At 34.2% G+C, this 129,099-nt stretch overlaps 3 protein-coding genes, 1 non-coding gene and 1 pseudogene across 8 annotated transcripts; 4 read left to right on the top strand and 1 right to left on the bottom strand.

Annotated features, from left to right (window-relative positions):
• The first annotated feature begins 6,094 nt into the window (after positions 1 to 6,094).
• On the top strand, positions 6,095 to 6,213 carry LOC120622535 (5S ribosomal RNA). Its single transcript, XR_005658491.1, has one exon. It is a non-coding gene; the product is annotated as a 5S ribosomal RNA (ribosomal RNA).
• An 11,171-nt stretch (positions 6,214 to 17,384) lies between these two features.
• On the bottom strand, positions 17,385 to 102,801 carry ASB3 (ankyrin repeat and SOCS box containing 3). 3 transcript variants are annotated; one of them, XM_039887167.1, is made up of 10 exons: positions 102,661 to 102,801; positions 83,915 to 84,123; positions 74,914 to 75,072; positions 56,207 to 56,319; positions 55,480 to 55,615; positions 53,159 to 53,336; positions 50,955 to 51,152; positions 40,711 to 40,968; positions 35,958 to 36,091; positions 17,385 to 21,508 (listed from the first exon to the last, which is right to left on the bottom strand). In XM_039887167.1, the coding sequence occupies exons 2-10, from the start codon at positions 84,108 to 84,110 to the stop codon at positions 21,303 to 21,305; spliced, it is 1,578 nt and encodes a 525-aa protein (XP_039743101.1). In that variant the 5' UTR covers positions 84,111 to 84,123; positions 102,661 to 102,801; the 3' UTR covers positions 17,385 to 21,302. The 3 variants fall into 3 exon arrangements, with proteins under 3 accessions (XP_039743101.1, XP_039743099.1, XP_039743100.1); XM_039887165.1 differs by lacking the exon at positions 102,661 to 102,801 and adding an exon at positions 102,562 to 102,582; XM_039887166.1 differs by lacking the exon at positions 102,661 to 102,801 and adding an exon at positions 87,399 to 87,449.
• On the top strand, positions 61,167 to 64,085 carry LOC120622089 (40S ribosomal protein S27-like; annotated as a pseudogene).
• On the top strand, positions 87,597 to 96,941 carry CHAC2 (ChaC glutathione specific gamma-glutamylcyclotransferase 2). 2 transcript variants are annotated; one of them, XM_039887174.1, is made up of 3 exons: positions 87,614 to 87,977; positions 92,244 to 92,279; positions 93,850 to 96,941. In XM_039887174.1, exons 1-3 carry the CDS (start codon positions 87,843 to 87,845, stop codon positions 94,231 to 94,233), a joined length of 555 nt encoding a protein of 184 aa, XP_039743108.1. In that variant the 5' UTR covers positions 87,614 to 87,842; the 3' UTR covers positions 94,234 to 96,941. The 2 variants fall into 2 exon arrangements, with proteins under 2 accessions (XP_039743109.1, XP_039743108.1); XM_039887175.1 differs by lacking the exon at positions 92,244 to 92,279 and having other exon boundaries at positions 87,597 to 87,977.
• ERLEC1 (endoplasmic reticulum lectin 1) lies at positions 102,802 to 127,160 on the top strand. Of its 2 annotated transcripts, XM_039887172.1 has the most exons (14): positions 102,802 to 103,213; positions 108,227 to 108,331; positions 109,470 to 109,550; positions 110,130 to 110,207; positions 110,343 to 110,406; positions 111,004 to 111,038; positions 113,057 to 113,280; positions 113,371 to 113,500; positions 117,568 to 117,729; positions 118,339 to 118,398; positions 121,697 to 121,821; positions 123,240 to 123,317; positions 123,723 to 123,798; positions 126,247 to 127,160. In XM_039887172.1, the coding sequence occupies exons 1-14, from the start codon at positions 103,052 to 103,054 to the stop codon at positions 126,316 to 126,318; spliced, it is 1,452 nt and encodes a 483-aa protein (XP_039743106.1). In that variant the 5' UTR covers positions 102,802 to 103,051; the 3' UTR covers positions 126,319 to 127,160. The 2 variants fall into 2 exon arrangements, with proteins under 2 accessions (XP_039743106.1, XP_039743107.1); XM_039887173.1 differs by lacking the exon at positions 109,470 to 109,550 and having other exon boundaries at positions 102,905 to 103,213.
• The last annotated feature ends 1,939 nt before the right edge of the window (positions 127,161 to 129,099 follow it).

Below are 129,099 nucleotides of genomic sequence, written 5' to 3'. Positions count from 1 at the left end.
GTCAATAATATTATAATAACTATGCATAGTGACAAATGGTTACTAGACTTATTGTGGTGATCACTGCGTAAGGTTTATAAATGTCTAATCTCTATGTTGTATAGCTGAAACTAATATAATATTGCATGTATAACTGCATAATGTATAATTGTATATATAATTAAAAAATAAATTCTAAAAATAAAGGGTGAGGAGTTCCAGTCAAGATGGAGGAGTAGATAAACGCTGTGCTTTTTCTCCTCTTACAACCACATCAAAATTACAGCTAAACTACAGAATAGCCATTAGTAAGACTCACCTGAATTCTAGTTGAACAGAAGTCCTACAACCGGGGACACACAGAAGAGGCCACTTCAAGACTCGTAAGAGGGGCAGAGACACAAAATGGACTTGTCCCACACCTGCATGTTGCGGTTAAGAATCGGGAGAAATATCTCAACTGTGGCAGTCTTCCCTCCTGCACCTCAATGAGTGAGATGTCACGGGCCCACACTGGGTGCTTCAGCCCAGGGCTCCAGTGCTGGGAATAGAAGTCCCCACAACTTCTGGCTGTGAAAACCAGCAGAGACTATGGCTGAGTAAGACGGAGGGCAGAGGCAATGGTGGACATTCCTTAAGGGGCCCGCACAGACTTGGTGACCGTCTCACTGGCTCTGAGCTCCAGCTCTGGGGTAGCAGCTCGAAAGACCCCAGGGACATACAGAGAGGAACTGAGTTGTCCGGCTTCAGGGCGAGCGCTGGAGGAACAGCTTTCTCTCAGACAGAAGTGCTGGCAGAGGGTATTGTTCTTTTGTTGAGAACTTCCCTGTCCAGCAGAGGCAGGCAGGTGCCATATCTGAGTCTACAATACTAGTCGCTCCACCCTGGTGATTCCCTGAGACCCCGCCCCTCCCAACATGGGGGCCCACCCAAGCTGCTTCCAATGAATTTTCCATATAAACAGCCTGTCTTAGCTCATGCTGCAGACTTTCCTAAAATCTCTTAAAGAAACACAAAACATAAACAAGCAGCATCTGGCCTCAGCATACGCGTACCTCTTGCTGAGCAGCCCCAAGCCCAGCAGTAGTGGCAGCCAGCCTCAGTTTGAAGCTTGGCCTCTCAAGGCACTTCCAAGCCCAGCATGGGTGGTGTCTATCTGAAGATTGTTTGGTGGCTCATACCAAGTAACTCTGGCAAAGGCACAGGCTGCAACTGAACTTGGCCTGCAGCAGGACCCTTCCCAGAAGGTCCCAGCTTGCACGCCTGGTAGCTGGCTTCTGTCTGAGCTAGAGCACCACCCAGGTTGTCCTCACATCTGAGGACAACACACCCAAAGGGCAGATTGGGCAGTCACCAGAGCCCTGCTAAAGCAAATCCTGCTCTGTAGGGTCAGCCCCTGCCCAACAGCTCCTCCACTGGTCACAGCCAGTCCTCACAATTAATCAGCCCAAGGGTCAATCTCTCTCATTGACATGCAAACAGCAACCAAGGCTCAGCTACAACAGAAGGGCACACACAACCCATACAAGGGACATACTGGAGCACCTGGCCCAGGTGACCAGGGAAGACTGTGCCACTGGGACCCAAAGCACACCTACCATACAAGGCCACTCTACTAAGACTGATAGACATAGCAGTCCTACTTAATACATAAAAACAAACACAAGTAGGCAGCCAAAATGAGAAGATGAAAGAACATGTCCCAAATGAAATAGAACGAAGCTCCAGAAAAAGAACTAAATAAAAAAGAGACAAGCAGTCTACCAGATGCAGAGTTCAAAGCACTGGTTATAAAGATGTTCAGTGAACTTAGGGGAAGAGCAGATGAGCTCAGTGAGAACTTTAACAAAGAGATAGAAAACATAAGAGTAGAGAGAGAAAACATAAAAAAGAACCAGTCAGAAATGAATACAATAAGTGAAATGAAGAATATCTTAGGAGGAATCAACAGATTAGATGAAGTAGAAGACTGGATCAGCGATTTAGAAGATAAAGTAGCAGAAAACACCCAATCAGGACAGCAACGAGAAAAAAAGAATTCAAAAATTGAGGATAATTTAAGGAGCCTTTGGGACAACACTAAGCATACCAACATTTGCATCATAGGGATACCAGAAGGAGAAGAGAGATAGCAAAGAATTCAAAACCTACATCAAGAAATAATGACTGAAAGTTTCCCTAACCTGGCAAAGGAAATAGACATACAAGCCCAGGAAATGCAGAGTCTCAAACAAGATGAATCCAAAGAGGCCCACTCCAAGATACATCATAATTAAAATACCAAAGGTTAAAGACACAGAGAGAATCTTAAAAGCAGCAAGAGAAAAGCAGTTACCTACTAGGGTGCTGCCATAAGACTGTCAGCAGATTCTCAACAGCAACTTTGCAGGCCAGAAGGGATTGGCAGGAAATATTCAAAGTAGTGAAAAGGACCTACAACCAAGATTACTTTACCTAGCAAATCTATCATTTAGAATCAAAGGACAGATAAAGAGCTTCCCAGACAAAAAAACTAAAGGAGTTCATCACCACCAAGCCAGTATTATAGGAAATGTGAGAGACTTCTTTAAAAAGAAAAGAAAAAAAGATTAAAAAGATGAATAATAAATGGCAATAGCTACATATTTAGCAACAATACTTTAATGTAAATGGATTAAATGCTCCAATCAAAAGATAGGGTATCTGAATGAATAAGAAAACAAGATCCTTACATATGCTGACTACGAGAGTCTCACTTCAGATCAAAAGACACATAGACTGAAAGGAAAGGGATAAAAAAGATGTTTCATGAAAATGGAAACAAAAACAAAAAGGTGGGGTAGCAATACTTATACCAGATAAATCGACTTTAAAAAAAGTCCATAACAAGAGAAAAAGAAGGACCCAGTTATTCCACTTCTGGGTATTTAACTGAAGAAACCCAAAACATTACTTTGAAGGGATATGTAAATCCCTATGTTCATTGCTGCATTATTTACAGTAGCCAAGATATGGAGGCATCTTGGGTGTCCAACAATGGATGAATGGATAAAGAAGAGGCGATACATTTAAAAAAATAATACTTGGCCATAAAAAAAAGAATGAAATCTTGCTACCTGCAACAACATGATGTATCTAGACAGCATTATTCTAAGTGAAGTCTGACAGAGAAGGACAAATGTCATATGTGGAATCTAGAGAACAGGATAAACAACAGAAACAAGCTCATAGATATGAAAGCGTTTTGATGACTGTCAGATTGGGGGTGGGTATGGGTGAAGAGGGAAAGGGATTAAGAGGTACAAATTGGTAGTTACAAAATAGTCATAGGGATGCAGAGTATAGCATGGGGAATATAGTCAGTAGTATTGTAGTAACAATGTATAATGTCAGATGAGTACTGAATTTATGATCACTTCATAAATTATATAAATATCTAATAACTGTCATACACCTAAAATATAATATTATATGTCACTATAATTGAAAAAAATAAAAATATTTTTAAAAGGAGGGGGGCAAAAGCTAAGATTCATTTTTTGCTTTTATATATTTAGTGACAAAGAATGATGAATGAATCATGCTTTTGCATAGTTTGGTTGGCAAAAATAATAAATACAATCATAGTTTCTTTGCCAAGTTTTCCTGAACAAAGGGATAAGAGGAATCAGACACTGTTCACATATAAGCCTCTTGATGGACATCCTGGGTAGACTCCAGTGTGAGAAAATGATGCAAAGTGATATGGCTCTTTGAGCAATTCCTTTTTAAGAAATGTCCTCTGCCTGGTAGGAAGGGAAGACAGGGACCAGGAATGCTGTATGAGCTGTTTAAATTGGGGCCTTCTAATAAGGACATTCAGGTTTATGAGCTTAGCATGGTACTTTAGATGCCAAGGAGGGCAATTGGACATCTCGTATACTAAGCTGCACTGACACCTTCAACAAAGCCCATAGCCACTTCATATACAACAGCAGAGATTCAGGATTCCCAGCACTTCTAATAGCCACATTATTCTCCCTAATAAACTTATGCAGTTCTTCAGCTTCCAAATCATTTCCTCTAAGCCAGAGGGAGAAAAGTTATTGAGAAGAAAGATGTTCCTGCCATTTCTTTTGTATAATGTGTAGTAATTTTGGTATATTGCTTAAGTCATTAATTCCCCATCATTTTCCAATGAGACTTACTTTTCATTAAAAGTAATAATAGTTGACAATCTCTTATGCCCTGAATTATTATTGCTATATTTTGCCATGGAGTATAATAAATACTCCATGGCAAAATATACACACTCCCATACATCATCAACTCAAAGCAACCTGCTCAGGAATTTTATTATCCAATGGAATATTCTGTAGGAAGCTGTATTTCCCTTCTTGGGCATTCTAATATGCTCCGAGTGTCCAGAAGAGGAGACTCAATATGTTTTTCCAAAGTTCATCTACTATTTGAAATAAACAGAGTGCTGGTGCAATTGGCACTCTAAAACTCCTCCAAGTCAGAGAGGAGAAACCATCTTTTCTCTGAGACCATGCTGGACTCTGTTAGGTAGAACCATCATCTGAGGACCTCACACTAGCAAAAATAAATTAATATTTTAGGGTACTGAGGCCAGGAGGGGGAGAAACTGCTTACTACTTGATCTTGAGCAAGCTAGTTAACATTCTCTAAATCTATTTTCCCATTTTTAAAATAGAAAGAATAATACCTACCTCAAAGCACTTACCCCAATAGTTGGTACACAGTTTAAGGCTTAATAAACACTCTTGCTATTATTGTTTTGTTATTATTTCCTATGAAAAAGCAGCATTATATGAGATTTAAAAAGATAAGCTAAGGATAAATCTTATTGAATCTTGAATATCATGCTAAGGAATCTCATTTCAGATCACAAGAAATGAATCAGAAAAGATTTTAATAATAGGAGTGACGTGATCATATCAGAGTTTCATAAGAAAACAGAATCGAACTCTGTTAGAGATAGATGAATATGGATACAAATATAGATAGATATAGGTTAAAATTGTTTAATTTCCATTTTGTCCATTTCTCCAAATAACCCAAAATGACTAGTATATTCCCTGCTTGGGTATAATCAACTCTTTACCTTAAATACTACAAAATGTCTATATTGTCAACTTATTTTTTCTGGTGATATAATGTCAATGGTTCAAATAGGCAGAGGCTTTACCAGTCAGTCTTCTAATCAATAACCTCCTGTAAAGACACTAATAGTCAAGTGGCTTTCAGCCTCAATATATTTGCATGTCATTTCAGCTAGGCAAGTTATTGTAGGACATTTAGACCTACAGTTAGAAAGAAAGAAAACACGGATTTGAAATGTTTTTAAAATGTTAATTTAAAATGTAATATAAACTGTATTTGAAAAGGAAAACCTTTAACATTTGTCAACCGGTCAAATCAGCAAAGATTTCTGAAAAGATAATATCCAGTGTAGAAGAGAACACAAAAAAATAAGCACACCCATATACTTTGGTAGGAGTATAAACCTGACACCACCTTTGTAGAGGATAATTTACCAAAAAGTATAAAGTTTTAAATGTATAGCCTTTGATACAATAATCCTACTTTTAAGAATTTATCTTCAGTAAGTAATCATAAATAGACACATAGATGTAGTTACCAAGATGTTAATCTTAGCATTATACTAAAAATATGGAACTTATTTGAATATCCTTCTAGAAATAATAGGATAAACCAAACCACAATGCACAAACCAAATTCAACCCACCATTTTTCATCTAGCTTGTGAGCTAAAAATAGTTTTGATATTTTTAAATGATTGAAATATATCAAAAGAATACTTCATGACACACAATCATACGAAATTCAAGTTTCGGAGCCCATAAATAAAGTTTTACTGGAACGTGACCACACCCACACTCATTAACATTTTATCTATGGCTGCTTTTGCACTATAAATGCAGAGATGGATAGTTGCAATAGAATGTATGGCAACCCCACCCCCATCCCAAGCCTAAAATATTTACTATCTTCTTCCTATAAATAGTCTTTGCATAAAGACTTTGTATAAAAAGTGTCAACCTGTACTTAAAAAAAAACCATGGTATTAATCATAGAATACATTTATGCAGCCATTTAAAGTAGTATAGAAGTCTACAGCCATGCCACCCTGAACAAGCCCTATCCCGTCTGATCTTGGAAGCTAAGCAGGGTAGGGCCTGGTTAGTACCTGGATGGGAGACCACCTAGGAAGACTAGGTGCTGTAGGCATAAAAAATAAAGGATTGTAAACTGACAAGGTCCTTGCAATCTGTGAGGACAATCAAGGGTTGCCTCACCTAAAAATAAATAAACAAATGAACAAATAAATAAAAATAAAGTGGTATATATTATTTACTAGCTTCTAAGAATGCCTAAGGAATGAAATGAGATAAATTATATAAAAGTATATCAATTTATGACCACATCTTTGTTAATTTTAGTAACATATAAAGTACAAAAAAGGACTGGAAGAATATATTCTGAATTATTAATGGTTTTTATCTGTGTGTAGTAAGATTGCAGAAATTTAAAAACTTACCCATACCTCTTACATTTTCTAAAATAACATATCTCTTAATAAAATAATATGTGGCAGATAGACTCTAAAATAGCCCCCAGTTGTCCTTGCCTCCTGATAGTCTCACCTTTAATTCCCTTCCATTTAATGTGAACATGACCTGTGACATACTTCTAAACAACAGAAGTTAGCAAAGGTGGTCACTCTCATGATTAAGTTACATAATAGTTACTTTTGTGTGGCTAGTAGACTCTACCGCTCTTTTGTCTTGCACACTCTGATGAAGGAAGCAGCTATGTTAGGGACACCCACGGAGCTGAGTGTGGCCTCTGGCCAATAGCTAACTAAAATTTAAAATGGCCTCTGGCCAACAGCCAGGAAGAAACTGAGGCCCTCAATTCAACAGGCTGCAAGGAACTAAATCCTGCCTATAAACACATGAGCTTGGAAGCGGATCTATCTCCAGTCCTGCTATCAATTAAGACCCTAGCCCCTTGGTGACATCTTGATTGCAAATTCATGAGACGCTGAAGCAAAGAACCCAGCTAATCCATGCCCAGATTCCAGATCCACAGAAATTGTGAGATAATAAATGTGTAGTTTTAATGCACTAAATTTATAGTAATTTGTTCACACAGTACTAGATAAACAAATATCTAAGTCATTTATATTGAATAACATATGAAGAATAGCAACTTTTGGGTAGCTAAGCAATTTCAAATTTTTGGATGGTAGATATGACATTAGAAAAATGAACAGAACAAATTAATGGGTCAGCCAAACTCTGCCCTGTGGATAAAATTAAAGTGAAGCGCCAGCCAGCAAGTGTGTGGCTGCCCCAGATCCTGGGAAGAAGTTCTGACTATTCAAATTACTCCCTGGATATGCTATTACCTAGGCTTGACAAAAAATGGTCATTTGATTCACAGTGCTCTCTGGAGTTCTGCACCTACCTCCTCCCCTCCAAATCCACCCCATGTGAATAATATGCAAAGAAAAGCTATCACCATAAATAACTACTCTAAAATTGTAGCCATCACCAATATCTAAATCTCAAGGCTCATAAAATATAAAAAGAATAATGTAAGCATGCCCTTACATGTTTTTTTTACTAAAAGCAAGTTATTCATTTTTACCTTGATCAACAGGATAATAATTACATGTGTAAATCTCCCATCCTGACTCCCAAAATTGTCTTTAAATAAATTTCATGTTTTTATGTCTAACAAGCCATTACATTTTTATTACCAAAGAAGTAATAGCAGTTTATTAGATTTTTTTAATGCCCTATTGATCACTGAAGGCCTTTCTTCTTCCTCAAGTAGCTCTTAAATGACAAAAGTCATTGTCCATCATGATTACTAGGTATTAGTCACAGGTCATAAATATACCCTATTTCTTGCAGTAGGTCTTTAGGGGATTAAAATAGAACAAAATGACTAAACTGTTCTCTGAACCACTTAAAAGCATCTCATTAAGATTTATAAATATTCTGGAGAAATAGTCAAAGGATTGCCGAGACAAGTATTATGTGCTTTTTTTTTTTTTTTTTTTGCAAACAGGAACAATAAAGTTTAATTTTGATCTTGTATTGCCTAATAAATTGCACCACTAATATTGAGTAGACAAAAATTCCTTCTGCTGAGGTTTCCCCCTCTGTCTGAATCACACTTAAAATACTTATACTCTTGTTATGGTAAAACACTCTCACCTCCATTTTCCCCAGAATAAAACCTGTTTTAAAGGGCTACTCAGTAATTTTGTGAGTTTGTGATGCAAATTATCTAAGGAGCTTTTGCAAATGAAGAACTAAAGACTGTAAGAATGAAAGTTCAAACTGGCTGCAAGGATCAATAATAATCTCAAGTGGAGTTGTTCTAAGGGAAATCATGAAAAACCATATATTTTATTCCTTTGGCTCACTTGTCTTGACATCTGTGAAGTCTTTTGGAACGTAATGAAAATTTTCATTCTTTATTTTTGCCTGCTTTTTGCCCTGCATGGCCTCTCTGAATTCCAGTCATGACCTGAAGATGATAAAAGTATTCTATTTCTTTTCTCAAATCTCTCAACAATTTATTCATCCAACTCCTTTCACATTATACTTCGTTCCATAGTCTTCCTGTATGCATATCTCTTTCCTACTGATTTAAGAGTATCGATCTTCCTTTACAAACTTCATAGCCCTTGTACAAAATAGGCCCTTTAAAATGTTGGGAAGACCTATAAATTTTTAAAAAAGAGATTAAAAGACTGATTGCAATATATGGAATTTAAAAGGATCCTGAGTCAATAAATAAAGTGTTTGAAAAAATGAGAAAATGAAATGATTGGATATTTAACAATACTAAGAAATTGTTAGATGAGATAAAGATATTGTGTTTGTGTACATATGTATACAAGAAGAAAAGAAATGGTATAAAGTCTGGAATCTGCTTCAAACTAGTTGGGGAAATGGGTGGGTGTATAAATGAAACAATGCTGCATGGGTTGAATTGAATGATGGGTACTTGATGCTTGGTGTTGTTACTTTAAAAATAACCCCTATTTAATGAATTAAAAAAATGACAGCATTTTGCTCACAAATCTGCAATTTAGGAAGGGATCGATGGGGATAGTTCACATCTTGGTGTCTACTGTCCATCAGAGGTTGAAGGTTGGGATCATCTGAAGACTTAACTCATATGTTTAGTGGTTCATATTGGCTGCTGGCTGGAAACTTTGCTGGGACTGTTGGCCAAAACACCTACATGTGATCCTCTACAGGTGGCTTGGGCTTCCTCACAATATGGCAGCTAAGTTCTAAGGGTGAGAGAACTGAGCGTGCACGAGAGCAAGTGAGAGTGCCAGAGCACGAGAGTGAGAGCGCACAGGGCAGAAGCTATATTATCTTATGACCTAGTCTCTTCTTATCACTTCTAACACATTCTACTGGTTAGAAGCAAGTCAGTAAGGTCAATCCATATTCAAGATTTTTGTCTCTGATGGGAGGAATAAAGAATTTAGAGTTCACCCTGTGGTGAAAAATTATTTATATTCCTCCCATATGTAAATTACACTCTTCCCCTTCCAGGCCCCCCAGAGACTTGTCTATTATGACAACAGGCTCATGCTTAAGGGCAAGTATTTTTTCATATAAATCAGGCCCAGTTTCAGATACAGTTTCTCAGATTCAGTTCCTCAAGTTCAACTCCTTAAGTTCAGTTCCTCTTGGTCTGAAGTCTTGTGAAATAAAGAGACAAGTTATCTGATCCCCATAAATCCAACATACAATGGTTAGAAAGGGATAAGATAATCGCTGTTTAAAATAGTCCATAACTATTATAAAATTAGTCACATTTTGCTAGTTTTTAAATTAGAAATTGGCTGTATTCCTGGGAGTATAGATTCTCTCCTCCATAAAAGCAAGGAGAAAACTGATAAAGTCAGAACCAACTTTTACAAAACTGTAGAGATTAACCAAATGCTTATAGGAATGTGGGTTGCATTTATTAAAGAAAAAAGGCTGAATTTCAGTAAGAACGGTGAGCTTTGTGGCATTTTGACTTGCCCGAATCCCATCCTACATTCTCTAGCTCTGCCATAGCCCTGAGAAATAGTAGCCCACATTCCTGGTAAAAGTCCAACAGCCTGGAAACGAGAAGGAGCAGATCAGGACTAAAGCTCTTTCAAACCCTTCTCCCCAAATTGTTATTGACGAATTATCTCATGGTTCCCTGAAAGCCCTCACTTGTAAGGGTGTCTGTCTGTATTTGACCTGACTCAGAGCTCCTTTTTGTGAAAAGTTTTTTCACCACAGGGTGCTTTTCAAAAAAAAAAAAAAATTACAGGCAAGTATTTAACCTTAAAACTGCCTCAGATAGTGGATGAAAGTTGGACAAACAATAAAGTAACCAAAAGCTTAAAAGAAAATTCTGGAAAATAACATATCCAGAGACTTTAAAAAGCTCTGACATATACCTGGAAATCTAGAAAGTCACATATATGCATAAGGTTGTGCACATGCCCAGAGCTGTGTGCATGCTCAGGAAAGACCTGAAAAGCTCTAGTTTCTCATCTCCAACTTATATTACGTGCAACAGGAAGTGAAAACTAATGCAGAGTTGTCACTGGATGGACGAATGTTGAATGCACGCCCCAACTTCTCCTAAAGCCCATCAGAAAAGACAAGGAGGCATAATATTGGTTCCTTTGCTTAAAAATTTGTTTGATAATTAGCTGACCATTAAGCTAACCTAGTAGACTTCAGTATTTACACACAACAAAGAATACAGACTTTACAAAATTAGTTCCAAAAAGTCACTAAATAAACAATTACAAAAGCAGCAACAAACCCTGGGGAGAGAATAGAATTTGTAGAGCAACATTATATTATTGAAATGTCTAGTTTAAAAAAAAATGAGATCTGCAAAGAAACAAAAAGTAAGGCCTAACACAGACAAAATAAAAAGCAATCAATAGAAACAAGAATGAAGACAAAACAGTCTCAGACATGTGGGACAACATTGAGTATACCAACATATATTTGAATTAGTGGCTTAGACAATAGAAATTTATTGTCTCACAGCTCTAGAGGTTAAGTCTGGGATCGAGGTGTCATTAGGATTTGTTCTGAGGGCAGTGAGGAAAGTTTCTGTTTGAGGCCTCTTTCCTTGGCTTGTAGATGGCTGTGTTCTCTTAATGTCTCCTCACATTGTCTTCCTTAAATGCACGTCTGCCTCTATGTCCTAATTTTCCCTTTTGATAAGAACTCGGGTCATATTAAATTAGCCCTACCCTAGTGACCTCACCTTAATTTATATCTGCAACAACCCTATTTCCAAATAAGGTCACATTCTGAGATACTGGAAGTTAGGACTTCAAAGTATCAATTTGGGGGGTGGGGCACAATTTAACCCATATCATGCATAATGAGAAAGCCAGGAAAGAAAAAAGGAGCAGAAACATTTGAAGAAATAAGGGCCAAAACTTTCCCAATTTAATTAAAAACACTAATCTATACATTCAGGAAGCCCAACAAACTTAATATAAGATAAACTCAAAGAAAAATACACCTGGACACATCATAATCAAACCGTTGAAAGATGAAGATAAAGAATCTTAGAAACAGCAAGAGAAGGGGCTCATATTTCTCATACAAAGAAACCTCAATAATATTAACACCTGATTTCTCATCAGAAACCGTGAAGCCAATTCAAATTGCTGAAGAAAAAATTATAAATCAAGAATTTTATATCTGGCAAAATTATCCTTCAAAAATGATGGAGAGACTCTGTGACTGACAGCCACTGAGCAGATCGAATTCACTCCTCGCTGCCTCGCTCTGCTTCCTCTGCAACCATGTCTGAAAAACCTGATATGGCTGAGACTGAGAAATTCAGTAAGTTGAAACTGAAGAAGACAGAAACATAAGAGAAAAACCCACTGCCATCAAAAGAAACGATTGAACAGGAGAAGCAAGCAGGCAAATTGTAATGAGGCACGCACCACCAATATGCACTTGTACATTCCATAAGCATTGCCTTATTTTACTTTTAACTATTTAACTTTATAAGATGTAAAGAGGTTGGATCAAGTTTAAATGATTATGATGCCCCTTTTTCACATCCAAGAACTACTGACAATGAAGGCTGCACCTGCCTCTCCCACCTGTCTGTCTGGCTCACAGGGAAGGAAAAGAGCTTGCGTGTTGGTGAAGGCAGAAGCTGGGTGAGACGACAGTGAACTCTGAGTGAAACCAAGATGGTCCAAGGTGTTCTGCAGGCTGTAAAATGCAGTTGAAGCAGAGTGCCATTTTTTGTTCAAATGATTTTAATTATTGGAATGCACAATTTTTTTAATAAGCAAATAAAGTTTTAAAACCTGAAAAAAGTGGAGAAATTAAGTCATTCCCAGATAAACAAATACTGAGAGAAATCATTGCTAGATTTGCCCTACAAGAAATAGTAAAGGGAATCCTTCAAGCTGAAATGAATCCACACAAAGAAATAAAGAGCACTGGTAAAGATAATTACACAGGTAAATATAAAAGACAGCATAAATGTATTTTTTATGTAATTCTGTTTTATGTCTGCTTAAAAACGTAATTGTTTTATGTCTGCTTAAAAAATGACTAAATAAAACATTAATTATATATCTGCACTGATGAGCACACAATGTATAAAGATTTAATTTGTATAATACAAAGAAAGGGGTGGAGCTATACAGGAGCAAAGTTTTTATATAATATTAAAATTAAGATGGTATTAATTTGAGCTAGATTGTCATATTTATGTTAATTATAATCACCAGGGCAACCACTAAGAAAATAATTTAAAAACATATAGTAAAAGGAATGACAAAGGAAAATAGTACACTGGAAAATATCTATTTTACACAAAAAGCAACAGAAACAGTGAAATCAAATAAAAAGTATAAGAATAAAAGACAATAAGAATAGATCCCCACAGACAATAAGAGCATGCTAGAGAGAGATGACCACAAACAGATAACTATCACCTTATATTTCAAAATGAGCTCAAAGAAATTAAGATGAAGGGCTGGGGGGAAAAAAGCAGCATTAGAAAAAGTTTATAATTTTAAAGAAAAATATAATTTCAAAAATAAAGACTAAACCAGAAGAAATACAACAACAAAAACACACAATCAATAATACTTTGAGAAATAAAATATAAAAAGAAAAATCTTAATTCAAAAGGAAAAAAATATAATAATTTGAGAGAAAATGATGGATGTGGAAGGCTAAAAAAAGTAGATACAAAATACATACAATGAGGGTAACTGAAGAAAGGAACCAAAGAAATGGAATAGAGACTAAAAAATTACAAAAAAAAGAAACAAAAACCTTTAGTCTGTATATTGAAATGACACATCACACACCTGGGAAAATTAATCCAGAACAGCCAACACCAATAGAAAAAAAAATTTTTTTTCCTTCTACTCTACTTATTTAAACATTGTTTTTTCTTCTCACTACTCTCAATATTTCACTTCTGACACCAAATGTGTGAAGTTTTTTTCCCCCACACCACCAACCAATTCTCTGACACCAGCGGGGTGTTCTACAACTAAGTTCATTTCTGACACTGTTTATCTGGAGTATATGTCAAATCCCACAAGTTAAGGGCTCAGTCCCACAAGAATGTCCCCACTTAAGACTCAATCAAGGCCTATCATAAATTATAATCCCACAACCCTCACCTTGGGTTCAATAATTTGCTAGAATGGCTCACAGGACTAAGGAGAGCACTTTACTTTTCTATTACTCCTTTATTATAATGGATATAACTCAGAAACAGCCAAATGGAAGAGGTGCATAGGGCAAGGTATATGGGAAGGGATACAGAACTTTCATACCTTCTCCAAGTACGCCACTCTCCCAGCACCTTGAGGTGTTCACCAATCCGGAAGCTCTTCAAAGGTTGGAAGTAATTAACAAATACAATTAGGAGAAATTATTGAGGTTTAAGAACTGAAAAAACGATGGAAACATCTCTATTTGTAGATGGCATGATTAAATATTTGAAAAAATGATAGAAAACCAATGGAAATTGATGGGAAAAAAATACTAAAAGCAGAAAAACAGTAAAGTGGTAAGTTATAAAATTAATACAAAATCAACAGTTCTCATATCTACAAACAAAAAACAATGAGAAATAAATAAAAACCAAAAAATATTCCTGAAATACACAAAAGTAGATTTGGACAGCAGGGAAGACAAACCATGTTCTTGCATAGGGAAGACACATTATACAGATGGATGCTCTCTCTAAATTAATTAGTTAATTTAGCAAAATCCCTATAAGAATACTGTAAGGTATGTCACTGGAGCAAAAATCATTATTAAAAGTTTAACTGGAAGAACAAATAAGGAGAAATAAATGCAATAAAATGTCAAAGAAAAGAGCAACAAGGAGGAGTTAGTCAATTATGTCTATAATTAAGTTTGGTACAGGTACGTAAGCAGAGGACAGGCCAATGGAAAAGATGAAATGTAGTGTCAATTAATGGTAGTATCTCAATCAGTAGAGAAAAGATAGATTTTCTAACAAATGTTAGGACAACTTGATAGTCACAAAGAAATCATTAAAATTGGATCCACTCCTCCCACCAATATTAAAAGATGTCTCATCTTGCTCATTAGAGAAATGCAAACCGAAAACTATACTGACACATATTTCCCATCTATTAAACTGGCAAATAGCCAAATGTCTGACAACTTTCTCTACTGGCATTCACAGACATTACTGATATAGACTATTTGCTTGTGGAGGGGAAACTGTCAATTTCTAGCAAATTCGTATATGCCTTTTGACTCAGCAATCCCACTTCAAAGAATCCTCCAATTCTATACTGGTAAACATACAAACAGCACAGTTATTCACTGCAGTACCATTCATAAGAGCACAAAACTAGAAATAACCTAAATGTCTATCAATAGGGAAAGGTTAAATAAACTTTAGTATATCTGCACAGTTGCTGTAAAAAGAAACAAGGACAATATATAATATTACGGAACTATTTATTAAGTGAAAAAAGCAAAGATGGTTAAAACTGTGTGCATTACTCTTCTGTTTATCAAAGGAAGGGCTTTGAGAATATAGGCATATGGTTAAAATAAACAAACAAAAAAATCCTATAGACAATAAAAAGACTTCCTATAGGAGCAGAAGGAAATAGGATGAATAGGGGATAGAAGTCAGATTTCTTTGAATATACTTTTTTTCTGTACATTTAACTTGGAACCATGTAAATATTTTTCATAGTTATAAGGCAAAATTAAAATTTAAAAATCCCTAAAAGGTAAAATGAAAATGAAACACATAATCCTGTGCACTCAAGTGATTTTAAAACAGAAATTTGACTACACTCCTCCTGAGATATAACTAAATAGCAAAAAGAATTGGAGAGGGGGAGATAAACTGTTTTCACTAGTAGTATTGATGGTAGGATAGAAATTGTTATTGAGACTAGTGTGTGAGAATCTTGTATAAAACAAACAGGTAATTATTAGTGTCATTAAGAAGTGGAAGTTTCAACATATACAAAAGGAAATACACAGATGTAAGATCACTGAAGTTGAATTTTAAAAGTGTAGTCTTGAATTTGAAGTATCAAATACAAATAGACTATATATTTCTTAGTTCTGTTAACTGAACAATGGTCCAACCAGTAGAGATGAAAACCCCCTAATGTCAAGATTACTCTGTGTGTGTGTGTGTGTGAGAGAGAGAGAGAGAGAGAGTAGAGAGAGAGAGAGAGAGACAGACAGAGAGAGAGAGAGAGAGAGAGAGAGAGAGAGAGAGAGAGACATAATATAGTCTAATACCCTTTCTGAAAAAGTTATCAAAGATTTTAGAAAAATGGCTGATTCCAGGTCTGAGGAAGAAAATATACAAGATAAATGTGGAATATCTTATTACCAGAAAACAAAAAAGTTACCAAAGACTACTTAAATCCTAGTTAAAGATGGGACAATTTGAGTATCAATAAGGGTAATAACTAAAATGTGTTAGAACACATTTAAAAACCTGTTATTAATACTAAATTCAGTACTGATCTTCAAAGGACATTAGAGAATCAACTCATTATCCAAAAGAATCAAGCATTTTACTATTTTTCCTATATGTACTAGACCCCAAGGTAACCACATAGTTAATTGAGGGAAGTTCTCTTTTTGAAAGTATTACAATAATAAATAAAATTATAACGGATAGACCTAGCTAATGATCACCAATGGCTAATATCATTAGAAGAGTATCCAACATCTATGAAGCACTATGTAAAATTTGATTATCAAATCTGAACCTGAGCAAGCCTCTTTATCTAGGGCTGGTTTCATGGGTATCATCTGCACAATCACACAGACTCTGTGTTCAAAAGGGCCCCATGTTTGGTTGAACGCTCTGCTTTCCCCATCTTGAAATCTGAACAGGGATCCCACGTTTTTATTTTGCATGGGGTCCTGTAAACTATGTAGCCAGTCCTTCTCTACATATGACTACCGTTTTATAAGTAATAAAAATGTGATGGTTTAAAAGATGTTTCCAAATTCTTTGATACTCCTCTTTTTAAAAGGTGGAGACTAGTTTCTCTTTCCTTGAATATAATAACCTGTACTTTGGGATTCGTTTCTAATAGAACATGTTGGAAATAATGGTGACTCCCAAGAATACATCACAGAAGGCACTGTAGCATTCACCTTGCTCCATCTCTTAAGACCACTTGCTTGGGGGTAAGCCAGCTGACATGTGAAGAGACTCAAGCAGCTAGCTGTATGGAGAGGTTCATGTGGTGAGGAATCAAGGCCTCCAGGAAACAGCCATGCGAGTGAGCCATCTTAGTGTGGATCAACACACATATATATCACACTATGACATTTAAGAGTGGGCTTAATAAAACCAAATAATTACAAGCAAGATAAAGACCATAAGAATTGAATGTTTTGTTCTTTAAAATAAACATTTTTTGAGTGTCAAAACCAAAATCCAGACTATAACGTTACTAATACGTCTATTTATGGAACTACTCTGGCTTGCAACTGATATCTTTGACACATTATGTGATCCATAATAACCTCACAAATATTAGACTTTTTAAAATTGTTTGATTCAAATCATAGTTGTATCTAGTCGCCAGATGGACTTTTCTTCTTCACCTATTCCATCGTTAGAAAAAGTGTAAATTAGCACCTTATAATAACTCATGATAGATTTTTATCATACACATAGGAAAGCAGTGAAAAGGTTTTGCTAACCACTGGATGGTAAAAGAGACATAAACAGCTGCTATTCACAAGTCTCAGTGCGCCAATGGCAATGACCACCTGTTCTGTGTCAACTATTAGTGCTATGCATGAAAAAGAAGCCAAGAGACAGAAAAATCATGCAGATACTAATCTTTACTGCAACAATGGTATGAAAAACATTTTTTAAAGATTTTTATTAGCATCGGGCAGGTTAATAAATGTCCTTTATTTAAAATGTAAATGTTTTATTCACTAAAGTAAATGAAGATATGTACTTAAAATCTGTGCCCAAAGTATGTTTCAAAGTACAAGTTTTCCTAAAAAGTATAATTCATACTGGCCTCCTCTCAGTATAAATTACTGACATGTTGTTGCAAATAAGGCTATATATTTTTCTAACGATATGTGACAAAAATACTAAGCATAATCAGTTCCCTGTCTCATTAAAACCACAGATTTTCATTGACTCCAACAAAAACGCAGTTTATTTACTGCAAGGTATTATGCTTTAATAACCACTTATCATTTAATAACAATAACAATAATAATAAATGTAGAGGAGGATAAACAGACAAATTTATCTCAAAGAGAAAAATGAAAGAAAGTAAAACAAGAAATCTCAACAGTCGCACAAAGGAATATTAAATTTTCCTTAAATGTTTTGATAAAAAATGAAAAAAGGACAGAGAAAAAAAAACAATCAAGTTGCCATTGATAGTCTCTAAGCCCTCAAACATGGGACATATTTACCTGAAGTCATAAACACTGCTTTTTTACACAGATAATGTGCAGGTGTAAACTCAGCCAACATTAGCTCTAAATAGAATATAGCACTCCTTTCCTAATGCAGGTACACTCACTCTCAGTTATCATTCAGGTAACTACTCCAAGTCATATGGAGCCATGAGTAATGGAATCTCTTGGTTTGGGCTCTCATCTACATATTAGTCTTAATAGCTCAGTTATGTGTGACTGGCTGCTTCAGATAAGAGAGGGGAGGAAGCAAAAGCTCCGGTATAGGAAATTCAAGAGCATTAATAGTACCCAGGTGCTATTATGTTCCCAGCTCACAGGAAAAGCTTCAGAGATCTCTTTGGCTTAGAGATTCTCTTTAAATTGAGTATTTGGATGAAGCCAGTGGGCGGAGTGGCCATTTGCTTTACAAAGAGAATGAATTCATGAAATGAGAAAAAGGCAGAGCGTAGTTTTACTGGTTATTTCCCCAAACTGTTAGATCTAAAACACATGATCATAAAACTGAAAAAGGCCACATTACTAGCAACTTCACTAGCCCTTCAATCATTTTCACCATTTAAAATCTTTCCAAAATAGACTAAGCACCTGCTGACAATAATTATACCAAGAGTTAGTTCCTCCTCAAACAAATATTTCTATAACTAAGAAATACAATTAGGGGAATATACCTCTGAAACTACAGAAGAGTATAAAAGTGAAAGGTGAACTTTTAGATGAAATTTCTCAATTTCTTTCTATATCCCATGCTGATAGAACCACCAAGTCCACTGTTCCAGAGAAGATATGTAGTTATTTATATTCTTATTAGTTACTACTTATAACTTTTTGAGGACCAACAAAGTTAGAGAACTTTAGGGAGTAATCAATCAAAAAATATTCATATGTCTTCAACTATACCTGACATAATACTAAAACATCACAATTTTTAGGTTTACAAATGGACTTAGGTAGGAAGAACAGTTTTAAAGTTAGAGATTAAAAAATAATACTAAAAATAAAATAAAGTTAGAGATATCGACTGGTCATGTGACATATAACACTTAAGCTGCCTATCAAGGATTATCATTGTCATAGGTGATCATGAGACCAGAAGGAGTGTAAATGATCTCTAGGAAGTATGGCCACCGGGAAGCTGTACATCAAGCAAGACACTTGCTACTTTGGCAAAAGAGAGACAGAAATTTAAAGAAACAGTGTTCAGGTTACTGCCTTTACATTGAATCACCACAGAAAAAAAATCCTGTAACAGGAAAAATCAGTGGGAAATATACTTAAAGAATACACTGAGCCAAAGAAGAGTGAACTCTTGGCAATTGTTATTATAGCTGATTTGTGTCCTGCTCTGGTAATATGTACCACCATTAGAGAACTATTATATGGGGTTCTTCATTAGGCCCACTGCGACTTTAAACAGAGTGTTAAAGCACCTGTAGTGCAGGGCTTAAGGTCCACACTAACTAGAATTATCATTTTGATCAGAAGCTGTTAACTATAACTCAACTACTTTTAGGTACTTTTAGATTTCTCACTTAGTCCTTGCAATAGGTCCTAAAATTCCTAAATATTTTATTATAAAATAGTCTAAAAGAAAGATACATTATACAGAGTAAGTGATCATCTGTTTAAATACCAAAGACTTTTAAATGTCTCTGAAATATTAATTTTTAGATTTTTTAAACAAGAGCTCAATAAGTTATAGATACTTGAATTACATATTTGAACATGAAAAAAAGCATATGAAAATATTCACCCTCAAATGTAAACATTCTATGTATATTTGGCCCTAATGAAAAACTGGTTATGTTAAAAATTAAAGACTTAAGATTTGGAAAAATAAAATTAGGACATTTAAAAAATACTACATAATACATATTATTGAAATTTTTTATTACATTGAGTATCAGCATTTCCATCTGACTTCCCTATCTACCCTTCTGCCTGTATACCTACGTTCAAACATTATCTCCACCCGACAGGCAGCAATTATAGCTCTATTCTGTCTGAGTTCAGTCTGGACCTTAATAATGTCTCCATCATTTGGTCTGCCTTCATCACTGCTTTTATCAAACAGCAAAAGCCTATCAGAGATGGAGCCAGCTGACCCGCCCCCATCTATTTTAAGCCACAGGACCCCAACCGGACACAAGACCTGCCCTCCTTTGGACTCCATCACTAGTTGTCTATTATGTTGGTAATGCTTTCATAACCTTTCTGTCAAGGTTGGTCCCCACAGCCTCTTATCACAGCTCACTTGATCCAGTATTTAGTCCTCTGTGACTCTAGATTCATACTGAGCAATTATAAAATCAATGAGGCAGTGTCTCATTAACCTAGGACTCTGAGGTCTACATTTCATGGACCATTTGATAACCTATCTAGATAATAAAAAGGAAAAACACTACAATATTAATAGAACTGGCAATCATTGTTTCATAGGATCAAAGCTGCCCTGGTTTGGAGGCTGAATGAAGCCTGAATGTTTTTATTTGATACTGAGTGACTCAGGAATACATACCTTTCTTTCTTTAAAGATGGTACCACAGAAATGTCCCTCCCAGTCTCCTGATTAGTATTCTAAATGTGGCAAAATGTTCATTTATCTCAATATCAACCTAATTTTTTTCTCAACTAAGCATATCTTTGAAGTGAAGTCTGTTCTTGCCTTTGCAGAAAAGGAGTCTTTTTTAGCCAGAGATTATCAAGGAACTGGAAAGAAAAAAGAAAACAGCAAAATGATGCATTTTCTATATTCTTCTTTTTTTAATTCTCCCCTGAGTTTACCTGTGAAAAAAACAATAAATAACAATTCTTCATAAAAGTGACTGAATTAAGAGATGAGAATGAACTATAATTCTTTTATAAATATGAGATATTCAATCTCAAATAAAATAACAGATTCAAACCCATTGTGTGCACTTCCAGCGAAGTTTTACACATTCCATTCTAAGCGTCTGGTCCTATGTAAATACAGAATCACAAGTGGAAATATGCCACATTTAGCCTTACAAACAGCATCACAGTTCATTAACAGAATAAAGCAGAAAATGGTTAGGTAAGTAAATATTACAACATAAAATGTACTGGTGATGAAATTGCAATAGAGTAATGTAAGTGAGGTTTACAATATTTTTTTACCAGGAAGCCCAGTTGTAAACATTTGCATTAAACTACTGCTCCCACCTCCAAATCTAACCAACCATTCAAACAAAAATCATCTGTTGTGACCATAAAATCATGAAGACTTTGTATTCCATGGCTCTTTGTCTTGGTGGTTTTCAGAGTAAGACATGAGCTCAGTTAAGTAGCTTCGCTGATTTCTCCATCTTGAATAACTGCCAGTTCTGGAACTTCATTCATCCTCAGAACCTCTGCATAGAGCAAGTAATTATGTAGGCTTCGGGGAAGTGGCAACTGACAGATAAAACTGTCAGATCGTAGGTGTTGTGGTTTTAGACTGGACCGAATTTCCAAACGACAAAGGTGAGCCAGGCACGGAACAGCGGCTGGAGAAACAAACCATAAAAATGAGATGAAAATATTTTAAACATTAAGGTAAATGTCTTTTTTCTCCATCTCTGTGTAGTAAAAGAGAAGTGGTACGTTACTTGGACTTACTTTTGAAAGATTACTTGGGCCAAAATGATCACAATAACTTTATTCTTTTTATAGCCTTCACCTGGTTCCTTCCTCTCCCTCCCACTGCTGACGACACATTCAAAGTCAGTACCAAGGCCACATAAAATTAAATGTTCACATTCTAGAAATCTGACAATACCAGCCGGTACTTAAGAAATGGATGAACTTTAGAAACGACAGAAGCTCACAGCAGCAAATGGTATCTCCCTCTTACTCTGTTTCTTTGCAAATGGTCTCCAGACCTACCACATTAAGTGAATTACTGCATAACTTACAAAAGTTTTCCTCCTTTTATCTGTGATACAGAATGAAATTTAAAAATTGACACAGCTAGAAATGGAACATTTACTGAGTGTCTACTTGCCATATGCCCATAAACTTCACACACATCCTCTTTTTATCTTCATTAACCCTTTAAGTATATATTATCATGCTCTTACAGAAATAAGAAAATGGAGGTTTAAAAAGAGGTTTAAAGTAAGTTTCCAAAGGTCGTATATCTAGTATGTGGTAGAGCCAGTGCATCTGAATCCAAAGTATGTGTATATGTATATACAACACTAAAACCACTGCTGCCAAAAGTTAATTACCAATTAAAAAATAATCCATATGCACTTAATTAAGAATCATAAGTAATTTCATTTTCCAAGATGAAAAGTGTTAACTAAAAAAGTTAATATCCATAGAAACTGAGAAAACTAAAAACAGCTAGTGGTTTTATGTGAATCAAATGTACATCTTTTATTAGTCCAAGAACTCTTTTATAAAATCCCCATGAAATGTAACAATGATTAACAGACTAGGATCAGAGCAGCAAAGACAAGTAATCTGACTCCAAGTCTAGGGTTCTTCAATTTTTTTATTTAAGTTATTAAGGTGACATTGATTAATAAAATCAAATAAGTAGCATTATTCATGGTGGCCAGGACATGAAAGCAACTGAAGTGTCCTATGACAGATGATTGGATAAAGAAGATGTAGTACATATATATAATGCAATATTACTCAACCATAAGAAAACAAGAAAGTCTAGGGTTCTTTAAACTGTAATACCCCATAAGGCCTGAGACATACTAATTCTCTAACATCCTCAACATCTTCCAAACCACTAAAGTTAATCCACCATCTTACATTTTACTTTAAGCTTATTGGTTTATGTTTACGTTAGTTTAGTTTATCCTGAGTTGGGAAGCTCCTCAAACCATAGTGTTTCAAAATGCCAAATAAGAAAAGCAAAAGGATTATCTGATTTTGCACCTAAAACTTGAGTCTAAGAAGAGTATTTTCTTAAACTATGAGTCATAGACTCCCCATTATAATTAGACTACAGCATTTATAATATATAGCACATTTATTCCCAGTGTTTTCATATCCATATCTTGTTTAAATTTTTACCCTCTTCTGTGAACTTAAAGGAAGAATCATCATTCTCACTTCTAAGATAGGATAACCTAGGTAGAAGAAGCACTGCAGGGATTAGCAGGAATTCATATGGAGAGCATGCTCAACTGCAACCCTCGCCTCCCCCAACCCCCCCAGTTCTCTAAACGAGTAAGCAGATTAAATTTCAACAAGTAAGATTGACTATGTTCAACTATTACATATAAGGAAGCCTTCTCAAGGATATCAGGAACAATAAGTGGTATTAAGGTCATGGAGTAGGCACAAATGTAATAAAAATTTTGGAAATAAGCATAACTGATTCCTGGTAAGCACACAGCTCTACTGGTAGGGACAAAAGTATGCTGGCACACTAGAGAGTAGCCTCTCAGCTGCAAACATGCCATGAGCATGCCATGGGCATAGTCGGATGGGACTGACAGAGGAACTGACGAGTGCATGGGGTAAAGTAAGGTTGGTTAAGAGAATTTTTACTTATATTCAGTTGGAGTTTAACATGCCATCTTGTTAAACTGACATCTCTTCATTTTGCACATTCCTGTTAATGTAGATATTACACACCCAGAAGGAAGAGAAAGGATGGCTGTGCAACCCAGAGGACAGCTGCTGACTCAGGGCTAACAGGCCCTTAATGCTTCTCCAGCTTCTCCAATTCGACAGACTACAGTGCCATACAAACTCCTCAGGCTGAGTGAGCAGAGTTCCTCTAGCGACCCCACAGCCTCCGGCAGCACTGACAGAGTTTCCCAGTCACCTAACTACACCACTGTAGCCCTATATTTAAAGTTAAATAAACCATCTGTTTATTTACGCTAATATATACCTGGAAGCTTAATCATCTGTGATCAAGCCAAACTGCACAGGTACACACATTTGTTATGGGACGCCAAGGGACTTGCCCACGTGGACACTGTACATCAACACATCTGATACTAGAGCCAAGTGACTTGACTCCAAGTCCAGGGTTCTTTGAACTATAATAAGCCCAAAATAATTCTCTAACATCTTCTAAACCACTGAAACTTTCAGAATACCTTTCCATTTAATAATTAAAAAAGGAAAAAGTAGTTACTTCAGATATTGGTTCCAACTTTAATTGCACCATTTTGGTTTTCCTCCCATGAGTACAATAGATCACTGGCCTGCTGAACGATTAAAGGTAAGAACTGTACTCATCTGAACTCAGGGAGTCTTTCATCTGTAGATTATTAACACAGACAATAATATACCCATCAGTGTCATCTTAGTTTAATATGCCAAGGAATACTAGGGGGATTTTATAATCATATATGCAATATTTCAAAGCATGCAAAATTCCTATGCAAGTTTTAATGATGCATAATACCTCCAGATGTGCTGCCACTAGGCTAAGAGAAGATCAAGCCATGCCCAGAATTTATAATACAAAAAAAGCTCAGAAGCTGTAGGTAAAAGATACTTTCATGAAAACCTATTAAAACTAGATTTTAACTCGTTAAATAAATCTCTCTCTTCCTGGATTATGGCACTGATCACAGCTTAAAAAATAATGTCTAAAACCATGCTATACTTTTGAGTTACTTTTATAACCCAATCATTTTCAATTTGGTATAAACATAAGTTTATCTATCTATCTATCTATCTATCTATATATTTTCCCCCCCTCTTTAATTCCCGCCCTGCTTCAACCCCTGACCTATGGATGTTGCTGTTTCCCCTTAAGAACTGGATCTCTGAAGGCGGGCATCTCTTCCCACAAGCTTGCGGCGTGCACCTGGGGCCTGGCGCACCCAAGGCCTGGAGCAACTGGGGCCTGGCGCAACTGGGGCCTGGCGCAACTGGGGTTATGGTCCACGGCTCCACATGGGGCGTGAACCCAAGACCTTCCGCGTGTAAAGCAGACATGCTAACCACTACACTATGGAGTCACCCCATGCAATTTATATTTTCATCATTAATATATTATCTTTCTGATTGGCTTTCATCTTTCTTAATTACCTGCAGTCTTTCTTCCACTGATTACTACTAAAAACGCTAAACAAAATACAAAAAGCAACTACCCAAGGACTCTGAAAAATAAATAATAAACAGATTAAGGCAGGAAATCAAAACCTGAAGAATGACCAGTACATTATGAATGTAATAAACAGAAAGAGTATCATTCAATAATAAGACCTATGCTGGAATTGAGAAGCCCCTATTAACTAGTTGTGTGATACTGGGCAAGACATTTAAATATGCTGGCCTTCAGTTCCTCCTCTATAAAATGGGCATAATGACACCTCTCTGCATCAAAGGTTGTTGATGAGGTTCAAGTTAGAACATTTTAGCAAAAGTATTTTATAAAGTGTAAAATATCATACAAATCCTAGACACCATCTAATCTAGTGATCCCCAAATGACTGCATACCCAATTAGTCTTTGAGTAAATAACCCCAATGTGTGGATATTTACTTACATACAAATTATATGTGTATACTATCAAATTAACATTGTTTGCACTACAAAACAGACACAAAACCAAAAAAATAAGCTAATGAAATAAGATCTATATTTTAAATAACTTTATTTATTAAAAGTATAAAATCTTTTTTGCTTTTACTAAAAATATTAACAATATCTTAATAAGAGCAAGGTGATTTAATAAACTTAATTAATTTAAATCTTAGTGACTCAGCAATTCCAAGTTTGGTTCTAGGTCCAGTTTATTTTGATACCTGGTGATAAGGGCTGATGAAGCTGAAAACAATATCTTACAAAAGCATGTAGAATCAAATGGAAGAAGTATATCATGGCTTAGCTGAACTAATTAGGATATTATCCTATCCCATCTACCAATTATGCAAAAGTTTATCAAAATTCACATGGTAAATTTGTTTTTCCTGATATCAATCAACTTATAAGCTATTTAGACAGTTTACTTTTTTATATTTTTATTAAAAGTATTCAAAACCCATGGATACTGTTTCCATGTATTTTAAATGTGTCAATATGAAGTTTTTCTAGGTGACACACATTGTTTCTGGCAAGGAAATAACATAATACAAATATTTCCTAGCATCTGTTTTCTTCCCTTTCTTTCCTTTACTATTTATTTATTTATTTATTTATTCATTCATTCATTCATTTAGAGGTGGAGGTAAGGGGATATGGATGGAGCCATTAGCTGTGTCTGCCACACATTCATATTCCAGATCTGCATATGATTTGTACCTTGTAGAGACATACACTGACTGTGCAGACACAGCTTTAGCCAAACCACAATGACTAGCAAAGAGTTAGTTCCCTGGGAATGCACAAACCCCAGGGAATGACATCTGCAATGCTCATGAGTGGGGTGGATTGGGTAGAACCACCATCAAAGAGAATTCAGGAAGATTCCAGTGCTTCTGAGCAATGTGAGGAACTTCCATGACAGAGAATTTGCTTCAAGTCAGATACTAATAACTGTCCCTAAAAATAATAAGTCTTTAATAACTGAAAATCCCTGCCAGTAATGAAGAAAAAAGACAGATAAATTTCTAGTTCCTTTCATCTGTTTTTCGGCTTGAGAGTCTGCCATCCTCCAGTGTTGGGAACACAGCAGTGAACAAAACTGATAAAATCCTTCCCTCATGGAGCTCCTACTTTGGCAAGAAGAGAAAGATGATAAACAAACAAACAAACAATGACTAAATAAACAGTGTCAGGAATAAGAAATGTTAGGAAGAGAAATGAGGCAGAGTGCGTAGATGGAGAGTGGAGAGGTTTAGGAGAGAAGGGTTTTTATTTAGATGGTAGCCATTAGATAAAATGCCACTGAGACTAGATCGAGTGGGACAGAAGAAAGGGCAGTAGAGAGCCATGCAGACAGCTGGCAACAGAGGGGCTCACTCAGAGGGACACAGAAAAATCAGAGAACCTGAGGCCAGGCTAAGAAACAGGGGTGGGGCTGACCCAGCATCTGTTTTCAAAAGCATCTCCCCATAGCAAAGTTTCAGAAATCAGGTTCTTTCTCATTCAGTTAAAATGTCATCTTTATCTTAAATCAACAAATTTTTTAGAAAATATGTACTAGGTTTTATACTACCGATAGCTATTTATCACTAAGAAAGATGGTTAAGAAAATTGGAACACAGTTGTAGCTTCACAAAAGTACATAATTCATTTTTAAGTTCAAGGACTCTCATATATTGTGTCACAGATAATAAGCAAACCTCTGTATATATAAACAATAATCATGGTCATTCCTATCTCATTATTAAGTACTACAAATACTCTAATATATTTTAAAGGTCATGTTTTTATAAAATTATCCACAACAGTATTATTTCACGTACTTCTGGTTTTAACTCCTCTGGTTTTCTGTATTATTCTGACTATTAATGAGGTAATAAACTCATTTCATGTATGATGTTATCTCTATTTCCTTACATTGACAGAAAAGTAAGCCACTCCATGAGTAGTCATTCTTACATAGCTTTGCCAAAAAAACCATTTTTCAATTGTCTTCACTGTTGCAAATATATCCTTTCTGGTACAAATTTCCTTCAGTGGCTCTCAGAAAAGTAACTATTTTCTTACTGAAACAGAATCTTAAATACCTTAAGCTGAGATGTTATAAATATTACATATCTTCTTCCAACTTAGTATATCATACTTCTTACCTGCAGGGTTATTTCATTTTACTCTTTTCTTTAACTCTTTAGCAATGTTTTCTATGGTTCTTTCAATAATATTTGCTAATAAGAAACATATTTTACTGCATCTCCATATTATTTCAGCCAGTTTTCCTATGGCAGCAAGAAAGTGTGTTTCCCAAATGGTGTGTGACTTTTTGTCTTTTCACTACTGAATAAGAAAACTTAAAAAGAGCTCTAAGCATTTATTACTATGCTTAGTAAATTTTGTAAAAATAATGAATTGAGCATCATTATGATTTAAATATTGATGAAAAGAGTCACAGAGTTTGTCTTCATGTTTTGGATGCTTAGAGTGTTTTACTATTTTTTTCATTACCTAGTATCTCAAGGCATACTATATCCTAAGGTTAAGGCTCACTGTTAATATTAGTAAAGGTGAATCATATTTTAAATACTTTTCTTGATACTTCTGAACTTCTTGTTAGCTCAGATTAGGTAGTTGCCATTTTTACCACAAAACGTGACTGATAAAAAAACAGGAGTGCAGTTCTACAATTATTTTGTTGGTTCACTAATACTCGTATCTTTAGTATTATCCACACAAAACACTGTTTCTTTTCTTTGCAGAAATCTTCTTAAGCTTCTTAACCAATTTTTGAGAATTGCTTAAAATAAGTGATGTAATCATAGGTCACTGAATAATCACACATGAACTACAATTCACCAAAGCATACCACAAGTGTGACTACATGACCAATCCCATGCACCCCACTTTGAGAAGCACTGACCTAACCCATATGGATACATATAAGTACAAGGCATTGGACCACACATGCTAATTGGAGTGGGAGGGGGCGGAGATGAAAGCTCGATTCTTACAACTATAACCTTACTATTAGAGAAAAGATCAAATGAAAGGGAACTTAATCATTGATAAGCAATTTCACCTTCCTCTCTCCCACCTTTAGAATGCCTCTCTGGAGTTTGGAATATTTGAAAATTAAGTAAAATCGTTTAGCCAAAGCATTTTCTTGTGATTATCAAATGAAAGAATGAATCATGATCTCAGAATCTCTCAGAAAATAAAAATCCATTTTTCATTTCCCTAACTGCAGTCTGACAGGAAAAAATTAACCTCAACATTATAAAGCAAAATCTAACTCCCGCCAAAATCTTTTCATAAAGTTCTCAGGAACTCCCACTTTACCATAAACAAATTTTCCTACATCTAGAACACTGTGCAGAACACTCTACCTCTTGTCCTCACAAAAGCCTGATTCCCAAAGAAATTATTTCTTTAATCAATTATTAAATAGATTTTTCTCATTCTTTCACACTTTGTCATACCTATCACAGGTCTAGGAGGCAAGTTTAGCATTCTCATAGTTCTGCACCGTTTTCAGACCCATGTTTTTCTGTCTTTAAATTTCAACATACACTACTTCCTTTCCTTCCAGAGTTTGCTCTCCCTTACTGCCACTACACCCAATCTTTAATATCACTGAGATCTCAGGTCCCCTGACTCCTCCTGCTGTCTAGTCAATCAGAGGTCCCTCCTTCCTTTATCATTTCCTTTCCTATGTAAACTCTATTCCATAGGCCCATAACTTATATTATTTTATTTTACCATCTCAATTCTCTGTATCTGCTCTGAAAATCCCCAGGATCAATCTTAACCATTTTCCTTCTGCATCCCAATACAGAGAAAGCAAAGCAACGTCGGGGGGAAAAGAATGATCATATAACCACGTGAAGAAGTACCACTTCCAACTTCGACCAGGCCCACAGGGTTGCTCAGCAAATCTTTCACTGGTTCCCAATTCTTTCCCAAAACAACCATTCTAAATCATCACGTCCCCTACCCAACTCTCACTTCAACCTCTTTCTTAATTAGCAAGACTTCACTTCCTACTTCAAAGTAAAAACAAAAGGTACTCTAGTCTCTTCCTCTGAGCATCTAATCCTCAAACTATAAACTTATCTATATTCACCCCATCCTCATATCTCTTCTTCTAAAAAAAAAAAAATGGACCTATTTGAGGCTAATCTCATCTCTGACTTATCTGAAATCTTATTATATATATTATTGCTTTTATCTCCAAATCTTTAATGTTTGTTTGTGTGATTTTTTTTTTTCACAGAGGCACCTTGATCTATAAAACATGTTCAGCCTCTCTTATCTTAAAAAGAAAAAGAAAATTCTGGCATGACCTCATATCATTCCCTTTTAGCCAGTGCACTAAAGAATTATGTTCACTTTATTTTTCATTCATAGATTCTAAATCAGTGTCTGATACATAGTTGACATGTAATTAAAGAATCCCTTCATTAAGAAATTGATGAATAAAAACATCTAGATTTATAAATGCCTACCTACAGAAAAACTTACAGGATAGTTTCTCTTCACTGAAATTTCTGCCTGTGGTCACATTTGGAACTAATAAAAATTATAGATTGAGTGTTTAAAAGTTCTGAAATTAACAAGTTATCAGAAGCTAAAGCTCTGTCCTTACTGCCTCTCTACCTTAAAATAGATATTTGGGATGTGGAAAATAATTTTCTTTTCTTCCAAGTGGGATATAGCTGTCTAGGGGTCTGCCGACACACATATGCAATGCAGTCCATATCTGGAAAGTCACATGGGCTTTCTAATACTATTTGGTGGGCTGGTACTTAATACACTTTTAAAAATTTCTGTTTTAATTGTTCCAGGGTAACATTTTCTCTCTTAGCTTACCAACAGACTGCTGACAACATAAAAACAGTTGTAACAGCACAAAATGTCTCAGCAAATGTGCATACAACTCATCACTACCTAGTTTGGTAAGGATTTCCTCACCACAAAAATTAATTACTTAATTAATTAATTAATTAAACCATTTGGATTACTAAGAGGTTCTGTGGGGCCAAAATTATAAGAGAGCAGATGGAACTTTTTTAAAATTTTAAGTTAATTACAAAATTTTCATGAAAAAGTAAAACTAAGTCAGGCTCTTAAATCTAATAATAAGGGCAGTCTGCAGGACAATGTTAATCAAAGCAGGCTTCTGCTGAAGTTGTCAAGACCCCACAACACAACAGGTATCAAGTCAAAAGTTTTCTACTCTACAAAGAGAAGATAACAAGTTTAATTTCTGAAGATGAAAGGCAATTACCGATGGGGTTCTTAGTGATACTATCTCACCTAGATTAATAATAATCTAGAGAAAATACTTTAGAATTAAAAAAAAATCATTGTGAATAGTAGGCTCTGAGTCTCACGAAATACTCAGCTTTATTAATTCTATGGGCATAGCCCTTGTGACTAGAGACAATGAATTTATTCTATAGTTGCAAAAAGGCAACTCTTTACTCCCCATATTTCCTCAGTCCCGCCAAACTTTTCAGTTTATTGCACATTTTATCTAAAAACTCCAAGTTGGGGTTTTGCAAATCAATGTTTAAATAAGGAGCTACTAGGCTTTCGTTGAGTTATTCCACCACAAAGCATTTATATAAATACTCACTACCAAGTATACTACACTACATTATTTATAGCTTTTATTAACCTTTCCTTGGTCATTGCCTCTGCAACAGGATTTGGTTATGGGTTAGCTTGGTTACAGGCTAACATGTAAATCCTTAAAACCAGTGTCTTAACAAACAAAGGTTTAATTCTTGCTCATGCAAAATCTTCTTCAGGTCAGGTGATTCTCCAGGGCAGGTATCCTGAAGTGACAGTGAAGTGGTTCCAGGTTACTTCTATCTTATGTCACTGCCATCTCAAATATGACTTTCAGATTTCCTTAGCAAGGAAAGTGACAGCATATCAAACTCATACCCAAATGTCTACTGCTTTCTTTTACCACTTATGCCAATCACATGACAGTCAAGGCTGTGTTCCAAGGAAGAGGAAAATGAAACGGAACTCAGTTAATTGAGGTCTGTCTCTTCCACAACGATAAAATCCATTGTGTAAATGATGTGAGGGAGGTACTATTATTATTCCTTCCTATAATTGAGGAAACCAAGGTTCAGAGATATAAGTAAACTCTCTATAACTAGAAAGTAGTAGAAGTGTGTGATTTTATTCCAGAGCTCCATCCAACCTTTAACCATTTTACTCTGCCTGATGTCCATGCAGAACCTACACCATGTTAATACCATGAGAATCAAAGTAGCAGAGGAGTTAAAATTTTCCATAAGTCTGAAATAAGATTGTGCCCCACCTGGCATCTTTTTAATAAGATACATGCTCTTGATATAGAAAACAGAAAAAAAGAGTATTCTTTTAAAAATGGATATGTTTCACTGCCTTAAACTAGAAATGGCTTGAGGAGACAACTGGAATGCTAGTTAATTATTACCAGAAAGGTACAGTCAAAACTTACACAATGTTATATGTCAATTATATCTCAATAAATCTAGAAAAAAATTATTACCAGAAAGGATTATAGATCAACTATGAACCTTCTCAAACTTAAATTTTGTTTCTGGTAGTTATTCGCCAATCTTTAACTGTAAATATAACAATCACATAAGTTGCCACATGTAGTTAGCTTACTGTGCTTAATTACCACAAATGGTTTATCTTGAAGAGTACATAAGGAAGGAGCATTGCTCAAAACTAGGAGCACTACTCAAAGTTTCAATCGTGGATACTTGTTCAGCCCACATTCTGGAAGGAGTCCTCATAATGTTCCTTGGGTTTTGCAACAGAATTCTTAGCCTATCACAGATCAATCTTTACTTTTCATTTTCCTTTTGCTTCTACTTTTAAGATCAACTATCTCTTAAAAATATGTTCTCAACTCAATCTGCAACACAAAATAGCTGTACTCTGATACTTCTTAGGTAGTATAATCTTTAACTCATTACTACTACTGTTAAAAATTGAAATGAGAGACAGAATATTTAGACAGAACTGCTCAAAGTGCACAGAAGTCATCCATTCCTCCAGATGTTATAAATCTAACCCTGGTTAATTTAGAGCAGCAGAGACCTGAGTACCTGGACTACACTGTACTGACAACTTAAGAATTGCTTTTGCTGATTTATACTTTGATACAATAGCAACAGTTCACATTGAAGATAGGTAAAATAAAGTCCCAAGAAACCATGATTACCAAGACATTGTCCAGGAAACTTTCTTTACTTCTGAGCAATGAGTTTGTTTTATCTTATGAATTCTGTTACCCAATATCAATGACTACAGAGCTCAGTCAGAGCCAAGTTTACGGCCTAGCAAGTTTCAGATTACCATGCTATGCTTTCCCTGGCCCCACTTTATATCCATCACCGCCTTTTTCATTTTTCTCTTGCTTCCACTTTTAAGTTCTGTTTTACTGTTTTTTGTTATAATCTACATTACAAACTGTTTTAAATCCTTTTTAGAACAAAGCAGAGGAATTCTGAAATGAACAGATCAAGAAAGTTTCCTGGAGCCCTTTTAGGATCCTTTTTAGGATCCAGATCTATAAAATACTCTTGAAAGAATTATACATATTTGATCATTAAAAGTTTAGGATGAACTAAAGCCAAGTGCTTTTATCCATAATTTAATTACTTAGACTTGATCTTGGACAGTTCAGAGGTTGGTGAATTTTTTGACTAAGATGTTAAGTGCTACATGGTAGTTAAATGGATGTGTTTCTAAGAGGCACATATAAGGCACATGATCAAAAACGGTTATTAAAGCTACAACCAGTCAGTAAATTTCACCTGGTATACATTTATTTTCTGATGCAAGAAAACTTTTGAAGACAAATCTGATTTGATAATTCAAGAATGAGCAGCAAAGGAACTTTTTTTATATTTACAAACTACCAGGGCAAGTTGCTATTTCCTTAGAGAGAAAAAGGTGAAAAAAGGAGAATTTTGGCCATGTATGCGGCATCTCCAGGACTTGAAAAGGGCTTAGGAAAAAAATGGAGAAAGTCTTTCCCTTGGGATAGAGACTGGTATACCTGAAGGAGCTAGGGAGCTGGAATTATCTAGGAGCTTACTAACAGTGGTAGAGCTGCAAGAAGCATCTTTAGCAAAAAATTTAAAGGAATATATTGACAAGGTAGTTTTTAATGCCACGATAAGTTACTGAAGAAAGTGAGGTGAAAGTAAGACTATCATACAAATAAAGGAGAGAAGAGTACAGATGACTAATATGCAGACATGAGTGTCCTGAAAATCGAAGGAGAAAAGGGAGCTGGGTGCATCGAGAGAGCTCTGAATTACAAAAAGGAAAAGAATCATAATCCCATCTGAAACTCCAGCAGCTGAGTAGATGGGCATATCTTTTCCTCCCAGCCTTACTAAAATCTAACATAGTAATGGCTCCCATTATCTGCAAAGAGGACCAGCTGAAGAATACCCGAGAAGGCCAATACAACTAGGAGGAAAACATACACTTTTTCTAAGTAGTCTGCAATAAGAACAGGGTTAAAAAGTCTTTCTAGGATAGGAATAAAAGACCTTAAGACCGGACAACACAAGAGTCATTGTGGATCAGGATTTCTCAACCTCAGCACTACTGACTTTTGGGGCCAGATAATTCTTTGTTGGGGGGTTGTCCCATGTAGCTTATTTAGCAGCACGCCTGGCCTCTACTCCCTAGATGGCAAAAGCACCCTTACCAGTTGTGACAACCAAAAAATGTTTGCAGACATTGCCAAATATCCCTTGTGGGGCAAAACCATCCCTGCTGAACACCGTTGATATGGATGAAAAAAAAATACAAACAGCTGCCAGGGATAACTCACTTTCTTAGTAAATAGCACTCTCAAATCATCTCACCTCCTAAACCAGAAAACAGACAGTAGGAACAACAGGAGTCATAGGAAAAATGACAAGTTCAAATTTTGGATATGTGAAAATGTGGGATACCAAGTGGAGATATCCAAAAGGCAGTTGGATATGTGGGACTGGAACCAAGAAAAGCAGTCTGGCTACAGAAATAGACCAGCATTAGGTACATTAATACTTCTGAGAAAGGCTTTGCAAGTCTTCAGCAAAATAAAATCCTCTTAAGAGATGATGATTATTACCCTATACAAGCTCTACCTAGTGCCTAATTAAACAAAAAGTTCTTGATGAATTCAAACTACGGCAGGGTAATGCACTCGTGCTCAATTTTTACCTTCATATGGACAAACTTACCATATGTTAAATTCTTAAGAGTAAACTCTCAAGTATCTTTCTAATTAATACACTGCAATGATTCTCCCATTTGGTATATGCTCCCTCTTTTGATTTTCTGTTCCCAAGTCCGCTGTCCCACATTTTACCTGTTCTGAATTGATAGTTGTTCTCTACTGCTGCAGATACATAATAGTAAAAGCAGGTTCAATTCTCAACATTAAGAATTACATGCAAGTGAGTTTTTCAACATTATCATTAAAAAAAATTCTGGCTTAGATTACGTTTTTCTTCAACAGAAACCCTTTAACAGTTTAAATATACCTCAGTTCAAGAGTATATTTTCCTGAATGTCTGTTTTTGAGAAAATGTACTTAAACATAATTTCCCAAGAAATTAGAAGACATTTCTACATATACATAAGTTCACTTGTTAAAAGCCTATTCAACATGTTTTATAAAGAGTTATATTTAACATAAAAATATCAGTGAAGAAATAATTTTCCTAACTTAAGACATACAATCTGGTTAACAATATAAAGTAAAATAAATCTGAATAACTATTAAATAGGAATACTTTGCACATATTACGTTTAAACTGGTTTCCTTGTGTAAAATCTACAGTGCACTTTTTAATTTTTTAAACTAGCTTAAAAACATTTTAATAAATGAGAGTAAGTTGAGAATTTGTTTTAAAACAGTCATATCAAATATCAATCAACTCACAGAATTTTCACTCGGCTCACCTCCACAGTTATATATACAAAATGGCAGCATACATTCAATAAGGACAGGTATAAATAAAGGATGGTTAATATTTCCCTTTTAGAAGTGATAAATATTAAAGAGAGAACACAAATACAGACTTGCTCCAAAAAGGAAAATTAAGTTTAGCTTTTTTCTAACCACAAACTAAATATTCACTAATAAGATTCTTAGGACTCACCTTTGTTTATATAACCTTTACTAAAAATAAAAGGATATAATTAAATAAAAATATCAGTAAATGTGATTTTTGTTAAAGTAAATTACTATGACCTCCTCGCAACCTCCCCATCCCATCCTTTCCCCACATCAAGAAAATGCAAATGATGCCCAATTTCAATGTGTTTTCCAAAAACTCTTATCACTTAAAATTACAACACAGCCAGACAAAGAAGAGAAGAAAAAGTAGTGAAGTGTGTTTTAAAATGGTACTTTCTTACCAATATGTTGCTGTAGAGCCCAAGAGGAGTTTGAGGCACGAGCAGACAGCATCTTTTCAACAGCTGGAGGAAGTCTCCTCCAATTAGTAAACTCCAAAGTGAAGATAAGGGTATCATCGTTGACTGAGTCAATCCTATATTAGTAAGATGTTAACACACCATTAAACAAAAAATACACCAAGGATTCATCCTGAAAACAAACATCACATACCTATTCTTACAACATCTTAATATGGAAGGCAGCCAAAAAATATTCATGTAACTGGAGGCAAGTTCAGTGGATATAAATAATCATCTACAGGTTCCTACAGGAAACTAAACTGACTCTGTGTGTGTTTGTCCAATAGATGACAAAAGGAACCCCCAATCTTGTATAGGGTGGGAATTTGCCATTCCATTTCCCAACAGTAGTTGTAAGAAAAGACAGCGACAACACCAGTGTCATCAGTGGATTTGCAGTTATCTACTCCCAAATGGACCATCTTACCACATCTAGACTGGTCAACCTTACAGACAAATAATTCAACAGTCCTGAAAGGATAAAGTCCAAACACCCAAAGTTATCCCTAAACTGAGTGTATGAGAAAGATGGCTTATTTCTACCCAGCTCCCAGGCATGTACAACCTCCTCTAATAACCTTCACCATTATATATTTAGCTCAAAAGGAATTACCAGGATAAGTTTTGTCTCTAAGAACTGAAAGAAGGTATTCAAGGCAAACAGTTCAGATTTCCTACCAACCTACTCAAAAGAAACGATCCTAAATTTTATAAGCACTTGAATCCTAATGGAAAGAGCACTGGTCTAAGAAAAGTTCTGATTTCTAATAGCACCTCTACTACTTACAATAATGTTGGTGAAACTCTTTAAGCCCTACATACTGGTCTCTAAAATTAGAATAATACTTAACGTGTCTATTTCAGGGGACTATTTGTGAAAATAATATGAAAAAATATAGTAAACATACATTTAAAACTATAAAATGTTATACAACTAGAACTGAATTGAAATTTTCAGTATTACATTTTCAGTAGCCCTTATAACATGAACTGTAGTCCAAGCTTAAAGAGAACTATAAATTCAAACATGATTACTCATCACATAGATGCTCCCCTATTACCACACTGTTTGAAGAAAAAGAAAATAATTAGGGCCTCTAGCAATTACTTCAAAAACAGAAATTCTTTACAAAGTCATTTTTTGGAGATAGTACCAAGCAAGGACTAAAGAAAGAGGAAAAAAACAGAAGTAAAGAAAAGAAACTGAATAATACCCTAAACTTGTCATCTCAAAGACAACTTATTTCTTGTAATTCAGGGTCAAAGTATCCTTGAAATGACTGATTTAGAGTATGAAAATTATTTCCCAAATTCTTAATTCTCTAATATGCAAACTTATGTAATGAAGAACTCAGTGTTGCACAAAGGCCTTGGGAAAACATCTTCTTCTCACAATTTATCCAGAAATACTGAGAATAAATGAAATGATAAAGTATATTCGAAGGTAAAAAAATCTCCTTGCCTTTCTAGAAACCCCACACTAAAGATTACTTAGTTCTGGTTCCTTACTTCTTTTTTAATGGTTCCATTTTTCTATGTTAATGTGCTTTAAGTCTCACTGGGACCAAATACAAAGTCATTTTTATGCAGTTAGCTAAACACACTAGAAATAAATCTGTTTACATAGCTTTAGTTAATGTAACGGTGAATTTATTTTACCAATGCTGATAATGCCACTGAAGTGTTGTTATTATACTATACTGACCATTACGTTGTAGAAGGCAGCTGTACAATCATAAATGAGTGACAGTTAATCAACTAAAGGCACGGATGACATTTACTTTCTATTACTTATTACATTCGGCAGGGGGTGGGGGGGCACTTAGTCTTGCATTTAAAATTGAAAAAATATTTCAACTTGGTAGATTATATTGTGACAGGCAATTATTCAGCCAGATACATTTTTTTAAAACTGTTTAAGACAAGTACTATCTAGGAAAGACATTTATAATTTACATGACAAAGATTAAGCAACAGACTAACGTGTATAAATAAGATATAACTAAAATCCACTTTAACAGCATATTGGAATTTTTATGGGAGACTTTTTCTTATAACAGTCTAAGAATGTAAATTTGATCAAAGAAAGCAAAACATTTATCATATTCAGTGTAAACAGTGCCTTTATCCATTCAATAAAAGATCAGTAAACAAAAATTTGACCATGTTAAACATTTTTATTGCTAAAGTGAAATTTTCACCGTATTTTTTCTAATGAATATAAAGTGACTAAAGTTACTCCTTCTGAGTAAACTATATACAATTGGCATTCTCAATTCAGATAGCTGCAAGTTTTACAATTTACTTCAAAATAATCTTACTGGTTCTTAACTCTTGTCTATCCTAACCTATCCAATAAATATAGCTCATACCCAGTGGATTAATTCTCAGATGGGCTATTCACACTGGGGGATGGGGACCTGTATCAGAACTGGGATGGAAGAGTATATTTTACAAAGCCTTCTAGGAGAATAAAGCTAAATAATTCCCTCTTCTTCCAGCAGTCTATGTAGATGACTGAGGAGGAAAAGGAAAAAAACAATGTTTAATTTTTTTCCCTTCATAGGTTCTTCATAATTTAGTAAAAAGGAGCAAGAAAAGTTGGCATAGATCCCCCCAGGTTAGGCAAGGGCTTAAGGTACCTGAAAGTAAGTAATATAACTACTATATCCCTGTGGATACACAGGGCTAAGGTGGCATAGCACAGTGGTTAGAAAGACAGACTTGAGCCACACTACAGGACAGCCTGGGTTCAAATCTAAGCTCTAGCATTAATAAGCTGTGTGAGTATGTTAATCACTCTGTGCATCAATTTTCTCCTCAGTGAAATAAAAATAATAGTATCTAGTGTATTTTATATTACATGTGTTAATACGGTAAAGAACTTAAACTAGTGCCTACTACGTGTTAGGCAGTATTCTAAGTTTTGATTAAAGAAATAAATAAACTAGAAACCAGACTGGAGTGTGAAAGGTGAAAGTAATGGACAAGCAATATGGAATCCAGTTAGTAGCTTCAATAGAGGAAAACAAAGAATGTGGCTGAGAAGAAAGTGGGTGCCTTGGGGACTAGGACCAAGTGGGGTAAGAGAGGAAAGGGAACACACTATCAGGGCTGTCCGCAGCTACCCATGTGTCGGGTGGAATTTCAAGCACAGTCAGGGAGTGAATCCTAGAATGGTGAGGGCCAACTGCTGCTAGTTGTCACAAGCCAGGACACAACAATAAAAGTTAAAGGTTAAGGGTACTTAAATAGCTTTGTTAATAGCTAAATAGAGCATTCATTAGCAAATGTTTATATTTCACTATTTGTTAAGACAAATACACATATACAAATAACTTTTAAAAATCAGAATTTCTTAATAATCTTTATATTTCATTTAATTATCTTAAAATCAATATTTTTATGAAAATTTATTGGAAAAGTATAGAGAAAACTGCAACAATGAGTACTTGACAGGTAACATTGTATTATTCAGCTGCTGTGGAAATAAATACAATCGGGGACTAAACCTGTTGTAAACTATAAACAAAAAGTAAAGTGGAGATCAGAAGGTATATCTAAACTTTGCTTTTATTTCTATATTCCCCAAAGCACCTACCACATAGCAGTTTTTCTTTACAAACCACATATCTGAAACACTTAGTATCAGAAAGGGATGATAATCTTAAGCATTAAACCTCTGCTTAGTAAAAATTCCTGAATTCTATATAATGGTAGACAGAATTTAAAAAGTGAGATACTGGGATATTTCCAAATAAAGACCTGTTCTTCACACACAACGGGAGAAGTCACCAGGTGGAAGATGGAGTCCCCAGAAATGCAAATTAAATTTACAAGACCACTAGTGTTGCCTGCATAAATCCCAAAGAGGATCTCTTTTTAAAAGATAAACTCAAATAACAAGATATCAAAGCATCTTTCTGCTGAAACACAAAATCTCGGTATTTGTCAAAACATTATTTTAGTAAATGGTAGTTTCTGAAGCACAAAAATTAAGCCTTCTAGATGTTTTACTGGAATTTTATTAAATACCCATGTTCTCTATTTTCCTGGAGATTTTTATTCTGTTTTCTCACTTAATTTGAATTATCAAGCCAAAAGAGTTCTCTCTGCTGTAATTACCTTCTCAGTCTCAAATAGACACTAACAACTTTTGCAAAGACTGGAGGCTAATAGAAACAGTTTTCCTCTTCTTGTCTAAGAAAAATCCAGACCAATTTTCATATAATCACTTGTAAGAGCTGTCCTTCTGAGAAACTACCTAAAGTAAACAAGTTATGTCCTCAGCTACTTCGGAAATTAGTATTATTGTAGAACAGGAATATTCCATCTAGTTGACTAAAGGAAAGCAGAAACCTCCAAAGCAGCTACAACCAACCTGTCACAGGCATTTTAAGGAAAACATGAGGAAAGGCCTAAGTGGTAGAAATATCACTCTCAGAAGAGTTCACTGGCATCTATCCCTTTCTCTTCCCTTCCTGTTCCTACTTACCTTTCTCCAGGAATCTATCCTCACATTCAATCTCTATATTAGAAGCCTCCCAACTCCCTTATCCCAACTTAGCCATCGCAGTCACACACACACAAACACATACACCCTCCTCCCAACATGGGATCTCAAGAAAGTGGGGAAATTAAAGGTATTATATTCACTCAAAAAGATAAGGTCTACTACAGTAGACTTTCTCACCAAGAACTGCATAGTAGATTCAGTGGATCAAATCCAGCAAGCAGAAGAGATGGCAACCATTCCTTATATTTTGTCTGTGCTTTAATTGCATGATTTATAAATTCGGATATATGTGTCCACGGTGTCAACGGACAATCTTTCTTCAAAAAGTAGCGAAATACTGAAAATTTTTCATACTTCAGGCAGTATGCCAAATGAAGTTCATTTAACTGGGCTCCATATTTCAAAAGAATATTCACAATTCCTAAGAATTCACAGCTCCACCACAAAAGAAAAAAAAAGGAAGAAGTTAGACTTTTACATTAAAAAAAACAATTGTTACAAATAATAGTAGTTACAGCTGGAAAATAAGAACAGCAGATGAGATAGTGGATGGTTTTTACATGTCTACTGGATTTAAGACTAGGGGTTTAGGGAAAAGTGACAGTTTTACTTTTTAATATATACCTGCCTGCATGGTTTTTCATTTTCAACTATGAACAGATAGCTCTTAGAATTCTAAACTTTCACCTTAAATAATTTTTTAAATTATCAATGACAAACAGAAAATTCTTCTCAGATTGATATCTTTATACAATTAAGTACCTCTACTACAAAATACTTGCTAAACAAAGTTATTAAACAATGTGCTTTGTCCCTAAAGACAAAAGACTCATTCGAGGAATCACTAAAATGCCATTTTGTTTAGCAATAACCTTAGTCAATTTCCCCTTTACTTTCAAATTTCTAATGGTTAAAAAATATATATATATAGAAAAGCCTTTTTTAATGAACAAAAATTTAACTTATAGCTTTATATTTCTAAGTTAATCTTCTTTATCTAGCACTTTTACAGAACAAAAGTATATCATTTTGTATCTATTACACTGGTTACTTTTTTTAAAAAAGAAATTATCCAATACTCATAAATTGTGGTTAATTGATTGAAAATAAATGTAACCCTTTTTTGGGAGAGCTAACTGGCAAGATGTATCGAAAGAAGTATCACAGCAAAGCTATAATAGCACAAATTCTGGACCCAGCCTGCTCAGCCACCTACTAGCTATGTGACTCAGAACAAGTTACTTAACCTTTCCTAATCTTATATAGAACCAGCACTATATAAATATTTGTAAAATAAATGTTATGTAAAATAAAATACCATATAAATTAAAATAAAATATAATGAACATAAATCTTGGGACTTTATCCAGAAGATATACTGTTTTTTAAATTATATCCTATTTGCACAAATACATTAAGCACAGTATTATCTATAACAGCTTTAAAAAGAAATTACCTAAATGTTCTACAATAGAGGAGCAAATTTAGTACAAAATATGATACGGTCATCAAAAACTGCAATTATAATGGTTATGTGACCACATTTTAAAAACTTTATAATTTTAACTATAACAAAGCTCAGTAAACATAATGTTCACTATGTAGACAACTATGAAAGGCATATGAAAGAATAAAATTATTCTCCCTTTGAAATTGGCATTAATGCTATTTTAAACAACTACAAATAAAAAAGAAATATTTCATTAATCATAGTACTATAGAATCTAAATAAGTAAGAGGCATTATAGATAAAATGTTTAAACCATTGTCATGTGAGACCAACTACTTCTGAGGACCTATGTACAGAACTTGAAATGGAGATTTTAAAGCAGTTAAATCACTATATAGATTAGTAAAATATCATCTGATCCATGTATATTTTTATAAATCTATTTCATTTATTCTCTAATTTGTGCTTCTTTTCTTTAGTTAAAGATTAAACAGTATTCTTTTTACTTTTATATTATTTGCACAGCAATTAGAAAAGGAAATCTATAATTATAAAATTTCTTTATAAAAATCAATAACTGTTGTTTGTCTACTATCTTACTAATTGTTCCTGATAGGAAGTCCATCATTCATATCATTGTTCTTGAAAACAGCCCTGTATGTTTGCATTTTTTTCCTTTTACTGTTTTAAGACAAAGGAAAGTTGCGAGGACTTGTTACTAGCAGTCTGGCACTACAAGAAATGTTAAAGGACATACTTCCGACTGATGGTTCTAGTTATCACCAACTTATTTCAACCACTTTGACCTCATTTCACTGGCTCTCATTATTTTGCCTGTAGTTATTACTTCCTGATTCCACTACAAACCAGACAAGCTACATATGGGCTGCTGAACGTCTTCTAAAAAATATGCAGGTAAACTGCGAGTAATACTCAAGACATTGTCTCATTACAAATGTGACACATAATTCCCAAAAAGCCTGGCAATTTTCAGGGCACATGTGTTTACATGTGTAATTCAAGGACTGATGAAATTCTTCCCTCTGAAACCATTTTTAGTGCTCTGAAACCATCAAGCTCTGAAACCATCAACAGCCTAACCATAGATACTTGAGCTCTTAATGATTTAGCTCCTAAAGAGGACATATTTTGCTCCAGAGTACAAAGATAAATGTGAGCCTTAAATGCACCCTATTAGATTAAGTGCTACAGATTTTGTTTAGAAAAAATTATGAAACCAAGAGGATTTCTTATTAAAATTTCAACATAGCACCTAAACATGTGGCTCATGCTAAGAAAATTTAAGAACAAGGCCAAAAGATAAACCAATCCATCTCTAAAAGATGAGAGGAACATGTGCACACATTCCTTATAACAAACCTTATTGAGTATTCTGTACCAGATACTATGTTAAATGTTTCACATGGAAGATGTACCTTAATCCTCACAACTAAGAATTAGTCACAAAGCTAGGAACTCGTAAAACTGGTATAATAATATTAAACCAAAATCTAACAGTGACTATGATACTGCTAAATGTTTCCCAAAGTATGGTGTATGAAATACTAGTCCCTGAAAATGATCCATATGAAAAAGGCTCCGTAATGAAAATATCTGAAGAACCCTATAGTATACAGTGAGTCCAGAAAAGGGAGAAATATAGAATAAACTTATTTTTAAACAGTATGCTAGTTACAGTTTCCAGTTATAGGCTTAAATGTTTTTCTTCAACTTCCAGAAATATTTCAGAAGCAGCAGTTTTAAAATTAAAGCAAAGGATCCAATCAATAATCTGAAAAAAGCATAAGAGTATGCAATGCCCCAAAACTTTATGAACACAAAAAAGTATTCAATTTATTGTAAAATAAGTTCATCTTATGTTTCCAAACTTCTCAGACTTTTGTAGATTCATTCCCCTCTTAGAAATTCACAAACCACCACCATGAGAAAAATTCTTAGAAGCCTTTGAAGAAAGAAACCTATTTAATATTGCTTAACCCTATGTTTCTCAAACTTAACTATTTTATCCCATGTAATATCTATTAACATTCTACAGAATTAGTATTCTACAAAAACACATTTTGGAAAACCCAGCTCTAAACTTCTTCCAATTATCACATTGCCTTGTGTTAAAAGAGACAAAAACACACTCCTAAAAGACTGATAAAACTTGCTAGTGCTACATTATAGACCCTTTTCCAACAAAACTATCTATTATGTGGCAAAAAATAAACATATAACAAACTGGAGAATCATAAAACTTTGTCAGTATACCCTGAGCCATTCTTGGAAGGCAATTAAGAAGGTCTCAAATATATGTGTAAGCTCCAGAAACACAAGCATCTTCAGCACGCTATTGTGACCTTGATTATTATATGTCATTGAGCAACAGAAGATCTTCGGGCTTAGACAACCTTTGGTTAAAAGATAAATTACATGAACACACATATGAATTGTTCTTAAGACTTAATCAAATTCTCTCTCAAGCACTGATGAAGAATCAGAAGAACTCTTCAAGTCCTGGAGATTAAAAAGGAATATTCCATCCTATTTAATCCCTGCAGGATATTAAGACCTGTCCAAAACATCCACAGAGATATTTGGTCCTTGATATTTAGTCCTAGACTAAACTGTCTAAAAAAAACATCTGGTCCATGCCAAAAGGTCCTTGATATTTGGTGCTGTACTGAAAGGTCCAAAGAGACATTTGGTCCACACCCACACATCCATCTCATCTCATGTGCCATTAGCAGCTAAGCTACCAAGGCAAGAAGGGTAGTTATTAATAATACAGCCACAACACAATTACTGGATTAATAAAACATGACAGTTTTTATGTATGAATCTTGTAAACCAAGAATATAAATAAACTTTATGGGTTTTCTGACTCAGGGATGTTTTCTAAGCGTGGACATTTTGGACAGGAGCAAATATCAAGGACCTTTTGGGATGAACCAAATGTCTCAGTAGACATTTTGTACAGGACCAAACGTCCACTAATCTATTTAACATAAATATCAAGAAATAATTGTAACACATTAAGAAACTGCTCATTAGATAAACAGTTGAAATCATCAGATACTAAGAAAGAGGAGAGGTTTAAAACCTGAAAAAGCAATGTCTACACCTTATCTTTGGGCTTGTACATTTTCCATCATTCTGCTCTTTGAAATTCAAAAAAGGGCACAGGAACAGTGCCTAGATAAAAAAAAAGCACTGTAAAAGGAAATTCGACATGTCAACAAGATTTATTTTAAACAAATAGAAATGGGCAAACATCCTGAGCAATTTGTGTTCAATTAGCCAACTAAATATCTAACCAACTTATTAGTTAAATTATCAAAGTAAGTTTTATTGAATGGCTTTCAGCCATTAGCTGAAAATAAAATGAAGACAGTAGATCTTATTGGATGTACCCATGTGTGATGACAAGGACAACTTCTACAAAACTAATATGGTAACAATAATCAATATCAATTCAAAAGACAGACCAAATTAGATCAGTTGAGCCATGATCGCTTATATTTGTTCAAATGGTTCTGAAATTTCTCAACTTCTCTCCTCTTTCATTTTTCAGTTAAAGGAGTCTTTTTCTCATCTTTTCGCATTTAAGTTGAATTACTCAACTGTGCCCTTGAAAGACTGGCTTTCATGTTACCATAGCTATTAACTTTTTAGCCCCAAAGGACAAAGACTGTTTTGTACAGTGGTGGAGGAGCCACCGTTCCATCATGCCTTGGAGTGGTGAGAAGGGCTAAAGGTCATTGCTTCAAATGGAAGCTCATCCTCTCAAAGGGATACCCAGAAAAATGTTTTAGAATGCTAATCCTGAGCTAAAAAGTTAAACTGGCTGAATAAAACAATAAAGAAGAGAAAGCTTAAAACTCAGATCCATTATTTATATTTATTATTTTCATCACCTTTGATATTAATTATACTATTTGTAAAAGCAAATAAAAGTTTACTAGAACACAACAGGCCAACAGTGCAAAGAAGGACACAAATACCAAATTCTAGATGTCAGAGAAATACCAGAAAATATACAAATGAGAAAATAAGTTTTTAATTCATTAACATCTAAAGACATAAAAATGTTGATTAAATCTTTTTATATAATCTTACACCAAATGAACATTACTGTAACAACTTTGTTGCTATAAAAATTAAATTTCAAGACTTATATCACTAAACTTATTATCTATTATCAAATCTCTCCAAATTTGATATCTAATCATTAATTTTGGAAAATGGAGTCTTCCAGCGTCCCTGGTACTATTATTGTGACCAAAATGCAAATTCTTATTATTTATTGGTAAATGGAATATAGGAAATCCATACATTGTTTCATTAAGGAGCAAGTGAACATGATAATTATTTTAAATGAAAATTATATTAAATTATCCTTGCTTTTTAAATGAGAATTCTAGTTAATTTAATTTTTAGGTACATGACTGTAGAGAATCCAAATTTTAATTTGCACACTGATTGAAAGAAATAACAAAAAATTAACAAATTTTTCCATTTTAATTTTTTCCCCCAGATAACTGGCTACATTACCTTCTTAACATACTAACACAAAACGTACTGGAAGAATGAGTTTTCTTGCTTAATCAGCAAAGTTTTATACAGAGTTCCAAAATATTCAAACAATATTCACATCACACATACAGTGACTGACATGTGAATTAACAGCTAATATAAATGTACCTCAGCTAATATAAACGTACAGTACAGGTACTAAAATTTTAATTTATGTTAATTTCTAGATAAATGGAGGATAATAGGAGAGATTTTTGAAATTTTTCTACTATGTGCCAAAAACAGTGCTATGTACCAGACTTAAATCAACTCCTTTATATACACACATTAAATACGAGCATATGTGAGTATAATAACTACTATCTTTTAGATTTAGCCCTTGGGAAAGGTTTCCTCTTCAATTAAATTCCTCACAAAGTAGGTGATAATGGCAGAGATGTATAAAAATTAAGTCTATTGCCAAGGGTCCCAGGCAAACAAATGAAAAGTCAATTAGAAAAACTAGGAGAAGTAACTTCCTGAAACATATTTTGATGTTTTAGCTTTTTCCCTACATGCTAACAAATAATATCTTCTAATGACATTTCTTACTGAAAAACTACTTTACTAATTAAGAATACATTTGGTCCAATTACATGGAAGAAAGCAGCTGATAAGTCCCTTTAAAGCCACCAAACCAAATTTTGCTCTGTGAAGTGGCTCTATATGCAACAGGGCCACTTCACAGAGCAAAATTTCTAATAGCAAAAATGCCAAAGCTTGTTAGCTCATGTCTCTGACCAAGAACCACTATACACTACACTGCTGCTTCTTTACTTTTGGATTTCAGCAGTTTATTTTTTAGCATGCTTTTATTCGGCTTTATCCTGTGTTTCAGTTTACTAAGAGTCTTAAATCTATAAATTTATGTCTTTATCCAATGTTGGAAAGTTTTTGGCCATTATTAGGTCACATAACTTTTCTGTGCCAATCTCTTTCTCCTCTCCTCCTGGACTCTAATGATATAAATGTCAAACTGCAGATATTGTCCCTCGGGTCTCTGAGGCTCTGTTTGTTATTGCTGTTGTTGTTTTTTCCCAATCTTTTTTCTCTGTTCTTCTGTTTGGATAATTTCTATTGGTCTATCTTCAAGTTAATTGACTGTGTCAATTTCATTCTGCTATGGAGTCCATACAGTAAATGTCATTTCAGATATTATACATTTCAGTTCTAAAATTTTCCATTTGATTTTTTCTATAGTTGTTATTTCTCAGCTGAGAATTTCTACCTTTCCATTTATTTCAAGTGTTTATCTCATAAAGCAGTTTTAATTGCTGCTTCTAATAATTTGATATTTCTAACACCTGGATCATCTCAAGATCGGCACATATTATCTTTTCCTTTGAGAACTGGTCATATTTTAATGGTTCTTTACATGTCAAATAATTTAGACTGTATCTTGGACATTGGAAATGTTAATGCTGTGTAAATGCTGGTTTCTGTTATAATCCTTTGAAGAATACTGATTTTTGTTTGTTTATTGTAGCAGGCATATAACCTAGTTAGATTCAGACTGCAATCTTTTTTAGAAACTTTCTTTTCCATCAACCTTATTTCCATTTTGCTTAAAAGTTGTGGAAGAACAGCTTAAGACCACACAGTGGTTAGTTACTGCTACCCATTCAGTGGCCTGAGCAATGGAAGCTGCAGACCAGTCTTCAGAGGCAGGCTAAACACACCAGTCTTCAGTAGGAAACTGCTGAACAGGCACACAGGCCTTCAGACTAGTGTGCAACCTAGCTGAACAGCAATGAACTCGGGAGCTGGAGTAGTTCATCCAGAATTTCACTCTGAAATTCCTCCTCAGTCACTGTCTTTTCAACAGCAGCCCACTCTTCCTTTTCAGTCTTTTCAGGATCTCTGTGGAAGCAGAGATTAGGCATGATCTCTCAGGGGTGTTCATGGGAGATGGTACTATACCTGCAAAGAACTTCATGGTCCAGCATCCACCACATCAGAGCCACTGAGTGAGCTCCCTTGTTATTACATGGGATGGAGATGTCCACATAGCATGGAGGAGAGTCTATGTTATACAGAGAATGGTAGGCAGATTAACATAAAACGTCTCTGTGAGATGCTGGTAGTCAGCCCTGGGATTAGGGAATGTTCCATGAGTAAAGCAGTAGCTCCAGTGGTAACAGCAAACTTCAGCACAGTTCACTGCAGTATTCCTTGATGATATGACACATATTAACTGGGTTTTCAATGCACAATGGCACAAGCAATTAAGAGAAGCTTCTCCCAGGTTCTCTTCGGATTTATGATGCAGATGCCATCGCTATTCCATTTGGAAGTCAAGGTTGGTGCCACCTAAGTGGGTTCCTGCTGTAAGAAATTTAAGGACGTCTTCCTTCATTTGCAAGACATCAAGGGCTCCAGACATTGTGAAAGTTTCCCTTTATGTTACGATGGAAACCGAGAACAATGCTCTATGGACCCCACTGTTGGTGGCGTGGAAAAGCCAGACTGCAATTTCTGTTACACCCTCTACAGACAGTGGTTCCGATGGCAGTTCAGTTCTTAAAGCTTTTGCTATGCTGCTTTGTGTCTGCTCCCATTACGTATGCCACTCAGGGCATTAAGCTGAAACTTCAGTTTTTGTTTAAATCTTGATTTTCAACATTTTGGGTCTGTCTGGTGCATTCAAAGCTTGGGGTGAGCTCAGGACATACACAGGTTCATACATACTCTTCTTCTCCTCACACTCTCTGTCCCACATTGTTTTAATTACCTGATTCCTCAAGCCAGAAAAACATTAAGGTGTTTCAGGGTTAATAGGGACTCTGTGTTACATGGTTTAATTCAAACTACTCTTATAATATGATGAGCCATGAGCTTAGCTGCTGTGACCAGAAAGACTGAAAATATCACCCCTCCAAAAGGTAGGATGAAGGTCAAAAAAGACCGTCATTATATTGGACACATACACATACAAACTATCCAAAATCATTATGTTCAGATTTAATTTTTAAAAGTTCAATTCTGACCTAATAATAAACTATAATGGAGTTAGATACGTATGGAAAAAGACAACAAACTAAAGTCATCAATGCAGACTTACTAATGGTAAAACTAAAGTGTTTAGAAAGACAAAACTTGAGAAGTTACAACAAACTTCTATGAAATCATGAAAGTTATACATGGAGTGGGTTTCAGATACTCAGATTAACCAAAACCCCAAATATTCAGACCATAATGTATACCTGGAAGCTTACATTCAGAATAAATAAAATGAACTATTTTACATAGCAAATGTTAAGAGATGATAGAGACTAAAAAGCTTGGTAAATTAAGTTTTTGATAAATGTTTAAATTGTGGATAGCAATCCATAATAGTAAATTCAGAAAAAGAAAATGAAATTTTAGGTATGACTGCAACCTCTTTTGCATCATTAAAAACAATAGCATCTATCTGCACAACTTATCCCATTATTGGATGGACCATAGATACTACTCAATATGGCTTTTCTTAAAATAGCCTTATTCTTACTGTTTACTTTAAAATCCTGGGAGTCTTATGGACAAGCATTGGCCAGAAGCTAATAAAGTAACAGTAAGTCTCCATTTACTCTACTTCATGGGATCATGATAGAGCAGCAAAACAAATGTTTTTAAGACTAATTTAATTACTGTGATTCACATAAATAATACTACATACCAAATAATACTACATACCAAATACATTAAAAATACAATAATGTCTATAAAACAAAAGTTTTCTTTTTAGGCTCATAACAAGTCTTGAAAAGATAAATTTCAATTAGTAAATAACTTGAAACACAGTCAATACTTTATCTGATAAAGTCATTTGTAATTATTTTTCCCCAAACTTTATTGAGAATATAACTGACAAATAAAGACTATAAGACAGTTAAAGTATACAACACGATGAGTCCATATACACACACACGCACACACACTGTGAAAGGATCTCCCCCGTTGAATTAACACATCCATCACCTCACATATTTACCTTTTTAGTGAAAGAACTTAAATTCTACTCTCTTAGCAAATTTCAATTATACAATACAGTGTTATCAACTATAAGACACCATGTTATATATTAGCTCCTCAGACTTTATTCATCATATAACTGGAAGTATATTTTAATTCTTGAATTGTTTTGAAGACCAAGGATATCAGAGAATTTCTGCATTTATATAATACATTGAAAGTAGTCCCTAAAACTGCTACACCAAAAATATAATCTAGATCCAAAGAGGGAAGAAAAAAAATCTAACATCATCACCTCATTTTCAGTGTACTTTGACTGGATGAGGTGCATCATCAAGAGTTTCTTTTGTTTGTTTTTTGTTTTTAAGTTAACAATTTAGCACTAAGAGATATTAAGTTTCATCATAAAATATAATGTCCATACAGCAAATATACCTACTCTTTCTGGAAAGCCATACACATGGGAGAACTAAATCCAAAGACAAGGCACGTCTGGGCCTCTGGGCTGTAGCCATGCTGGAGTAACATTTCCAGGCACTCTTCTTGCCCTCCAAACACTGCTGAGTAAACAGGGCTCACTTTGTCTGGCCCAGTGTCACAGATCCGGTTAGTAAGTGGTATCAGCAAGTCCAAGACTCTGCAAGTATACAAATATAGAAGCACTTAATGTTTTCATATGCACATGAGTACAGGCAACATTTTGCAGCACCTATATTAAAAGTCACTCATTGATTGGTTTAATAAAAGTCTTTCTGTCTTCAGTTTAGCTTTTACCTAAATTCAATTATAACAGGCTATATGTTCCAAACTGTTAAGCTTATTATTGTTGCTTAATATAAAGGTCCTTAAATATATCTAAAACAGAATTAAATAATGTTCCTACAAGTAAATAGGTAACAGGTTGTCCTTCTATATTTTTTCACTAATTATCTACCTTAACACCGTCACCCTACTCCCCAAAATTCAAATTTTGTTAGATATTTTAGAATCCAATTAATCATTTAAAACCTCATTGTAGCAAATATGAACTTGTATCAAGAAATAAATGATTTTTCTTCTTAAAGTACAAACTAAAGTTTTATTTTTCTAACTAATAAAAGTTGTTGAAGTTGGTAACAGGAAATAGTATTTTCATCTGGAAGAAATCAGAATTTCTGCTAAAATATTTTTTTCTCTAAAAAATATGAGCCCTGTAAACAGATTTATAAAGAACTTAGTTGCTAAGTAGAAAAAGTTCGAAAGAAAATCATTAAAACAGAATTTCCTAGATTATTTGTAAACTTACCGCTAGCAGTCAGCTGCAGAGAAAAGACTAGTCTACTTTTCTAAAATTAAAAATAAAGCTAGGGATAATGAAAGCCAGGAAATATCATCTCGTTATGGAAAAAAAGAAAGGCAGGGCTACTCCAAAGTATATTTATAACATTCTTTCTTTTTGTTACTTTTCCTGATGTAATAAGGCCTAAAATGATAACAGTATTTAATGAAAACTTAAATTCACAGAACTTATCTTAGAAGTAGTCTACGGAGGAAATCATCAGTGACAAACAGAATTCTCAAAATGAGAATAAATGAGGACAAAATCCTAGAGGGTTGTGGTATCAATTTAAAGCTCAGAGTATAACTGTACCTAAGATTTATGTTTAAATAAACAGCCAATAATTAAGAATACCGAAATTTTTTAAAGCCTAAGATATTGTTAAAATTATACTCAATAAGGCAGAAACATGCTTAACAAGTATCTTTAAATTAAGGAAATAGTAAAATACCATGCCACCTAGTGGCATAATAACCAAATTGCAGTCTCTGTTTTCCCACTATGTGAACATACTAATGACAATTTCGCAATTACTTTTATAGTTAAATAATACTACTGATAGTTATGAAGTTATTACTGTACAATTGTGACTCTAAAAACTTTAAACATATATTTTTAAAACTGTTCAATGCCAATTTATGTTATGATAAGCTGCTTATGTATTCTTATAGGTATAACCAGGTTACTAGCTTCCAAGATTCTTGTAACCCCCAATTTCAGGTAGTTTCAACTTTCTTTTAGTTTCTCTCTCCAGAAAATACCAAAAATTTCATGGGAATTTCTGGCTAAGGAAGAAAAGTAACAGAAGCAGGGAAAAGTATTGGTTTGGACTTGAGATTAGATATACAGAAGTCCAGTCAAAGGGTTCAAAATGGGAGAACCACCCAGACCACACGACAGAAAGACTAGAATCCAATAGGGGTCACAAACTCAAAGCCTCCTAGGGTGAAGAAGGTAACATAAACAGTTTGAATAAAGCCATTGGATAGTTAACTAAAGATGCCTGGGACAAAACTGGAGAACAGAAGAAGAGGATGGCCATAGCTTGAGAAATCGGGGTGCAGGGGAAGACTTAACACTCTGAGAAAGCCCTCAGGGTTGTCCTATTTCTAGCCACTGTGCCTGTCTTACACTAGGAAAGTACAAGACTAAGAGGAGCTGGGGATGGCACGGGGGAAAGGTGTGGAGGAGGATCTAGTCATTCAGCAGACTGGTAGAGAAAGGAAAACCAAGGATTTTGTCTGTAGATAGTCTGGCCCAGAAGATTTACTACTTATCACTCTTTAATTATGAGACTATTTTTATTTTCCATTCTAAACACTTACTTTGTATGTCCCATTTGTGCAGCTGCATGAATAGGTAACTGCCAATTGTCCTCATTACAGTAAAGGTCAGGATCTGCCCCATTGGACAGCAAAAGCTCCACACATTCTGTGTGGCCCTCTTGAGCAGCAATGAACAAGGGAGTAGCTTTGTCCAAGGCTTGACAATTGACATTTGCACCTAATACAAAATAAAACATTTAACAAATGTTTTTGGGGAACATGATAATTAACATATATTTCAAAGCAGCTACCTTAAAAAGGGGTTTCAGAGTACAGATGACCCTGGAATAATACAGGTTTGAACTGTGCAGGTCCACTTACATGTGGATTTTTTTCCCATCTTGTAAACAGACTATGTAAGCTTACAGTATCGATAAATACAATACAGTACTATAAAAGTATTTTCTCATGATTTTCTTAGTAACATTTTCTTTTTTCTAGCTTATTTTATTGTGAGAATTCAGTATATAATACACAAAACATACAAAATATGTGTTAATCAACTGTTTATGTTACTGGTAAGGCTTCCAGTCAACAGAGGCTATTAGTAGTTAATTTGGTGGTGGGGGAAGTCAAAAGTTATACATGGATTCTGGACTGCACATGGGGTCAGACTGTTCAAGGGTGAACTGTATACCAGTTTTCCCCACGCAGGGGATACTATTGTATAAACATACTGATTTTCCTAACTTGCTGGTAATCCTTTAAATTGTTTTTGCTTTTATTTTAGCAAGAAAACAAGTTACTAATATTTTAGAATTCATTTTTAAGCTAAAACAAAAATCCTATTCAATGAAGACTTTATTTCATTCCACTCTCTCCTCCAGCAAGCACTATGTGATTCCAATAAGTAATCATTTAAAAGGTGAAAAGCAAACAATCAACTATGAATAACATTCCCAAACATCACTGAAATATATTAAAAAATAAAAACCTAAATTATGAACCTTTGTAGATGTCACTCGCTAATCAATTCAGGCTGTTTTACGAAAAAAAAAATCCAGTATATATGATATACATGGGAGCTATGCCTTAAAACAAATATTGACTATACTCCATTACATCCTTATTCTTCATGACCATTGCATGATAGAGCCTACAATAAAAGTAAAAAGGTCTATTTAAATGGGTTTCTGAAATGATTTTTTTTAAGCATAACTCTAATCAATTATTTAGATGCCAGTATATAAAGATGTGAAGAAGTTGAAAATGACCTCAATATCTGTGAAGGTTTTAAAAATAGCAGGCTTTTCTCATTGACAAATGATGTGTTAAGTATAAGAAGTATGGTGTTATTGCATTACCATAAGAATTTTAAAATTTCTGGATTAGATCTCAGTAGAAAAATCATTATTAAGGGGAAAAAAGACTATTTTTTTATTCTAAAGGATGTTCTATAAGTGCACTTGGAATAAACCAAAGCCATGAGATGGGTAAAAACTATGTAAAACATAAATGGTAAGGGAGAGTTTATGGAACCTTCAGAAATTCCAACTGGCCATTCAACAAGTCTGGACAAGTAGACTATCAACACAAGGTGGATGCTTCACCTACTATCAGCCTCAGAAAGAAGTGGACACTATTACTGAGAAAAGACTAAATTAAGAAAAAAAAACTACTAAAAATTTTTTTAATTGCCTGATGGCAAAACTGGTAGACTTCCTCCTGCTTTTGACTATCTATGCTTCATCAGGTTAGTAGCTCTCAAGAGCATGCACAGTGTTTGGAGGAATTTAAAAGCCCTTAATAACAAATGTTTCTGGTTATAGAAATGTCATACAGAGTAAGAATGCCACCTCAATACCATCTTCTCTGGCAATGCTAAATGCGTATGGTTGTTACAGAGAAATCTTTAGCAGGTTTATCTTGCTATTAACATAAAGTAAAAAACATGCTTTGAAATAAACCCATTTAAATAATCATACAATAGATCAACACATACAATTCAAAGGCTTAATATACAAAATAGCTATCTAATTAATTAATTAAGCCTAAAATAGTCTTGTACCCTAGAAAGTTGGAACTGCCTAGGTCCCTATAAGAAAAAACAGCCCCATCATTCAACTTGCCAATAAACCCACTTTAGTGATAGATTGTGTTTCTCTTCAGATAAATTAGTAGCTGTGCCTTGCATTATGTTAGTAATAGACACTTAGTAACCAGGCTTATAAATCAAGTTGTATGTATTCTTATTTACCACTAACATAAAACCATAAATTTCACAACCTGATTTATATCTAGTCAATAATTATTCTCCCTAGGAAAATACAAAGTTAAAACTCATGATATTAACAGTGCAAAGGCTAATGGATTAATCTTACCCGATGAAATAAGAATGCTCAAGCTTTCTAGCTTGCCATACTGAGCTGCCACAAATAAAGGTGTGATTCCAAAGTCATCCTGGCATTCCTTGTTTGCTCCTTTTTTAAGAAGCAATTTTATGATCTCAGCATTTTCCTAAAGCACAGATTCATATTTTAAATAAGCAAAAACAAAGAAAATAGAAGGTATATCTTTTCTTATTACTGTGTTCTGTTTTGTTTTTATCCTCACTAAAGAAAAAACTTTTTTAAAAAGTATATTGTTGAATGAGAAGGAAGTATTAAACAATCAGATTATTCTATACCTTTAGATAGACCATTTAACATAAACAGATAAAACACTGATCTCTAGGAATTATAATCCTTATAAAATCCTGCAAATTTAGCTTGCTAGCTCAAGCACTGAGTTATCAGTTTCTAAACACACTGCTTTACTTAAAAATAAACCATTGCTCCTTATCAATTTATATCCCAAATATTCTGATGGTCTCTTAACTATGCTATCAACAATTGAAAAACTTAGATAATCCCTGCAGCCCAAAGCTGCCGGAACTACTAGAGCAGTTGGCTTATTCAGAATGATCATTAGCATTTAGACTGCCTTTTCTGTACTGCACTAACCATCATAAATCATAGGCAAGTAGGAAGCAAAAACTGTATAGAACTGTCATTCTAAAGGGGTAAAACACAATTTATATGAAGATGAAATAATAAATTCAGAAGTTACCTGAAAAGTAGCCTGGTGCAAAGCATTCCACTCACACATAGAATGGGATCCATTAACGTTTGCTCCATGTCGAAGCAACAGCCTTAACACATCTATCTGTCCATTTTCAACAGCTGCAATATAGCAGTCAAAAAAATTATTGTCAGTAAGAAGGCATGTTTGTAGGACTGGACACTTTGGTGATGTTCTCATCACTTATTCACCTCGGAACTCACAATGCTGTGATCATTCCTATCAACAAATCAAAACATACACTCATGCAATGCCAAAACATTTATCACAATTGTCTGGCCCAAACTCATTAATATACACATTCTTTCTGTGTACATACAAATTATTTAAAAGATAGAGAGGAAATGGAAGCAAGAGGCAAACATTTATTCTCTCTGGTAATGGAGACAGTATGTTTCTATTTTAAGAATGCAATTGGGAGAATAGGGTAAATGAACAGGTCGGAAGAAAGTCTCAAAAAGATTTCTTATTGATACCATTTGATCACAAATGACAACAGTCACTGACAAACTGAAAGAGCAATACTCCAAGTTCTACATCTTAGATATTTTTTGCCATCATAAACAACAATCATTGTTAAAATAACATCCTTGATCAATCAATGAAAATACAGTAAAACCTTGCTTAGTTGAACTAAAAGAGATTCCTGATAAATTAAAGAAGGCTGTTAAAGAATTGCATTTTACTTAACTATAGTAACTGAAACTAATGACTCCTACTTTGGAAAAAAGTATGAAGGTTCCTCAAAAAGAAATAAGAATAAAGCTACCATATGACCCAGTAGTCCCTCTTCTGGGTATCTACCCAAAAATTTGGAAACATTTATTCATAAGGATATATGTACCCCTATGTTCACTGCAGCATTATATACAGTAAGCCAAGGCATGGAAACAACCTAAGTATCATTCAATGGATGACTGAATAAAGATGTGGTATATATACACAATGGAACACTACTTAGCCATGAGAAAGGATGAAATACTGCCATTTGTGACAACATGGATGGATCCTGGAAAATAAGTCAGAGAGAAAAGAACAAGAACCATAAAATTTCACTCATATGTGGGATATAAAACAGAAAGCAACAAATGAACAAACAAAACAAACAAACTCATAGACACAGACAATAGAAGGGTGGTTACCAAAGGGGAAAGGGAATAAACGGAGGATAAAGAAGGCAAAAGAGCCCAAATTTATGGTGACAGAGGAAGGTTAGACTTTAGGTGATGAACACACATGAAACATATAGATGATGTATTATAGAACTGTACACCTGAAACTTATACAATGTTACTAATCAATATCACTCCCAACAAACTTAATTTTTTTAAAAAAAATAAACTAATGGCTTCCAAATTGCTGCTAAACTAAATCCTTTGAAGAAATAGTTTGAACACCTATAGATAGCTAAATATCATGTGCCCTTTTACTAATTTCATCAAATCATTCTACTTTATTCTATATATCTAATTTAATGTTAGCACAAGATACGTGTTGTCTAATATGTACATATAACAGTTTATAAATCCTACCTAGTGAGGATGAACATAGGTATAAAGTCATTAAGTTGATAGAACAAATACATGAGGCTAAGCATCTTCAGAATGTTACCTACCACAAAACTATGCTACGAAGGTGGCAGTAACTCTGGAGGAGTTAATGAAAAAAAACAGAAAGCCAGAAGAGAGCTATAAAGTACTTAATAAAATAAGTAGACACATACACTTACACATAGACCATTAGCAAATAAGGTATACTGTGAATGTTGCAGGTGTACAGCAATTACAATGACTTCTTAGAATTGTAAGTTTGGGGAAATATCAGCATCTATAAGAAGCGAGAGAGCAGAGATGTACATAAGGTCTGACTCATGTGTTTGGTAACAGGAAAGGAGGTTTGGAAAATAAATGAGATTTTTTAATTTCATTTCAAACACATAGCTATTCCATATCTCCTCCTATAGTAGGAGGCAAGAAGTGAGAATCAACAAACTCTCAGTCAAAAACTAGAAAGGCATTTAGATATCTGGGCCACATCTGAAAATGTTAATATAGATGAAACAATGAGGAAGATAAAAATACTTAAAAGTATAAAATAGCAAATGGACTCATTATTATTGAAGACAATAACATGCCATTGACATTCTATTAATTTTGAATATTGAATTTATACCAAAGCTATTTCCCCCATCAGGATTATAAGAAGTTCTTTAATCAAGAATTCTCTTACTCTGGGAGATTTCAAAAATTTAACCATCATAGTTGAAATAATATCACTGTAGTAGAAGTTTAATATGACTTATTTCTTATTTCTAAGTTAAAATTCAAGGACATTTTACTAGGGAAAGAACAACAGTTTTCAAGTTGTTATTTTTCTATAATCAATCTAAAGTCAATCTAATTTTGGATGGAGGTCATGACAGAAAAGGAAGAAAATCTGTTTCATATCCAATTCCTACCTCATCGTCAGTGATTGCTGGCAAAAATCATTCTATAGCCAGACCCTGAGTTGAAGATTATCAGGTTGTTGGCAGTGATATAGGAAGCAGAGTGAAGATAAGTTTGTTTTTCATGAGTTAGGCTGACGTTATAAAAATGAAATTTGAAAAAAATTGTTTCAATTGTTAAATACACTATAGAAAACAGAGACAAAAATTGTTTTCACTTTTAATATCATAAATACATAAAGATATCTGATTTATGCATCCCTAATGAAAATGTTTCTCAATGGCAAAAGAATGAAACCAGCACATGACCAGATAAACAGCATTTTTATAGCTCTTGCTAATTACTTCAAAATAAATCAAATTTAACAGTTAATAATTAAGAAACAGTGGTTTAAAAAGTGTATGTATACCTTACTTCTACTACGAAAGCCTCTCCCCTTTGGAAAAGCTAGATTAACTTCTCTGTCCTTATAAAACAAGTTACCACATTGGAAAGTGAGGGAGGGGACCATACCATAACAATGTATGTTACATTTCAATAAAAGTTTATTCAAAAAAAGAAAAGAACCAAACTCAAACTTCCTATTTGTTGGCCTCCTAATCCGCTAAGAAGTACACTCCTTGAGGAAAGAAACTGTCTCACCCCACTTGTATGCCCAGTGCCAATCACAGACAGAGGACACACAAATACTCAATGACTGGATGAATGGGAAACAGTGTCTAAAAGAAAATAAGATTTTTCTCTTTTTAAAAATATATTCCCTCTCCAAACTGAGTGGGCTTCAAAATTATACTTCTGGATACAACAATATAACTCGTACTAAACTAGCCATCCTACCATTAACTATCGTTAATAGTGAACAAAATACAAAGACTTTTTTTGGCATTAAACAACAAGTAGAAGACTGATTCCTGGGAGAGGGACAATACATGAGGTGAGCCCTATAATTACCTCAGCTTTCTGCCTGGGGAGATTTCTTGATTATGGTGTGGTGAGCTAAAGTCTAAGCAGGGCAAAGGTAAGGTGTGTAAAGGAAAGAGGTACTTCAAACAGAGGAAACAGTCCAAGCAGAGTGCAGCAGTCTACTGCGCTGATGAGGCAGAGATTAAAATTTAAGCAGTTGAAATCTGTGGGGCAAGGTCCCAGAGAAAAGAGAACTGTACAAAGGGGAGGCCCCAGTGTGGAAATTCTCCAAAAATCCTTGGCTGTGGTCTGGGCTGTACATGTGTAAGGCAAAATGGAAGCCTACAAGACAACTACTAAAGGGTTCAAAATGAAACAGAGATAACTAGAGGTCAAAGAGTGCTGAGAGGCAAGGACCTTCCTAGGAGTTCTGGCCCAGTCAGAGTGGTGAAAACACAGGACCTCATTAACACCCTGGGCATCCAGCTGACATACCCAAAGGGTGGAGAACTAGGAGTAAAGAGCACATTTGAGAGTAAGGCCAACTCAAGATCTGCTCTAACTAAGCCTAAAATAAGCCCTGACAAGAATATGAAAGAGACAGAGTTTGGAAGTTGAGTCCTGCCAAGTTTGATGGACTTGAAAAACACCTTAAGCCCTCCACAGATCTAGTCTAACAGTATAAAACCAAACCTAAACTATTTCAAGGTGATAAGCCAGTAAATTATCTAAATATTACAAGACAAGAAAGACAGTCAACATTTCTCAGAGGAGAATAAAAGAACTGAAGTTTCTATAACATGCTATCCACAATATCCAGTACACAAGTCAAAAAGCAGTCAACAGAAACTGACCACAAGATGGATTTAACAGATGAACTAAAGCAGCTATTATAAATATGCTTTAAAATTTGAAGTGAAATGTGTTCAAGGAGTTTATTTTTAATGTATATGGCATACAGACAGGTAAACATAGAGAATCTCAGCAAAGAAATTAAGCTATTTAAAAAAAAAAAAAGAACCAAACAAAAATTCCAGAACTGAAGAAATGATGGAATTAAAAGATTTGAAATTACAGAAGAGTCCGTGAACTTGAAAACATCAATATAAATCATCCAATCTAAAGAACTGAGAGAAAAAAAATGAAGGAAAATCAGCTGTGCAGACATATGGGACAATAGCAAATAGTCCAACCTACATGGAATTGGAGTCCCAGAAGAAGAGTAGAACAAAACAGAACAGAAAAAAAATGTATTTGAAGAAATAATGGATGAAATTTCCCAAAAACTGATTTTAAAACAAAAACAAAAACTACACTGACTTACGGAACCCAGAAAAATCAGCAAATCTCTGTGCTTTGGAAGGAAGTCACTATACTTGTTACAACTTCACAGTCTATGTAAATTAAAGGTGACTATATTAACATGCCTGGCAGCTCTATGGAAGAATGTAAATGATTATAAAAGGAGCTGCAAACAACAAGCCACTGAAATCAACTTAACTATAATATCAGTTTAAAATTTTTTCTAAAATTTTTCAGGGCTCCTATTTGTACTTACAGATGCTAAAGACATTTCCTTAGACTGTAAAAATAGTATTATGTGGTCATTCTCTCATGTCTCAGTACAAGTAAGTTGCAGCTAGAGACAATAACAAATCTTGACAGGCTTTCTGTTATAAATTCCAAGACAACAGACTGCATATTTTCTCCTGGCCATATTGAGGCTATATAGTCACTGACTTTGGACTCAACAGTCACCAACTACCACAAATCAAATGCCCTCCCTCCAATCCAACAACAACAAAAAATACTTACACTCATTAGTGTTCACAGATTTTTCATACTTTTCAATAATCTAATCCCAGCAAAGTCTTTATTGGAAATCGATTTCTATTCACCTAAATTTGGAATATGCAGCTATAATTTAAGTATATTTGTTTATAGTCATTGTCGATTATATCCTAGAAGCCTAAAAGGTTTTACTGCAAAATATCTCAGCAACCAAATCATTATGGTAAGGCTGAAGAATTATTTACTTTTAAGGGAATATTATTAAACTTGAATGCATAGCATACCTATATACTTATATGCACTGTAAGCACTAAACTAAAATTTCTTTTCTTTTCCACAACAATGTGGTAACACCAATCTTCTTTGATTTAGAAGCATTTCCACAATTCGAGTGGTTCTGAACAGATAAACAGTGATTTGTAAATATTATCAAATAAAACAAATTTCTATGTGACACTAGAATGACCACATACATGAGAGGTATCCTACAGAACATTCTGAAGAAGAAAAAGAAGTGGAAGAAGAGAAGGAAGAGGATAAAGAAACTACTTCATGAGGGCAAGTAACTAGGACTAGGTATTTCAGCAGCATCTAACTATAAGTCCTCTAATATTGTGTGTCTGTGCCAGTAGTAGCAACATCATATCTCCCAGTCAGAATCAAGTAACGTGTGCTCAAATTAGTTATCAGTAACAATCTGTATACATACACGATGGCATCTGGAGAACAAAGGAAAATTGACTCAACTGTTACAGATATTTCACATTCTTTTAGAACACCATTATCAATCCTGGCAGATGCTGAAAAGATCATTGGCCACTCATCCAACACTTTGTTCTAGAATCAATAAATATATGAACAGGTAACAAACATTACATGAGGTAGAAAGGATGAAGCACTATATTAAAAGAGACATAAGGATGTACAGAATAGTTACAATGTGGAGACCTTAATTGGATCCTGATTTCAACAAACTGAAAAATATACACACACGACAATCAGGAAAGTTTGAATACCAGTTGGATATTTGGTGATACTAATGAACTGCTGTTAATTTTAGAAGCAGTATTGTATTGTGGTGATTTTTTTAATGCCTTAACCTTTTGGAGATACATCCACAAATATTTATTATGTTTTAAACTATATGATGAATGGGGTCTTCCTTTGATAAAATGGAGTGGGGACAGTAGGTAGAGTTATAACTGAAATAAGATTGGCTTATTAGTGAGTTACTAACTACTGAAGTTGGGTGTTAGGTATATGGCAATTATATTTTTCCCTATATTTTCATATATGTTTGAAATTGTATGAAGTTAAAAAAAAAAAAAAGACTGCCACAAATTCTGAAGACAATTTCAAATGTGAATTCTAAAAACACTGAGTATCTGAAATATTCCTAACGTGTGTAAATATGAATTTTAGAAAACATATCAGAACAAAATCCTAACTGAATAGTTACTCAAAATATTATTTTACAGTCACATTATACATATCAATTAAAAATGCTTTAAAACCTAAAGAAACAGGGAGAGGGAGAAGAGACAAGTAGATGAAACTATAGCAGAATAACAACAGTAATTAGGACAGAACTAACCTTCAAAATAATTTTTATAGTTTACCTTAAATTCTGATTATACTATATCCAATAGATGGTAGTAAGCCTTTGATAGGAACTAAGCCTAATAAGGAACATAGAACCCTAACAATCTCTTAGTCAATTAAGGATAATGAGAAAAATTCAGCAGCAACTTCTCCCATTGCACTGTTAAGCAAAGCTGGTTGGCTAAACTGGTGGGGTTTTGCTCCCTCATCTCTCTTTGTGGAATCTGCCTAGTACCGCATGCCAGGGCAAAGGAGTCAAATGCTTCACAGATATAAGAGGACTATCACTCAGTTAAAGATGTATGAAAAGCTGCACTCGCCCATACAGAAGTCACTAGCCACACGTGGCTACTTAAATTTAAAGTAATTAAAATTAAATAAAATTAAAACTTGAGTACCTCAATCAAACTAGCCACATTTGAAGTGCTCAAGAGTAACACATGGCTAGTGAATATCATACTGGACAGTGTAGATAAAGGACATTTACAAGTTCTATTGGGTAGCACTGCTCTAGAGTTTAGAATTTTACTAAATTGAAATTTAAACTAGTATCTTAAGCAAATCTATCTCCGAGATACACACCTGGCAATAGGGAGCCAGACCTTTAGTTATGGCTCCTATGACTTGAGGTAAGTGTTCTAGGAGAGAAAGAAAATGAGTAATTCTAGAACCTAGAAAAGTACTGTGGATTCCCAGAGAACAGAAGAAAGCAGAATCATAAGATCTGGTATTATCATGGAGACCAGAACTTAAGGCTTAAGAATCAGGATGAAACAAAATATCTCACTTTGGCCTTTCCAGTGGTGGTGATATCCCCACAAGGACATACCTCTCGCTAAGGACTTCCTCCATCCCTCTCCAGAAGAGGAGAAAAGGAAACACAAGAAGTGGTGCCTAGTGCAAAGCCCCAACTCCTACTTCATGGATGTGAAATGCCCAGGATGCTATAAAATAAATCACCACCGTCTTTAGCCATGCACAAACAGTAGTTTTTTGTGTTGGCTACTCCACTGTACTCTGTCAGCCTACAGGAAGAAAAGCAAGGCTTACAGTAGGATGTTCTTTCATAAGGAAGCAACACTAAAAGCACCCTGAATCAAGATGAGTGAGGAACCATCCCAATAAACATGTTTTGAATTAAAATATATATATATATATATATATATATATATATATATATATATATATATATATCACTTTGGAAGGCGGAGCTCAAAGTGTCTGAGACACACAGAGAGATGAGAGAAACGACAGAAACACTTTACTCCCTTCAATCCAAAAAAGTATTTTCAATAAGACTCCAGCTGAGGCAGTAGAAAAGAAAAACCAGAAGCTCTCAGGGTAGGGACACTGTCTCTCCCACAACAGGTCATATTATAGTACTGAAGAAACCTGTAAGAGCAAAAATCTAAACAAGAATGACATGAGAACATCATTTCCTAAATTAGAGAGAAAAAGAAGAAAGCAAAGAGAAGTAATCTGAGAAAATATATCTTGAGTAATGAAATATTTTTGAAAAGAAATGAAAACTAGATGCAGCCTTTGACCCACACAAACGTCTAACAAATATCAAAACTCGGCCGAGGCATATAGCATATTAAGTACAGTCACAAATCTCATACAAAAACTCATTGGGGACAAATATGGCAGACCTACACATATACATAAGTGATAAGTCTAAGTAGGAATACTAAAATCATCATTTAATGCAGCATTCATTAAAGAATAAATTTTTTAAAAAGGGACTTTTAAAAATGTAATTATCCTACTGAATGTCCCTTAGGAAAATGCCCAATGAGACTTTGTGTCCTAGGGAATAACTGTAGACAAGTTCTGTACCAAATGCAAATTACACTGAGCTGAATTTACATCCATAAGCTAGAAATACACTCACTGAGGTTCACATTTTGACAGTTAATTCTACTGAGAAACATCCCAGTCAGTGAGGCTGTAGTGAACAGTTTAACCACAGACTGGCTGTTCATCAGCTCTAGTTATAGAAGCCAGTTGGCTACTTTGGAGAGTGTCAGAGATCACCTACATATTCTACTTTTTTCTCCCTATCTCTTTCATGAAGAAAAAAAAAATGTTCATAAGCTATTTATTTACTGCAGTACTTCTCTGGTCCTGTGGTTACACTGACATCTGGTGGCACTAGAAAAGAAAATAGAGTGCAATGAACAGGGATTTTTTTTCCTAGTGTTTTTCAAGGTTTTACCTATACCCAACATAGCAGAACTATTAAAGTACTATACTAACTCCACTGACAGAATACATGAGCTGCAACGCTTCACTTGGGCACTTTGACTGGCAAACAGATGAATTATTTAAAGACAGTCACTGAGTATGCACTGTCCACAGTTATTCATTTCATAATTAAAGTTTATAATCAGAATGGTTATAAAATATTGCTTTCCTATCAAGGATATACACATAATTTCAAGTCACACTATATATTCAGATAGATTCCTGTAATGGAGTCTTGGCCATGAATCTTTAATCTAAAATGCAGTATTTTATTGATATTAAAAAATTTTTTTCTAAGATTATAATGAAAAGTTACACTTATTTCTTTTTGGCACCAGGGACCGGTGCTCCTATGAGAATCTAATGCCTGATGATCTAAGGTGGAGCTGAGGTGGTGATGCTAGCGCTGAGGAGCGGCTGCAAATACAAATGAAGCTTCACTCAGTCGCCTGCCACTCATCTCCTGCTGTGTGGCTCGGTTTAACAGGCCACGGACCGGTACCAGTCTGCAGACTGGGAGTGGGGGACGTCTGTTATAAAGTACCTTGTCGCTCAATGACTAACCATATTAATCTTAAAGATGTATACTGATGGGAAAAATCATGACCACATGGTTGTGCAAAATTCATTATGATAGAAATGTAACAAAAAGGTTGTAGTGAATACCCCAATCCAATTCTACATATTGCCACTGACAACACGGCATGACTCATGGTTTCTGACAGAGAAAGGAAAGTCTAATGGCCAATCAGACATCAGAGACCATATCCTGAAAAACATATCCTTCAATCACATGAAAGTCTTAGAAGTCAAAAACCTAATCAATATCTTATTATATATTGGTTATTTTTCCTTGTCTCCCCAGCAAGAGCCGAGAAACATTTGATTTTGATAGTACATTCCTAAATTTATAACTTCTTCTAGAGCTATAACACTGAATTCTACCACTTTCTATAATTATCCAATTCACATTTTTGAAGCATTCATATAGCAGTATTCTCCTAATCGGAGCCACCTCTCTAAGTATGATCTCCATGGTATGGCTTAGAAAAATAAATCATTATACCGAGGAGTCCCTATCAGAGAAAAAGTACACAGTAAACTATCCTTTAGCCCAAAGACTCCAATTTATATAGGAGCAACACTCTTATTTCAGCCATACTAACTAGGGATGATCACATACAATTTACTAATTGCAATAATAACCATGAAGAACGAAGAGACTATTAAAGTAACTATGTAATGATCCAGTTTGATTGCCACACTTATATTGTACAGCAGTGCTACTCAAATCATTCATAAACTGTCTGTCAATCTGCAAACTGTTACCAGTCCTCAACAAGGTAAGAAGTTTTGACAAGAATGTAAATCAATTATGTCCCTAAGCACCCTGTTTAGTTCAGCTGACATTTTTCTTGAAACAAGACTTGTCTGATGAAGGAAGCAGCACATTGATTGATATTCTGGCTCAAGCCCCTTATATCAATACACTGACATTTTGAGTGGCACTGCTCTATGATCCCAAAAGAGAACAAAAATTATACTGTATGGGCAGGGTGGGGGTGAAGGTGAAGGTGAAGGTAGGGAACAGCTGATCTAGGTCTATTTCTACCATATACTAGAAAATTAAATTATTGCAAAATACTGAAATCAAGTATTTTTGTTTTACTTTAAAAATTAATATGGATTTCCAATTTAAATACTGTGGCATAAAGTATTTCCCCTTACCCTTCTAAGCATCCAATAACAATCCAAAAATAGCAAAGAAGATATAAAAACACTCTCCATTTTTAGCAAATCTAAGATCCAGCTAAAATTCCAAATCAAAAATAGGTAAAAGTGGGTATTTACCCCAAAGACTTGAAAACTCATATCCGAAAAGATATTTACACACCAGTGTTCATAGCAGCATTATTCACAGTGGCCAATACATGGAAGTAACTGAAGTGTCCTACGATAGATGACTGGATAAAGTAGCTGTAGTACATATATACAATGGAATATTACTCAGCCATAAGAAGAGATGAAATACTGCCATTTGTGACAACATGGATGGACCTTGAGATAATCATGCTAAGTGAAATAAGCCCGACAGAAAAAGTTGAAAATCACATGATATCACTTATATGTGGGATATAAACCTAAAAGCAACAAATCAACAGGACAAACAGAGACTCATAGACAATGGACTAGTGGTTACCAGAGGAGAGGGGAGGGGGAACGGGGGAGGTAGACTAAGGGGAGGGGATTTAAATCATTTCTTCAATCTTAATAGATAGATAGGATGGATAGCTGGGACAGATAGGAAAAGAAAGAAAGATAGATGAAAGAAAGAAGAGAGGAGAGAAAAGCTGTTGTTGCGCGCACAGTGCTGAAAGAAAGAAAAGAAAAGAAAAAAAGGAAAGGAAAGAAAAGAAAAGAAAAGAACAGAAAAGAAAAAAGAAAAGAAAAGAAAAATAGGCAAAAGAGCTTCCAAAATAATGGAGGTCAATCCTGGTACTTGTAGGAAGAAGGGGAGAGATGTCTCAGCTGAATATCTCAGAAAAAACTGGGAAAGTAAACTTCTCAAAGGTTAAAGGCTCCCTCAGAGATGCAAAACTTAAGTTCCCAGCAGAGGACAGACTCATGGGCTGACAATTGAACTTCCCTGGACCCACCTGAAGTCTGAAAGTCAGGAAGAGCTGAGTCTAAACAAAGAATCACACAAAGACACTGTATTTGTAAGAGTAGTTGGTCTCTGTTATTACAGAAGGGGAACTGGGTTACAAAACCCCACAGCTGCCTATGCCCATTGGCTGGTGAAAAATAACAGCTAAATAAACTCACATCCAAAAACCCTGAATCAGAAGGAAAACTAGCCTGGAATGTGGCTTTAGCTCCTTCCCATTTAAAATCTCTTGAAAATTGCTGATACAGGAAAAACTCATGTTTTATGAAGAGTTACTACAAAAGAAATGAGCACGAATCTATACAAAGGTACAAAAAAAGGGGGAGAAAGTTACAAAAAAAACTATTAGACCAAAAACAAAAACAAAACTCTTATGAAAATATTGCCACAAAGTGAATGAAAATTGTGGTTAAACCTTTTGCTATACATTTTAAAGAGAAAAAGTTAAATAGTGAAAAAAGGCACAATGCTGGGATATAAGGCTCAGGTAAAAGATAGTTACATGATAAAAGTGATGCAATATAAACTTGGACAACTTAGGAAAGATTTGGAAAAAATAAAAAAATCATAGAAGTGCAGTTGAAATTGGAATACTAGAAAGAAAAGGCAGTTCTGAAAAGCAACACAGAGTATTAAAAACAAAACAGAAAAAGTAAAGTAAAAATAAAGAAATTATAAATTATAAAATAAAAAATAAAGAGAAGTAATAGATATAAAAAACAGGATATTCAATATATGAATAACTGGAGACCAGGAAAACTATCATAATAATAGAAGACAAATATTTAATGATATAATTCCAGAAAGATTTACTAAAATAAAGAAAATCTGAATCTATATATTGAAAGGACACACACATCATGTCACAGAGAAAACTGATACAGAACAGACATACAAAAGTATTGTCACAAAGAAAAAAAGAAGAAAATTAGGCTGGCCTCCAACTTCAACTTTAGAACATAACAGATTACCACTACAACTTTCAAAGGAAGGAAGACCCAAGGATTATATACCTAATCAAACTGCTGTCCAAATATAAAATCATTATCCAATTACAAAATGTAAGAACTCAGGGAACATTATTTCCATAAGTCCTTTTAGAGAACTCTATTAAAGGAAGAATTTAGTTAACAAAGCAAGGCTGAAAAAACTATGGCAAAATAACTGATGATAAACTTCTGAGCTATTTTACCACAGAACTAAGAATAAAATGAACCAAAGGAATTAAGATGCCAGAACAGGATGCAAAGTGTTATTTCCACTGACAATGCAAATATGATATAACAAGAGCTGAAAAGAGCTGGGAGAAAAAGAATTACATAGAGACAATAAAAGGACACTGATTTCCTCATCTTTAAAAGCTAGAAGTTTAAATCTATTAATCAAACATGACTAATAAAATGACAGAGTGTATAAATACATTTAATTGCATGAAGATAAATATAAGACAATAAATAGCTTACTTTCCTAATTGCTTACATTAATGAACAAAAAGATATTGGTCTTAACATAGAAGAGTATAAGTTACATTAAGGAATATAAACCTATATAAAAACATAAAAGTGAACAAAACATGAAATTAAATCTTTTAAATGTAATTTTTTTAGTGAATGCTCTACTTTTGATCTGGGAAAATGCAAACTCATATTTTCAAGTATTAATATGGCCTCAAGTGAAAACTGCTTATGTTACAATCCTTGAGGACAATTATTAAACTTTCCACTGAAAAATCTAAAAATAATTCCAAAAATAAAGTCTAAGTAATATATATTAAATATATGAATACTAAACCCTCAAAATTCCTAGCACCTCAAAAAAAAAACCACAACCATATAAGTGATCACTGATCCATGAAAATCCCAGTGAAACTGAAATACATGGTAGTTTGTTCAACATTAGCAGAGTCACAGTTAAAGGAAATGCCACATGAGCTGAAGTATGACATATTTCACAGTAAAATATTGAAATAGGCAGCTTCACATAACATTGCTTATAAAACACTTTGTCCTTATTAAACATTACTGCTATGTTTAACATTGAAGGTTACACAGAATAAACAGAGACTCGGAAGAACGAAAAATGAAAAATAATCCATCAAAAGCCAAAACTGCATGCTATGCAGTTCCCACAGAAATTGTTTTATGAAGTCACATTGGGTTGAATTTGAGCCTCCAATTCATCAGTGTTGTTTTATATATAGCAAAATAAAAAGAATACCTATTTTCTATATAATTAGCTAGATTTTCACTTAGAATCTAATATATTTGTAAATAAGGACATCCTTATTTCCAAAGCAATTTTATGAATCCATCCTTGGAATATTTACTATGCATGTATTTGAGAAAAGGGCAAGAGTGGTGAGAAGAAGAGGCAAGGATAAAAGAAATAAGGGGGCAGACTCCTTATTAAAACTTAAAGTTGCACATTAACCAAAAAATGTTCTAGAAGGACAATTTTCATGTGGAAAGTAATGAGCGGTTTCCTAAATTTGTCCTTTCTTGTATAGTTTTCTCGTTTTGATTCTTACTGCCATCAAACTGAAGAGTTCCCTTCCCAATTCATTGTTGTGAAAATCTTGGTGAGTTGTATGTACAGAAAATGTCCCCATTATGAACAGGGTAGTAGTAAATTTTCTAACTCTACATTTAGCCTTCAGCTCAATAGTAATCACCCATCACTGATGTCAATGACAACTGCAGTCATCCAGCAAGTTTCCAAGGTTATGCAACAGTCTAGGTGGTAACTGGGCCACTAAGACAGGTACTACAACATGCAAGGAAATACAGTTTCTCTTGGGTAAAGGGGGCAACACAGTCCAATGTTTCAGCAAAGAACAATTTTGGAAGATAACTCTACGAATGGGGAATGAAGCTATAATAGACGGGCAGTTCCCCTTTCTCACTTTAAGTCCACTTGGTCCAGCCTAGAGCTTATCATCTATAGTTTGCTGCAAACCTTGAAGTGTTCTGGATTTTGTTTTAATAAAAGACTCTTTTCCAGTATAGATTGAAAAATTGACCACTGTGGTTATTTAAAAGAAGTAGAAAGATAAAGGTAAACAAAACAAATTACTAAAGTTTGCCATATTATTTAGGGGCAGAGCAGACACTGGAGCCCATTTCACCTCACTAAAGAGTCCTATGTCCATTCTCCCACATTATGTTCTTGTGAAAGCTAACACTATATATTTCCTTTTTTAAAAATACTCTTATCTACTTCCAAACAAGGACCAAATATAATTGATGCAGAACATGAGCACAGAGAAGTACTACATGCACTACATTTCCTTGGGCTAAAATCTCTACTTGAGTCAAATTATTTTTTGTATCAGACAACACAAAATATAATTAGGATATGCTGTTTTCTGACAAGGAAACTTAAGTGATTTAAAGTTATTTGCTAGTTTGAATTATCTTAGCAACTCTTCTTTAATATAAAAAAATTACATGTTAACTATACCCTGAAATATAAATCACTAAAACTCTGTATCTCCAATTTTTTCCAAATACTTATATAAGTAAACACAACAGTGAATTTCATAAATGAGACTAGTAAAATGTGGAACTGTAAATTAAGTGACCAAACTAGCATTCCTCCAATAGTCCCATGAAATATTACTGTTTTTTGAGATATTCCTGAGTATCTCACAAAGAAAAAGAATATTATGGTCAAACACATTTCAAAATGCTGAGCTAAAGTTAAAACAAATGTTGTTTCATAAGAGGTCTTCTCAGACACCTTCATTCTTTCATTCAACAAAAATTTACTCAGTGCCTACTATATACCAGGCACTGATCTGGGTTTGAGAGTTATGACAGTGTACAAACAAGATAAATAAAATCCCTGTTCTCATGGAATATTCCTTCCAGTGGAAGGGAAACTCAATAAACAAAAAAGCAATTAAGTAAAATCACTGCAGTGATAAAAGCTATGAAAATACTAAAATAAAATAACATAGAGTATAGAGGATACTTTAGGTGGACACATTAAGCCAGATGGCTAATGTTTTGCTTTCCTACATTAGGGAACATGGTATATAGCATTTTCCAAATATAAGTTTATTAGGAAAATTTTTATCAATGAACATTTATTAAAAGCTTCATTTGAATCAATTCAGGAAATGCTATTCTAACCAATACACAGACAATAGCAAGATCAAGACTGAAATACAGATTTTCTGACCCTAAATACAGTGTTTCTACAGTTCCTCATCTGTAAAAGTGAAAATTGTAGTACACATCTCACAGAATCATGGTGAAAATTAAATGAGCTAATTCACATAAAAGAGGTAAGGGTTTGAGAGTTATGACAGTGTACCTGACACAGGGCTTGGTATACACTCTGCTCAATAAATGTTACAATTAATACAGTACTCTGCAAGAGCTGTCTTCCCCTGTCATCCCAGAGTGACTTATTTTTCCTTCTTTTAATATCTCGACCACTTTACTTCTACCTCTTTTATAGATCTTAATTCACTTTGTTCACTCCTCTATAAGGTAGGTTCCTTGAAGACAGCAACTAGAAAAGAGACTGCACGTAGCTGGGCCCCAGTGAAAGCTTACTTTGTAGTCATATAAAATATCCAAAGTGGGTTAAATGTGGATGTGAAAAAAAGAAACTTTATATGAAAAGGCAATCTCCCCTCTAGGAAACTGAAACCATTTTACGTCAAGGCTTCCATGAAACATCTTAATACTTTTCACATATGCAAAATGCTTTTACATACTAACATCACCAGCAATGGGTCATATTCTTCCTGATAAGATACACTAAGATATGATTTCACTTCTTTGGCACTCCTGTCAGAAAATGCATAACCTGAATTTTATCAAGGAAAAAACATCAGAAAACCTCAATGGAAAGTTATTCTACAAAAGAAATGGCCTGACCTCTTCAAAAAATTTTAAACCATAAAAGATAAAGACTGAAGCTGTTCCAAATTACAGTAGGCTAAAGAGCCATAAGAACTAAATGTAACAAGTGATCTTAGATTAGAGCCTGAACAACAACAACAAAATTTTTTTGCCATTAAAAGACTTTAGTGGAACAATTGGCAAAACTGAATAAGATCTGTAGATTAAATAACAATACTATGTCAATGTTAAGCTCCTGATTTTCATCATCATATGGCAGTTATATTAAAGAATTTTACTGCTTTTTAGAAGTTTACACTGAAGTATTTACGGGTAGGCAAGAATTATGTCTACAACTTAATCTCAAAGGATTAAAAAAAGAATATAAGTATAAATAGATAAAAAGGAATAAAATGATAAAGTGAACATGGCAAAAGAACAAAATTTGGGTGAAAGGTATATAAGAATACTTTGTACTGTTATTGAATATTTACATATGTCCAAAATTATTTCAAAGCAAAATGTCTAAACACATTTAGACACGTAATGGAGGGAAAAAGATGGCAGATAATCACATTAAAAGATGTTCAACATCATTAGCAATCAGGAAAAAATGCAAATTAAAACCATAATGAGATACTACTAAATTCCAATTAAAATGGCTAAAAGCAAAGGCAAAAAAGAAAATCTGTCAATACTAAGTGTTGGTGAATATGTGGGGCAACTGAAACTATCAAACATTACTGGAGGGAATGTAAAATGGTAGAGTCACTTCATAAGAAATCTCCAAGTTGTTTTCCAAAATTAAACATACACTTACACCATGACCCAAGAAGCCTGAGTATTTTTTTTTACGCCTGAGTATTAATCCAAGAGAAATGAACTTATTTTCAAACAAAACCTGCATGCAAATGTTTGTAGCAATTTATTCATAATAACCAAACACTGAAAACAACTCAAATGTCCATCAACTTCTAAATGGATAAACTGTGGTACATTCATATAATGGAATACTATTTAGTAATTAAAAGGTATGAATTAGTGATACATGCAGTAACATGTATGAATCTCAAAAACATCATGCTAAGTGAAAGAAGTCAGTCCCAAAGGTTACATGCTGTATTAATCCGTATATATTTATAATCTGAAAAAAAAACAAACTACAGGGATGAAAATAGATCAGTGGTTAGAAATAGGCATGATGGAATTTGGCGGGGGGCGGGGGGTGTGATGAAATTGTTTTGTATCCTGATTGTTGTCATTATACAATTTTAGGCATACATCAAAAGCACAGAACTGTATACTAAAAAGAATGAAGCTTACTGTACATAAGTTTTAAGAATATATATTTTTAAGTTCACAATGAAATAAGTACTTTCATAAACATTTTATACTCAGCCCAATAAAGACTAGGGAGGTATTATTACTCTCATTTTATAAGTGAGGAAACTGAAGCATTCAGTAACTAAATGAATGTATGAATTACATGTATCAGGAGTAAAACCAGTCCAGATACACTAATTCTATACAAATGTTTTATGCTCTTATTTTTTCCATGTTCCATACAACTTTATGGGCCACGATGTCCCTGAAGACAAACGGGATTGGAGAGAGGGAAGGAGGGAGGGAAGAAAAAGCGACAAGTATTGGAAGTGTGCCTTTTAGAATTTGGCTTTTGTCCTGAAGGAATTAAAAACCTTGAAGAAATCTGAATAGTGATCATATCGGCAAAAAATTAACTGGCATTTAAGTATTAACTGGTGACTTCTTCCATAAAATCTTCTTAATATCTTAATACTAAAAAAAAAAAAGCAAACATAAAACATTTGTAGGTAATCTTGTAACTATTACTACAATTTAACTTCTACCTGGTTTTCAGAACAACATGGAGAACAACGACAATCATGACTACAATTCATAACAGAGTTTACAATTTAAATAAACATTTAAAGATATTCCCAGACGCTATCACCCAAGGGTGCAAAACAAGGGTGGAAGAACCTTTAAAAATACCTTTTTGGTTTCAAAATCAAAGAAGTGGCAGTGTAATATTTGTCAAAGAGCATAATATAAGTACCACAGCTTGGGGTGAGGGTGGGGGATTAGGCTTAGTTTCTTTGGCAAAAAAAAAAAAAAAAAAATTAAAAATTAAAAATTGCATCTGTATCAAATACCATATCTCACCTAAAAAGAGTGGCGTGGTTTCCTCTAAAGTAGTTGCATTAGGATCTGCTCCAGCTTCTAAAAGAATCTGTACGACCTTCCAATGTCCTTGACTTGCAGCAAGATGTAACGCACAGAAGCCCTCAAAAGTCTTTGTCTTAATGTAGTTTTCAGATGAATCTATAAAAGAATAAAATCATCAACTAGAAGATATTACTTCCATTTCATAGAATGAAAAAGCAAAAATTCCAAGAATTAAAGGAAATATTTAAACACAATTATAAATGCTAGAGGTCTAATGTTTTAAAACTCTGTATAAAATGAAAAAAAGTTCTATAAGGGTCACAGTGTGAACAGTTCTTAACACAAAAAATTCTGCCCACACACTCATTTTCTCTTCTCTAATTTTTGGTGAGCCGGGAAAGGAAACACAAAAGCAAAATCCGAAGAAGATACAGCACCAAAGATTTGCTTAAGCAAGATTTACTGAAATATTAATAAATGTGATATTTTTATTTCTAAATTTTCATGAGAGAAATGGCCTCATCTCTAGCATTACTTCCTTGCTTTTCAACTAGTAACATGAAGGTATTTTAAAATACTCCACTTGTGGGTATTTATCCAAAGAAAATGAAAGCGCTAATTCAAAGATACATGTACCACTATGTTCACTGCAGCATTATTTACAATAGCCAAGATATAGAAACAAGCTAAATGTCCATTGATGGATGAATGGAAAATGAAGACATGGTATACATATAGAATGCACTCCTACTCAGCCATAAAAAAAAGAATGAAATCTTGTCATTTGTAAAAACATAGATGGACCTTGAGGGTATTATGCTAAGTGAAATAAGTCAGACAAAGAAAAACAAAACAGCATATGATTTTACCTAGATGTAAAACCCAGAAAACAAAACAACTAAAGAAAACTCAAATATAGAGAACAGATTCTTGGTTGCCAGAGGGTAGAGGGATTAGGGGTGGGCAAAATGGGTGAAGAGGTCAAGAGGTACAAACCCAGTTATAAAATAAATAAGTTGTGATATAACATAAAAACAAACAAACAAACAAAACTCTTTTTCTAGTTTAAGATCACAATCTAATAGTTAATGAAGATTACATTTCCAAAATAATAAAACGCACTCCAAAGAAATCAAACAGTGGTATATAATTTATAAAGAACTTTTGAGTTAATTTAAGGTTTCTGGGGTTTACTTACTATAAAAAGCTCAATGTCATGGTAACATTCAAATTGCATAAGGAATACCTACATTAACATTTTTTGTAATTCCTCAGCAAAAGTTCATATTGAGAAGTGATTTTCTTACTTTTGCTTCCAAAATGGTAAAATTCTAAACTAATAATAGAAGGATCAGCTGTACAGTGAATGGTGAAGGCATTTCTGAGAGTAGTAATGGGCAAAAACAAAATAAAAAAATTTTCTTAACTTTAAATATTTTCTTGAATAGCAGAATTAAAACTAATGCTCTTGCCTAAAATAATCCTCTGTTTTAATTCTTATAATTGGAACTTACTGATGAAATTGTCGGGCCAAGCTATAATAATATTCAAATAACAGCTTATAAGAATAAATACTCAAAGAAAACAGCCTCAAACTTTACAGGATGCAAGACTAAATGACATGATAGGTAATTATATTTTAAAAGTTCATATCACAAAAACAGTGTTTCTCAGATTAGTCAGAAACTGACCTTTATTCAGATAACCACAAAACTATAAGATTAAAACATGAAAAACTAGGAACATACGGATATATAGAGGCAGCTCCTAAATGAGAAATTTCAATATTATAAAGATGTTGATTCTTCCCAAAATAATTAATAAATTTATTATAATTCTAATTAAAATGCCAATAGAGTTTGTTTGTTTGTGGTTGGTTGGTTGGTTGGCTAGATGGTTTTGTAACTTAGTAAAGAGATTCGAGCTGACAGGGGCTAGGGAGCACAGGTAAGAAAAAGAACTAAGAAAAATAAGGCAAGTATTGAGGGGAGCCTCGACTTAACTATACATTAAACTCTGTCTTAAAGTTAGAAAAAGTAAAAGAATGTGGGACTGGTACAAAGGCAGAGAGGAAAGTGCCCATTAGGGAGCAGAGGAGCCCAGAAGCAGCAAAAAGAGGCTCAGAGATATAAGCTGAAAGGTAGGAGACCTAGACCAGTATCACACTACAAATGTCTTAAGGACCTCTCTTTTGGAAAGGAAGGATGTTCTCTTCCACTGAGAAAGAAGAAAGAGAGATAAGGTTTAATACTAGCCATTTAAAATACTACATAATAGAAAAAACTAAACCTTACTGTATGCAATTTAAAAAAATCAACCAGGAGAGGAGCAGTCGGGGAGTCCTAGGATAGAATGCGACTGTGACAAAAGCATCTAACTGAATTATAAATGTACAACATAACCTCACTGAAGGAGTGGGGAAAAAAAGATGCTGGCGTAACTGTGGAAAATGGTGTATGACATAGAAACCATAAGGCTAAAGATAAAAAAGGAGCTGTACATAAAAGCTAATCTAGTTGGTAAAGGTATTTCTCATAGTGGTACAGATGAATAATTCTGAAACCACTACACATGTACAATAAGATCAAATGAATAAATACATGGATGACAGATAGTGAGAGCCAGATTTCTCACTGTTGGAATGAATCATATGGAGCAGATTAGAGTCCAGACATCAGTATGATCTCGTGTTTAGCTTTAATATAGATACGGATGGACAGACGTAGAAATACAGGTATACGCATACACATGGGTTATAATACATAAATATATTTCCTAGTTCTGTCTGCTGAAAAGGTTAAAAGCAATAACATGCCAGTAGCAACAGGCACATCCAGTGTTCAGATGCTGGTTCTGAATACCACTGAACAATAAAAAGAACCAGGGCTCCTAGGAGAATGGCTCATTCTAGGGTTGGCACACAGAATATACAAAATGAGCCTGGAGTATTTTGTTGGTCAAAAATCAAAACAAAACAAAACAAAAAATGGAGGCATGTCAAAGAAACACAGGAGCTAATCTGAAATTTAGCACCCAACAGCCAAAGCTAGAACAATTTGAGCCTCAAAATAAATTACACCATATTGGGTTACCACTCACTGTATAAAATAAATAACCATGAGTCCATGCAGATATAAATAATTGAATAAATAAATGGGAGAGAAGAGATACTCCAAATATCAGAAGAATTCCAAATAATTTATGTAAATACTCCCCCCTCAAGGAAGGCGCTTAATTCCCACCTGAGTGTGGACCATGCTTGGTGATGTACGCACACACACATCTTACAGAGGGAAACAAAACCTCCTGTGCAATTATCTATGAAGTAAAGACAAGAAAAGGCACTTCTCATTCAGGATAAAAAATAGTAAAGTCGGTTTGCTACTAAATTAAGATCCTGAAAGATTTTACTTATATAAAAAAAGTAGATATATTTAGCTAGGTCTAAAACTATTGAACCAGGAAGGTAACATGGTTTAGCAAAAGCAATGGACTTTGAGTCAGAAGATTTGGGTTGCAATCCTCACTCTGCCAGCTATAATTTGGATTACTCTCTGGGTAAATTACTTAAACTCTCACAGGTTCCTTAGCAGTAAAACAAAGATAAAATAGCTGGTCCAATTCTGAAAAGCGTTCAATAGAATTACAGTATTTATGTTCTGTCACAGTCACTGCAAATTTCAGCAAGTCTCCAAAATATCGTTTAAAAAAAAGTCTTCAGGACCCCATATAATTGGTTTTGGAAGTTCCAATGATAAACTGGCCTCCTTAATTGATATGTGGGAACCAAAGGGACCATGTGTATCTTGTATTGCACCATCAACCACAACCCTCTCACTCTCTTCCTTCTTGTAACAGGGATTCTTAGAAAAATGACACAATAATCAGTTTTTAATGCCTTAATCTCTATTCTCACTGAAAGGCAAAGAGGTTTCTGCTTCTATTCTACTTACTGAAACTTTAAATGGTAAGGGCATTAAAGACATCCTAAAGGACAAACACAACAGGCGCTTCTGTCATGACAACTTGTGTGCTCTTTCTTGGCTGCACTTTGAGGATGAGGGCCATGTCAGCTAGACCAATGCTAGTTACTGACATCTGTGCAGCAATGAGAAGAGTTGACTTAAACACTCTGGCAATACCACAACCCTAAAAGTGTCCTTTTACTTACAAATAATATTGCTTACTTGTTTAAGTGATGGATGGTAGATTTTTATTTGGTTTTCTGCAAACCCCTAAGGAGAAAAGCAAAACCACATGGTTTAAAGTAGAAGTTAAATATGTAAGTAGAGGTTAACATAGGTTAAATATTAAGATCAGAGCCTAATGTCAAAAACTAAGCCACAATCTGATACGGTCCAACAAATTTAAGATGTGCCAATCCCAAAGGGTGAGGAATGTCAACCTTGGTAGATTATGTAGTCAAGAACTCTGCACAATTTACATCATCTCATTATGTTTTATTCAGAAATGCTATGAATGAGATGGATATAAAATAATTCCACAATAAGGAATTCCACTATGTGAAAAATTTTCAAACAACCCTTAAAGAGATTTCATTGGGCACATAAGATGAAAAGAAAAAGTCAGTGGAAAAGAAGAGGTTTGAAGGCATCACAGAGATATTAGATCCTAAAATATATGAAATATATTAGAAAATATTAGAAAATATATGAAACATATGAAATACATATAACAGCTAAGGATTACAGAAAAAGCACTTTAAAGATGGAGTACACCCAGAATTTCCAAAGATAAAGCCTGCCTGAGAACAAAATCAACACAGAGAAAAAGAAAAGCAGAGGTGAGAAAATAAGAGACCCAGAGTTCTAATGACACTGTTTTGAATACTAGCATCCAGTAATGCCTAAATGGAACTACCACGCAGTCTTAGCATTTACATGACCTACTATATGCCATTCCTTTCCTTTGTGTAAGCTAGTTTAAACTAGTTTCTTTCACTGATTACTGAAAGAGTTCTGATTAATACTGCAGTATCAATATTTTAACTCTGCATACTCCTTGCACTAACAATTTCTCTTCTAAAACTCCATCATACAGAATTGCTCACCTATGTGCACAAAGATTTACATGCACACACATACACATACACACACATACACATGCATAAACGCATACACACATGTGCACACACATACACGCACACATATATATATGGATGGATGTTAACTGAAGAAGCAGCATTATAATTAGCAAAATCTTAAGAAACAAATCATCCAACAGGAGATTAATAAATATATTACATATGCACTATGAAATACCATGTAATAGTACTTTTACTCAGAATGAAATGGGTTTTGAGCAGGAGAAAGACATAGTTTGACATACTATAAAAGAATCCCTCTGATATACTAAGATTAGACTGTGGTCAAATGCAGAAAAAGCAGGGTCAGAAACAGATGTGTTAGGATGCTACTGCAGCAATCTAGGCAAGAGACAATGTGGCTCAGACCAAGGTATTAGTGGTCGTGGGAGTGGGGAGAAGTGGTGTGATGGTATGTGTGTGGCTACATACACATACAAATATATACATACACACACACATAAAGATTTGCTGATTGGCTGGATGAAGAATATAAAAAAAAGGAAGGTATTAAGGATGGCCCACAGTTTCTGGCCTGAGCTGTTAACAATGGAGTATTTCTATCTGATGGATGTAAAAACTGAATCATTAAGAGATTTAAAGACCTGTCCAAGGTACATTAATAAAATGGTGGCATCAGTAGAACCCAAGTCTATCTGAATACAACTCTTAATCACTATACTTCACTGCCTTATTTATCTAAGGACTATTAGCATCTGTTAGCATGCTCAGTATGATAGCATAATATTTTCTTAACATGAACTAATAAAAAGTACTATATATTATATCATATATTAGCCAAGGAAAAATATTTGTTAACAATATGCTATAATTATAAGATTTTAAGTCACCTTTAGTCAGCAAATGGTTTAAGACTGAATGGCATTTTAATTGCCACTGAGGATTATTATTGCCCTCTAAGATAACAAGCTTCATGAAATATCAATACCCATTACACCAAATTTCCACTACAGGAAAGAACACAAGCAAATTTGTTATTTGTGCTAATACTTTTAAAAGAAAGCTAAAGTGAAAAAAAATACATCTATGCATATTAAATTTCTAAGTAATCCATATCACACTTGAATACTCTTCTCCAACTTGAATGAGTACACAATGTATGATTCTTGGACTAGATTCTGGAACTAAATTGAACAGACAATGAAGCAAAACTTTCTAAACATTTAAGTCCCCTCCATTCGTTTCATAGAGGCCTGAGCACCTTCATACTTTAGTGCATTAATAAAAAGTATGTTTTAGGAATCTCTGGCAGTTTACTAATATTAGATGAAAATCGAGGAGGTAGAAATTATATCTTAAAAGACACTTTTATGTACATCAGTTGAGCCACAAGAGACAAGAGAATTATGAATCATATAAAACACAGGTATAGCAAGTATAAAGAATGACAGAAATGTCAAACATGCTTTGGAAACATTTAAAATTAACCCATAATATCAAGCTAACTGTTTCAGCTACAAAGATGCTACTGTCATAATTAAGCAGAAAAGACCTCACTTCACTCTTCAAGACCAGAAACCTTTGTACTTCATCGTCATTTTAAAATATCTCCTCATATGTAGCTGTATACTAGCTAAACCTTTTACAAAGTAGTCACCTACCATTCCTCGCTGGTCAATGTCTTAAACTTAAATCATCTAGAAATGTTTAAAAGGCAGAGGATTATTATTTACAAAAGGGAAGAGGGGCCAAAGTAATATATAAAACATTTTTTTAAGTGACCATTAGACTATGTAGCCCTTCTGCCACATTCTAATTTGATTTTTCTAGTCAGATAACCAAAACTGATAGAATTTTGGACATTAGTTCCAACTACAGAGAGCAACCAAACTCATGAAAGACTGAGACCAAAAATGTCGTCACCTCCTAAAATAAGTTATATAGCTGCTTCCTACCTTCTGCAAACCCAACTTCCTATCTCTCAACTCCACACTAATCCCTGTGTACACACTAAAAGTAAATTAGAATTATCCAAAGTATTTCATAATAGTGAACTCGAATAAAAATAGTGAGAAAATTTTATTTGACCATTTATATCAACTATTCACATAGTTAACTATGTGTAGCTATCTTATCCTCTAAAAATAACAAACTTAAAAAAAAGTCATTAATAATGAAAGTGATATTTTAAATTTCTAAAAGAAACACAAATGACTTAAACAGCCAATTCTAGTACACTTAGTGAAAAACATGCCTAAGTTTATTAAGCAGCTAAAAGGGAAAAAATTGTAACATAAACGACACTGTTCTGATGTGAGGAGGTATAACAGTATATCAAGAATGAGTTTACTGACTAAAACAGAATAACCAAATTCAGGCCTTTATTTGTCACTAGACATAGTTTAGGAACTCAAGCTATGGAATTAACTTCAAACAAATTCTGAAAAAAATATATTAAGCTTTTAAAATATGAGACATAAAGTCTATTTTTCTAGTATCTTTAAACATTCAACTGGAAAAGACTCTAGAACATGTGACTTAAAAAAAGCAGTCATGACAAAGTTCCTGTATTACAACATGGGAATTTAGCCTTGCCATCCCTCATCCTTTAAAACAAAACAAACAAACAAGCAACAACAACAACAAAAACACCAAAAACAATGTAAGGGTTATTTCCTTTCCCATCCATGAGGTAAGGAGTTAGTTAATTCTGATGAGCTATGGCCCTAGAAGTCTAAAATTTAAATAGTTATACCTAGTGATGGTAAGTAATACAGGGAAGAAAATCTAAATTTCCATGGTCAATGAAATGTAAATAGTTTACTGACTGTTATAACATAGTGTTATGTTCAACCTCAGTTTACATCAACTGAATGCTAAAAATGTTTATTTTGATTAAATGTTGGAAGAATGCTATAGTGGAAAAAACATGAGTTTTAGAGTCAGAAATTAGTTAAAACAAATACCATATTTTATTATATAAACTTTGACAAGCCAACTTCTCTGAGTCTTGGTTTTTTCATCAATAAAATGAGAATAACATTGCCTCAACAGCAGTTTTGTATTAAATAATGTAAATCAAGTATTTAGTAAGAAGATTGTTACAAAGCAGTGCTCTGTCACCATTAAGTCTCTTCCCAATCTGTCTCCTGAGTGTCAGAATCTCCAATTCAGTCTCATGCACCAAGCTTTTTACTCAGTAGTGTGCTGGTAAATGTGTTACTGGCTTGGGCAGGAGAAAAAAGCCCGGATTATAGCACTGGTTTATAGCACTGGCTGATTTCTGGGGTGCAAATACTCCCACATAGCTGATCTCTAGTTACTAACATGAAGTCAACTAAATAGAGTTGGAAAGAGATATGCGGTAGCACAGGATTGCTGTCTGTCTCATTACTGTTTTATTTTTTCCACAAAACTTTTACATTTCGAAATTATCTTGCTTAACTGTTTAAGTATTTATTGTCTGTTTTCCCTGACAGAAATATAAGCACTATAAGACAGGAATCTTGTCTATCCTGTTCTCTACTGCAAAGTCAATGTAATTGGAAAGATTCCCCAAATTAAAGAAACTAAAATGTAAATTTTAAAAAAAGGCTACTTCAAGCAAACACTCACACCCTCAAGTTCAGTAACACTGCTCCTTTTGTTTGGAAAAGGAAGAATAACCATGACCAGTAAACTACTAAATGCTTAAACCTAGCTCAGACAATAAAAGTGGGCCAGGAACAAGGACAACATTTATAGATGTCAAGCTGGAACACCATACTTATAAAACCCAAGGCGGGCAATCTTATCATTCTCAATAATACACAGGCAGTTATTTTATGGTTCTAGAAAAGGAAACAAATACTATTGTTAATAAGTCATGAATTACCCACTGTTTTATTAATCCAGCTTGCAAGCCCAGCCTTCTACACCTTGAATTTACTCTACCTGTACGAATTAACATCCGCAAACATTCTATAGAGTTGTGATAAGCTGCTTCATGAATTGGCATCCATCCCCTGTTATCCGCAACATCGATGCTACATCCCTTTTTGAGCAGTTTTCTTAAGATTTTAACATTGCCTTCCCTGGCAGCAAGTCCAACCATGGAGCATGTATCATTGTAAGCCTCCGTAAAATCCATTCTTTTGACCAGTCTACAAAACAAGGCAAAAAGAAAACATTATAATCAATAAAACAACACTGAACTCATAGAGATTAACAGATCGAAGTGGACCTATGTAGCATCTCTCACATGACTGCTGAGGAAGAGTCTGAAGTGGAGAAAGTGACCTGTCACACCACAGACCCTGCTAGAGTCTAACCCAGGAGTCTCTCTGGTGAACTGGGATTCCTTGGAATGTTCTCATTAAAGACATCAATGGAGTTTTGAGTGTTTATTTAACCTCTGGAAAAGGTGTCTGAGCAGCTTCTTCCTACAGGTTTCTGCTCCTACTCATATCCCATCAAAATGTACTCACTAACTGTTGATGAGAGAGCTAAACACTTCCAGTTAATCCTAAATGCATACTCTATTATGCAGAGATGGCCATCTAATGACCAGCAATGCTCAGCCTCAAGAATTAATCTATAGCTCTCTACAGGAAAAAGCTAAACCCAAAGAGGCTAAGGACATTTATTGAAAAAAGCAAAGTTAAGTCGTAATACTAGTTTTCCTGCCTCTGCTGGTCCTTTCCAGAAAGGACTAAACACTCAGCTTCTCCTTCCTTGATGAAACTGTCCCACTGACTGGATATACTGAAATGAATAAAGAGAATCATAAAAATATGAGTCCAGCTTTCCTACACCACCAGCCCAGAAAGTTCCTCACAGCATTATTGCCCTCTTCCTCATCATCTCCCTTCAAAATTCATTTCAAATACCCCTGGTGTCAGTGTCCAGTATAGCTGTCAGTATATAACTCTCACGAAGACAATTTCTTGTTAGTCACACTTATGAGGCAGGTTGAGCTAAGTCCGATTCAGGCTTCTCCCAAGGGATAGTCCCTCTCAATAATACTCCCATCCCGTATTAGTTTTTTCTAATAATCTTAGGAAGTAATTCAGGAAATATCAACATATCTAGTCCAATACAGGTGAAAATTTTTCTAGAACCACATTCTAAATAATTTATCCAGAAAAGGAAGGTTTGAGGGAAGAGATTTAAAAAAAGCACACAGCATTTCCAGTGGTAAATTTAAACTTATCCATGGCCACGTTTAATAATAAAGCTATTATAATAACAATTAAGCTAAATATAACTGCAGAAACTGATTCTTTACTGAGCCAAACAGTTAAAATTAGACATGGATTAATCTGATCGGATCAACTAGTCCATTACTAGGAAAGTGAGATATTTATTACAGAATATTTAATTATTTAGTTGACAGTTATTTACTGAGCACCAACTAGATATCAGCAATATGAAGGATATAACGATATAGACACAGATTCTATCTCAAGTTATGTATAGATTCAGAAATGATAAATATATGTTATTCGAAATAAAAGACAGAAAATGCCAAAAGAAAAGTACAAATAAAAAGTCGTAGGTAGTCAAAGGAAGAAGAAAGTACTTCAACTTGGTGAGGTCTATGCTGAGCTTTAAAGAATAGGGAAGATTTGACAATGAGACAATGGACAGAAGGAAAGACATAACCAAAATTATAGAAATGAACAAGAAAAAGTAAAGAATAGTGAATAAGGGAAACAATTGTTTCACTTTGTAAGGAAGAGTAAACAAAGAACAGTAGAAAAATGAGGTTCAAGATACAGCTGAAGGCTCTGGAGAATCTTAAATATTAAGCTTACTGTTTTGAACTATGTTAACTTCTAGTCCATTACATCCAAATTTCACCCCAAAACACACAAACGAATCACATGGTCTAGGGTAATTTATAAGCACTCCAACTACTACGGGAATTTTTTCTATGTAGTAAAAACAAATACAAACAAGAATACTGTTCCAAAGACATGAAAAACAGCATTTGAGTCAAAACAAATATGAATCTTTTTCAATCTTTTTATTGGCTTTTCTCAGTTACAAAAAAATGTTTATAAATTCAGATTAGTAAGCAATACTAATTTTTTCAGATGAAAAAAATACCAGAACTGGGAAATATTTTGAGCTTCTTATGGAAGAAGCCAAAAGAAATGTACTATAACAGGATCATTCCCTTCAACCCTTAACACCAACTAGTTAACATGAATGAATATAAGACCTCCTTTTACAAAAAACCTTCCTATGTTCTAGACTAAAAGAAAGTACAAACAACTCAATGTGATGTATACACCTGAACTGGATCTTGGATTGGTGAAAAATATCAGCTACAAAAAGCAATTTTGAGATAATTAAGAAAATTTGAATATGGAATACATTTGATGATGTAATTATTGCTAATTTTCTTAGATGTGATAACGGCATTGTGGTTAGTAGGAGAATGTCCTTATTCTTAGAAGTATTTAACAGTGAAAAACCATAAACATGCAACTTACCTCAAATGTTTTAGATAAAAAGTATATACAAAGAAAAAAGTAAAGCAACTATGGCAAAATATTAATTACTGGATCCATGTGGACGCTATATGAACGATCCCTATACTTTACTAACACTTTACTAACATTTTTGTATGTTTCAAATTTTTCAAAAATGTTGGGGGTGGAGGAAAACTAACCATCTTAAGCAACCTGGAACTAGAACTTGGGAGAAAATATGAAAAGACTAGGTTATTCTTAAACTAAGTTTTTCTTTGTAGCAGTTTCCTGCTGATTTCTTAAGAACACAAATAATATTCTTTGAACCTGGCTGTTTTTGCATTCTTTTATAAAGCTAAAGACCGTGGAATAGTTAGAAATCCTCAAAAAAAGAACAATCATTTAGTAAGTCTTTCGTTTTCACATACAGAAATGCAGGCCTGATAGTCTAAGTGAGCTTCCTAAACAATATTTTAGAACAGTAGGTCTAACCAGCAGATCTTAGCATTTTTTTTAGAATCCTTGACCTATGGGAAAATTTATAAAAGCTATAAAATTTCTCCCCAGAAAAATGAACAGACCCCAAACTGTGTAAAAATTTCTGGAGATTCCTCAGATAGCTTTCAAAGCCCGTAAATGAGCCAAGATCTTTGCCCATTCTTTTCTGAGTGAGCTGCTGAGAATACTAAAGACGATAAGTTTCTTTTGCGTTTTGCGTGTAAAATTTGCGTGTAAACTTTAAATATGCAAGAAAATTGTGTTGCAATAGTAGCTCTTGCACAAGCATACACTTTCTGCCTTTATTTGAAAGATAAAAAAGCAAATGATTTTTTTAAATGTACGTAAAGTCAAATACGGGTCATGTTCCCAGCTTGTGCTCCTTTGACTTCTGTAATATGGGCAAGAACCCCGATTTTCAAAATGTAACAAAATGTCTTTACACGTGCCAACTTCCGTACCCATATATCCCTTCTCGGTTTCTAGACCACATGTAAGCCAGAACTACAAGCCTCTTTTCTCGCACTCTCCCGGGTTCGAAAAAGGGAGATAACTCGACCTCAGAGCCACGAACCCCAGAAAAGGATTGTGGGTATTGTAGTCCGCGCACGAAAGGAAGGTTAGGGTAATTTACAGAGGCTGCAGAAGAATCTATTGCTTAGCATTCAGAACGTCAATGTTTCCTGATACCCTAAACAGGGAAACAAAAAAAAAAATAACGTTGACCAAGTCAGCACACGTACCTCGAATGCAAATCCCAGTGTGCTTTGCGCAACCAACCAGGCACTGAGGCTACTGCGCAGCCGGTAACTTGCCTCCGGCAAGGAGCACTCCCGGCCCTCACCTCGGGGACTACAGCGGAGGGGTTGACCGCAGCCGTGTGGAGACAGAGGTGCAAGGAAAAGATGTGGGTTTTTGGTTACGGGTCGCTGATCTGGAAGGTAGACTTCCCCTATCAGGACAAGCTGGTCGGATACATCACAGGCTACAGCAGGCGCTTCTGGCAAGGCAGCACAGACCACCGCGGGGTCCCCGGCAAGGTGAGCCGCTAGCCAGTCCCCCACACTTACTGTCCCTGAAGCGTTCCTCCCCAACTGCTGACCCATCTTCGCAGGACCCACATCCCAACGCTTCCCATGTGGGTTAGGGACGATGCTGTTATATCTATTTATCTTGCTCGGCCACCTGCCTCCCACCTCTCCCAAACCTAGGGCACTCATTCTGAAGCCACTTCAGATGCTGTTGGTTAATTTCCTTGAGGAGGCGAGCAGCATGGGCACAAGCACACAAGCTCATAAAAGGCTGACCCGCTGGCAGGGGGCCCCATCTCTGGGCAACCTCTGCCCCTCCTCCCCCGCCTCAAAAAAAAAAAAACGGCGGGAAAATCAAGCTTTGAGTTACCACGGAGTTGAAATACTAAAACCAACTTGGAATACCGCTTTTTAGAAATTAAATGTGTTGGCATTTCTGCATTCTGGCAGACTTTCATTGGTTTGAGCTCAAACGTATATGTTATTTCTGGGGTTTCTTTATATCTTTACAAAGGTTATATTTTACGACACCTAAGGTCACAGAAGAACTAGTTTCCAAAATTACCTCACGTTATTAAGGAGCTTACTTTGATCACTTTGGTTGTCGACTACTAGCAAAGTTAAACGAGTTCCTGGTTACTTGAGTAACATCATTATATCCAGCGTTGTTTTAATGTTTCTTTCTCCATGGTTCTCCTCTACATTATAAATGTGAAATGTTAAGTTCTTTGATTCATTCTTCAGTCAGTCATGCAAAGACATTCATCTCAATATGTTTGTACAGAGAATTAGGAGCTCACTGTTTATGGAAATTAGCCTTGTATTGGCTGCAAAGCAACTAATCTGTAAGGAAAACTTAGTTTGGGGTAACTAACAATGGGATAACTTCAACATTTGTTTTAGTTAACCTAACTTTTGGAAGAGGACAAAATTTTTAATTACATGGTCTCTAAAATACAATGAATGTTGTATAAGCTTAATTACCATTTTTTAAAAAGATTAGTATTGGTCCAAAAGCACAATAGCATATTTTACTGCTCTAGTCTCAACCAAAATGTATGTTTCTTACACAGCACATTCAAAGAAACTGTCAAGTTAATACAACAAAAAGAGGGGAGCTCTAAAAGCCAGTATCTTTTTACTTAAATTTATTAAAATATAGGACAGGAAAGTTTGGGGGGGTGGAATTGTCTTGGCTAATAGTTTTACACCCACTTTTATTTTAAGAATCCTTCAGAGCAAATTAAAGTCTAAGTACTAAACATTTTTTTAAGTATACTGTTCTTAAAAAAAAAAAAACTAGAAAGAACATTATTATTTTACTTAACATTTTTTATTGTAATGGATCACTAATCTTATATATTAACTGACAAACAAAAATACAAAAGCCTACAGCAAATGAGAAGAATGACATAGACACTATGTCATAGGACTGTTTTTTACAGCAACATATGCTCCAAGTGAGTCATCATTATGTATGAAATGCGATATTAAACAAATGTTAGACTTATTCCCACATACTGCAATTGACATTTGTGGGAAAAATACCAAACTTACTAGCATCATTAAATTATGCTTTCTTTTTGGCTTCATTAAACTCTAATTTCTTCATATATTTAATCAAGTATCTCATTTATATATAACTAGCAATTTCTCACCAAATGAAGGATCTATTCAAATGTGAAGATTATTTCACATCAGAGAGAATAAAAATTACAATTTCAAAAAGAGGAAATGTTTTAACACAAGAAATAATCATGAACATTTACTAAATCCCTAACTTCTAGATCAGAAACATTACTCATTACTCAATAAAAGCTCCCATCATGACTCATATTTCATGACATCTTCCAATTTCATTCAGCTTGAAAGACCTTCAGTTTCAATCCCCCCAAAAAATCATTTAAGTGCATTTATATTGTTTCTCAATAACAATATATTTGTATTTTAGGAACAAAAGAGCTTAAGTTGTAGAAAATATATCAGTAGTACCAACAGTCCATGTCTGTTTCATCCATAAAGCAGTCACAGGGATCCATTTATTTTCTTTTAAAATGACTCTCTATATAATGCTGTTTTCCATAAGTCTAAGACTTTACTACCCCTCCTCCTCCTTTCAACAATTACTACTGGGCACTTACATATAAGTGGAGACAGTATGCAAACAACAATACCTGATAAGTGCTATAAAGGAAATGAATAAAAGGATCAATGAGAGTTTAGGAGGGGCTGCTGCTGCTTCTCTACTGCTGCTACAGTTGTCTGGGGAGTCAGCCAATCCTTTATGGAGAATGCCAAGAGGATATCAGAGGGATATGAAAGAAGAAAGGGCATGCCACACTAAGCACCAGTATATGCAAAAATATGAATGTTTGTAAAAGTAATAGATAATTCAGTACAGCTTGAGGGAAACGGGTAAGAAATGAGGTTTGTAGTTAAGTCATGCTAAGGAATTTTATTTTATCCTGTGTAATACAACCCTGAAAAATTCAAAGCACGGGAATGAGTGGCCCAATTTTTGCACCAAAAAGTCGTTCTAGGGCCAAATAGAGAAAAGAATGGAGGGAAGCAAAATTAGAAGCAGGCAGTGAGATCTCAAAGAAAGCGACGGAGATAAATTGGAACCAGATTCAGAAGATAAATGAGAAGACAGAGCTACCAAGAATTGAAGACTTAGCTGAATGTAAGGGGAGGCATGGAAAGGTGCAGTACAGAACTTGCCACCTGGACCACTAACATTTCTTACGCAGAATCTACCTCCTCCTCACTTTAACTTCATTTACTACCATGATCTTCCCCAAACACTTCTTTTATCATGCCAGTCACCTGTGACTCAAGTGCTAGAGTAGCTCCTTATTTCCTATATCTCCCAAATTTTAACAGCTTATTTTCCACTGTCTCCTAATTTCAATTCCGCTCTTTGGCTTTTCGAATCTAACTCTCTCCTATTTCTCATTATCTTTTTGCATCATCTTCCCTACATGCGGGACCCTCTGCTAAAGTCAGACATTTAGCTTGGTATGATACTGTCTCTAGGCCCTCACTTCTCAATCATGAGTCACAGTACCCTTTTACCAGAATTTTGTCTTCCTTTCTGACCACTCAAGACTTGGAATTCTTACTGTACTTAATAAATACCATACATCTTAGCACTTAAGAATTCTCTAACTAAATTTCACATGTTAAGTTCCTATTCCAGAATTACAATGTAAGCTCTTGGAAGTAAGAATTAAAGTTTTGTGTTCTCTACAACACAGAGTAGGTATTCAATAAATAGCTCCTAATTAATTTTGAAATCAAAAATAATAGGGAAATACCTACATGACCCATAGCAATATAGGTATCCTCATTGTAGCATTATCTTAAATACAAAACAAGTCAAATCTAAATGTCCAATGAAATAGCACAGGAAAATTTAAATTATAGTTCATTGATGACAGAATATCACACAACTATTAAAATGTATGAGAAGACTAACAAGAAAATAAATAAGAAACAAAATCCCATATATTCCATGATTACTAATTATCTATACAAGTAGACAAAGACTAGAAGGAAATAGCAACAAGGATGACACAAATATATGAATGATTTAGGCTCAATATTTGCCAATGGGCATCAATCAAGTAAGTAAAACTGTGGTTTACAACTCAGCATTCTCACTAATGATGTTATTAACATGATAGTAGATACATAACCTTTGGCACCAGGTAGGAATTATATTTTAAAAAAAAAAAAAAAAAGCAAATTCTCAGAATCAAACTCTGAGAGTGTGACATAGCAATGTGTGTTTATCACGCCCTCCAAGTAATTTTGATCTATACGAAAGTTCGAGAACCACTTCCCCATAGGAAAGCACCCTGGAATGCCATGTTTTGTGCCTTAATAGAACTAAAGCAATCTTTTCTTTTCCTAAAGGGAAAAAATGACCAGAAGTTTTATGTGTAACTGTTTCTTCCATTTGCCTTCCATTTTAGATGAGTCTTAGTCACAGGTGTGTCTTTTAATATAACCATTTTAAGTCAACATAATATATACCTAGTATGTACAAATTGAAGGGAATGGCTTAGAAAGGCCAAGATAGTTTGGATAAAGTAGATTTTCTCACTTAATTCATCTTAAAATTTATGAAAAAAACAGAAATGCTTTTAAAAAAAACTGTTTGAGCAAGTAAAGTTAAAATATTCCATGTCAATAAGTTGCTGATGCTTGGTTAGTTGATTAAATAACTTCAGAAAAAACTTTTTTTTTTTTTTTCCACTTTTTTTAAAACAGCCTGGAAGAGTTGTGACTCTTGTTGAAGATCCTGGGGTATGGTATAATTACTTTTCTCATATAGTCTTTAATCATATAAGCTTTTGAGATGTTTCTCAGTTTTAATAATTAATGAAATTGTATTAACAGTTATTACAGACCATTTGAACTACACTAGGTCTAGAATTACTCTCTGTTTGTTGTTTCTTTTCATCTGTTGGAAAAGGCTGGAATGCAGAATGCAAGGTAGATAACAAAAGAAAACCAAATGGCATGTAGTCTTTTTTTTTCCTTAATGAGTTTGTTGATAGAATTTTGTGCTTCCTTTGACATTTATGAAGCCAGTCTAACTACCACTAAAATTAAAATGGAACCCTTAAAGCTCACCTCATATTTGCTAGGAGTCTTATATTTTCAGCAAAAATCTTAGTTAGGAATTATCACTTTCTTTATTGCCTAAATTTATCAATAGCGCAACAGGTTTTTAAAGAGGTTGGAGCACTAGAAAACTTATTTACCCAATATTCCTCTGTTTCTTAAATATTTTCAATCATTTTATCGAGATTTAAATTCAGTTTTATATTATGAAGTTAAAGATTTAACTTTGGAAAGGATTTCAATATACAAAAATCTTCAGTGAGCAACAGCAGATGAATAATGTTAGAATTATGAAATGCTTTCATAATTTACATTAGGAATAGCATCTATAAAAATGGCTTCAAAGGTAACTATAACCCTTAAAGTTAATAAATGGCACTTTGTTTCTATAGAATGTTAATTTATTCAAGAAGATGCTTAGCAACCTAAAGTTTAATAATTAAAGTTAATAAAGGTTGTCAAGAAACTAGAAAATCTGTACTATAAAATGTAAATCTTGCTTATATCACAGATATTTTATTAATACTAAAAAAAAACTTTGCAGCTATAGTACATTTTTTTAATGACACTTTGTTCATGGACTCTCTTGACAAAAGAGGTTGCATGTAGTATTCTGGATGGAGTAATTTTACAAAGGATATTTGAAAGTTTGTTTAAGCAGTGAAGAAATGAACAAAAAATGAAACTGCTATAGCCTTAAGTAAAATTGATTACTACAGAGCTTTAAAATACAGAACACTCTGTAAAAGGAACACCTAATATGTAAAAAGATAAGTGATGTTCAGCTCCTAGCTGAAGGGAGTTGGGGTGTCAAAACTCTCCCAGCTAGTACCCCAACATTCATATCCAGCCAGCATCTGAGGTAGGCTCGAGTGATTACAACACTATGAAGCAGTATGGAAACTACTGCCCTATACCATCAGTGAAATGTTTATGGATTTAAAGCTTTAGAACTATATTTTTAATGCCCAAATAAAGACCTGATATTTTTTCACTTCAGTTTCATTAGATAAAAGATATACTTTCAAAAATTTAAACAAGATAAATATCCTGGTGTGCAAGAAAATTATTCAGATTGAAGAATTTAAAATGCTGATTTCCTTTATTTATTTGTACCTCTTCAGTGTACCAACTGAAGAAAACTATTGATTTCTAAGATTATACAAGATATTTTCTTAGATTACAATATCTCCTCACCTATTTTAGCCTTGTAAATACTAAATAATATATTCTTTTCATTTTTCAACAGGGTTGTGTATGGGGTGTTGCTTACAGATTGCCAGTAGGAAAGGAGGAAGAAGTAAAAGCATACCTTGACTTCAGAGAGAAAGGAGGCTACAGGACCACAACAGTCATTTTTTATCCAAAAGATCCCACAACAAAACCATTTAGTGTGTTGCTTTATATTGGAACATGTGATAATCCTAATTATCTTGGTCCTGCACCTCTGGAAGACATTGCTGAACAAATTTTTAATGCATCTGGTCCAAGTGGAAGAAATACAGAGTATCTTTTTGAACTCGCAAATTCTATTAGGAACCTTGTGCCGGAAGATGCAGATGAGCATCTTTTCTCTTTGGAAAAATTAGTAAAGGAACGTTTAGAAGGAAAACAGAACCTCAATTGCTTATAAAGACTTAATCATTGACTTTTCCAAATAAGCACAACTTTTAGTCTTTAGAAAACAGTTTTTGCACAATGGCAGTATGATTTGGAAACGTGCTTACTTGAAGATCTTATTTATTTTTAATGTTATAGTCAAGATATCAGAATTTATAGTTTAATTGCAAGTATCCTAAAACATTCAAAATATTAAGGTATAGTTAAAGAAAAAATTCAAGTTTTAATATTATGATTTCCTAATTATATGATATTGAACATTTACTCATGAGAAGTGAATTCTTTAGAAAAATACAATGAAGGATGCAGTTCAAGCTTGTTTTTAACACAGTAAAAATAATTCTGTTGTTTCAGATCACAGTACTATTTTGAAGTTGTAGAGAATGAAAATAAAAGTCCAGTAAATAAGGTTTTACCTTCAGTACATTCCTATACAGTAATTCTGTAACCATGGTTTAAAATATACAAGCTTCAAATAATAATTAGAAATACACAGTAATTTAGATAAGATTTCATCCTTGATTATGAATTTCCTGTTCAGATAATAAATGAAACCCTTTCCAATTTAAGGACCCAAAATGGCATTTTTAATATAAAAATGTCCTTGGAATTATAATGTTCTATACCTCTCTTCTGAATAAATGCATTTTACTCATGGAAGAAACTCATTCAGCTAAAAAAGCAAAAATTACATAATACAAATCACATCCACTGAATGTAGCCTGTTATTTACTTTGTTAACCTTATACTAAAATTTTTTTTAAAAAATGGGCTTTCTAATACAAATTAACAAACATATATAATGAAAGTTTAGTGTTTGAAATGGCTTTTAGAATTGTAATTTTTAAAAGTGGCATTACCTGATTATTTTGTACACAGCTTTTTTTTCTGCTTCTATCTCGTCACCTAAACAAAGGTATCCGTTGAATAATAGTGTTGACAATGCTCAAGTAGGAAATATACATGTACGTTATTAATTCATGTAGAATTAGCCTTGATTCAAACTAATCAGATTATTTGATTATAGGTGATTCCTTTCTCAACAGGATAGTCTCTCTAAAAATCTTTCAACATGAAAAGAATTTCAGTATCATATTAAATCTAATATGAAACTTAATAAAAATTCCTCAAACCAAAGCACAGCTAATAACAGAATAAAATAAAGCTGTCCTACATAGTAGGAACAGTACTCCTTTTCATGTTTTTCTATTTATTGACACCTTATTTGGTAATTTACTCAGCTATACAGCTCTTTGAACATCTTCCAACATTTTCAATATTAGTTTTCCAGAAAGCATTTCACTTATCCTGTACAACAGGAAAGGTACAAACATTCATTAATGAGTATCTCATAAGAATGTGCCAGGCACTTCACATATGGAAGCATTTCCTGGATAACGCCTCTGAGCCTGTTTCCATAGTAACTTGTACACAGTTACACATCTAATAAGTAGCATAAAGCCAGGTTTCTCTGACTCTTAAGCACAAGATATTAAGCACAATATATTTAAAAATCCACCTGAACTTAACCATCTTCACTACCCTACATCTTTGGGAGGTAAGCAAGATTAATATTTTGTATAATGAAATAGTACATAGTATATAACTTGTTACATAAAGATGTTAGAGTTAATTTTGATAGATGTATATAGATTCCCACAAATAAGCTTATCCAAGATTTACATGCTATAATTCACAATCATCACACATGTGAATTCACAGATCTGTGCTTTTATTTTACAAACCTAGGTCCAAAGGAGTTTGTCACTCTACTATTTAACATATAACTGTGTTAACAAAATATCAAGGGGGAGGGATTACTTTGTGATCTCCACTTTATATGTCTTTCTAGCTTTCAGTCGGAAGTCAGACAAACTATATGAATATATACGTGGGATACCATCAACATTTATAGGGAGACCTCATTCCAAAGAGCCCAGGGACAGGGATATTCATTTTCACTGAGATGGGGAGAAACATGCCTATAATGGAAAAATTAAACAGTGCTGAATTAGAAGCTACGGTTTGGAGCCTCCAAATCAGCAAAAATCATAACAAAGTTACTATCTAGAGCATAACTTATTTTTGTTAGCAAAACCGTAAGTCTCTCTTTTTCAGCCCTTGGAACTCACTTTAAAAACATTTTCTCTCTGTCCTAATCACATAAAACTCAGACTCTCATTCCTCAGAGTACAAATAGGTGTTAAGTTTGAAGAATTCAAGAAAAGTATGAGTGTAAACCCTACACTGAGGAAAGAAACTTGTAATACAAATTTCTGATGGAGTAGATTTTTAAAAATAAGTCTTTCTACTCCTACTCCAGGCCACTATTATATTCCCTTTTCCCACTTCCAAACAACACATTCACTCTTCAATCTATCAAGAACTATAAACAAACACCATTTTATTGATACCACCTCTGTACACAAAAAGTTGATCATTTAGGGAAACAAAGGTGGTTGTGATCTTAATTCAGAATATTTGAAAGCATGAATATGACCCATTCCTTTAAGACTGATTTGAAAAGTTGACCACTGTCTATAGATATGCATGTCACCTTAAATAGGAAAAATATATCTTTTCATTTTCTACTAATGAAATATCTGAAATATGTATTATTTTACATTTTGAAAGTGTCATTTGATTTTAATATATGTAAAGCATTACACAGTAGCTGATATAATACCCAATAAATGTTCTCTAATAGTATTTTATATTGTATATTCAGAGTACCATGGGTCCAGTATTTCTGACATTCCTAATGATTACAATCATATGTACAGTATTTGGTTTATTAGATATTTTTCAAACATTTTACAGTCAACATTTTGTTCCATTATATTAGAGTTCCCTCTTCCATATATACATATCATTTTTAAATTATAACTTTGGAGCAGTTCCAAGTTTCAATGTAAGCATCATACTCCTATAATTTACCATCCCTGATTTTTTTTCCTGATTCTAAGTCAGTTAAATGATAAATGTGCTTAACGTTCCCTCTCATCACATCATGTTAAAAATCTACATATAAAATATTCCAATCATACCTATATTTTATCAGCAAAAATATTTTAACTATATTTTCTATTAATTTATACAGTTTTTGACACTCTATTATTATGCATTTCTAAAGCCTTTAACACTCTAAGCATACATTAAAAATTCAAAGAATAGTGGAATGATTTTTTTAATCAAAGAATTTTAACTCTTCCAGAGACAACTACTAAAATTATTCTATACATGAAATTTATATGATGAAAATTAGCTTTTTTTAGTTTCAGGGCTTTTTCATTCTTCTTAAGGTTCATTTTCCATTATAAGTGGTTTGCCAGCATACATACACACATTCTACAACTGGAAAAACCACCACTTAATCCTACAATTTATTTCTTCTTCCTGCTTTCCTATCCCTCATAGAATTTTTTAACTACAGTATTCTACTTCCTTATCAACTCATCTTAATCCCCCTCCAATCTAATTTTACTCTGCTATACTCCACCTAATCTCAAATCTCCAATGACCTCTTCCCTGGTTCAACCCAAGATCTCAGTTTTCATCCTTCTTTACAACTCTGATGCATCAAACACTAGTAACCAAGCAGCTCATGCCATTAATGCCAGAAGAGCAGAACATTTCATTGTATTATATTTACATCTTAGACTCCTTATTTATCAGATACACAAACTCATCAAATCCTACCTTTCATTTACCATTACTAGTTGGCAAACTTCCAATCTCTAGCCTACTTTCTTAAACTCTTTAGAACTCTGTCTTATACATAAAGCATGTACACAAACACCTGAAATTTAGTATACAAAAAACAGAATTCACTTCTTTTCCCAACTAGAAAATTTTTTTCCCATATTGCATCCTTGCATATGATACACATTAAATGTTGAATGATGATTAGAACAGAAAACAACAGATTTAAGATACTCATTAATTTAAAAGCTTTTGGAGAAGATGAATTTTCATGATATGTACAAAATGTAATTGTGCACCTTGTTTATATTAAATTTTACCCATTATTTTACTAAAAACTTTATATAACATTTTTTAATAAGTTAAAGTTATCAGAGAAGCCCTGAAGCCTATTTGTTGTATGGCTTAAAATGTTACATGAAGGTAAGATCTACCTATCCTTCAAGTGTGAGCTAGAAGATTTTTCAACTAAAATAAGAACCTTATAGTATAGCAAGAGCCAGACTTTATATTACATTTCCTTGCCTCTAATCGCTCTTCTTTCCAGTACATTCTCCTGCACTTTCTAAAATACAGAACTAATTTGGTCAGTAATCAAAAATTCCTTCCACAGCATACAATATAAAGTTCAAATTCTTCAGTCTGGTATTCAACTACTTACAATCTGGTGTCGGCTTATTTGTCACATTTTAATGCACCCCCATCCCTTGTTCCAGTCACACCATCCTCTTCATCCATTGAGACCCAGCAAAAATGAGGACTAATGACATGTAGCAAGCAACGACTACTCACCAAAACTACCAAGATAAAAAAGAACAGTCCCAGCAATAAAGAACCACATTTGGTGGAGAGACACACAAGCAAGCAAATCAAGTGTTACTTAACAGAAAGGCTATGACATAAAATATAAGCAGAATATAGATAGGCAAATTATTAAACTAGTAGGATCAGAGAAAGTTTCAAGGAGAAAAACAGTTGTTCATGGATCAGATAATAATAGTTAACACTTACATAGCTCTTACTATATATGTCAAAACCTATTTCAAGTACTTTACATATATTAATCCCCATTTTCTTAGATGATGAAAATGACCAAAATAAATTTAAGTTAAACTAACAAAATATCATTTATTGATTACTTATAACATGCCAGGCACTGTGCTAAGCACTGGGGGGGGAAAAAAAAGGAATTAAGGCCTTTCATTTTTTTTGAAAATGTGAAAGATGACAGCTTTCTCATATTGTACCTCCGCTGATAAGTTTTTTTGTTTTGTTTTGTTTGTTTATGTAGTGGGCATCTGAAACTTCAGATGAGAGAAAAGAAAATAATAGTTCCTTTTCCCTAATCAACTCTTGTCGCCTTTTAGGAATCCACTGATAAGTTTTAACCCAAATGAAATTCTTTCCTAAAATAGGATAAAATTAAAAGAATAAATAACAGTAAAAGAGAAAAGATTCATTTAATTACCCATATTCTAGAGCCATAATTTTTTTAAATAAAAGTATGCTTTGCCCAATTTTCTCAACAGCATTAATTGATTTGCTCCACAAGTACTTATGAATTACCTACTCTGTGTAAGACAAACTGAACACATGGATTTTCCTCCACTTCCTACCAAAATCCCACTGACATACATTCATTCATTCTGGAAGAGAGAAGGGTGAGATTATATTGAGGATTAAGCCAGTGCAGAGAAAACAACAGTCTCAAACAAACATGAACACATGCACAAGAAAACTGCAACCATGTAGAAGACATTCCTGCCAGCACAGCCTGGGGAAGTACCAAACCTAGAGGCAGCAGTAATAGAAAGAAGGAGGGGACTACAGGACTAAAATCAGTATGATTAAAGTATATATATGAAATAGCCAAGCCCAACTTTTTACTCTTCTCCTTTATTACATACAAAATCTAGCAGCAACAATATTGGTTTCTAGCTAAAACCACATCTGTTTGGTTTTTTTTTTTTAATAGTCTACTCTGAAAGCATCAGAGCATCTTCATGCTCCATAACAAAGCCCACTTTTATTTAGGAGAGAAAGGAAGAAGAGGCGGCTCTTTTCCTACATTTCATCCATTGACCCTAAAGTTAGGCCCAACAATCGACACCATGCTCCCTTAATAGAAGCTCAAGTTGAGGAAGAGCAAAAGCCAAAAGAAAAGGATGAAAATAAACAACGGACCTGAAGGTAGCACAGCTATTTCTTTCTATGAACAGAAGACAAATGTTTAAAATTTATTAAGTGCTATCCTCAAAGAAATCCATGAAGACACTGCATCCATTAAAAATGAGCAACAGCAAACCATAAAAAAATAAATAAATAAATAAATAAATAAAGGAAAACAGAAAAAAAAACCAACCACTCAAAAAAGAAATTCAAAAAGTTCATCCTTGCCTCAGGGCCTGTGCCTGGAAATTTCTTTGTGGCTTCTTCCTCATCATTTAAAGTCGCAGTTCAAGTGTCAGCTCACAGAATTCTACTCTGACCTGAGCAGTGCATCTCAGAGGTATTCTCTTTCACATAACTCTAGTTTCTAAGCAATATTTACCACTACCAGAAATGATCTTATTTGTTATTCACATGTTAAATACCCTTCCTTACTTGAACATAAGCTCTACTGAAGCAGATTTCATTACTACAGTCTCAGAGACTAAACCAGAGCTGTACAAATATTTTTCATTTTTATTTAGTCAAATATAGTAGTCCATGGGGTATCCATCCCAAGACTCCCAGTGGATTCTTTGAAACCATGGATAGTACTGAACTCTATATATACAGTTCTTCCCTATACATACATACTTATGGTAAAGTTTAACTTATAAAGTAGGCCACTAATATTAATAGTAAATAGAATAATTATAACACTACAATGTAATAAAAGTTTTGAGAGTGTGATTTCTCTTACTGTATTGTACTCACAGCATGGATACGCTGGACAAAGGGATGATTCACGTCCTGGGCAGGACGAAGTGGGATGGCATGTGATTCCATCACACTACTCAGAAGGGCATGCAATTGAAAACTTATAAATTATTTCTGAAATTTTCCATTTAATATTTTCAGACTGTAGGTGACCACTGGTGAAACCTCAGAAAGGGTAACTGAGGATAAAGGGGTACTACTATGTCTTTTTTCCTTCATGACTTGAGGATTTCCTATCTTATTGACCAGGATTGTTCAATTATTTTCCCTAACTTTTTTTCTATTGTTTTCTTTTGTTATTGTTGTTCACGTAAATATTTAATCTATTTGGAATTAATCTTTGTATACTTGAGAAAAAGGGTTTGCCTCAGATGATTCCAATGCAAAAAGTCTATACCCTCAAGAAATTGACTCGTTGTATAAAACTTAAACACTTCTGCAGGGCATATGCAACCTGCCCTGAACTAACTGCCTCTGTTCCACTACAGCACCAATCTCTGCCCTCAGACTATACCAAAAAGCTTTTATGGTCTACAAAAATTACACTTGAAATGTACTTCCCTACCTGCCTGATGAACACCTATGTATCCTTAAAACCCCAGTTCTAATGATGAACACCTGGGAAGCTTTTCCTGTAAACTCTAGAACTCCTCACTTATTTGTATCTCCACTCTAACATTCTTCTACTGTATAATTTATAATACCTGCCTCATAATACACATGAAGTACTTAGACTAGTGGACAGCACAAAGTAAATGCTAAAAAGAAGTTATTATTACAATAGGTTGCAGTTATTTGTTTGTGTTATCTCTCTTGCTATACCATGAGAGACAGAGGATAGAGACACATTTATCTGTCATTTTACCAATCCCAGTGATAGCACATATAAAGTAAGCATTAATAATAGGTGCAAAATAAATTAATGAACACTTCAATTCCGGAACAAAGTAATTTTCTTAACTGTGGATTCCTTATGTTTAAAAAAAAAAAAAGAATGTTTGATTTGGTTCAAATATGTGGGGTGGGGGTGCAGACGGTCCCTTAGCAGATCTAGCAAGAACATTTAGCTTTTCTCACCTCCAGAAAGACAGTGATAGGTGCTCTGTGGCTAACACTGTATAAACCCATTATGTAAGAAATTAAAACAATGACATTTGTTTTAAAAGAGGGAGAGGAGAATCCAAAACTTTTTCTTATCTTGAAACCCCTCAGACTTGTCTTAACCTTACGTGATCATAAACTCACGTTCACCTAGCCCTGAATCTCCCATAAGGAAACTTAGGTTCTCTGAAAAGCTAACACCTCAACTCTGGGATGGTGGAACCCCACGTGCGGTAAAAATATAGGGGGTGTGATGTCTATCTAGTTGCCTCCCCACGAGGAGAAGCTCCGTCCATGACAACCTCAGATAATTACAGTACTTATACTGTGACAGGTTTCCTCAGCTCGAGCATCCCTGAGTCCAGGGCTGCAGAGACTAAGCAAACTGTCCTCCGTTAGTCCGTAGCTGCTAAGAGTACTGAGATAATCAATGCTCACAGCAGAAGAGGCGGAGAGAAGCTTCAACCCGGAGAGATAAAGTGTCCAGATGCTATATGCAGAGAAAAGTAAAAAGAAAAGCAGCGAGAGGGTAAATAAGTCGGGAACACCACCACTTCTCACATGTCGCTACTTGGAATTTTCCCATCTAAAGCCCAGCACCCGTCCCACTCACACTCTCTTCCTCCTGCTCCAGTGAGGGTCAAACCGCTGCCCACCCGCCAGAGAGCCGCACGGGTGGCGGCAGGGAGCGGCCGCCATCTCCCGGACTCACCGGCTCTTTGTGCCGCCACTTCTCGGCGGGAAAGACTTGTCCGAGGCCCGGTCTTCAGGCGTCCTCTCCCGGGAGGCCGCTACATTCGATTCCCCGCGAAACTGCGGTTGTGGGAAACAAGAAAGACCCGACCAGTGTCCCGGCTTCCGTAGGCGGACGGCTCGGCGGCCCCGGATGTTGATATGCCGCCCGCCCCGGAAACGGTGGCGGGTAACCCAAGCGGGCAGGGGCGGTGTTGCCGGGTCTCCGGAAGGAGACGTGGCGGCGGTTGGGCCCCGGTCTGCCTGGGCGTTTAGTAGTCCCGCCGCCTCCTCCTCCTCCTCCCCCTCCTCTCCTCTCCTCTGTGGGAAGAGGAGGCTGTGTCGGCGGCTGGAGAAATCGACGGTGGAGGATGGAGGAAGGAGGCGGCGGCGCGCGGAGTCTGGTCCCAGGCGGACCAGTGTTACTGGTCCTCTGCGGCCTTCTAGAGGCGTCCGGCGGCGGCCGAGCGCTCCCCCAACTCAGCGATGACATCCCTTTCCGAGTCAACTGGCCCGGCACCGAGTTCTCTCTGGTCAGTGCCCTCGCGAAGCCCGTAGCCATCTCTCTTCCTCCCGGCACTAAGGGTTTGGTCCCTTCCCTCGGTGTTCTACGCTTTTCACCCCTAGAACCATCTCTGCAGGCGCATGCCTCCTTCCCCAGTCCAAAACGTCATTTACTCCGCGTTCATTCATTCATACAACAAGTGTTTTCCGAACACGTTACGTGGATGTGCCTTCTATGCTAAGCATTGGGGATGCAGCGGTCACCTGCTCGCCCCTTTTTAAATCAGCCTCACAAGACCTTGCTAACCAACACTGCTCGCCCTGTGGAAGAAGCTTTCTTAGGACCACGTCAGGCGTACACTTTTATCTTCTTTTTGGAAAGTGGACCGCAGCTCTTCGTCCACCAACAGCCTTCTCTCCTTCAGTGTTACACCCGATGTGCTGCAGATATGAGCTCCCTCTCTCATATTCGTACTTTCTCTCGTGTGCACACACACGCACACACACACACAGAGCTCTTTTCCTTTCAAAGTTTTTTTTAAGAGGGCTTTTTGGCCTGTGAGATGTTAACGACGCTCTATGCAGAATATCCTTTATAGCTTTGATGTGTTACAACTATTACTTAAGATCTCGGAACATGAGGTTTTATGATCAGTTTTCCTGCGCTGAAGAACATTTATAACCCCACAGTAATGAAAATTTTCAGTCCTTTTTTTTGAGGAGTCGACTAGTGAAAAGTCTTCCTATGCTCTGAAGGCCAATAAAGATTGTGCTCTTAAAATACTTAACTGTATAATAAAACATGTATCTTGAAGTCCTAGGACATGCAAAACTTAAAAAAAAAAATCTTATTCCAATTACCTATAGTCATCTCACTTGGGAGACTGTTTTAGTATATTGTTCTATTACTATTTGATTGAAACATGAATAAGTGATACCATCATGTAAAAACAAGATTTACCAGGATGATGGATGTCATCATTACCACAACAGCTTTCAGTTTGCAAATGTTAGTTTTTGCTAATATTTCACACCTGGTTTGTTTCTCCACCCCTATTTTCAGTTCTGGTTATAGTAGTTCAAATTTAAGTAAATATTTCTCTGGGAAGCCAAGTTTATTTTTGGGTTAATGCCATAAAATATTGATAATATATTGAAATACTTAAATAAAAGTTGCAAGTCAAATTTAACTTAAGCAGGCTTGGGTGAGAATACTTTAGTCCAACCTCTCATATTGTTTCCAAAGAGCACACTTGGAATGAGCATGGCAAATGTTTAAAGAATGTGATCATTAAAATTTTTTACTCTTGCACCTGTGTTTTTTTTAATTTAAAAAGGCATGCTAATATGTGGCCTTGCAAACTTATTGACCTATAAGTGGATGACTAAAACTAGCCTTTTTAGAGGTTGCTACCAAATTGTCTTACAATTTTCTTTCTGGCACTGTTGTTTGCTGGCTAAAAATGTTATGCTATACCAACCTTTCACATATCTAACAATTTTATTTTGAAATTTTGTTTTTAATTACTTTTCTTTGGCAATGCAACATAATCTAAGGCGGGAACATTTGAAGAATTGAGGAGAAATTTTTTTTCATTTTTTTTTAAGTTTGAGTTAATTTGAGAAAAATCGAGAGACATTTTTATATGAGTTGCAAAAGGTCTATGATTCTCACACAAAAATAACCCCCAGGAGTCGTTATCATTAGTCTTGATTTTTTCAAAGAATATTTTTATAATTTTAAGGCTTCCCTTTCTTACTTTATGTAATTGAAACTATAGCCCTCCTCACCTGGCGCTGTCTTTTTTTTGTGTGAGCCAGTTGGTTGGACATTTGTATATAATTAAGCAGATGTATTTTATCTCTCTACCATCTAAAATTGAAAGGGACTAGATTAGATCCACATTTTTTTAGCTTTAAAATTCTGTGCTTTAAATCATCTTCCCATTCATATATATCAAAACTATATAATCAGTACAATTTTGCCTTCAATTAAGCACCAAAAATTTGTACATTTTTAAATGTTTACAGTAATGATTATGATATTCTTTACTGGTTTTTAGCATTCAGTTATCTTTTCATGCATATATTTTCTTTCTGAAATATCCCAATGTCATTAGTGTTCAATTATTCCTTACAGGGTTCATGGATTTCACCAAAGTAAAACCACAAAATAAGTCTAATTTTCTCTACTTCTGTTGTTAATATGGAAGTGTATTCCCACTCAAATACTTTCTCCAAACACTAGAGAAGAATAGTTCCAAGCATGTTATATATGTTGAAAACTTGTGCCTCTCCCAGGGTATTATCTCTCATCCTTTATCTTAATTCTTCCAGTTATCAAACATTAGGAATTTCTTCCCTACCAAGATATTTTTAAAATTCCTTAACCCTAAAGTACCCCTTTTGTTTAGTGTTATTATATTAAAATCTGATTTTTATCAAATCACTAAAATTGCCTCTTATGCTGAAAATACTTTAAGGGATTAAGTTACATAAAACAAGTTTTTTTACAAACTACCTGTAATTCTGTACATTCAGAATTTATTATATTTTCTTAAAGTAGAGACCTATTTCACAAAATCAGAAGGAAGCATTTTAGTAGTAGATTCAAAATTTTTTTTAACTTAGAAAATCACAAAAGATTAAAAAGATTACTTTTTTCCAGTAATTTCTATTACAAAAATGTAAGGTGAAGTTTGTTAAAAATTTTTACTTTGTGATCCCAATAAATGACTATTTTAGCAGAGTTTTCACATAGAAGAATTCCTACTTGGTCTGTTTTTTTGACGAAGAAAGTAGCCTTTCCTAAATTAGTGAAAAACAAGTCTCTGCATCTTCACTTAAGAATGGCGATGTCTTCTATTTTTGTTACCCCTTACCTAGATCTTAAAAACAACAGGCAGAGGAATGCATTTATCATATAGACATAAAACCCAAGACTAGTTTTTTATTACAAAAAAAGAATTGTCTTCCTTTCCTTTGCTGTGATTCCAAACAAGCAGTTCCTTTTTCCATTGTCAGCGCTGGTGATCATTTTAGTAAATAAGTCGATATTGCTGTAGAAGTCAGCTCTGAACATTAGAGTTGCAAGTACTTAAATAGAGGTGAATACATGTAAGTGCTAGTATCTGCGTTCACTACAGTACAGCAATGATTTTACAAGATTTCAGACCATCCATTGCTAAGTGAGTATGAGTCGTGCTTTGCAGAACTCACTATCATATTCTGAATATATCTGAAAAATATTGAAAGGCATTATAAATGTTATAGCAATTTGTTGGAGCAACTAAATAAATGTTTCTAAGGATTCCTTTATCACAAATTTAACTTTGCAACTCTCATTTTCAAATCTTTTTGATTCCCCTCTTCATTTATAATGGTCTTTAAACAAGGATCCTTGACTATAATCCAGGAGTCGATATGGTAACCTAAAAAAAATGTTACCAAAAGCTGATTCAAATATGTTAAAACAGTTAAGAGTGCACAGAATATGGAACCAGTCTACTTAGTTTAGCCATGTTACCTTGAACAAATTATTTAAGCTCTGGGCTTCGGTTTCCTTTTCTATAAGATGGATAGAATACTTGTTTTGAGAATCAATAAGTTAATAAATGTAAAGTACTTAAAATGGTACTGTTGTGTAGTTAATACAGCTAGTATTTACTGCTAATTTTAATTTTGTTTTATTGTCTTGAGAAAACATTGCCGAAACTTGCATTTGCATTTAAGATGACATTGATGTCAAGTAGTACTGGTTTTATTATGGTTAAGAGTTGTTTTTGTTAAATTGAGAAAAGAACAGAGGCACTTAATAAGAGTGGTTCTTTTCTTGCCAGTGATAGCCAGATAGTATAGTGGTTTCATAGTAGTGTAAGAGGAAAAAAGAGAGAATCTAGTTATCACAGAACCCATGTCATAGACTGTGAAACCTCTCCCCCAGTAGTTAGTGACATGTGCTATCACAGAGATTTCTGTTTAGTTAAATAATATTAGTTATAATAATTGAAATGTTCATTTGAATTATATTGGTTCATATTTGATTTGTGAATTTGGGTTCATTGTATAGAAAGCTTTAAGGATAGTTTTGTTGATATATACCAGGAGCCAGCAAACTACACTTTTGGGCCAGCCCAAAGGTGTAAAATATTTTTATTTCTGAAAATAAAATATTTTCAGAACACAGCCATTCTTATTCATTTACATATTGTTTATACACTTTCTTACTACAATGGCACAGTTGAGTAGTTGTAACTGAGACCATGTAGCCCACAAAGCCTAAAATATTAACTACTGGCCCTTCATAGAAAAGGTTTGCTGTCTATGGCCCTGAACAAGCCTGATCCCGTTTGATCTCGGAAGCTAAGCATGATCGGGCCTGGTTAGTACTTGCACGGGAGACCACCTAGAAAGACCAGGCATAAAAAATAAGGGATTGTAAACTGACAAGGTCCTTGCAATCTGTGAGATCAACCAAAGGTTACCTCACCTAAAAAAAAAGAAAAAAGTTTTGCTGACTGATACACTAAAAAAAGTTAAGTCAGCACAGAGGATTTATAGTGATTTTTAAAAGTAATTTATCCATACATTATCTAAATATGAAAAATATTGCACTATAATTTGTTCAAGTGCCCCATCCAGCAGAATTAAGAGTATTTTTGTAAAGTGCTATATATTCTCACATGTAGGTGGTAATTGTTAGTATGAGTATTCAGTGATGGTGTGTCCATGAACATTTATTGCCTCTTAACGCTTTTTAATCCATATTTTAACTTCAGTCTGTTACATTACTACTTTTTTCTTTATACTCCAAACTTTATTTTTGTTCATTTTTTCTGTTATGTTGTAACACCGATATAAAGTTTGTCACCTTCATTTTGTCATTACAAATACGTAGAATGTTTTCCCTTTACCTTGGAAATATGTTTAAAAATACTCTGTTGAAATGATGAATTAGTTTGACCTAGGACTATAAGCTAAGATATGCAATGTAATACAGTTTAACCAGAGAAAGTAATGTATATTTTTTGTTTTATTTCTAGCCTACAACTGGAGTTTTGTATAAAGAAGATAATTATGTCATCATGACAACTACACATAAAGAAAAATATAAATGCATTCTTCCCCTTGTAACAGGTGGGGATGAGGTATGTTTTTATAAATATATTGATAATCCCTGTCACCAAAGATATTTATTTAAAACATTGCAACCATGTGCTCTAAAATAAAATTGAATGACAGCTGTCTCAATAATCCTGTTCTACCATAAAAATAGTAATCACTTTTATTATCCTAAATTCTTTGATTTTACAATTCAGCTTAGAATAATTAGCAACCAGTTCTTAATGGTTTGAATGAAAATCTAACTCCACGCTTGCTTTCTTTTGTAGAAATAAGGGTTTGGAAACAAGATATAATTTTTAAATGCATATGACATTTTTTTTTATAAAAATTGCTAATAAATTTATAGGTGTTCTGTGCTTTCTCACTACCTTAGCTCATGCCCATTTCTTCCTCCTAAAATGCCCTAACTGCCTGTTATCCATCCTTTAAGGCAATGACTTCTTTCAAGATGAAACAGGAGAGGCAGCATGATAAAATGGAAAGGACACCAGCCTAGGAGCCAGGAGGCGAGGTATAGGCTATAGTTAGCTATGGAACCTTGAACAAATTTGAAACTTAATTCCTCTGCTCAATAAATTTACTGAGCTAATTACATAATATTTTCACGATCTGTAAAATGGAAATATTAAACTCAGTGAGTGCTTTCTTAGGTTTTGTTCAGATTTGAAATCTGTGAAAGATAGCTATCTGTCTCATTTTGTTTTAAACCTTAACACAAATACACAGAATCTCACACACACACATATATATATATGGTATTTGAGTCTGAACTGTAAAAATACATAGAAAACTAAGAAGTCCTTAAAATTTTCCAATATATTTGACAAGATTCCACTATTCTGAGGCTTTCATAACTAGAATTTGTTTGGATGCAAGCATTTAAAAATTCTGAAATGGGTTTATAAGAATTGTCCAGAAAACTGATACTCAAAAACCTTTTCTTAAGAGAAGAAAGAATGGAAGATTATTCTATGGCTCCATATTTTATACTTCAATTATTTTGAAAGAAGTGGTACACCATAGGATATTATTAAAAGTTTTGACTTTTTTACCCCTTTTTATTTCCAAGCATTTGTGATTTGACCAATGAGTTAATACCCAAACAGCAGTTGGGTAAAATTCCAGAATAATTGTAAGTATTAAACTCTAGTTCTTTCATAGGAAGAAGAAAAGGATTATAAAGGCCCTAATCCAAGAGAGCTATTGGAGCCACTATTTAAACAAAGCAGTTGTTCCTACAGAGTATGTATTTTATGTTCACTTGATAACTAGAAAATAAATTTCCAGCAGCCAATAGATGCTTGAAAATAATTCTGCATTTCTTTTTACTTTTTTATGTTGTATCAAATTTTTAATAGTAAATCTAAGCCATTGCTTAATAGTATTTTGTTCATTGAAAGCCCTGTATATTATATGCAGCAAACACCCAATAATACCAGTATCAAATAATATCATTTACCAAACTGCTTTGAATGTTATTCAGCTCAAAATAAATTTTCCTTATATAAAATTTTAATTAAAAATGCTAATTATTATTTTTTAAGCTATGTAGAAAATGATCCCTATGCCAGGTGGTTATTACAGACCCCATGTGTATTCTAGACCTATTTCCTTCACAGAATTTTCACAAATAACTAATTAGTGAAAACAACGAATAAGCTTCAGAAATTTTGTATTTTTCTGAGGCATAATAGTAAGTTTTACTTAATAAAAGCTTACCTTAAATTTTGAGAGAAATCTACTCAGCTACTTAAAATATCAAAAGGTAATTTAATGGAGTGATGTGGCTTTTGTTTATTTAAATGCATCTATCTTTCTTAGATTGAGTCTTATTGGACTTATGAAGTATGTCATGGAAAACATATCCGGCAGTACCATGAAGAGAAAGAAAGTGGTCAGGTATGTTTTTCTTTAAAATATGAAGAATAGAACATTATAAAATGAGAACTTTAATAAGATTGGTGGTTTTAAAGTTGTATTGAAAAATGCATTTGCAAAATACTTACTATATTTTTATTTTATTTTTAAATATAGAAAGTAAATATTCATGAGTACTACCTTGGGAATATATTGGCTAAGAACCTTCTATCTGAAAAAGGTTTGTTTCTATAGTTATTTGATAGTGATATTGGAATTTGATTTAAAGTAAATTTTCAGATTGGAATTTAAAAGATCTTATTGGAGACTATGAATTTTAAAATGCTAAAATGCAATCTTTTCATTATTTCCTGCTTTAATAACCATTATGCTTTTTTTCTACCCATTAAATTTTTAAAAATCTGATAAAAATATACATGTTAGTGTTATACAGTGTTAGTCTTGCTTGCTTTAAGCAAAGTTGTTATATATGGAAATAAACATGTAGAAATATCCCTCGAATTGTGAAATATTTTTTTATTCTATATTAAATTGGTCAATTAAGATTAAACTTTTCACTGAAATAAAAATACTTCAAAAGAATACGTTGTGGCAAGTTTTTATGCATCAAATAGAATATTTCCTAGGTAAAGATTAAATGACTATCCTTTCAAACAAAACCATTTCAAGGAAACTAAGAGTACTAAGATAAAAAGTATATGTATGTTTTGGGTCTTCTTTAGAAAGAAGTTTAAGATTACAAAGTTGATTGAAAACTTAGTCATTTGTATCTTACTAAGTCGCTGGTCATTCTTTCAAACTTACTCTTATTTCACAGAACAAGAAGCAGAAGAAAAGGAAAAATCAAAAGAGGCAAGTGACAAATGTTGATTTTTCTCTCTTAACATCTGTTGTTACTGAGGCATGAATTTATACAAGTTAATCGACAGAATATAGCCATGTGTTCTTTACCTACCAAATACTACAAAAGACTGGGTAGAAGAAAATATACAATATGTTTGGTTTTTCTGAGAAAAGTTACACTGTGATATTTTTATTTACTTTTAAGATCATACAAAAATAAACAGCCTTACCAAAGACATATCTGGGAAATTTTCTGTAACAGCATTATATCACCTCTGTGGTTTGCAGTAGTTCCCTCTAGTTAACATAAGAGCTTTTGCATTTTTTTTTCTATTGTTTGGTCTCTATCTCCTGTGGGTAAAACAGATAAACTATATATGTAAATAACAAGCTGCCAGACTGCAAGCATCTTAAAAGCAGGGACTGTCATTTTATCTCTTTACCCCACAGTGCAAAGCAGAGTATAACATAGATACTTCATAAATGTTTATAGAAAATGAATGCATAATTGATGACTAAATAGAATTGTTTAAAAAGAATGATTTTTTTAGGGTACCTAATCACAATTTTTAAGTGCCCCTGTAGTTCAAGGAATGCTCTCTGAATCTTAAGAGCTTCCACGAGAATTAAATAACTTGATAGAGGATATTTTTATAAATGATTTTTCATATCAGAATACTTTTATTAGAAGTAAGTGAAATGGCAAAAGGCCTTAAAAATTACTTAAAAGGGATGCCTATAACTTAAAAGGGTGGTTTTGAGGGGAATCAATAAGCTTAGTATAGATCCAGATAGCATTACTATTTTAAGAGATTTTAATTGTACAGAGTACCTCTGAAATAAAGTATTTATTTACTATGGCTTTAGAGGATAGCAAGATGAATTCAAAGTGTGAAATGATAAAGGAAGAAGATAAAAAGAGTAAGGGAAGAAAACTAGCATTTACTAAGCTTCAATTTATAAGCCTGGTATTGTGCCAGGCATGTAACAAAAGGTAATGCTTAACTCTCCCCTCAGCCTTTGAGTAATGTATTGTTATTTCTGCTTTTACTAATGACAAAAACTGAAATTTGGTCAAAGTTATAAAGCTAGTAAACTCAGAGACTGGATCTGAACCCTGGACTTTCTAATTCCAGATGTTAGCATGAAAATAACATATAAGAAATCTCAAAATATTTTTCCCTAGAAACATTTATTTATTGCCTGTTTTGGACCTGGTACTGACAAGGTGCCAAAGTGATACAAGATGAGTTCCCTGCCTCCAGAGAGCTTGCTTGGAGACATTAGTAATGATATCTTTTTAAAGCCTTACATTAGACTTTTATTTTGTGTATGTAGATGAAAGTATGAGAGCTAACTCCTTAATAATCCTTGTTTTCTGCGGTGATCTCTTTTATTCTCCTATTCCATGAAAATTTCTCCGTTTGTCTTTAGCTGGCCTTGAATAGATTTATATGAGTTTATATGCTGAAAAATATATCTGTTAATAGTAATAACAGGAAAGAAAAGAAAATTGATGAACTAGTGTAGTATTTAGATTCCTATTTAGAAGGTAGTGTTTTATTTTTATATAGCCCCACATTTTGACAAATCAGACTTTGAACCTCTAGAATCTAAATTCTAACACAGCCATTCACTGACTTTAGAAAGCTCTGACTAGCCCAGTATATTAATTTCCTATATTTTATCTTAGTCTGTTTCTTCAGAACTATTAAAACAATTCAGATTAATCAGGATATTGTAGCCTTTTATATACATGTACATTTACTTAACATCTTAATTTGAGCACTTGAGTAAAATTTTCTTTTTTTGCTGTATTAAACTAGCTCTGAAAATATGTATTTGCTCCTATAAGAACTTATGAATCGAAAGAATATTAGACAACTTATAGAAAATATGGAAATGTTACCTTTATAAATGTTAGTTTGTAAATATATAGTTTTCTTCCTTTCAGAATAAGTGCTTCTCCCATCCTCACTCCTACCCCCATTTCTAATGAAAAGTCTGTCTTATACTCTTTTTTTAAGATTCCCACTAAAAATATCGAAGGTCAGATGACACCTTACTATCCTGTGGGAATGGGAAATGGTACACCTTGTAGTTTGAAACAGAACCGGCCCAGATCAAGTACTGTGATGTACATATGTCATCCCGAATCTAAGCATGAAATTCTTTCAGTAGCTGAAGTTACAACTTGTGAATATGAAGTTGTCATTTTGACACCACTCTTGTGCAGTCATCCTAAATATAGGTAGGATGTGGATTTAATATTTTAAACATGAAATGCACGTATTTTAAAGTACCATATACTTTGCTTTAATGCTTTCTTCTTACTGAACAGATTCAGAGCATCTCCTGTGAATGACATATTTTGCCAGTCACTGCCAGGATCACCATTTAAACCCCTCACTCTGAGACAGTTGGAACAGCAGGAAGAAATTCTAAGGGTGCCTTTCAGGAGAAATAAAGAGGTATGAAAATTACCCAGCTGTATTTTCTCAGTGCTTCCTTTCCCAAATTTCAGAGCATATGTCAATATTTTAATGATTTCTATAGTACAGTAGTAATCATTTATTTTCCTTACTCAAAGTTTTAAATTCCAGTTCTTTTTATTGGTTTTAATTTTTTTTCCTTATTCTAATACTTCTCAGAAACTATTTTAGCATTCTCCAACACTTATGATTTCATATTTTAAAGTTTGACATCCTGTTCATTCTAAACTTAACATTCTCTTAAGTTTAATTTTTAACTAGTTGACTAGACTTCCCAGCTAAGCAAGGGCCTCTTGAAAAAATAGACTGCAGCCCATCAGTTTGCTGAACATATGCATAACTTCATTTTAGAAGCATAAAACACTGAATATTTGAAGCTTGTACTTTTTCTCCTCCCCTTACTCCAAGCTATTCTCTCTAGTTATCTCTGGTTCTTTTCTCCTCTGTACTAGTTTTTTTCCTACTTCCTGCCCCTTAAAATGTTGAAGTCCCTACAGTTCTATCCATAGCTGTCTTCTCTTCTTATTGTGCACAGTCTCCTTAAGAAAACTCATTCATGCCCATTCTTTCAACTTCTATTTATATGCCCATGAGTTCCAAATATACATCTGCAGTACTAAACTTTTACTAAACTCAAACCACAGTCACAATAATTAATATGTATTGAGTCTTAATAGCTGTTACCTAATTCTCACAACAACCTGCAAGATATACTGTTATTATTTTAACAGATTAGGAAATTAAGGTTCGGGAAGGGAAGTGACAAGTGATGGATTACAGATTAGAATCAAAGCAGTTTGATTCTAGAGCCTGTCCGCTTAACTACTTTTCTATGCTGCTTCTCCCCTTTGATATTCTATCTTCCATTTCCATCTTCCTAGTGGATATAGCCATAAACATTTTCAATAATCTCAAGCTCATCCTTTTTTTTTTCTTTCACACTGATCCTAGGCCCTACCTAATTGTCAAGTCAGAAATGAAATCATTTTTCTTACCTCTCTCTTGATTCATCTCTAACTTTGTTCATTCATTAAGAGCTATTAGTGTTATCTTCTAAATGCTTTTCAAATCTAACCTGTCATTAATTTAGCACCTTATCATTTCCTAGGACCAGAAACTAGTCTCCACACATCCCCTTTCTATTCCTTCGCACACAGCTGATTAAATGCTCTTTCTGAAATGAACATTTGATTATGTATTTAACCCTTTGGTGGTAAACATGATATATACCTCAGGATAAAATCGTTGATCATACAATGATTATATCAGGATAAAATCATTGATCATACAATGATTTTATCAAAGGGAAATACAAGCCCCTTAGTGATCTGGCTTTAGCCTTATCTCTTGTCACCATTTCCTTTATCCCAGCTATTTTGAACAACTTAAGAGTTTCCTAAAAGTACCAGATTCTTTCCAATCTCCTTGCCTTTGGATATATTGTTTCCCCTCTTCTGTTGCCTTCTCCACTCCCTCCCCTATGGCTGTTGAACTTCTACTTCTTTGGCTTAAAGACATGATTCCAGTGTCACTTCCTTTGCAAAAGAGCCAGGACTTCTAGTAGATTGGTTTTTTTCCCTATGGTTCTTACATTAAAATGAATGGAAAATAAACTATGCTTTCATTACTTTGGGGTTTCTAACTTCTTGCATGTTACCAGTTATGCCGTGGCTACTTAACAGTGGTTTAGTTAACTAACATTTAGCTGCAAGGCCTATTTCTTCCCTTCTCTTGAATATTTATTGCAAAAGTATTACCAGAATCTTTGTGGATATTGTGAACACTGCTATTCTGATAGGAGGGAAAAATTATCTTAATATTAATCGGCATTTGATTTGAAGTACTGTATTAAAAGATTGGAGATGGAATTTTCTTCTGGTCTTTTTTCTTCTGGTCTTCTCCTTGATAGTGATTTAAATACTGACAGGTACTTAAGTCAGCTGGATCAAAATGCTTCACAAATCCCAACTTTAATTACTCTTCAATAAAGAAGTGCCAGTTTATTTTAATTAATGTGTTTAATCTTCCAATTGAAAAAAAATTGTTTTTAAAAAGCTGTTGATGGTAATGCTTTCAAAATATGAGAGGATCTTTAGAGTACATGTTGTATATGAAAATCTTAGGTAATACTATAGGATGAGTAGTCACTTAAAACTGATCATATTTATTTCAGAATCATATTTTTTATAAACTAGTTTATTACACATAACTTTTCTTTTAAAATTTGATATTTGGCAAGTGGTTTGCCTCTTAAGTGTGGATCAAGCTTCGTCATAAAGAATTTTTTTAATAAAAATACAAATCTGGCATCAGAATTTTGGTTTTATCTGTATTATTATGTTACATTAATTTGGAAATTGCTAGACTATCAGGACTCTATTTTATGAATTTCTAAACCCTACTATGAAAACTACTATCATCTTGCTTTTATTGGAATAGTTTTCCTTAAAAATGACAGTAGATATTCTGTCCACAAAAAGCAATAATAAATGGTCATATTTCTATTCTTCCTACCTCTTGTCCTTATCTCAGCTGCAGTGTTATTATTTTTCTTCATTAACTTTACTATAGGTCTGATGTATTCTAAGTAATTAGTTTAGTCTATTAGACTTTAGCTCCTTAGGAGCAGTGACTATCTCGGCTTCATTTTTAATACTCAGCACTTAAAATAGTACCAGGAGCATAGTAGGCTCTGAACGTAGAAAGAGTTATACATAAAATTCAAGGTCCTTTCAAAAAATAAGAAGCCATCTTGGCAACCTTTGTTCTTCTTTAACATTGGAGGAGAGAAAGGAAAAGGTCATTGGTTTCTAGAGTAACCATCCAGTGACTTCTCCAAGGGGAAGTAGAAGAAAAGAACCACAATAGATTAATGGCACCTAGAGCAGGTGAAAAAGGAGACATCGTGTTCAGTATACATTTACTGGGAACTCTTTTAATATTTAGTTTTTTAAATTATTTTATTCAGTTATAATTGGTACACTCACTTCTTCAATTCTGGCCTAGCTAGATTCATTTCTTCTTAACTCCCTGTCAATACCCAGTTAACTACCAGATTCTAACTCATTAACCTCTTTCAAAACTGCCCTCTTCTCTCCATCCCTATCTATCACTCCCATACTTAAAGTTCTCTTCATCTCTGTCCTAGGTTACTGCAACTCCTAAGTTGGCTCCCCACCTCCAGATTTTTTTCTTACTCTTCCTTCTTCCCTGTCACTGCTAAAGTGATTACTTAAAAATCTGATCACTCCATATCTTTGCCTGAAACTTATAAGTTAATGTCTAAACTTAGGATTATATAGTTTTTCACCATTTAGTGCTTGCTTATCTCTTTTGCTTTAGATGTCATACCACACCACACATCTTTGCTTTTACCTTTTCCTCAGGTGTACATGTGTATGCATACACAGACACAAAACACACACCCAGACATTCACATAAATCACAAATTATCATTTATGTTTTAAGAATTAATCAACAGTTTTCTCTTTGTGAAGTCTTCATGTTCCAATTCTTCATCAAAGTCTATTTTAATCACTCCTACCTCTGTGAATCTGCTGGTGCTTGCACCCTTATTAGTTGGTGTCTTCCATTACTAAATTGCAGGTTCCTCCAGGACAACCAAGTCCTGCTTCATTTGAATAATTACAACTAATATTCATGTTTTCTCCCACTCAATTTCTCTTTATACTGCTTGTTATCCTTTCTTTACCCATAGTAACCACATTTTTCAAAACTAAATGTAGAGACACAAAATCTAACAAGTAGCAAAGTACTTATAAGAATAATGAGACAAAATATGTGAAATGGAAATTATCCCTGTACGTGAAGAATGGCCACCATACCCCTAACAGGTAGATACTTTTTTCCTAGAGCTTTCTCTACAATATTAAGCATTCCAAAATTTATTTTCTTAAAACATGTTAAAAATGAGTAGACAACTTTTATTTTCCAAATTTTCTACAGTTTAAAAATAATTTTAAGTCATAACTGAAAATATTAAGTGTCGCAAAGGAACTCTTAAACATATATATGTTTAATTTTAGGAAGATTTGCAATCGACTAAAGAAGAGAGATTTCCAGCAATCCACAAAGCCATTGCTGTTGGTTCTCAGCCGATGCTCACTGTTGGAACAACCCACATATCCAAATTGACAGATGACCAACTCATAAAAGAGTTCCTTAGTGGTTCTTACTGCTTTCACGGGGTGAGAAGTGGACCTTCAGTTTAAATATTTATCTTGTAGCTTTCGCTTGTGTGTTGTTTAGTCAAAAGTCATTAGGAGCATTGAAAAAGGTTTTGATCTATAAAGAAATGGCAGGTTTCTGGAAGCCTCCCAATGCACATTTTCTCTCTTACTATACATCTTACTATAATCTAATCCATAGCCATTACGTTCTCTTTACTCACAAGCTAACACTTGACCCTTTTGTAACAGATAATATATATACCTAAGTCACATGTGATTTTGGTTGATTGCTGGAATGGGCGTGTGGTTGTATAGCCTACATTTTGGTTATATAGCAATCACATTTAAAACTTGAGTTAACATCTACAAAGGTAAGATTTTACTCCAATAGCTCCAGTGAGAAATACACTTACAAGTGGAATTTTCATTTAATTTTATTTTATCAAGTCTACAGCAGTAATTTTTTGTCTATTTTTTATTTCTCAGTAATTTTTAATTTCAATCAAACTATTGCTATTACATGTTTTAAAAATTATAAATACTTCTGTCACTATCATGTGGCAATATTGAGACAGGCCCTAGTCCCCCTTTTGCTGTACGTAACTTGATTTGTTTTCTTTCCTGTAGGGTGTTGGTTGGTGGAAATATGAATTCTGCTATGGCAAACATGTACATCAATACCATGAGGTATAGAACAGCATTTATATCATTCTACCTCTAGATGAATTAAAGTTTTTAAAATCTTTTGTGGAAAAAAAGGGAGGCTGGTGTTACTTTTAGTTATGAGATGATTTTAATGTGGAAATACTCATTAAACTGTCCAAATTCTAGAAAATGGAAAACTTGGTACTAAGTCAGTCATCTTAAAGTAACATTGTTTATTAACTAATCAGATTCTTGTATTACTATGAGCCTGGGAGAATAATAAACTAGTGTGACTAACCTGTTTAGCTTTGACTGAGAAATTAGTCATTGTTATAATTCATCTTTTCTTTTTTTTTTTCTTTTCAATCCAACTTTCCCCTTAGGATCCTTGCTACCTTTCTGTTCCTCACTAGCTGCTGGTTGCTAATGTCCAAAATCATACTAATTTATTGCTGCCCCAGATAAGCTTTGCACTTAGGATCCTAAACTAAGCACCAGTCCTGGCTTTCCACATTTAAAAATTCATTAAGGTGATGTGCCAAATTAACAGCTCATTCTTATAGTCTTCATCCTTTAACAACCCTAAACTGAGAGTTTGTCATTTAGCTGGGGTTCCTCTAATACTAGTTTCTGTAAATAAAAAAAAAAACTGCGTTTTGTTTTGTTTTGTTTTGTTTTGTTTTGTTTTGCATTCCCATTCCCTCACCTCCTCCCCTTCGGCAACCATCAGCTTGTTCTATATATCCATGGGTCTGTTTCTGTTTTGTTTTTTTTTTTTTTTTTTTTTTTTTTTAGATTTCACATATAAGTAAGATCGTATGGTATTTGTCTTTCTCTGTCTAACTTATTTCACTTAGCATAATGTCCTTTATGTCCATCCATGTTGTCACAGATGTCAAGATTTCATTCTTTTTTATTGCTGAAAAAAAATTACATTATTCTACAAGTCATCTTTAAATTAAAGTGTATGTATAAGATAATACATTATTGCTAGAGGTAGTAAAATAGGGTAAATGCAGCAAGTTTCTCAGCCAAAAGAGTATATCATGTCATCTAAGTTTAAGTTTTAAGAGTAGACACATTGGCTATTGGCTATTTATTCTTCTTTTTTTGATAATTTCATAAATCAGATAGCATAGTCTTCCACACTTGAGCCAAGCTGCTTAAATTCTGAAGTTGAAGCCACAATAACTTTGTCATCATTGTACTTTGTTTGGTAAGATAAACTACTAGATGTTGAAGACAAACATTTATAAATACTGACCTGTTTTAAAAGGTTCTTCTTAATTCTAAAAAGAAATAATAACTAGCAATTAGAAATTCTGTATTGGCCCTCTTGAGGTGTTTTGAGCCAGTCTTAAATTCTAAGATGGATCATACCTGGAAAGATCATCAACTCACCTGCCACATTTAAATCATTCTAAATTTATGAAGCATCTGTCAACTAGGACATTTTTTCTTCACTTAAACCTGAGAAGTTCGATTTCACTATTCTTTCCATTTTTTCTTTTTGCTTTGTAGATGTTTTATTATTTTAATAACATTTATTAGTACAGAAAAATGATAAAGTACATGTGTCCTCTAACTACAGCCCAGATAATACCCAGTGGCTTTTTTTAAAGGAATGTATGCCGTTGATTCATATCCCAAAAGTAACTGCTATTAACTTTTTTTCAGTTAACAAGATAAATAATACATATACATAAATGTTGGTATAACTTTTTTATTTATACAGAAGAGGTCTACTAGATGCACTTCTCTGCACTTATTGTTTTCATTTAGTATCTTAGAGATATTTCTTTGTCAACAAAAACTGATCTCATTCTTTTCAGCAGGTACAGAGGGTTCTGTCTGTACCCATAATGTATTTAGCCAGATTGCTACTGATGGACCATTATGTTGTTTTCAGTTTTGCTGTGATGGTATCTTAGTGATCATTTTTAAATAGTTCTGTTGGTGGACTTTTGCAAATATATTCATTATATCTTTGCTAGGTCAAAGTATATGCATGCTGAATAATTGCCTTCCAAAGGATTAGACGAGTTTACTTTCCCCTTAACAATGGCTGTTTTCCCATACACTTGCCAACACTAGGTTTTTATCAGTCTTATTTTGGCCAAGGTCATATAACCTAGAACTTTATGCCAGGCACTGTGCTGGGTATTAATATACATTTGATTAGTAGAATTAAAAGCCTTTATAGCGGTAAATGAAACAGGCACAGCCAAGATATAAAAAGAACAGAGTGGTATATAGTGCTCACTGTATAACAGGCACTGTTCTAAGTACTTTACACATATTATCTCATGCACTGCTCATAACAACCATAAGAGGTAAGTATTGTTATTCCAGGATGAGGAAGCAAAAGCAAAGATTTAGTAACTTGCCTAAAATGACAGGAAATAAATGGTGAAATTAGAATTCAAATCCAGACAGTCTTGTTCCATATCCAACCTCTTAATCCATGTCTGTCTAGGAACTTATAGTGTGGTTGCTAAAAGAATGTTTAATGGCTCTCACTTCCGCTAGGCAACAAGCTCCACTAGGGCAGTGGATGTGCCTGTTTCATTTACCACTGTAAGGTTTTTAATTCTACTAATCAGATGTATATGAGTGCCCAGCACAGTGCCTGGCATAAAATATGAAGGAGAGGAAGACAGGAAGGAAGGAACAAAGGGAAGGAAAAGGAAGGAGAGAGAATGAAGTCTACATGCAGGACATCATATAGTTAGTGTTTTTTAAAAATAATAAAAGCAGAATGGGGAAGGGGGTTTCTGAACAGTCTTGAAGCAGAAATGAGCATGGTATCAAATGAGTAATGTGAAAAGTAGTATAATTTGAAGGTTTACATTTTAAAGTAGAAGTTAATTGAAGATAGGCTCAGTGTGGCTGCAGGGTAAGAGATAGAGGCCAAAGATTTGATTAAGAATCACAGTACTATGTGAGATTAGTAGTATGTTAGGTATAGGAGATTTAAACTCTTGGTTGGGGGTGAGATGTTGGCAGTGGAAACATAGAGGAAGAGTCTGAAGCCACTAACGTCCCCAGGAAGAAAAGTGACAGGGCTGACAGATGTAGGAGAGGAAGGAAATAGAAGAATCAAAAATAACTATATCTGGAGCTAGTCTGACTAGAAAGTAGTTTCATTTTTTCAGAGAAAGAATAAAGAAGATGATAAGCTCATATTTCTACTTGTCAAGTTTGACTAAAACATTACCTCTAAATATAGATTGTCCACTGTGCAGATGAAGGTAAGGACTTTAGCTTATAAGCCATCAGCAGAAATGTCTACTTGATGATGTCAAGCATGCATTATCAGAAATATTTTTTCATATATTAGGACAAAGATAGTGGGAAAACCTCTGTGATTGTGGGGACATGGAACCAAGAAGAACATATTGAATGGGCCAGGAAGAACACTGCTAGAGCCTATCACCTTCAAGACGATGGTACCCAGACAGTCAGGTAACAATTAACTTTGCTTGCCTTTGGATCTGATTAGTAGAATATTTAAAACTCAGAATGTTGAAAACATAAAGTTTAACCATTGAAGTAAAATCTCTGGTCAGTTTTTCACAGGGACCTCTCTTAGGGTAGTTTTCTTTTAGTGGGGAAACACCATAGTGTAATAGTTAAGAGCACAGTCTTCGAAGGCCACTGCCCTGAATTCAAATGCTGGCTGGCTCTTCACTGACTACCTCGGGCAAATTTCATAATCTTCTTCAGCCTCACTTTTCTTATCAAGTAGTATTTGCCTCATAGAATTGTTGTGACATCTAATGAAGCAATTCAAGTAAAGCTTAGTACTTGGCTGTAGCATGCAATAAACTGGCTGCTGCCTTTGACAGTGGAGGTGGTGTTAGCAACAGTAGCTCAATTCCAGGTATTAGGTCTGAGGCTGTTATACAGCATTTGTCTCTCTCATGTGTAATCTAGCTCTTTAAGTTGTTTAGTTCTATTTAAATATACTCTAACATTTCCCTTTGTTACTTAACCTTTGGGAGAGAATGGTTGAACATAGTTAAACTTTTTTTTTTTTTAAAAAACTACGTCATTTCTTTTGAGCTATATAGGTATGTATAGGTATATAGGTATAGCTAAAGTGAATTAATCTCTTATTTCCCAAGAATAACTAAACTTTAGCTTTTCTAGTAGTCTAGAAAATTGCCCAGTGAGTTTTAATTCATTTTTTTCCCTTCTTGAGTGTTAACTTTGTCTTTCCTACCATAGATGGTATTGAGACTGTTTTCAGAATGAGCTGACTCTTTAGGCTGACCAAAATCAAAGTTAACAAAATTAACAGATAGGCATGTAAGTATTAGAATAACTAGAATATACTAAACAGAAGGATTTTTCTTACATTTGTATATGTTTCATATGAAAATAGCTCATGTATCATGTACAGTAGATATTGAAGCACAGGAGTGTGAGGCTAGCAAAATTAAAGTTTTTCTTTGGATCCTGCTCGTTTGGAATTTATAGAGGCTTAATCTGTGTACACCTGCACTACAGTATTTTAACGGGTGGAATGGATAGAAGATGGGAAGATGGGAAAACTATTCCACAAAGCAAATAATATACAGGGCTAGAGAAATGGTTAACTTTAAAAGAACTGTTTGTATTCAAATAAATAATATGCAAGTTGAAGATCATTCTTTTAAACCGCTACAAAGTATCTCAACTTTATATTCATTTTATAGAATCTGAGAGATTCTCTGTGACATAGCCCTAAAAACGTATTTTAAAAGAATATTTTATACTCAGTTTTTTTTAACTAATGCAAAATTAATCCTCTAATAATCATCTTCTCACCCTACTCATTACAGTTACTCTGAGTTAGTGAAATTTTTATTTAATAAAACTTGTGTGTTTTTCTGATTCAGGATGGTGTCACATTTTTATGGGAATGGAGATATTTGTGATATAACTGACAAACCGAGACAGGTGACTGTAAAACTAAAGTAAGTTGGCTCATCAAATCATGATCTGTGCCTTTCTCTTCAATCTACTTCCTATGGGCAAATGTTTTTATAAATATAAAATGTAATTATGAATAATTGTATTAATCCATAATTATTTATGAATTAATGTATTATCATAGATTATTCTTTTTGTACATCAACTGTAATTGAAAAATAAAATTATTTAAATTATTACCTCTAAAAAATTATTTTATTCTAAGATTAAAATTAACTTTAATAATTGTTATTTATTCATAAGTTATAATAATTACTAAATTATTATAAATAATATTCAAATCTTAAGTTATACAAGGCCACTTATATGGAATTTTCATAGCTTAAGAGGAAAATTATTTTAAATGATTTCATATAGTTCAGGCAGCACCTTAAAGTACTCTCTTTTAGGTGTAAAGAATCAGATTCTCCTCATGCTGTTACTGTATACATGCTAGAACCTCATTCCTGTCAGTATATCCTTGGGGTAAGTAAAAAATTAATACTCAGGAATTCATTTTGGGGCCACATTTTAATTTTTAACATTAAGTTTAGAAAGACCTTCAGAAGTCTCTAAAATTTAATATAGCCACTATACTACCTCTATAAAAGCTGATATCTTTTTTATGAAGGTAGAATGTATATAAAATTAAATGCAGAGATCTTAAATTGTCAAAACTCATCAAACTCAATACTTTATATACCTATGTAACTTTCATCCAAAACAAAATATCTATCACTGCAGAAAAATTTTTTAGACCCTTTCCCTGTCAGTACTCCTCAGTCCCTAAAGATACCTCTTTCTGATTTTCAACACTACAGGTCAGTTTTGCCTCTTTTTTGGTATCATATGAATGGAATTATATAGCATATAATTTTTTATGTCTGGCCTCTGAGTATGTCTTTCAGGCCCAACCATGTTGTTGAATGTATCAGTACTTTGTTCTCTTTTTATTACTGAATAGTATTCTTTTGTATAAGTATACCACATTTGCTTATCCATCTCCTGTAATGGACATTTGAGTTCTTTCTCACTTTTGATTGTATGAATAAGGCTACTATGAATATTTTTTTTTACAACTCTTTTTGTGGTCATAAATTTTTATTTCTTTTGAGTAAGTACCTGGGAGTGGAATTGCTGAATCATAGATTAGATATGTTTAACTTTTGCCAAACAGTCCTCCTAGTAGTTATACTATTTTACACTTCTAGCAGCAGTATATAAGAATTCAGTTGTTCCACATCTTAACTAACATTTGGTATATTGTTAGCCTTTTTATTTTAGCCAACTTAGTGGTTTTAATTTGCATTTCCCATATTAAAAAATGGTTTTGAGAACCTTTTTTGCATGATTACTCATTCACATATCTTCTTTTGTAAAGTGTCTCGCCAAGAAAAAATTATTCTGACACTTGTTAAAACAACAAGGCTTTATTTGGGACTATTACAAAAAGTGTCAAGACTATCACAGTAGGGGAGAGAAATCCAGCTCAATTCCAAATACAGCAAAAACAGCTAGGAATGTATAGCGAACAAGCAGAAAGCAAGAAGAAGAGGTTGGCCAATGAATGAAAAATTACTAAGAGGATACATCAAGGGTAGGGCATTCTTGCTAAACTGACTTATTATTGCTGAAGGCAAGCCAAGATGATCAGATATCAAAGATGAGAGATGAGGAATTCGATCAGATATGGATGGTGATTCTCTAACTGATTTATCAAGATTTTTTGCTGCAAACTGAATTCCGCAGGTCTGAGATAGGTCCCAAAGATGGAATCCTCAAAAGAGCTTAGGAGAGCCTAACTGTGGTTTCATCAAGGAGACAGTTTTTGTCAGTCTTTTACCCATTTTTATTTTTTTCTTCGTCTTATTATTTATTTCTAGGAATTCAAATATACTCTGGATATGAGTTCTTTGTATTTATATTGCACGTTTTATTCCGCAGTCTGTGGCTTGCCTATTTATTTTTTAATGCCTTTTTAGAAGCAAAAGGTTATTTGATGGAGTTCATTTTCTCAGTATTTTCCCTTTTATTGCTAATGCTTTTTTTGTTCAAAGAAATTTTGCCACCCAAAGTCACATAGATATTATTTTATATTTTCTTTTAGAAAATGTATGATTCTATCTTTAATTTTTATATTTACCTTGGTTGGAGTTTACTCGGCTCCTTGGATTTGTGAGTTGATATCATCAATTTTGGAAAAATTTTGGATATTATCTCCTCAAAGATTTCTTCTGCCCCACTCTTTTTCCATTTCTCAAACTCCAATTAAACATGTTAGTTTGAATTTGTCCCAAAATCTCAGATACTCTGTTTTATTCTCACTTTTTTTTCCTTTGTTTCAATTTGAGTCATTTCCAGTAAACTATCATCAACTTCATTGATTCTTTCCTCTGCTATGTCCCATCAAACCTACTTCGAATGAATTTATTTCTGATATATTTTTCATTACTAACATTTTCATTTAGTTCTTTCTTATAGTTTTCTTTTTTCTGCTAAAATTCCCTCATCTATTCACACATGTTGTTTACCTTTTCCACTGTTTCCTCCATCATATTGATTATAATTATCTTAACATCTGATAATGTCAACACCTGGTACATCTTTGGGTTACATTTTTCTTTGCCTTTTTTTAAATTGTACACTGATTATTATGCCATAATCTTCTATTTTTTATTGTATAAAACCTAGCTGTATATTCTTATTCATGTCCTTTACTTTTACTTTAGAGATAAAAATATTTTCTTATCTGGTATTTTGTATGGATGACTAAAAATTGTTTTTCAAAAAGCTCAATTTGTAGAAATAACATTGGATGGTTTATCAAAAACAAGGGCTCATATACATTTAACAAAAATATATACATATATTCATTCGGCAGAATAATACTGAATAAAGCAACTTATTAATGGTTTTGTTGTTTTTGTTCTTTAGGTTGAATCTCCAGTGATCTGTAAAATCTTAGACACAGCAGATGAAAATGGACTTCTTTCTCTCCCCAACTAAAGGATAGTAACGTTCAGGGAAAGAAAAGGTCATTGAAAGTCTTGATGACTTCTGTCTGACCGACCATTATAGAGTTCTCAGCCATTGGACTTCATCTAAATGATCATATAAAAGAACTCTCAACCACTTTGTGAATATATATGTATATATAAGAGGTTATTGATAAACTTCTAAGGCAGGCATTTGTCTCATTCTTTTCATTTTTATTGTGTCTTATGAGCTGATTGTGTTCTTTGCTTGGATAATATGATTCCAAAATAAATCTCATCCAAGCAATTTAGAGTCTAGTCTAATAAAATGTCATAATTGTACCTATTGAAAGTTTTTAAATAATAGATTTATTATGTAAATTATAGCATCTATAACTAGTTAATGAAGTAAAGATAATGAAAAAAGAAATTGATAAGAGGTTTAAATGAGAGACCATGTAAAATATGTATTCCAGTGCCTGAAATCCTTTCAACAAATTTTTAATTTGCAACTGCTCTCTACCAGGTATTAAACTAGAAGCTAGGCACATAGTAAATCCTCACATACAAGTTTTCTTCACCTCTGTTAATCTCAAGAAACTCTTATTTGTAATAGGTTTCTTCTCTTCTCTCAAAACTTTTATATTTCTTTCTCCTTAATATAAGTGTGTTTTCTCTCAAAGTATGTACCTGGTGTAAACAGTCAGTGATTCTTCTCTTTTGACTTAGAATAATTTACTCTAACAAAACATACTGTGCTGGCTATCCTTTGTACTTGCCTACTGTGTACTACAGATTTTAGTTCTGGGCAGTTTTACGGCACAATATTTATTTTAAAGTGAATAAAATGTCCACAAGCAGTGTTGTCATGTAGTCAATGGCAGATTATTTAGTTCCTCTATTTTCTCCATTACCCTATGGCACACAAATTTATCCTGTTGCATTTTAGACATACATATCTAAATAAAGACAGAAAAGCGTCCATAAAATACTTTACTTTTCCTCCTCTTTAGTAGTTCCGGACAAGATATTTTACTTTAGGTTAATACAATTGACTATTGGAGGGCTATTTGTAGATTTTAGTAGGAAACAGCACATATAGAAAGAGTATGCACTTTGAATTAAAACCTAGGTCCAGATACTGTCTTTAACTAACTGGCTGTGTGATCTTGGACAGATCAATTAACCTCTTTGAGTCTCACTTCCTCTTTTGTAGAGAAACTGCTCACTTCATAAGGTGGTTATACCAATGCACTAATTTTACCATATGTAAAAAGCCTAGCCCCACTACTTGACACCACGTTCCCAATAAGTGTTAGTTTATTTCCTATTAACATAATAGGATCAGAGACGAAATCCATTAAAATTCATTTATTTAATAAATTATAGAATCACATTTATTATATCAGTGAATTAAAAAGAATTACCCTCACATTTAGATTATAGTTACAGAAGCGGTGAGAATTAGACTTGTGAAAGTTAGTGCTAAAAGACTTTTTGAGAATATTTAGGCCAAACTCTCTTATAAGGGGGAAAAATTCTAAAAAGCTATTAGAATAGTTTACTATAAAATATTCTTAAAAATTTGTCGGAATTTTTTCAAAATAAGTTAAAAAAATAAGTCAGCCTTTTGCCTTGGCTAACTGCTTCAACTTCTTTGAGGGGAGAGCTGAGCCAGGTATCTCCATATCCCTTCTAAATCTTGGATTCCCTACCAGTTAGTAGTCTGAAGTCTCATCTGATCTCTGAATTGTTTGCTGGTGCCTCTGCTATGCAGCCATTCTGTTATATAAATAAGCAGGCTGAGTTCCTAATAGACAGGGGAAGGGACTCAGCTAAAATCTTCCTAATGCACTTTGAGGAGTCTTTTTTAAAGTGGAGACTCTTATTAAGGTGGGTGCTATCCTAGACCTACTAAATCAGATTTTTTTAAGGCGTAGCCTAAGAATCTGCTTTTTTAAATATGCTTTGTCAGTGATTCTCTTTATTTTAAATAAATTCTCTAGTGATTGAGAATCACTGACTTAGGAACTGTACTTTTAATAGTTTCACACATATTAATCCTCCTGATTAGGGCTTCAGGGAAATAACTAGTAGCTAATCTGTACAGGAAGATTATGACATACAGACTTTTTTTTTTTTTTTTAGCTTTACCTGCTTTTCTTCGAGCCACCACTAGATGGGGCCTATAGGCCAGCTCTAGTTTATATCCTTATGTCCTTGATTAAAGGGACTTTGGCAACAAAGGACCAGAAATTATCTCAGCTAAACTGAATGACAAGCTTTGTGTACAGTCCCTAGCGAACTATTCTTTTCTGTCAGTCTGGCACACAAAGGCCTGACCTGATTTTTGACAATGGTTAAACTTCCTAGCTTGTAATCAGGCCAAATTATTGACCTAGGTGCACGGAAGATCTAACAAAAGGCCTTAGCTAAACAGGAAAATAAAGATCAAGATTTAAATTTTGAATAAACGGGATTTGCAATCAGTTTCAAATGAAAATAAAGTAGCAGCTATCCTAGAATCTGATTATAAACTCTTCCTGGTGTTGAGTGATTTTATTTACCAGTGCTTACATTTCCATTTGAACATAGAAATAGAACTGTCCTTCATATATATGGATGTTACATGTTATAATGAACTGTTAAGGTAAAAGGTTTCAAAATATGTTGCCATGGTGACATGGCTTAAAAGAAAATCTATTTTTCCATTTCTTTTCAGTTGTCTGGCAGGAGTGATAGAGAAACCACTGAGTACTATATACCCAAGGGCATGCTTCATGTTGTATACCAGTAGTCTCAGAGTAGATTT

Source organism: Pteropus medius, unplaced genomic scaffold (assembly GCF_902729225.1).
Source record: "Pteropus medius unplaced genomic scaffold, Ma_sr-lr_union100, whole genome shotgun sequence".
NCBI classification, from domain to species: Eukaryota; Metazoa; Chordata; class Mammalia; order Chiroptera; family Pteropodidae; genus Pteropus; species Pteropus medius.
The sequence above is the reverse complement of the archived record's forward strand: the minus strand, read 5'-3'. Positions and strand labels throughout refer to the sequence as shown.

Bases quoted from the DNA above. Each gene is read 5' to 3' on its own strand.
- CHAC2 (XM_039887174.1), top strand. From the start codon at position 87,843: ATGTGGGTTTTTGGTTACGGGTCGCTGATCTGGAAGGTAGACTTCCCC. The intron at 87,978-92,243 runs GTGAGCCGCTAG...TTTTTAAAACAG, and splicing joins ACCGCGGGGTCCCCGGCAAG to CCTGGAAGAGTTGTGACTCT. The intron at 92,280-93,849 runs GTATGGTATAAT...ATTTTTCAACAG, and splicing joins CTCTTGTTGAAGATCCTGGG to GGTTGTGTATGGGGTGTTGC.
- ASB3 (XM_039887166.1), bottom strand. From the start codon at position 87,430: ATGTGGTCTAGAAACCGAGAAGGGATATATGG. The intron at 75,073-83,914 runs GTAGAGTAAATT...ATTCTTTTATAG, and splicing joins GCGGATGTTAATTCGTACAG to ATTCATCTGAAAACTACATT. The intron at 55,616-56,206 runs GTAACTTCTGAA...TCTGTGCTTTAG, and splicing joins TGCACCAGGCTACTTTTCAG to GAAAATGCTGAGATCATAAA.
- ERLEC1 (XM_039887172.1), top strand. From the start codon at position 103,052: ATGGAGGAAGGAGGCGGCGGCGCGCGGAGTCTGGTCCCAGGCGGACCA. The intron at 109,551-110,129 runs GTATGTATTTTA...TATCTTTCTTAG, and splicing joins AAAGCAGTTGTTCCTACAGA to ATTGAGTCTTATTGGACTTA. The intron at 117,730-118,338 runs GTGAGAAGTGGA...TCTTTCCTGTAG, and splicing joins GTTCTTACTGCTTTCACGGG to GGTGTTGGTTGGTGGAAATA.